The sequence below is a fragment of the Gossypium raimondii genome, chromosome 9, assembly GCF_025698545.1.
Source record: "Gossypium raimondii isolate GPD5lz chromosome 9, ASM2569854v1, whole genome shotgun sequence".
NCBI lineage: Eukaryota > Viridiplantae > Streptophyta > Magnoliopsida > Malvales > Malvaceae > Gossypium > Gossypium raimondii.
The window spans coordinates 28,200,213-28,344,391 of record NC_068573.1 but is presented as its reverse complement, the minus strand read 5'-3'; the positions used below and the strand labels follow the sequence as shown (position 1 = coordinate 28,344,391).

General features: G+C 34.1%; 8 protein-coding genes and 2 long non-coding RNA genes across 14 annotated transcripts in view; 3 read left to right on the top strand and 7 right to left on the bottom strand.

The window, feature by feature from the left end:
• Positions 1-15,816: 15,816 nt before the first annotated feature.
• Positions 15,817-23,042, top strand: LOC105798833 (uncharacterized). Its single transcript, XM_012629034.2, has 11 exons — positions 15,817-16,166; positions 16,979-17,143; positions 17,227-17,345; positions 17,722-17,796; positions 19,090-19,183; positions 19,288-19,347; positions 20,089-20,154; positions 20,238-20,336; positions 20,958-21,002; positions 22,076-22,175; positions 22,572-23,042. Exons 1-11 carry the CDS (start codon positions 16,044-16,046, stop codon positions 22,658-22,660), a joined length of 1,035 nt encoding a protein of 344 aa, XP_012484488.1. The 5' UTR covers positions 15,817-16,043; the 3' UTR covers positions 22,661-23,042.
• A 1,186-nt stretch (positions 23,043-24,228) lies between these two features.
• LOC105798832 (BI1-like protein) lies at positions 24,229-27,143 on the bottom strand. Its single transcript, XM_012629033.2, has 4 exons — positions 26,819-27,143; positions 24,958-25,071; positions 24,712-24,869; positions 24,229-24,613 (listed from the first exon to the last, which is right to left on the bottom strand). The coding sequence occupies exons 1-4, from the start codon at positions 27,084-27,086 to the stop codon at positions 24,407-24,409; spliced, it is 747 nt and encodes a 248-aa protein (XP_012484487.1). The 5' UTR covers positions 27,087-27,143; the 3' UTR covers positions 24,229-24,406.
• Positions 27,144-27,651: 508 nt separating this feature from the next.
• LOC105798831 (pentatricopeptide repeat-containing protein At5g18950) lies at positions 27,652-29,906 on the bottom strand. The gene is made up of 2 exons (XM_012629031.2): positions 29,774-29,906; positions 27,652-29,687 (listed from the first exon to the last, which is right to left on the bottom strand). Exon 2 carries the CDS (start codon positions 29,666-29,668, stop codon positions 27,833-27,835), a length of 1,836 nt encoding a protein of 611 aa, XP_012484485.1. The 5' UTR covers positions 29,669-29,687; positions 29,774-29,906; the 3' UTR covers positions 27,652-27,832.
• Positions 29,907-41,597: 11,691 nt separating this feature from the next.
• LOC128032582 (uncharacterized) lies at positions 41,598-42,839 on the bottom strand. Its single transcript, XM_052621209.1, has one exon. The coding sequence runs from the start codon at positions 42,837-42,839 to the stop codon at positions 41,598-41,600; it is 1,242 nt and encodes a 413-aa protein (XP_052477169.1).
• Positions 42,840-50,834: 7,995 nt separating this feature from the next.
• On the top strand, positions 50,835-51,823 carry LOC105797885 (pollen-specific leucine-rich repeat extensin-like protein 2). The gene is made up of 2 exons (XM_012627772.2): positions 50,835-51,592; positions 51,682-51,823. The coding sequence occupies exons 1-2, from the start codon at positions 50,935-50,937 to the stop codon at positions 51,741-51,743; spliced, it is 720 nt and encodes a 239-aa protein (XP_012483226.1). The 5' UTR covers positions 50,835-50,934; the 3' UTR covers positions 51,744-51,823.
• A 6,780-nt stretch (positions 51,824-58,603) lies between these two features.
• Positions 58,604-59,437, bottom strand: LOC105797607 (uncharacterized). The gene has a single exon (XM_012627554.1). It carries the CDS (start codon positions 59,435-59,437, stop codon positions 58,604-58,606), a length of 834 nt encoding a protein of 277 aa, XP_012483008.1.
• A 3,444-nt stretch (positions 59,438-62,881) lies between these two features.
• LOC105798829 (uncharacterized) lies at positions 62,882-107,715 on the bottom strand. Of its 5 annotated transcripts, XR_008188714.1 has the most exons (5): positions 106,904-107,715; positions 106,460-106,816; positions 106,234-106,359; positions 102,688-102,703; positions 62,882-62,962 (listed from the first exon to the last, which is right to left on the bottom strand). It is a non-coding gene; the product is annotated as an uncharacterized LOC105798829 (long non-coding RNA). The 5 variants fall into 5 exon arrangements; XR_001135377.2 differs by lacking the exon at positions 62,882-62,962 and having other exon boundaries at positions 101,708-102,703; XR_008188713.1 differs by lacking the exons at positions 62,882-62,962; positions 102,688-102,703 and having other exon boundaries at positions 105,897-106,359; positions 106,904-106,972; positions 107,125-107,715.
• Positions 107,716-109,335: 1,620 nt separating this feature from the next.
• LOC105797606 (F-box/kelch-repeat protein At3g06240) lies at positions 109,336-111,674 on the top strand. Its single transcript, XM_052621208.1, has 2 exons — positions 109,336-109,341; positions 109,545-111,674. The coding sequence occupies exons 1-2, from the start codon at positions 109,336-109,338 to the stop codon at positions 110,940-110,942; spliced, it is 1,404 nt and encodes a 467-aa protein (XP_052477168.1). The 3' UTR covers positions 110,943-111,674.
• Positions 111,675-136,657: 24,983 nt separating this feature from the next.
• On the bottom strand, positions 136,658-138,073 carry LOC128032460 (uncharacterized). The gene is made up of 2 exons (XR_008188629.1): positions 137,448-138,073; positions 136,658-137,339 (listed from the first exon to the last, which is right to left on the bottom strand). It is a non-coding gene; the product is annotated as an uncharacterized LOC128032460 (long non-coding RNA).
• Positions 138,074-142,860: 4,787 nt separating this feature from the next.
• Positions 142,861-144,179, bottom strand: part of LOC105798828 (beta-amylase 1, chloroplastic) — a 3,376-nt gene continuing 2,057 nt past the window's right edge. Inside the window, exon 4 of the mRNA XM_012629030.2 lies at positions 142,861-144,034. Coding sequence (XP_012484484.1) covers positions 143,228-144,034 — 807 coding nt within the window. The 3' untranslated portion in view covers positions 142,861-143,227. The remainder of the gene's footprint in view (positions 144,035-144,179) is intronic.

Here is a 144,179-nt window from a genome sequence, read left to right as displayed (position 1 = left end):
ACAGTCAGGTTTTACAACCAGTTAGGAGGGAATTTTAGGTCAAGAGAGATGATTTAATTCTTCCTCCACAAGTAAAAATATGCTTGGAAGTCCCAAGAAAAACATAAGGGAATCTAAGGATGAAACAAAAAGAGAAAGTTTGGAAAGGACACTAGGAGAGGCCTAAAATGTCATGTTCTTTGTGTAAACAAGTAGGGAATAACAAGAAAATGTGTCCAACAAGATCAAATATGAGTCAAAATTTACAAGTAATTCATGGACCACTTTATTTTAGATAAGTTTTTCTTTACACTCATATTTGTTTAACAAAAAAATACATTATAATGAATTTTTTAAATTTTTTTCTAGGAACAAAATTTGAATATTGGTTCATCCTTCATGCAAGTAAAACAACTTCAATTAGAAGCTACTATACCACAAGTAAAAGATACATTGATGTAGTGTGTTGTAATATCTACTTGGTCAACTGTTTGAGAATTTTGATTTTTTAGTTTTGAGAATTGCTCATAAATTTTGTTCTCTGTTGGTAGATTCAACAATTTCAATAAGCTCATCACAATTTCTTTTTTATAGTCTACTATCAAATGTCCAAGAACTCACAACATGGAAGGAAAAGAAAAAGAATCAGGTGAATCAGCTTCTCTATGCATCACCAATACAGAAGGCACAAAAAACAAAGAAGAAAAGAAAACAACCTTTTGGTATTGGGCTAATGAACAAATACTGCATGTGAGTATATGTAACTATTTTAAATATTGATTGTAACACCCTATTTTGGCCCGAGTCTAAAGGACCCAAATTACAAATGGGCTTAGGTGGCCCAAATGCCATGGCCCAAAACAAATAAAGAAACCCTAGGGTTTCTACGGAATGCATCAGCGCCGTAGCTCGTCCGCGCCGCAGTCAAGAGTCGAATCTCCATGTGATCTTCACCTGCACAACAAGGAAAGAAATAAACAACAAAGATAGAAAGAAAATCAAAGATTCGTAAATCGAATCAAACAAGATTTGTTTCTTTCTTTTATTTTTCATTCGGCTATAAAAAAACCACCAATACACTGTAATCCGGATTCGAAAATCAATAAGAAAAAACTAGTATTTTTACAACGAAAGAGCAATAGAATAAAAAAAAGTTTTCAATCGAAAAATCAAAGGTGAATATTTGTTTTTGTTTCTTTTCTTTATCGATTTTGTTTATTTTTTGTCTTTCTTGCATGTTGAAATAGAATAAAATAAAAAGTGAAAAGACTCACCTTCGATCGGGTCTGAAACGTTGTTGAGACGGTTGAGGGAGCCACCCCAAGGAATGGTGGCCTGAAACCGAAAGGTTTCTTGTTTGCTTTGAGGATTTTTGTTGAGATTTTGGGGATTTTGAGCCCAGATTTGGGCCTAGAGAGACCGAAGGGGTTGATTAGGGAGTTTTCCTTTTCCTACCATCACGACGGTGGTGCAGTATGGAGATCGGTGAGTGCATGCAGTGCCCAATGATCGGTCAGGAGGCCGAACAAATAGAGGGGGAAGAGTTTTTTTTTAAGGTTTCTGTTTTTTTTTTAAAAAAGAAAGGGAGAATGAAATTTTGGAGTTAATTTTGGCTTAAATAGCCAGTTTGAAACGACGTCGTTTCATTAGGCCTCCCCAGGCGCTAAAACAGCGTCGTTTTGGGGAGGCTGACCCGAATCCGACCTGACCTGGCCTAGGATCCGCGTGTTTTTGTGCGGAGGGGTAAATTGCGCTTTTAGCCCCTCCGCCTTTTTAATGTTTTATAATTAGTTTTTTTTATTTTTTAATTCGCCCTTTAATTTATTTTCAATTTCAATTTAGCCCTACTGGAACGACGCCGTTTTGAAGAAAAGGGGAAATTTCCCTTCCAGCCCCTCTATGTAATTCGCGTGTTCGATTTAGTCCTTTTGGCTTTATTTATTTGCGGATTTACCCCAAAATTTTTTAAGTACAGTTCAATTTAGTATTTTTTTATTTTTTTTAAAATTAATTAATTCTAATAATGTAATTACTTTTTTATTTTATTTATTTTTTGGTAACTTTTATATGTAATTATTTTTTTAAAAATCTATATATATATATATATATATTTATTTTTATGTACATAGTTATTATTTTAAACTGATATTTTTTATATTTATGTAAATACTCATATTTTTTTATAATGTATTTATTTCTTTTCTAACAAATATTCTTTTATATTTATATAAACATGTATATATCTATGTTTTTTTGTATTTTCGAAAATGTTCAAATACCTACTTATTTTAACATATATTTTATAATTTATATGTATATATATTTTCCTACTTTTCTTTATTTTCACAACTGTATTATGTATTTGGTTTATATAATTTTTTTATAATCTAATTTTATATATCAATCCATGTGTATCCTTCATAGTTTTAATGTATATGTCATGTATTTTTATTTTTATTTGCTATTTATTTGTGTTTACATTTATATTATTTTATCTTGCTCGTTTATTTGATACTTTACATGTCATTGACTTTATTTTTCTTTTATGTATATTTGTTTGGTTTATTTATTTGTTCATATTATTCCTATATCATTGTTGTATTCATTATTTGTTAAAGCAACATTTATTCATGCACCAAATGTAGCATTATACCGTTTTTTTACTCGAATTTAAAAATAGAAATTTTCAAAATAAAGATAATACTCGTATTTAGGATTTTCAAGAAAGTTGAGCCCTAACGTATTGGGTTCCAATTTTCTTTGTAAAATCTAACAATCGAGGATTATTTTTTTAAATCAAACAAAATAAAACTTGTCATCGGGAATTCAATATGTTGTGTCCTAACGTATTGGATGTGACACGTTGATTTCTCGAGACAGATTTTTAAAAAAAAATAAGAATAAAAAATAAAAGAAATATTGAATGTTTGGGATTTTAAGAAATCGTGCCCTAACGTATTGGGCTGCGATTTCTTCATAAATTTTAAACAATTAAATATTTGTTTAAATTTTATCACACGAGTTTTTTTTGGATAAACTCATTTTGAAGAAATAAAATATCGTGCCCTAACGTCTTGGGTGTGATGTTTTCTGTTTCAAAATGAGGGCGTCTTAATAAATAATTTAATTAAGGATCGCATTTTTCAACTCTCGACATTAAGACATTTATTAATCAACTTGGTACCAATTTTTGGGCGTACGGGGGTGCTAATCCTTCCTCGTACGTGACTGACTCCCGAACCCGTTTTTCTAAAACTTGTAGACCAAAGTCGTTTTTAGGTGATCCAATCACACCTTAATAAAAGATTGGTGGCGACTCCAGTTTTCATCGATAATTAATTTTTGTTTTTTTCCAAAAATAAAAATGGTTTCGACATTGATTTTGCTACCTGTTAACTAAGTAATTTATATCTACTGATTTTTTAACTATTTTCCATTTTTAAAGCCTGGTACAAGCAGTGAAATAATCATTACTACTGTAAGGAAGATTGGACAATCTGATATTTCCCAATATCAACATTCATTGAAAGACCTTGGATTGAAGTTTATGCAAAAAAAAAGCTGTGACAACAAGGCAAATTATGCAACAGCACTCTGATGTTGTTCGAAAGAAGAGGGGAAATCTTTCTAAACAAGTGCAGATAGGGACACAAGAAAGCCAAACAAATTCTATTATAATAGATGTTTGAAGTACAGACTGATGTTAGCTTAATTTTAATTTATCTGATAGTATAGTTTATGGTTGACAAGGGACAAGATTGGTACATTTTGTTCATATGAGAATCATTTGTTGACAATGGAACATCCTATTTATATTGGAATATTTTGTTAATAAGGATGCATTTTGAGGATATTGCAGATTAAAATTTACTTTTTATGTAATATTTTGACATTTTTTTCTTTGTTGTTCATTATTGAATTATTGTTTAATTGAGATTTAAAATTCATACTAAAATGTAATTAAATACTATTTGCATTTGAAGATGGAATCTTAGAGTTTTGAGGTTAGGATTACTACTTTTTTTCTTTGGCTCAATACATTACAAAAATTGTAAACAAATGTTATTGTCAATAAAATTAATGAAATTAATTTAGTTATAATAACAAAAAAAAACCACATCAAGAAAACATCACTTCACGCACACGGAAAGTGAGTCGCTATAACTCCCCTAACCCGTTTCCATCGTCGGTCTAGGGTTATGGAGCATTACTGTAAAAATCAGAACAATTAACATCTAAACAGTTTAATAATTCTATTTATTGTTAATTATTTAAAATCTCAAACATATCCAACAAACATACACATTTAGGCCTTAAATTGAACTTTTGAGACCCTAAAAACAGTTTGGAATCAAAGCGGGACTAATTTGAAACAATTCAAAAATTCTAGGGAAAATTTGGAAATCTAGAAAACAGGGGTCACACGGCCGTGTGACATAGCCCGGACCGTGTAGTGCTCGAACAACGAGACACACGGTCGTGTTCCAGCCCGTGTCTTTAACCGTGTAATTCACTAACTTAGATCACACGACCGTATCGCAGACCGTGTGCCAAACCGTGTGACTCACTGACTTGATACACACAGTCGTATCTTAAACCATGTGATAACTATACTTGAAATAAAAAGTGACACGCAACCATATAACTATACTTGAAATAAAAAGTGACACGCAACCATATAACCCTGTCGTATGTGTCACAAGGCCGTGTGATTGCCCGTGCCACAGGTCGTGTGCTCCATAATTGGTCCCTAAAACAAATCATTTAAAGTCCAAAACTTGCCCAACAATCTACTCCATTAGTGCATACATCCAATAGACCTAAACACACTTCAAACACATATAAACATCCCAATTCAATCAACCTATTTATCCTAACCAATATTCCATTCAAAGGCACCACATTTATACCAAAACAACTTCAATCAAAACAAGACTATAATGCCACATCTCAAGCACAAAACATAGTCCATTTAGCTACCTAATGACATCAATTTTCAAACCATTCACATTACATTAAAACATACCAAAATCACCTTATTCATATGGATTTTAATATATAGACAAACCAACTACACCTTAAGTCCACAAAATCAAAATGTATACATAAAAGACATACTCATACCAAATTGATCATTAGCATACTCAAACACTTCCATTATAAAAAGTCCTATACATGCCATTTTCTAACCTTGACCAAAATAACTCAAAAACTACCAAAGTGATTGTTGGATAGTGTGATAGAACTCCGACAAGCTGCCAACAGATCGAGCTTTTGACAATCTACAAAATAGAGGAAAATAACTACGTAAGCAACTAGTGCTTAGTAAGCTCGTATAAATTCAAACATAAACTTACCCTTTTTAAACTCATTTTATGAAATATGCATAACATCATTACCATACTTATAAGTTTAATACCATCCTATAAACACCACCAAACTCGCAAATTAGTAAGCTCATGCATAACACATATAGAAAACCAACCATATCACAAGTGAATTTTCATGTACATATCATTCATCACATATTTACTTTGTCCCTTTCAATTCATTTACATTCATCAAACTTACCTTTTCATAAGATTATGAACAATTATACAATTTCATACATGCCTTGCTATTAACATTAACTTACCCGTTGAACCATCTAGAATTATGTTGGATACTCGGGAATGCTCACACATAGTGTCTTTCCATATAATCATAACCTTTCCTTTACAATATTGCTTACACAAGCTGTGAAGTGGGCCTACTCACACAAGCTATGGGTCAGAATGTTAGCTACACAATGCTGCTGGCACGAGCTATGGAGAATCCGTGACAAATGTAGGACCTTAGCCATCGGTAGGACATTCAAGACCAACACCCAAAGCATGAAATCCCTAATGACATGTCATTTGTATCCTAAGTATTCACGAGGTTCAAACAAGACTCTTTCCATATCCTTACTCGTGACCTTCATTTTTATATTAGTATTTCAATATATTTCCATGAAGTTTACATTTTTCATACTTAAACTTTAATTCCCTTTTCGATACAATATCTCATATAACCATTAATGGAATTTATATGTTCTTAAATTCATCAATAATTCACTTTAATCATTTAATTCAATTAACCATGTAATACATAATAATCAATCCAAAATACACTTACATTAATTATTCGATAGCAATTAACAAATTTACAATTAATGAATGATTCAATATATGAACTTACCTCGATAACTATAGTCGCAAAAGTAGAGTTGGAGATTAATCCAAAGCTTTTGTCTTTCCCCGATTTAAGTCTGGTTGTTGTTTATCTTTATCTAAGTAGATAATTTCATTCAATTAAATACTTCAAATCCTCAAGTATTCAATTCATCTATAATTCACATTATCATGAAATTATAAAATTACCCCTCCTATTATAACTTTTTCACAACTTAGTCCTTATAACCATAACTTGCAAATTCACTATTTTCTTAAACAACATGTGCTAACCAATTCTTCCTCTTATCTATATCAATTCACATTTTTCTCCATTTCGCAATATATACATGGAATTTGCCACTTAAACAAATTAATCCTTAAACCTTAAATTTACTAAAATTCACTTAATAAAACATGTCCATATAACAACCAAGTTCAAGTATCTAACAACTAACTTCACTAAAACATCAAATTCATTCATGGCACATCCCTCAACCTTTAAAAAAATTGCAATTTAACCCCTGGGATAAGTAGTTTAAGCTAAAACGACCTCAAAAACATAAAAATTACTAAAAACGAGACTTGAATACATACCATGCAAGTGAATTAACAAAAACCGAAGCTTTTCTCCCCTTTTCAATGGTGTTTTCGGTTAAACAAGAAAAAGAGAAAGAAGATGATAGCCCTTTGTTTTATTTATTTCATGTTTATTTGATTATTTACTCTTTTGCCTTTATACTATAACTTAAATACAAACATAAACATGTCCATATTTGTCCACTATCAACATATACAGTATAATTACCATCTAAGTTCATCATCTTTCATTTCCATAGCCAAATAACCCATTAAATTAATAGAATTCAACTTTTTCTTCTATTACGATTTAATCCTTTTTACCTAATTAACTATTTAAACTTCAAAATTTCTTAGCAAAACTTCAATACGACTCTAATATAACCCCATAAAATTTAAATAAATAATAAAATATTTACTCCCTTGATGGAATCGTGGTCCCGAAACCACTATTTTCAACATCATTAAAAAATGTATTGTTATAGTCTCTCTCTTATAATACTGAAACATAGGTGCTCAATTGCATGAGTAATGATAGTTATAACTGCAACAAAGAAAAATAGGGTGGCAATCTTCTTCACTTTATTGCATGTTGTTTCTCAATCCATGTAATAGGCTACTAATGCTTGAGAAACCCCTAGAGCAAAGAGAGGCACCTGAGCTTCAACAATTAATGCAACAATGGTTCCAGAGACCCTATAATACCAATCAGGTCCTATAATAGAATATAGTCTTCTTGGAGAAACAGGCTTCCCTTTATCTATTCCTTCAACACCTAAACAGCTAAATACGAAGTCCTTGTCAGAACGAAAACTTGTACCAAAGCTTGTCCTTGTTCGGGATAATTCTCGTGAATAACTCAAGCTATAAAGTGGGGAAAACAAACAATTCCAATTAATGAATTCTTACTAGACTAGCATAAAGAAAACATGATATAATGCCTGATGCAAATCAACTACATTGTTTTACACACTTGCACGGTGTACTCATTGCAGGACTTTGCAAGGGGTATCGTTGAAGTGATGTCGTCTTTTGAAGCTGCGAGTGAAGACTAAGCACTGTTAGGATTTGAAATGAGCTCATCATGGTTGTTAGTTTCTTTTATCTTCCCACTCTAACAAATATACATAAATAACACTTTTATCACCATGTTTTAAACAATAATAATTACATCTTTCAAAACTTGATAAATACTAATATTCTATTATCACATGTCATAATTCGAGACATTATATATTTATATAAATTTTATTATTTATTTTAATATAAATTGTGATAAATTCATATTATTTAGATGTACGCATATCATTTCTAAAATTATAGGGTCTATCATTACATTTTCTTACATCGAAGAACAATTTCGATTTTCATTTAAAAAAAGAAAATTGAAATTCTACTTATAATATATATTAATTTCAATACAACCTAAATAAATTAATGTTATTAAATTCAAGGAAAGCTTTTGGCTTTTTAAAATAAGGTTTTTTGATTTGGGGTTCGAGTAAATAATAAGGTTTATTAGGGTTTGCAATTGAAAGAAGGTTCTTGGAGGTGGTGGTTTTTTATTAGCAAATGAGTTTTTAATTTAGTAGTCTAGAAACGAACTCAGATTATGATCAAGAAATCTCAATTTTTGACCCAGAAATCCTTCCAACCAAGGCCTGTTTTCTAGGTTTGTGCTTCGGACGCCGACGATGAATGGGGCCCAAATAATGAGGAGCCAGTTGTAATCGAGAGTCCTGGAGTGGACGTGGTGGAAGAGAAGAAGCTTGACAATGCAAGGGAAATAGAAAGCTTGAAGAAAGCTTTGGTGGATTCATTTTATGGGACGGTCGTGGCTTGAAAGCTAGCAGTGAAAGGATAGGGTTTCTATTTTTTTCAACTCATTACATAAATTGTAAATAAAATTAATTAAATTAATTTAGTTATAGTAACAAATAAAAAAGCCACATCAATAAAAAATATGATGTCACCAACAGTACACGTGGCATACGAGGTGGCATCTTAGTTGGCAAAAATGAAAAAACAAGTCAAACTTAACAACCACATCATCTTGGTCGTTAAAATTTAACAGTCAATGTCGGGCACGGGGCCATTTTACTGAGTTTTGACAGTTTAGGTACTCACTTGAGTGCAAAAAAAGAAAATGCAGTGGCTTAATTGCTTTTTTTGAATAAGTTTAAGGGTTTTTTCACCCTTAAGCCTATAATAAACTTATTTTTACATTTTTTCTTTTTCATTTTACTCAAGATTTTTTTAATTCTTTATAAAAATTTATAAAAAAATTATAATAAATTTATTTGAAATCCTCTTTTATTTTTTTTACTTAGGATTGTTTTTTATTTCTTTAACTTTTTAAAAAAAACCTAAAACACTTTTGCTCTTTCTCCTATTCTTTGTCTTCATCGTCGCTTGTTGTTGCCATCAAGTGCCACACCTTAACCTAGAAACTAGAAATGGCACTGTTATGCTTTTTTGTTTTCCCTAAATTTGGATCTGATCTTGGTTTCTTTAAAAGCTTCTTAAAAAATCACAAATATGAGCCAATTGATCAAATTGTTTGAGCTTTTGGGACTCATGGTGTTTTCTTGACAATCAATATGATAGAAAGAAGGCTTAGGAGGAGTGGAAGACTCAACTTGGATCATGGCTCGATTAGACGACCGTAAAACAATATCAAAGATTGAAAAGTTCAAACTTTTGAGTTTGGATTTATGGAGTTTAACAAGCTTTTTGGGGAAACCAAGGTTTAAATAAGGTTTAGAGAATAAAGATCTATAAGTGGGTGAAATTTAGTGTGGAAAGGATACTTTGACGAGAGAACTCCTGACGACAGATAATCATTTTAGGGTGAGTTTGGATGGGCGGTGCGTTTAGCTGTGATTAGTATAAAAATAGTGGTGGTGGTGATATTAAATATTGTAGCGATACTGTAGCGTGAGACAAAAAGTAAGCTAAACGCACCACATCGCACCCAATCATCCATCCAAACTCACTCTTAATATGTGTTGTGAGGGTGGTTTTTAGGTTTTCATGAATTTTCTAGGCTTATGTGCTTTCATGAATTTTAAATATTATTTAATCTATCATATTTGAAACAATTTAGGATATATTTATATAAATATTTTAAATTTATTATTTTAAGAGAGAATATTTGATGCACTATCGGAAAGTGAGCTTCATGCACAATTAGTGAATAATAATATGACACATCATTTTGATAAAATAAAAATAGTGAAGGACGTATAAGTAAATTCTAATAATTTTATGGCTTAATACATAGTTTGGTGCTTGAGTTTGACACTTTTTTAATGTGGTATCTGTGTTATTTTTGGTCCAATGTGGTACTTGCATTTGATAGAAGTTATACATTTTGATACCTAAAGGTAATAATGTTACATTTTTAGTGTTTATTTCGGTTGTAGAATTCATTTAATGAAAATTCATAATTAGCTAATAATATTAGTAATTAACTTTCATTAAATCAACCGTAAACCCAAATTAAATTACATTCATCATATTGTATTTGACAAATTAAATGCAAAATTAAACAAATTCACAATAACACTAAATTTATTCTATTAACAAAATCATGAAAAATTCAAACCTAATAATAGCAATTAACTTTCACCAAATCAACCCTAAAACCCAAATTACACACTAAAAAGTTAACTTTGGGTACCAAAATATATAAAATTGTCAAATATAAGTACTAAATTGGGCAAAAAACAACACATGTACTACATTAGAAAAAATGTCAAAGACGGGTATCAAATGATATATTAAGCCTAATTTTATTTAAATATAATTTAATAATATTTAATCATAAATAAATACTAAAACCCTAATCTATAATCCCTAAACACTAGACCCGACCCTTAAACCTTAAATAAAAAATCATAAATCATAAACCCTAAACTCAAGAGTTATTATTTATTTATAATAGTTATATTTAATCATGATTAAATAAAATTATTAGTATTTATTTATAAGTCCTTCATATTTTTTATTTTATAATGAGATATAATATTATTATTTATTAAAGATGTATAACTCGTGCACTAACTCAACATAAAATATTATTCCTTATTTTAGTGTATGTAATGGAAGAAAAATTTTATGAATGGATAAACCAAATTTTAAAATATCTATTAATGATTTTTTTGAGTATTTTAATGTAAAATATATTTATTATAATTAATTATTTTTTATAATTTATATTTTATTAGATTTTATATAATTTATTTTTAAAAGTTAGGTGATTACATGACATAATTTCGAGTATCATATCATCATACATTAATCTTGGTATAGAAAATGATAAAATGTGCAAAAAAAAAAAAATACAAATTCGGATGCAAATTTGGATTAAGAAAACACTAAGTACCAACATGAAAAAAGCGACTACACCAACAACTTGATTTTCAGTGGTGTCGGAAAATGGTGGTTTCGGAATCCCATTTCTGATGAGTGAGTCTGTAAATATTATTATATATTTACGAGTTTATTTAGAATTATATTGAATTTTAATTTAGAAACTTTATTGAATTGATAATTAATCAATGTACAAGTGTGGCAACCTTAAAGTCAGTGATTTTGAAAAATGAGGTATCAGAACCTCGTTTCTGTAAACCGAGCCCGTGAATATTTTTATAAAATATACATGGAGTGAGTATATTGGTGAATTGAAATTTGAATAAGTAATTTTGCTAAATTAATAACGATTAAGATACAAAAATTAAATCGTAAAAATTACAAAAGTTAAAATACTTGAATTTTTAATTGCTTAAGGACTTAAAAGATAATTAAACCAAGACTTGAAATGGTAAATATACCATTTCAAAAGATGGTGGACGGTTAGGTATATTTTTTTTAATTGTAAAGTATGTTAAATTATAAAATGTTAATTTAATAAAACATAAAATAATGGAAGTTGTCATCCATTTCTTTCCATCTTTCTTCTCCACCGATTTTGGCCATCAAAGAAAACTTGGGAAGCCATTTTTGAAGACTTCAATTTTCAGTCCTTGCATGGTAAGTTAAACCAAGCTCTTTTTTTTTTTTTTATAAATTTTATGGTTTTTGAGATTGTTAACTCGATTTAGCTAACTTGAGTATTATTTCATAAAAATATTAATTTTTTTAAATTTTATCATTGATGATTTTTGTAGCTTTTGATGTTAAATGGTTTGATTGTAAGCTTAGATGTGATTAACGATGGATTTGTATAGTGGAATTTGTTAGTTTTGATAGTAGGGATTAAAATGAGAATATTTCAAAATTAGCATAAAATTTATGTTAATATTGATAATAGAAGGTTGTGGAAGGATGAAATTGAGATCGGTTTCGAAATCAAGGCTCAAATTTGAAAGTTATGACAATTTCGGTTTTAGGGACTAAATTGAATAAAATACAAAAATTTAGGGAACTTTTTTAAATTAAAAGTAAAATGTCATATGCATACAATTAGATGCCATAAGATATTATAGATTAATAAATTGATTTGAATTATAATATAGACTGATATTTACATCAACCGGAAGATATTTAAGAAATAGGAAAAATTGCAGAATAGTCCCTGCCACATTGACTGTTGTCGTTCTTGTAAGGTAAATTCATATGAAACTTAGTGTGTCCATTTTATGATATGTTTGATTTTATGTAATATTTACTAGTTAGATTAATTATAATTTTGATGATATTGGTTGATAAATGGCTAATTCGTAAATTATAAATTGTATGGAAATATATATAAGTTTGTAATGGAAATATGACATAAATAATTTGTGCCTTATTGTGTTTGATTTATACAAATGAGAATGGTTGAGAATGTTGCAAGATTAGATATAGTATGTATATAGGGCTAAATATATATATATATATATATTTATTTTGGATGATAGTTTTGATTTAAACCTTGATGAATGCTTACTTTTGAAACGGTAAAGATATATGAAGATGTGTATGTGAAGGTAGCTTGTTAAATGGCATAGGTATCACTTGAATGGTAAATTTGGTAGTCTTTTGATTATGTTTAGCTCGGTTATATGTGGCATGAACTTAGGAGCTATTTGTTGTTGTGTAACGTTTAGTCGGTTTGGGAATTTTTATTTGAATGTGAACTTGTGTAGTAAATTGTAAATGGTATATGTTTAATAGTTAATACCATGAGGTGATATGTGTTAATAGTATCCAAGGTTGTCTATTTGAATGTGAATTGGCTTGAGAAGATCTATGGTTGAGTTGGATGGATTGATTGCTTGGCAATGTACTTATTTAATGTTCAAAGGTTTGATGATCTTGTATTTAGTTAGTTGCAAGAGTGGTTGAAAGATGAATGAATTAGTGTTGAAATTGGCATGGTTTAATTGGCATAATTTGTATAGGTAAATGTTATATACTTTGTTGCCATTTGAGACATGTTGGTATAAACGATTGAATGTGATTAAGATGTGGTAGTATTTTATGTTTCATATGTCTTTGTATAGGAATTAAGTGTGCTTAATGTACCATGAAAGTTAGATTTTGGGTTTGTGCATAAAAAGGTACAAAAATGTTGTATTTTTTAACCTTGGCTAGGAAGTATCGATACAGTTAGCTATAGTATCGGTACTTTGCCAAATAAACAATATTTTAAAAATGGCAGAATGCCAATTTGATATCAATACCAAGGTAATGCATCAGTACCTATAAAGAAGTACATTGAACTATGTATCGATACCCTTTGCTTATAACTTAAATTTTTTGAGAATTCAAAGCTAGAAATGGTACCGGTACTTGGTTTGGGTATCGATACCTATACATAAATCTTGGAATGTTTTCATAGTAGTCATTCTTCATGTACAAGTCAACTTAATAACATTCGTAAACTCAATTAGGTCTTGGATTTGTTTGTTAATTCAACTGTATATGAAATTATGAAACGATTAGGTATATAAATTGAATTGATTGATATGACTTTTTTGTGTTTTCTCTGTTAACTATAGTAGCATTCCGTAGCTTAGATCTGGCAACTAGGCCAAGTGAGGGGTATTACACGAGGGATGTTATGTAGAGACCGATTCCCGATTTGGTAATGATTGTGTTTCTGTTTCGAGTTAAAAATGGCTAAAGAGACATGAATTGTAGATGGTATCAAATCTAAAAATGGTTGTATAATATTTGAAACGAATGAACTAGGAGGTATTAGAAGTGGTAAATTGGAAATGAGACTGATAAATGCCTGTTTAGATATTGATTAGTTTAAAATTATTATTGTTATGGGTATAATGAATTGTCCCTGTAAACTGTATTGAATTGGGAAGAAGTGTTAGTTTTGTATACTTATCATGTTCATATCGAGAACGTTAAACTTGGTAACTTTAAATTATAAATATATGGTAGACATGTGTATATTGATATACATATTTACTTAGATTAGGATTGTTAACTCTAAGGTTATCTTCTTAAATTATTGAAATACCATTGAAAGCTTTACTCAACATATGGATTGTTTTCCCCATGCACAGGTTTCATTTAATGCAACATTTGTAAGCATCGACCTCAACATCCAATCCACAATCTCGATCTCGACAATATTTATTAGTTTCAACGTTACTTATATTTGGCATGTACCTAATAGGTTAGATTTTGTGGTAGTTTAATGTTGCTATATTTTATATTCTAGTTGTAATATATGGTGAATTTGTTGTATTTTATTAGGTGCATGTATAAATAAGGAATGTATATTTATTTGATAATTATCATATAAATGGTATAAATTTAATTATGAATTGATTGTAATTGCTCCGGCAACGAATATGACACACTGTAGCTTGGACCTGACAATCAGGTCGAATATAGGGTGTTACACAACCTGTTGGCCTAATGTCAAAAGTGTTATGATTTTCTTTGAATTCTTAAATTTTTAAAAAGTTAATTAATTGTTCACATGTATGCCACATCAGCAAAGTCAACAGACGTGAACTTTTCTATTCATTTTGGGGTGATTTGACAAATAACGTAAGTTTAAAGGCTAAAAGAGACGAAAATTAAATGGAAGGATAAAATAACTGGGCTGTTAATTTTTTTTATTTTAAAAAAAGTTCTGCCAGCGAGCTCCAAGCAAAGATTCAATGATCAGTATAGTGGATTAATACCATCGACGGGTAGAAGAACATACCTAAGATCCAAGTTGATTTAATGGCCAACGTTGAAGATTGGAAAAAAAAAGTTGTTTGAATTTTGGTTGCAGATTTGTGACGTCCAAAGTTATTTTATGAAAAAATAAACTGTAGAAGAGAAGGGGAAAAGTGCTTTCGATTGGTGCAAGTAGTGCGAATAGAAAAAGCCATATAACATCAATTTTAATAGTCTAATAACTAAAATGAAAACTTACTAATAATTTAGTGGCTAATGGTGTAATTTACCCCTTTTTTAAGGCACATAGTGATCGGTGAGAATTTCGTATCTATACCTTTCGGTTCGCAACATCTATCCTACTCATTCTTCTTAGGCCACTTCTCCAAATGGTCTATATCGTTAAACATTATTAAAAATCAACAAAAAGGTATGACTGGGTGAGCAACCATTGTTCAGAACTGTAATGAATTCCACTTGCTGCTTCATATTTGCTAGCAAGTTTCAAGTTAGAATTCTTACCCTTTGCGCTACTTTTTTATGCCTTAGGTCTCTCAATATTCCTTCTTGTAGGTTGCTGAATATAGACAATAAATGAATCGACATAATTTTTGGACGCACCAAAATAGGATGAAAACTTCAATAAGTATTTAAAGACATCCAGAATCTCCTCCCATTTGTCACTATTGATCACAACCAAAACCACATTCTAAGAAGAGAAACAACGAAATTGACAACATGTGCTTCGAAAACTTTTATTAGTTTCTCCTACTTATAAATGATGTACCAAAAAAAATATCTACAATCTATTTATAAAAATAGTAAAATTTTATTTTATTCATAAAAATAAGGGTTTGTGGATTTTTAAATTTAATATAAAAATAATTAAAAATAAAATATCATATATCGAAATAGAATTGCTGTCGGGTTGGACCCGTTTGACATTTCTCCTTGAAATGAAACATTTTTCCTGCAATTTATATATTTTCTAAATTCCCATTGAAAAAAGAAATACCCAAATTTTCCCGAGAAAAAAAATGTGAAAAGTCTCAATGATCAACAACAGATCAACGGATCTTTTTATCATTTCTCAATATACAAATCCTTAATCAAAGCGAAATCGAGAGATTATTGAATTTTGGGTAAAAATCATATCATTGCAACATTTAATAGATCATGTCTTTCTCATTCTTCAAGCCGTCGAGGCCGAAAACCCCACCAGAGGTTGCCAAAGCGATCAAAGACAGCCTTAATGCACTCGACACCAAAACCGTTGCTGAAGTTAAAGCCCTTGAAAAGGTTAAAGAAAATATATATATTTTTTAAATTTTGTGCTTGATATTTGATGTAATTTAATTCTTTCTTTCTATTTTTCTTGGATTTGGATCAAGTGGGGGAGTCTTAGATTTGTTTTAATATTGTAGTTATGAAATGGGTTTTAGGAATTATCTCATTTGCTTATGGTTTTGGCATTGTTTTTGCTGGTTGTTTGGGATTTTTTTTTTCTTAAAATTATATACCGTTTACTGTGCTGTTCTTCTCTTATGTTTGGAGCCCCTTGTTTCCCCTACTCTCATGAAAATGCATGTAAATTTCATTCGTTGTAATATAAACAAAATGGCTAATGCTTTATTTGTTGTAATAATAATACTAAGCCATTTTACTCGGACTCAAGTTCAAGTTTCGGATGTATGCTCAATTTTCGTCTAAGTTTTTCCATGTAGTTGGGGGTTTCCATATCTGGGAATGCGCCAGACTCAAATGTGGGATACATGCACTTTAAGAAATGAAGAGTACATTGCCTTTTTTGAGAGCTTCAAAACTTGAAAGCTCCAAGTGGAATGTTCAAGTTCTACTTTTGGAACCTAAAAGGGCAATGCTTGCTTGGTGTCTACGTCTTCTAATGTCGTCTCATGGGATTGACGCCATTTTAACCTGCTTTACGATGCAATGGAGATTGAATAAAATGATGGGATTTTGTTTCGGATGAGGTTATGTTAAGAAATGAAATCAACAATGGACTGCAGTCGTGTATTCAAGTACTTTGTTAATTACCGATTATATGTTTGAGAACTTGGATATTGATGGTTTTGTTTTTTTATTGTTCTTAGGCTATGGAAGAAGTTGAGAAAAATTTTGTGACAATGAGATGCATGCTTTCTGGGGATGGTGAGGTTGAACCGAATGTTGAGCAGGTCTCACAGTTGGCACTTGAAATCTCTAAAGAGGATGTTATTTCCCTTGTTGTTCACAAGTTACCGATACTGGGATGGGAAGTAAGTTCTATTCTTGATATTTTTACTGTTGTGGCTCATATCCGTTATTCTATAAGCATGCTAATGTAGTATATGTTTTCCAGGCAAGAAAAGATTTAGTCCACTGTTGGTCCATATTGTTGAAGCAACAAGTTGATTCCAAATATTGCTGTGTGGAATACATTGAGAAACATTTGGAGTTACTCGACTTTCTCGTAGTTTGGTAAGGTTATGAATGTCGTAACATTTATCTATGTGCATGCCTTTTTACAGCTTGAAAATCCCTATAGTATGTTGTCTGTCTATGTTGCTCTGATCCTTCATTTCTCTTAAAGTACCTATGTCTGGCACATATTTAGACATTGGTATGGAGTTTTGGTCCTCCAAGGGCCCTCTAGATGCATGGCAAAACTTATAAAAAGTTAAACATATCTATGTGCTCAAGTTTGAATAACCACTATCTTGCTTATTAAATATGCATAATACTGGTTTAAAGGTATTGACCAGTATTTATACTGAAATAACATGACCTAAGTCATATGTGCTTTTGAATCATTAAAGTTGGGTGTATTAAGTCTTATTTCTGTTTTTGCAAGCAGCTATGATAACAAGGAAATAGCTTTAAATTGTGGAAATATGTTGAGGGAGTGCATCAAATTTCCATCACTTGCACAGTAAGACATTCGAACTTTATGACTATTCTTTTGTATGATTGAAGTACTTAACGTTGTTGCTAAAATGATGCTGTGATTAAAAATGCCACTTAATCCTCAATGATCATTGTATTATATTTCTGAAAAGGAAATATGTTTCTTTTAGCATATAAATGCTCATATTTTTTTAATTGGATTCTATTTCATCTAAACTTATGGTGAGCTTTGCATGTTGCATTGATTGCAATCAATGTCCTCATCCTTGTTCTTTTCATATGATTTAAGTATCTGCTTCCAATGCATATCCGGACATGGATATAGGAATATAATCCTCCAAGCACCCTCCAAATACATGGAAATCATTGAAAAAATTGAACATACCCATGTTGGACACATACTGTTGTCTGACACTTACACTCCAGTTTAAAATAGTTTCCAACTATGATTTTAGGGTTGAGGTAGTGGAGAACCGGAACGTGCATGTAATATGTTTCCTTCAGCTAAATATTCACATATAACTCAAGTTCTTAGTTGTCTGAGTAATCTCCTCTTTCAGTATCTTATGATGACTTTAACTTGATACTTGGTTCCCAAAGATAAACTTATTGTTATATTCTAAATTGAGCTGCTTTAAAAGATCAACTGTAAGGCATGTTATGAAGTTATCTAGTAAAATAACCTTGGATATTGGAGAACTCAGGAACTAGTGAGCTATAGAGACTGGCAATGGACAGCCAATTAACTGTTTTAGTGCTACTATGTTGCCAACTTTTCTTTTTTCATTAAAGTATCCGTGTTTGGCACCTGCCTCTAACATATATTTGAACACGGGTTTGAGGATATGATTCTTAAAGGACCCTCCAAATGCATGGAAATCTTAGAAAAAGTTGAATATGCCTGTATTGTACATGTATTAGTGTCTGAGACTCAGTCTGAATGACAATGGTGCCAGTTGCTGCTTTTGTTAGTTGTCAACCTCTTTTCTGTTTCTACGAGCTAGTCCAAGCAAACTAGAGGATTCAGAATTGGCTGCTTGGGCATTTTCTTCATTTTAAATTCATGTTTTTTTTTTTTTAAATCTACAAGTGTCCAAGATTCCCTTAAGTCCTAGTAATAAAGGTGACGCTGCTTTTGTTAGTTGTCAAACCCTTAGCTGGTTTGAGTCTATTAGCTAGTCCAAGTAAACTAGAGGACCAATAAATTGGCTTCTTGGGCGCTTTCTTCATTTTAAATTTGTGTTTTTGATGCAAAATTTCTTAACTGAAAAAGCAAGTTTCACTTTTTCACCAGTTAAATTTTGTAGTGCTTTTTCAGATACATATTAAATTCTGCTAGCTTTGTGCTGTTCTTCAAATTTGTGGAGTTGCCCAACTTTGATGTTGCTTCTGATGCATTTTCAACCTTTAAGGTCAGATTTGTTAGTTTCTGAGTCTTACGTTACTTTAGATTAACTAAATACATTTACGGGTTATGTTTTCTTTGTCTTATGTGTGTGTGATTGAATATTCTCAGGATATTCTTACAAAACATGCATCATTGGTAGCTGAATATTTGACTGGTCATTATGATGAGGTACATTTACATACTGTTTAATCCTAGAAGCATGGACACGGACATGTAAAATGGGTACAACTTGAAGATGAAATTAAAAAAAAAAAATTAGGACATGAATAAGGCAGGACACAACAATAAATTCTTTTATATATAACAAAAAAGTAAAATTGGTGCTTTTCAATTTAAGACTAATATACAAATAGCTTCTAAATTTTAAAAATTCTTTTTGAATATAAAAACTTGAACCTTAAAAACTCATTATAACCAAATTACTCATTATTGATTCTGTATTTGGGAGAAAATGCAAAATAATAATAATAATAAGAAGAAGAAGAAGAAGAAGAAGAAAGAAAGAGGAAAGCTTCCTCGTGTGTCTGGAGGTATCTGGGAGTGTCCGTTCATGATTTAATCATGTTTTGACTGTCTATGGTATACCTTTTTTTACTTGTCCTCATGTGTCAGAAATGTATTCTGCTGTGTCTGGCACTTGGAAGCTCCCTTTGTATCTAATGCAGACTCCGAATGGTCTTGCCGGAGTGCAATTTTGCTTTAGGACTTTATGTTGATTGAATTATTCATCTTATACCACCTGCTCAGCTTAAAAATATCTTAGGGATTGTTTTATATTGTATTTACACTTCTGGTAAGGCTCAACTGCAACTACTTGTGATGAATTGGTGTGGATCTTTTCTTAAGTTCGTTGAATTATTTGTTTTCCCTTTCTCTTTTTGCTTGTCTAATGAGATATTGTTGTTTCAGTTCTTTGATCTCTATGAAAAACTCCTGACCTCTTCTAATTATGTCACAAGAAGGCAATCTTTAAAGGTTGGTTTTGCCTCTCTCTCCTTTCGTTCCAGTTTTGTTCTGTTGATATTTTGAATGTTAATGCTGCAATTTTTTTGGTTTAGCTTCTATCGGACTTTCTTTTGGAGGCTCCAAATGTGCAGATAATGAAGCGCTACATTTTAGAAGTTCGATACTTGAAAATCATGATGACATTGCTGAGGGTACATTCTAACTTTAGCTTCTCTATGATCTGGTTGGTATTCATTGATTTGAACCATCCATCAGTAGTTCTGATGTTACTTGAGCTTGAGAGTGTGGGATACGGGTATGCTCAAAATTTTTAAGTTTTTCCATATGTTTGGAAGATCAAACTCTTATGTCCATGTCCATATATGTGTCGGACATAGGTGTTGAACATGGATGCATAAAGATACATGAACAACAGGGGTAACATAGACCGGGAGGGCAGGATGATATTTTTGTTTATGGGAATGGCTTTAACTTATTAATTATTATTTTGGTCTTTCAACTTTGAATAGATTGGACCTAGTGGAACCTTTTGAGCTCTCTGTTTTTACTTTATGTTTCTCCTACTGTTCAATTTTCTTGAAGCATCCATGTCCCACACCTGTATTCTAGATGTGGATATTATCCTCCAAGAACCCTTTTAGTACATGCGAACAACCTAGAAAAAATTGAACATACCTGAATCTGACACTAACACCGGGGTCCAAGTAAGTTTTTATTTGCATATCTGATATGATGTTCCACATTTGGGTTTCCTTGGTACATTAAATACCCCAAATCAGCATTTCATTTTCTGCTCTTTTGTTTCAATGCAGGATTCAAGCAAAAACATTCAGATTTCTGCTTTCCACATTTTCAAGGTGATCTCTCTTTTGTCTCTCTTATTGACGTGCATCAGCCTTTACCCAAAATTCTAAAAATGAATAAAATTTAAAAACCGACTGAGATACGAGAGATAAACTGGAATAATTGAACCGAAATTAATCAGTTTGTTGGGTTGGGTTGAATAATGTTAATTGAGTTTAGGAATGTTTGAATAAAAAATATAATTCATTTTTTAATTATCGATTTCAACTGGAAATAGGAAAACTGCTAACAGATTGAATAAACATGTTAAAACCTATCTTACTTAGACTTGGGTGTATCAGACAGGTATGTATCTGATATGAGCACAAGTTTTTCAAGAGTTTTATTTATTTGAAAGGTCCTTTTGAATATCATATTCCAATATCCATGTCTGAGTAATGGTCGGGTACTTAAAGAAAATGATGAGTTAGAGTAACATAGGTTAAAATTGAACTAGTGTTTGATAAATGATGAGTTAAGAGTAACATAGGTTAAAACTGAACTAGTGTTTGATAAATTAAAATTTAAGTGTTGAAAAATTAAGTACTGAATTTATATTATAAAATTGTTAGGTATATTAGTAAAATTAAGTACGGAATATTATTATACTGTTAGATAATAGTAAACAATAAATTTTAATAATTATTTATTTCATAATTTTAATCCTATGATGGTTTTGGATAAAGTTAAACATAATAATTTCGAAAATTTCATTATTTAACATAAATAAAGAGATAATTTATTTTAAATATATTTTTCCAAAATAAAATTAACTTAGCATTTTCAACATTAAGTGATAAACTATTATTTGCTTATCATATTCAACATTTTTTGTTGAAATTTCTATATCAATTAAAAACCTAATTCAGTTGTCAAACACAATTAAAAAATTAAATGCTGAAAATTTTCTTAACTTTATCCAACACATCCTAAATTATTTAACCACAAATAGAACCAAAACTAAACAAACTGAATGAGCTGAATTTGATTGGTTACAGTGGTTTGTTCAGTTAGCCGACACCTAAAATAAAAAGACAAATTGGCGTCTGATTTATGTTTTTTTAAATCTTTGTTTATTCACATGCAGGTTTTTGTTGCTAATCCTAACAAGCCAAGAGAGATAAAGATCATTTTGGCAAAAAACCATGAGAAATTGTTGGAACTGCTTAATAGTCTCTCAGGGAAAGGTATTTATTCTTTTCGCTATTACTTTGTCTGAACCTACATTGTATGAACTTATGTTACTCGGATTTAGAGGTGTCCATCACTGTCATGACTATGGTAAGATTTTCTTAATTTTTCTATGTATTTGGAGGTCATATTCTTGTATCCATGTGCCGGACATGAGTACTTAAACAAAAATAGTCGTAGCAACATGGTTCGGAACAAACGACTCCAGATCTATGTTTCTATCATTCTTTATTTTCTTGAAATACCCCTACCTGTAACGAGTTTGGACATGACTATTGGTATGGAAAAACTTGAACATAACTGTGTTGGACACTCAAATTCGAGTAAACATATTGAAACCATGCTTCTCGTTATTCTTTTGCTTGTCTCTTAAGAAATCATGGTCCTTGCAGGTGCGGAAGATGAGCAATTCGAAGAGGAAAAAGAGCTAATTATCAAGGAAATTGAAAAAGTATCCCGGTTGCAAAGTCTTAAATCCTAGCTTCCTCTTCTCGTTCAGTTAAATGCTAAATTCTGTGGTGGCTGGAACTGTTTGCTGAGGAAAAAAGGGCTGCAACTAAGGATTATCAGAGGTTGGATATAAGATAAATATACAAGAAATAGTAAGGCCTTCTAATTCTAATATCTTGTTAGGACTATCCATGAATTATGATATTTTCGTACAAAAGTGTGAAGAAGAACTGATGACTAGACTTGATTGCCGTGTGATTGATTGAAAGGGTGACTGTATGAATCATCTGCAAACTCGTGTCATGCTAGTGGTGTATGACTGAGTTCGGTATCTGGATCTAGGGTTTGTAGTAGAATTGAAGCATTTTTTTTCCCCTAACAAAGTAAAAAATGTTTGGTGTGGAAGTTCTTAACTTTCTATGTTATGGTGGAATTGCTGCAAACTAGAACCTATAATATCAGATATGGCAGGTAAAAATAATTAGAACACTACATGAATGACATGGATACCACCTGAATATACAAACATGTTATTAATATGTTAAAATCTATATAAAACATCTTAAATACGATTATGAGTTATGACAATGTAGCAAAGACCTATACAAGGATTAGGATTATTAAGAAGAAACTGTATAGAAAACATCAGCGGCAGCCAAAAGCTGCAAGGCCGCAATTCCTTCAACTTTCCTGATGAATTGCTGTTGAAGTTTCGAATACTCTCGACCGGGAGAGGTGGTAGGGTTGGAGATTGGGGGGGAGAAAAGGATAGGAAGGTGGGCAGTGAAATCGGGGTTAAGCCGCCGGCATGTCTGATTTGAGCTTGGTCCAGGGAGGAGAAGATAGTGGAGGCTTGGACCATATGTCTTGGCACCAACAAGGGCTTGCATGGTGGGAACACAAAAGCATGAGATGGAATGAGCGTAAATTTGATGGTTTCCAAGATTAATTTTTTGGTTAAAAGTTCATAAACTTTTTCATGACAATTTAAAAATTTATACAATTTAATATTAAAACAAAAAAGAATATCCAATAGATTATGTATATTAAATTTCGAGTAAATTAAAAATATGTATTTTATATGGAAAACTTTTAAGCTTTAAAAACATATTAAGGGTGAGTTTGAATGGACAATGTGTTTAAACAGCGATGGCGATGAAATTAGATATTATAACGATACTGTAGCGTGAGACAAAAAAAAGCTAAACGCACCGCACCTAATTAAATTATACAATTACATTACATCAACAAATTCAACCATTGGATCAACAAATTCAACCATTGGATTATTAAAATGTTAATAGTACAAAAAATTATTTAAGTAAAATTAAATTAGTTTTATGTTAGTATAAGTGAATCATTCTCCTAAAATAATATACTGATTTTTATTATAATTAATATATCCTTTTCAAGATTTGAAAATAAAGAAAAAGAAACTGTAATATTAGAATTCAATTTCAACCTATACATATAAAAGAGAACTTGGATGCATGTCCATGTTTCATTAGAAAGAACTGCAAATTTGTGCAACCAGCTTAGTGGCTGGTAAAACACCACAAGAAAAGATTAGATCTAGCAACATGATTACACAATATCAAATAAGTAAATAGAACATGATTATAACATGAGAAAATACACAAATACGGTACGAATACAGTAATTGCCAAGTCTAGCAAATATACTAATAGACAGTAATATTTTTCATATTCATTGGACAATAACTCAATCGCCATACCATGAAATCTTTCCGACCGACCTTGTTAGAAATATTGTATAACTAGTTATCCCCGGATCTCAGAACCCGTAAAATGGAAATGAACAAATTCAGGATGTCCAAATAAAGAGTGGCGGAGGCCAAAATGTAATCATCATATGTGAAGCGTTTGATCAGGTTGTCGGTGTCATATACTATGTACCCACAGAAAATCAACGCACTAATTCCACCATATACAGCAGTAGATGTTGGGCCGAGCGGGAAGAACATCTGCATAATAACAAAACACATATACTAAGTCTGATGAATCCTATATACAAGTAGGTGGAGGCATGAGTAATCATATAGCGTTAACTGCGATATTTCACCTGGATTAGACCAGTTAAGATGAGGATAATAAGGCCGGTGAACAAAATCGGTCCGAGATAGCTGAAGTCCTTGCCCTTCTTCGATGCCCAGAAAGTGTAGCCAGTAAGAGATGCAACCACAGCAGCTGTCAAAATTAGCGCTTCAAGCACGATTCTTCCTGAAAGTATATAAAAGTGGATGGTTAGTATAATTCTCGATTTATAACCAGACCGAGGATGTTTAACAACAAGCACCAAGATACTAACCATCGGTATTTGCACAGCTCACACCAACTGTGAGACTCAATGACACGGTGAAGAGGCCGAGGATAACCAAGTTCACAGGGTGCTTTTGGTGATAGACATGCAAGGGCCACAACACTGCATGGATTAGGTTTTAAAATTATTAATCAGAGAAATATGACACAACGGATCAAACAGAATTCCGTAAAATCTTGAGTGAAGGCGTAGTTTTTTTCCAAATTTTTCCATGTATTTGCAAGATCCTTAGAAGGTCAAATCCCCGCATCCATGTTTGAATATTGTGTTGGACATGAGTACTTCAAGCAAAATGTAAAGTCAGATCAACATGGGTTTAAGATAACTAAGATTTCAATTAACACAAGAGTTGGAGGCCAATGTTACCGATTTTATCAGAAAGATAAAGAAGCCATTGAAGAAGGTATTCAGTACCAACTCTGAAGGTTAGTTTATGAAATTATTAGATGAACTAAGAACTTCCAATGTAACCAAACAAAGAGAAAGGCAAACTGGTGTACATTATGGGACAGTTCAGAAGGCAACAAGGAGAGCATAACAGTCTTATGCCATTAATCATATATATTATTGATACCGACTGCAACCAGTTAACTGGTTCACACAAAGGTAAGATTATCATAGGAATGCAACAAAGTAAGAAAAACTAAGACAAAAGGATATTATTCATAAGCTTTCCATATTTATTTTAATTTCAAAATATTAATTCAATAAATTTCTTTATCCTATTCTGACATACAAAATATAAAAAAATGAACACAAAGATCTCCAGTATTAGTAAAAAGGTTGAGGAACAGCACATACTGTCATATTAAAAACCTAATGTGACATAACTGGCGGAAAATGAGATTCTAAACCCGTAAATTCCCCATGAAAAGAATCAGAATAAAGGCAAGAGCAATTAGAATAGATATATGGAGAATATTGCAGAACACCATCCTTGTTTAGGGAACAAAGCTTCTGTCAAATCCTTTACTCAATCCTTAGATTATTTTCTAAACAAAATGAGGCAGCTAAAAGTTCTAAATTCATAAATTCCACATGAAATGAATCCGAATAAAGCCAAGAACAGATAGAATCTATATATATACACAACAATAGAATACTATTCTTGTTTGGGAACAATATGTTTGTCAAATCCTTCACTCAGTCATATACTTCAGAATATTGTTTAAACACCAAACCCCTCACACTTGACTCAATTTTCTTTCTAAGTTTCTCATATTTTTAGGTTAGGCGTCATCTGTTTCAATTATGGTTAATATATGCTGTTTGTCCCTGTACTTCTACAGAATTTGAAATTTAGTCTCTGTACTTTATAAGTTAAAAATTATATCCTCTTTCTTTTTCAATTTGAAAATCTGAGTCCAATAATTTAGGCGGTTAATAGTTTCTATAAAAAATTTGTCAACTTAGCATATTCATTTCCATCATAACAAGTCATATGGCAGCCAAATTGGCAAATTTAGACTAATAATATTATGATTGAACTAGAAATCTCAAGGACTAATGGCATATTTTAACCTTCAATTATATTACAACTTCAGTAGCCCAATATTTTGTTCATCCAAACAAAGATGACTTCATAAAAGAATTACGTTGAAAATTCAAGTCTAAGATACGATTTATTAACAAATCTAACCTTAATCTAACACTTGCAGAGATCAAATTCATAATAAACAATGAAAATGCCCTAATTAACAGCTATATAACATATATATATATATATATATACTATTCAAAAGAGACCTAAAAATATTTGCTGCACAATTTAAAATTCAGCAGGATTAAAGCGCATAAAGAATCAAAATTGAACAAAAAAAACTTAGAAAAAAAAAGGTGAGGACTTTACAGACGAAGGGGATTAAACAGAGGAAGAGCAAGAGGCCAGAATTTCCACGAAGGAGCTCGTTGACCGGAGCCGAAAGAACCACGAAGGCGGAGACCACGGTGGTTAGAACCAACTGCGCTGCCAAGATGCCGTAAACCTTGCGGATAAAACCCCACCGGAGTTGGTTCTCGCCGTAGCTGAGTCCCGGGTACAAAGTCTCCCCTGATTCTAGATCTATCTCATCCGCCTTGTTGGCACTCGAGTGGCTTACGCGATCGTATGCAAACATTTTCTCTCTCTCTGTTGTATGTTTTCCCGGAAAATGAGAGCGGTAGAAAGAAACTGTGGGAAAACTACCGGGGGATTTAATTATATAGTATAAGGTAGCCAATCAAAATAGTTGGTACAGTGGGGACCACAAGTTGACTTCTAATTTAATTAAAATTCCGAATTAGATGAAATTAACAAAATTCATTCATCTTAAATTTATATAATTTGAATTTATCCAAATTGAATTATTATTTTAATTAATAATTTTTTTAGTTAAACATAATGATAAATGTATTTTATATCAAGGAAAAATAAATTTTAATATAAGATAAAAACAAATAAATTTATTATTATTCGAGTTTGATATCAACTATGAACTTTGTTTTGTTTATAATTATGGTTAAAAGAAAAGAATCTTGTAAATTTCTATGCGTTAATTGACTTATTTCTTGATGTTTAGGGCAATCACGAACTCTAAAAAATGGAGAAAGAAAGAAAATAGAATTATTTAAATGACTAATAATTCTAGTTTAATTTTAAATGATATATTTAAAGAGTTGACTTGTAAATTTTCATGAAAAGAGTTTACCCTCAACCAACTCGAATTGTCATTTCATTATTAAAGAAAAATACAAGGTACAGCTCTTCATTTTCCCTAAAAAGTACCTATGGCCGATGCCCGTATCGGGCACATTCGTACATGGGTGATCGTCACCTCCGAGTTTTGAGTAACATGAGATAAATGAACATGTAGAAATGCTTTGCTTAATTTGTTTCAAGGACCTCACTTAAACATGATTCAACCAGATGAGTATTCCTTTGGCAAAACTTGGTAACAATAGAATGGCATATGCTTGTTTTAAGTGCATAACCTAATCTAAACATAAAGTCTAGAACAAGTAAAGAATCATCCAACCTATCACTTTCCGAGAGAGATTGAATCAGTTTCTCCAAAGTCTTCTTTTGCGGTTTGAGTTGATTCTCCAGCATCTCTTTGAACCGTTCCATTCCCTCTGCAACATGTCCTTGCTTGCATAATCCAAAAATTAAGTGATTGCGAGTACAATCTTTCGGTTCTAGACCTTGACTGTGCATGTCATTTAACAAACTTTCAGCTTCTTCGATATGACCAGCTTGACATAGGCATTTTATAATAGGGGTATACGATGAAGCAGATGGCTGTAAACCCTGTGCTAAGAGTTCATGAAGCAGATTTAGACTCTCAACGACTTTTCCTTCCACGCAAAAGCCCCGGATCAGATTGTTGAATGTGATCAAATCACGAACAACGCCCTTTCGAGGCATTTCTTCAAATAAACAATAAGCTTCATCCGTCTTCCCATGTGAACATAACCCTGTTATCATGGTATTGTAACTTACGGTCATTTCACCATAACCTTTTTCGAGCATCTCCTTATATAGTCTCTCAGCCTCTTTAAGGTTATGGGCCCTATAAAGACCATTAAGCAGTGCATTATAAGTGTATTCATTTGGAACCATTCCCTTATTAATCATCTCAAACCAAAGCTTTCTGGCTTCCCTGAGCTCCCCAATCTTACATAGCCCATGAATTATTGTTGTATACATGACCCTATCCGGAGAATGCCCTCTATCCTTGAGATCGTTGAAAATCCGGAAACCTTCCAACCACTTTCTGTTCTTACAGAGCCCATTGATGACTTCCTGATATGTATAGATATTGGGAGCACGATCTGTAGCAATCATTGTGTGAAGAAGTTGAGATACTCTACCATAATCCTTCATCTTACAGAAAGCTGCAATCAATTTGTGAAAAGCAACCGTATCCGGCACCAACCCATCAGCCAAATTTTGCTGAAGAATTTTGTAACCTTTCGAAGCTTTCCCATCGATACAAAAGGCTTGAACCAAACACCCGAGGGTCCCAACATCAATATTGACCCCAATACCGGATTCTACCATATCCTGATACAATTTCCACATAAGATCATTCCTACCAACCTTAAGACAAGCCGATAATGCTAAATTCCACGTCTCTATTGATGGACAATGACCGATCTCACTCAAGGTCGAGAACACATCAACAGCTTCTTCAACCGATTCATTTTCACAAAGGCATCTTAAGTAACGTTCTAAAGAACCTGGCTTGGGCTCAAAACCGGTCTGTTGGAGAAAATTTCTTGCCGCTTTGGAAGCCTTAGCCTCCACAAGCTTATCAAAGAGCATATTACACGAATCAAAGTCTGGAGAAAACTCGTATTCAGACCGCAGCCAATGAAAGAAACGCAGAGAGAAAAACACATTATCTTGCTGTCTCAAAAGCTCTCGGAAAAACCAGGGTTCCGAAAAATTAAAAGAGGGGAAATGTGAAACCAGTGTTTCCTCCCATCTAGGAACTGTTCTAGTAATCTTGCAAACTTGTTTGACAATGTCTAAATTAGATTGCCTTACAGAATCATTCAACTGTTCTTCACATGGTTTTTGATTCTTTACAATTTCCTTAACAATAAAACTAGTTTCTTTGGATTCTATAGTGAGATTTCTGATTTGGGTATTAGGGTTTGGAACAGTTCTAGGGTTTAGCCTAAGGAAATTTACGATAAATGATGAAGCTTTAGCCATGGAGTACCAGCTTTTTGACCTGATTTCATCAATGGGTAGTTTTGATTTAAGCAAAAGATAGAGGATTTAAGGTCAAAAACTGAAAATAAAATGGATTAAACTTACTGAGGAATGCGATTTCGAATTCCTTGGAAGATGAAATGGAAGCCCCAATTGATTTACTTTATGAAGATTGAGATTGCTAAGAATTTCAGATGGGAGAATTTCTGCTGCGCTTATGGGCAAAGGGTTTTAGGGGAATAATTTGCAGGGAAAATATTTCTATCGTTAGAAAAAAAAATTAATTTACAATATAGCCCCTGAGCTATTTCCATTTCATTATGTTGGTACTTAAATTTATTTTTGGGTAAACTACACAGCAGATCACCCTAAAATAAAGTTATTTTTATTTTGGTCACTCTAAATAAGATAATTACTCTAAATAAGATAATTGCTCGAATTGATTTGTACTAAAAATTTTCATTAACCCACTAATAAATTGGTGACATGGCATTTTTTTTTTTTGCCTAAAGCAAGAGAGCTCTCTAACTAATCCAAAACACATTTTTATTTATTTATTTGTTGTCGTCCTCCTATGCCTAACTTTCCACCGCTAAGAACTTTCCTAATCTTTTGGAGTTCTATATGAATCTAAATCGACCACCACCATCACCATCATCATCATTGGAATCTTAAAAGGAAAAAGTGAAAGAAAGTTATAAACTTCAACAAAAATGGCCATCATCGAAGTCTAAAATCAGTAGCAAAAGGAAGAAACCCAAAGAAGAGCTTGAAAAAGGTGGCAACAAACTATAAACTTAAACAAAAGCGACTATCGTTGTTATCGAAACCAAGAAGGAGATCAATAAACCCGAAGAAGAAGAGCTTGAAAAGGTAGCAAAAAGGTATAAACTTAAACAAAAGAGACCATTGTCTTCATCAGAACTTGAAAAGGAGATCGGTAAACCCGAAGAAGAGCTTGAAAAGGTGACAGAAAGGTACATTCTTAAACAAAAATGGCTATCGTCTTCATCAGAACCCGAAAAGGAGATCAGTAAACCTGAAGAAGAAGAGCTTGAAAAGGTAACAAAAAGGTATAAATTTAAATGAAGGCGACTATCGTCTTTATTGAAACCCGAAAAGAAGACTGATAAACCCAAAGAAGAGCTTTAAAAGGTGACAGAAAGCTATAAACTTAAACGGAAATAACCATCATCTCCATTGAAACCCGAAAAGGACATTGATAAACTCGAAGAATAGCTCAAAAATGTGACAAAAAGCTATCATCTTCTATGGGAAAACCTATTAGGAGTTTTCAATACCGGGATTAATGAAGTTGGGAGACAAGTGTTGAATTTTAGTTGTTTTTCAAAATGTTCATATGATACCAATCAACAAGATTACGAAACAAGCAATAAAAAACAATAAAAAACAATATTTTAGACTAATTATAGAGATGTCTTTAACTTTAATCAAAACTAAAAAAAAATGTCACATCAGTAATCTATTAGTAGATTAACTACAGTAATCGATTCGAGTAATTATCTTAATTAAATTGATTAAATTGAAAAAAAATTAGAGTGATTAAATTAGAAAACGTTACTTTAAGTCACCTGCTATGTAGTTTATTCTTTATTTTCTTTCATATTAATGCTTAAAGTATTATTTTGTATCGGTTAACCTCGGATAATATCAAACAATAAAAACATAAAAGGTGGTATCGTCAACCTCGATATTTTATAAGATAACTTGAGATAAAAGGCTTATTTAAATATTAAAATATATAAAAAAACTAGAAAATATAATTTAAAACATGAATAAAGTCTGTAAGTGTTTTATTTTTACAGTTTGTAATGCTAAACACAAATTTATAGGATCTGATAGGATGATGATTAGAAATTATTTTCAAATCAGAAATGGATGGAGACAGTGTAAAATATATACTTCAGGGGCGTTGTGAGAAAAATTACAATGAATTATAAATTTTGAGGTTATATTATAATGTATTTTACAAAATTTTAAGGGTTTAGATAATGATTTTACCATTTTTTGGAGGAAACATTCATGGTCGCTCTAAAATAGAGTTTGTCTTATTATGGTCACTTTAAAATTATTTCCTCAATTTAGTCATTTTTTTTGTAATAATGAAAATTAAAACAAATACAGATTGCAAAAGATAGTCCCCTCCCTCTAGTGGGGATACTTCATAAATTCATATTTCATGGATTCCCCCATGTGCTTGCTTGACCAGGCTATCAGTCTCCTAATTGTCCCCTCTAGAAATATGCGAAATACTCCAATAATCAAATTGTGATAATAACTGAAAAACCCTCCTTATCAAGGTTAGGTTCCCCCTATGACTCTTTTGAATAACCTTAGCAGCCTCAAGGCTATTGGCCTGGATTCTCACATGATCATAGCCCCCATCAATTAAAATGCCTAAACCATCCAAGATGTCCCAAAGTTCAGCATCAAACACTGAGCAACTCCCCAATAATCTATTATAACCAATAATCCACTCTCCATTATGATTTCTTACAATACCCCCGGTAGCTAAAAAATACATTAATCTACTAACAGATTGCTGATATGACATGTTAGCCCATTGAGTGACTGACATGTGGCTATTTTCTTTTTAGACTTTTAAATCAAACTAAGGGTCTCTTTATAATTCGTCCAGAACACTTTGTTTTTATTTTTTCTTGTTCTTTGTTTCTTCTTCTTGTTTTGGTTTTTAAGATGACAAACGAGCCTTTTTTCATCAATTGACTTCATTACTTTTTCATTCTTCCTTTTAATCATGTCTTTCACTGTTTTCTCGATAATGGATGTATGACAACTATTTTTCATGTCAAAACCTACCCTCTACACGTGAATAGCAACATGAAATTGAAGTTTTGATAATCTAGCTTTAACCGAAAACCCTTGTACAAATCAAACCTAGAGATCAAATTCATAATATTTGAAGCTATCTTGTTGAATTTCCATATCTGAGGAATCAATAAATTTCCATATCTGAGGAATCAAATTCATAATATTTGAAGCTATCTTGTTGAAACTAAAACATTCACAATATCACAAATTCCTATTATAAGTTTAACATACTTCTCATCTTCAACCATAACTTTATATAAATTACCCAATGCTTGCTTTTTCATCTCTTTATCCCCAATTTTCGTTCTTATTAATAAATCCTTTATGTAAAACTTCATATCATCTTTAAAAGCACTAAGACCAGGCCTAGAAACAACAATGGCGAAACAATGGGTTCAAATCCTAGCACCGTAAAACCCAAGAAAAAGTGAGAGAAGAGAAAGAACAAAAAAAAAGTGTTTTAGACTAATTATAGAGAAATTTTTAGGTTTAATCCGAAGTAAAAAAATGTCACGTATCGCCACTTAATGGGTTAATGTGCCACATCAGCACTCCGTTAGTGAATTAACCGAATTTTTAATGGTAATAGTTAATTCAAATAATTATCTTAAATAGGGTGACTAAATTAAGAAAAAAATTAGAATGACCAAAATCGAACAAACTCTATTTTAAAGTAATTGTAATTGTAGTTTATCCTCGTCTTTCATGCAACCATCACAAGAAATAGAATTTTTAGTGGAGAAAAAAATTAGTCACTAAAATTATAAAAACTAGTCACTATAATTTATAGTGACTAAATCTAAAGTCATCACTTGTCGTCACAAGTACCTCTGTCACTATTGTATTTGTGACCATTGTTATAAAATGGTCGATCATATTTTTGTCACTAAAATTTAAGCAATTGTGACACAAAAATTGTTACAAGTATTTAAGTTTTTGCAACCAAATTGTTGACACTAAAATTATAAATAATTGTAACAGTAATAAATGGTCACATGTATTCAACTTTTTATGACCAAATTTTCAACACAAAATTGTAAACAATTGTTCCAAAATTAAATAGTCACAATTATTTAATAGTTTGTGACCAAATTTTTACACTAAAATCTTAAGTAATTCTAATAAACATAAATGGTCACAATAACTCTTTTTATAGTAAAATGTCTTTTACCCTAAAATTAAATTTTTAACAAAAAAATAGTCAAAATAACTAATTTCGAAACTTTTTTGAGATCAAATTTTTATTTAAAAATAAAAGAAAATGGAGATGGAGTCGCCACAAATCTTTTTTATTTAGGTGTGATTGGATCACCTCAAAACTCATTTTAATAAAGTGTTAGACTTATTAAAATGATACTTTTTGGTCTACAAAATCTAGGAAATGGGTTCGGTAGTCGGTTATGCATGAGGAAGGATTAGCACCCTCATAACGCCCAAAATTGGTACCTAGTAGATTACTTGATGTCTTAGTATCGAGAATTGAAAATTTGAAGAGAATTTAAAACACGATCCCTTTTTCTATTAAGACATTACTTAATTAAAATTAATTTTTGCGAAAAGGGCTTATTTAAGGTTAATCGAGAAGAAAGGATCATGTCCCGTAAGTTAGGACACAAAACCTTAAATCCTCGAAGACAAGAATAAACGCCATTTGTTCATTACTTAAATCTCGTTTTTTATTTGTAAAATAGATATTTGACTATTTCGGTTTTAGAAGAAGCCAAATTCCGTAAGTTAGGAATACAGCTCTTCTAATTCCAAAAATAATGAACATTGCCTCGATTTAAAATTTTTTCTTTTTTATGCATTGTGCAAAAACAAACGTAACATTTAAAGTGATGTGCATTTAACTTATTCGGGCATAATATAAAAATGGATAAGTATATTTAAACACAATGTATGATATAGTGATAATGAATTAATATAAAATGGCTATATGGGTATAATATTAGAATGATAAATAATAAATAAATAAAGGAATATTATAATAATAATGTAATTATAATAATATTAATAATAATCATGTATGACATGAAAGTGCCAAAAATAATAAAAGATATAATGAAATAACAGGACCAAAAGAATAAAAATAAAATAATAATGACAATAATAATAAATAAATAAAATGCACAAATAAAAGAATGTATACAATCTAATTTTTAAGTATATATAAAAATAAAGAAGTAATGAATAAATAAATAACAGTTTGTAAAAAGGTTGAAGTTAAATAACAAGGATTAAATTGAAATTTAAATGAAATTAGGGGTATAAATTGTAAATAAGAAAAAATAAACTAATAAAATGGAATAAAGGACCAAAATAAAATGCGCAAAAAGAAACAGAGACTAAATGGGAAATTATCCCAAAACTCCAGGACACGCGTCATTCCCCAGGGGGTCAGCGTACGAAGGACTAAATCGAAAATAAATTAAAATTAAGTGATAAAATAAAAAATAGAACAAGACTATTGAAAACCGCCTAAAAAGCGAAAGGACTAGGGTAGCAATTATACCTTAGTCACAAAAACACGCGGATCCTAAGGTACTCGGGTCAGACAATCGGGTTAAGCGTCAAAACAACGCCGTTTTGGGACTTATGAACATCGGCCAAAACAATGTCGTTTAGCCCCGCCTATATAAGCCAAAAATTATTTTTAAAAAATTATTCTATTTAGAGTTTTAAAAAATTTTGAGAGCTCCTTTTTTTCTCTTGATTTTTCTCTTGTCCGGCTAAAGGGACGGCATGTAATTGGACTTTTTATTTACTTGGTTTTATTTATTTTTTCATTTGGTTGTTTTTTGGGCCGAACAAAATTGGGCCCTTACAGCTGCCCCTCTTTGCTCGTTGTCATGTAACGAGAATGGAGCAAAGGCTTTAAAAATGACCAATTTTGTCTGGTCTTGTCGAATCTCGACTTCTTTGGTGCTTCTCTTCTTCAAGTAGCCTTATTCTAACCCACTGTAACTTTAGGGGTATAAGAAGTGTAGTTTCAATCTACTCCGCTGCAACTTCAGGGAGATGAGACTCGTAGCTTCAATCTACTCCACTGCCACTTCAAGGAGATAAGATTCGCTATGGTAGATTTAATCCGATCTACTGCAACTTCAGATGTATAGGATTTAGTTTCAATCTACTCTACTGCAACTTCGGGGAGATAAGACTTGTAACTTCAATCTGCTCCACTGTAACTTTAGGGAGATAAGATTTGTAGCTTGTATCTACTCCACTGTAACTTCAGGGAGATAAGATTTGTAACTTGTATCTATTCCACTGCAACTTCAGGGAGATAAGATTTGTAACTTGTAGCTTTAATCTATTCTACTACAACTTCAAGGAAACAAGATTTGTAGCTTCAATCTATTCCACTGCAACTTCAGGGAAATAAGACTTATGGCCTTAATCTGTTCCACTACAACTTTAGAGAGATAAGACTTGTGGCTTCAATCTGCTCCACTGCAACTTCAGGGAGATTAGGTTTATAGCTTTAATCTGCTCCAATGCAACTTCAGGGAGATAAGATTCACTATGGTAGATTCAATTTGTCCCACTGCAATTTCAGAGGTATAGGATCGGTAGTTTCATTGATCTGTTGCGTCGTTCTCTGGGAAACATGACCTGTAGAATCCATTTCATAGACCTATATTTATGCCAAGCGATTAGGATGTTATGATTAGAATGAATCAGATGCTCCTAACTAGATGTATACGAATGATATTTGCATGAATGCAGAATGTCATTTTTCGAGAATGATCCCCTTTTTAATGCTTAGGTTGACATTGCTCATTGTTAATCAAGATTCCATCACTGATGTGTTACCATACCTTCTTGTTCAGATCTGGTATCTTTGACAGAAAACCCAAAGAAATAATCACAATTTAGACTATTCGTCCTCAAATATTTCCCACCCTTAGATTTGGTTAGTTCTAACTAGTTGTCCTATTTCAAGTCCTTACATTATTTAGAAAACCTTTCAGAGTAATATGCAGAAACCCTTTTACTTGAATATTGTTAGTCCATTAATCGTTATTTCAATGTAAAAATGCTTGAAAAATGTTGTAACAATGAACAAGATTGAAATTTATTGCGTCCAAAGCTCGAAATGAATAAATTAATCAAAATAGCAAACATTGCTAAAATACAAAATGAGTAAGATGAAATTAGGTACCCCAAATATCGTAGCATGAACTTCTCTGCACAGACTTCTTGAGGACCATTTTGAGCCTGATATGTGTTTAGGAGATCTAGAGTACTTTGTTGATGCCCCAAGATGTAACGTTTCTCCTTCTGAGAAGACCCGACCATCACATGTTCAATCTTTAATCTAAATTTGAGCTGCCTTTTCTTGGGTTTTCAACTCAAAAACCCTTTAGTTTCAATGCGCCCTTTGCGAGTTTTCGCCTTGGCCTCTCTATTTTTTTTAGGTGAAGTATTTCTTAACTGAATCTGAATTCACAGGATTAGGAAAGTTTTTGCCATCCATCTCGGTCAAAATCAGCGCTCCTCCAAAAAAGACCTTCATTACCACATAAGGTTCTTCCCAGTTTGACATCCATTTCCCTCTAAAGTCCTTTTGTATTGGCAAGATCTTTTTCAATACCAGGTCCCTCTTATGGAATTCTTTGGGGCGAACCTTTTTGTCATAAGCTCACATTATTTGTTTTTGGTACATCTAGCCATGACGAATAGCTTTCAACCTCTTCTCTTCAATCAAGTTCAACTGATCATATCGAGATTGGATTCATTCTGCTTCATCTAACTTCAACTCTGACAAAACTCAGAGAGAAAGAATCTCGACTTCAATGGGCAAAACCGCATCCATTCCATAAACAAATGAGAAAATGGTAACTTTACATGCCAATTTTTATAAATGGTAACGTTCGATAAGCATAAATGGAAAATGGTAACTTTACATGCCAATTTTTATAAGTCTTAGTCATTTTCCCCTCGATCTTCTTAATGTTCTTATTGGTTGCCTCCACTGCACCATTCATTTTTAGGCGATATGATGACGAGTTGCGGTGTTTGATCTTGAATTGACTATAGACCTCCACTATCGTGCTGTTGTTCAAATCCAGTGCATTGTCAGATATAATCCTTTTTGGCATTCTATACCGACATATGATCTCTTTCTTCAAGAATTTGTTGACTGCCAATTTTGTGACATTGGCATATGAAGCGGTCTCTACCCACTTGGTGAAGTAATCGATGACCATAAAGATGAATTAATGTCTACTGAAAGCTTTTGGCGTGATCGAGCCAATGACATCTATGCCCCACATAGAGAAAGACCATGGAGAAGTCATAACATGAAGAGGTGAAAAGACCATGGAGAATTCATAACATGAAGAGGTGAATGAGGCACATGAATTTTGTCTCTATAAATTTGGCACTTATGACATCTCTTGGCGTGACTAATATAATCCCCTTCTATGGTGGACCAATAATACCCGAATCTCATGATTTGCCTTGCCATTGTAAAACCATTAGCATGTGTTTAGCAAACACCCTCATAGACTTCTTCTAAGATTTTCTTAGCTCAACAGTGTCCACACATCTTAGTAGCACTTGATCCTTCCTCCTTTTGTATAGGATCTCCCCATCTAAGACATATTCATTAGCCAGTCTTCTCAACGTCCTTTTATCATTCTCAGTTGCTTGATCAGGGTATTCACGATTCTTTACATATTGTAATATATCGTGATACCAAGGGTGATCATCTTTTCCTTCTTCCTTGATGTTGTAACAATGAGCCAAAGCCTAATAAATAATCATTTGGATAGGTTTTACATCCTCTTGTTTGTTCACTTTGACCATGGAAGCTAAGGTAGCCAGGGCGTCAGCCATTTGATTTTCATCTAGCAGGAGGTAGCAGAAGGTGATGTCATCAAACTCCTTAATTAACTCAAGAACCAACTTTCGATAATTGATCAATTTAGGATCTCTTATCTCTCATTCACCTTTGAGTTGATAGATCACTAGTGCAAAATCCCCATATACCTCTAGTACTTTGATCTTGCATTCTATGGCTGCACGGATACCCATGATGCATGCTTCGTATTCTGTCATATTGTTTGTGTAATCAAAATCCAATTTATTAGTAAAGGGATAATGATCTCCGTTTGGGATACCAGGACTGCCTCGATTTTGTTACCCATATTGTTTGAAGCCTCATCAAAATTTAGTTTCCAAGGATGTTTTTCTCGAGCACTTTCTTCAGTAGTCGCAACATACATCAGATCTTCGTTTGAAAAATCAAAATTTAAAGGCTCGTAATCTTCTAGAGCTCTACTGGCTAGAAAATTTAGCTATTGCACTCTCTTTTACTGCCTTCTGGTTCACATAGACTATATTAAATTCGGAAAGCAGAATTTGCCATCGGGTCATTCTTCCATTCAGAGCAGTCGACTCCATCATGTACTTTAGAGGGTCTATTTTTGAGATTAGCCAAGTTGTATGGTACAACATGTCTTGCCTCAGTCTCTGGGTTGTCCAAATCAAGGCATAACACAACTTCTCAATTGGCGAATATCTTGTCTCACATTCAGTGAACTTCTTATTGAGGTAGTATATCATTCTTTTTTTCCTTCTTGACTCATTGTGTTGGCCAAGCACGCACCCCATAGAATTCCCAAATACTGCCAAGTACAATATCAGTGGCTTATCTGGACTAGGCGGCATCAGCATTGGGGCATTGGACAGGTAATGTTTGACCTTGTCAAAATTTTTCTGGCATTCTTCATCCTATACACCTGGATTATGTTTCTTAAGGAGACAGAATATGGGGTCGCATTTCTCGGTTAGTTGTGAAATGAACCGGGCGATGTAATTTAATCTCTCTAAAAAACTCCAGACCTCCTTTTGAGTACGCAACGAAGGTAACTCCTGTATAGCCTTGACTTTATCTAGGTCAATCTCGATCCTCTTTTTACTGACTACGAATCCTAGAAATTTTCCCGACCTATCCCCGAAGGTACATTTTGCTGGATTGAGTTTTAGTTGGAATTTTCTCAACATCAAGAACAGTTTCCTCAGGACTTATATGTGATCTTTTTCTGTTCAGGATTTTGCAATCATATCGTTAACATAAATCTCGATTTCTTTATGCATCATATCATGAAACAAAGTTACCATAGCTCTTTGATACGTCGCTCCCACATTTTTCAGTCTGAGTGGCATCATTTTGTAGCAAAATGTTCCCTACATGGTTACGAATGTGGTCTTTTCCATATCTTCAGGATGCATCTTAATCTATTTGTATCCGGAGAAGCTATCAATGAAGGAGAACAGTGAGCATCCTGTCGTGTTGTCCACTAAGGTGTCGATGTGAGGTAACGGGAAATTATCTTTCGAGTTGGCTTCGTTTAAATCCCTGTAGCCTACACATATTCTTACTTTCCCATCTTTCTTAAGGAAATGGTCTATATTGGCTACCCATTCCGAATATTTAACCATTTGTAGGAAACCAGCATTGAATTATTTTTTAACCTCTTCTTTTATTTTTAGCAGGACGTCGAGCCTCATCCTTCGAAGTTTCTATTGGACAGCCTTGTATTCTTCTCTTATGGGAAGTCAGTGTACCACGATATCAGTACTTATATCAAGCATGTATTGATACGACCATACGAAAACATCTTTTAATTATTGGAGTAATTCAATGAGATCTCGCTTTGTCTCTGCAGTGATGCAAGCCTCGATCTTCACCTCTTTCTTTTCTTGTTTATCTCCTAAACTCACAATTTCTATTGACTCTTTGTAAGGTATGATTTGTTTCTCATCTTGTTCTGCCATCATTAACAAATCAGGAGATAGGTTACAATCTCGATCATCTTCAAAGTCCTGAGGTTCCTCTAGACACATATCCTACTCAAAAGAAGACTCTGAGTCAGCAGTAGCATCGCTCGTATCATTGATATCTGGAGACCTGTTGTAGGAATAAAGGAAGACCCAAAAAACAAATGAATCTAAAAATAATTATTTGTGTGGTATGAGTATGAATGAAATGGAAAAAAAAATAAAAGAATATTTTCTAAAATGAGACACAAAGATGTATTTTATTGAAATAAAAATAGTGAACATATACCTTTTTCACAAAAGGATTCTTATTGCTCTCAGGCTTAGAGTAATAAGTGTGTTTTGAACATTACTCTGAATTAGTTCTAAAAATTATAGGGATCTCTTCCACAGTCTAATTGTTCAGAACACTTCCGGGGTAATAAGGACAAATGCTTGATAAGTTCTCCCCAATTCTTTCTTCGGATATGGCGTTAACGCTCAGATTTCCCAACATTCCTTCTAGGCTTTCTTTTTCTAACATCTTTCATTCAGGATAAATGATTTCTCCTAACATGAATGTTTTGGATATATGGGGAAAGGTCATCGGTTCCCACTTGACCTCTTCCCCACTTAGTCGCGCTCTTCTCCTTTCTTGCTTCTTTTCCAACTCCTTCTTCTTTTGTCTCACATCTGGCTTGTATCCTAAGCCAAAGCAATCTTGTTTTTCCATCAGCATTGGTGCTTCGACTCTTCCTTGAAGGTATTTTTTGAGTCCTCTTCCAGGTAAGACTCTTTTTTCAATCGTCAACTGCAGGCCCATCCTCGTGGTTTTGGATATTTTTGGCACTTGATCTTGTTTCCTTCGATAATGAAAGTTGCATTAACAATTCTAGTGATTGAAAGGAACATTCTATTGCCTCATCATCTGCTCTTATGTATAGTGCGTCACTATTTACGGATGCAATGATATCCTCTTTAGCGTTTATTATCACCAGTCGACCCTCTGTTACCAACTTCAGTTTTTGGTGTAGTGACAACGTCACTCCCCCAACCGAATGAATCTAAGGCCTACCCAACAAGTAATTATAAGAGGGCTTGATATCTATCACCAAAAAGTCTACCTCATATGTGTTCGGACCAATTAAGAGATGTATTTCAATCCTACCCATCACTTCTCTTTCTGTACCATCGAATGCTCTCACTATATTTTGGCACGTCTTCATGTGAGAGCTATCCACTGGTAATTTATTCAATATGGATAGAGGCAAGAATTTCAGTGCAGAACCATTGTCGATTAACACCCCTAGCAATGTATATCTTTGTAGTGGGTAGTGATGTGTAGAGCCTTCGTAGATCCCATGCCCCTTAGAGGTATTTCATAGTCATTGAAAAAGATAAAATTATTGGCACTCAGATTGCTAACCAGACGGTCTAGCTTGTTCACAGAGATATCATCAGCGACATAAGTTTCGTTTAACACCTTCATCAACGCGCTACGATGTGTCTCTAAGCTAAAGAGCAATGGCAGTACTGATATGCGAGCTGGTTGTTTGTGTAGCTGTTCTACAACACTATACTCACTATGCTTCAAGAGTTTTAAGAATTCCTTAGCCTCGTTCTCAGTTACTGGCTCATTAACAAGTGATTCAAGTCTAGCTATCTTTTTTTTATGTTCAACTTTTAGGGTTTTTCCTTTAATGGGCTCGGTTCTTGCACTTGTAGGGTCATAGCACCTTCCACTGCGCATGTAGAAACTAATATTCTGGCCTTCTTCTAAAGTATCAATCGAGTTCTCTTCTCTTGGGATCATCACGTTGCAGTCATAATTCCACGGAACCCTTTTGCTATCTTTGTAAGGGAAATGCACGAGTTTCTGAATTATGACTCTTGGCACAGCTTGTGATCCCACTTCATTACTTCTTGGTCGTGAAATAATCACCACTGGTTGATTGACCTTGTAGACTTTATTTATTGATCCTTCCTCTGAGGCGCAAACATCTCCTCCTTCCAAGCCCTTTACATCTTCAAAGAATTTTAATTCTTTTTTATCCATCAGACTTTGCATTAGAGCTTTAAACTCAGCGCACTCTTGTATTTCATAACCTTCTTCGACTTGGAACTCACAATAGCTCCTCATTCGTTTGGGCATCCCTTTTGAATCTTGAATGATTAATCTCACGTCTATCATTTGTTGCCAAACCCATTTTAGTGGGGTTATTACTTCCGCAACATTGGTTTTGGTTCTCTTTCCTCCACTCTCAATTATCACGTTTACCCCTTGGTCTGAATGCTTGGGTAACAGATTTCTTACCACATTAGGTCCTGATGGATCATCGAACCTTACAATCCTTATCTTGATGAACCTTTCAGTCAACTTTTTAAATGCAGTGCAGTTATCAATTGAGTGTCCTATTATTCCTGTGTGGTACTCGCATTGAGCATTCGCATCATACCATTTTGGGAACGAAGGTTGCACGGGTTTTAAGTAAAATAGGGATACCACATGTACGTCGAACAAATTCTGATATAACTCTCTGTATGTCATCGAGATAGGTGTGAATTGGAGTTTTTCTATGTTTGGCCTTGAGTTAGATTCTTGCCTTGATGGGCATTGATGACTGGTTGTTACAGCTCTTGGTTGGCCTACAATGATCGATTTTGAATAATTTTTATTATACACACTCGTGGTGTTCACTTCATTTTCTTTCTTTCTTGGGTCTGATCTTTTAGCGTTTTCCCTCGCGTTTATTTTCCCATTTCTTACTGTATTTTTAATCATTTCTCCAGAAATTACTATATTTGAGAAGCTTTTGGTAGCACTTCCCAACATATGGTTAATGAACGGGGCTTTTAAAGTATTTATGAAAATCGTTATTGTCTCTTTCTCCAAAAAAGGTGGCTGAACTTGCGTTGCTACCTCTCTCCATCTCTAAACGTATTGCCTAAAGCTTTCACTTTGCTTTTTCTCCATGTTTTGCAACGTAATTCTATAGGGTGTCATGTTGGTTACATGGCTGTATTGTTTCATGAAAGCCTGTGCCAAGTCTTTTCATGAGTTGATTTTGGCACGGCTTAGCTGGTTGTACCACTTGGCAGCAGACCCGACCAAACTATCTTAGAAGTAGTGGATTAACAATTAGTCATTATTGACGTATCCTGTCATTCTTCGATAACATTGTGATATGGGCTTCAGGACAACTAGTCCTATTATATTTTTTAGATTCTGGAGTTTTGAATTTTGGTGGGAGCACTAGATCTGGGACTAAGCTCAACTCCTTAGCATTAACCCCGTAAAGGTAGTCAGCACTCTTCATAGCTCTGAATTTCTCCTCCAACTACTTGCACCGATCTTCCAACTATTTTGGCAATTCTACCCTTGCTTTATCTATTTCGGCCATGTCGTCCAAATCGGGAATAACTAGGTTGGTCAAATTATCCCCAGGATTGGAACCTGAACCTGTTGGGTAATTCACCAGTGTTGAGGTGCCGGCTTGATATTTTTGACGTCTTATGGTAATTGGTACCCTTCGTGGATATGTATCTGGTTGGGCTTGGACATTCACTAGGTAAAGCCTGGGGGGTATGTAGGGTCTTCATTATCATCCTCAGAGTTAATCACAGTACTTTTCCCTTTTTCAATCCCTCCGGCCAACAATTGGGTCAACTGGCTTATCATACTTCGTTGGGATTCTTGTATTTGATCCCTCATGTCTTGCTGTACCTTAGCTAATTGTTTCTGCAGCTACGCTTGCATCTGATCTTGCATGTCTTTCTGAATTTGTTCTAATCTCTCTAATCTTTGATCCATGGCTTTGGTTTTACCGCGGGTACCGTAACGATATTCAGTTGGCATATTCTTGTTGGTTTCCAGGGTAAGTGTCATGATTTCGATTAATTTGGGTCTTTTTATGAAATTTAATGCATATGGTGAAATGTAATGCTGATGAATGAAATGAATGCAAAAAGAGGCATTAATTCTGATTTAATTCTATTAGAACAACTTTACTAGAAAACAAATCTCTTTACATAAAACAAATATATTTTACACATACGACCTTGCCCTAATACTCAAATTCTTGACTTTCCTAAGAAGCCAAGCTAATTCTAGGCCTCGATCTAATTTTGATTCGTATTTTAAGCTCAGCATGTCAGCTTGAACTGCTAAGGTTTGCAAATGGTTGGCTACTTCCTGTAATTGAGTCACAGCTTCGCCCATGATGTGATCTCTATCCCTAATCTAACCTTGAGAGCGTTGGAGTTGCTATTTCCAGTGTTCGTTGTTCGTTTCAAGAAGCTCAACTCGAAGTTCACAATTTTGCAGTTCGGCCTCGAGCTCTCCTATTTTTCCCTTCAACTCTTCAATCTTATTTAGGCTTATTTTCAACTTAATTACGGAGTTACGACTATGATATTGATACAATGATCTTTCTAATTCTGCCATCCGAGTTCTCGACCCAACCTTTTCATTTCGAATTTTTAACACATCTCTTTCTAGAGCATCTTCTCGAACTCGAACACCTTGGAATTTCTTTTCCCACTGATTAGCTCTAATCTTTTATTCTTTGATTTCTTGCCGCCATTGTTCCAATGTCTTACCCAACCCGGCAGTCCTCATCGACAAACGCAGCTTCTTATAATATGTTTTTAAATTGTCCAAATCTTCCTCAGCTTTGTTCTTTCCTTTTCTTATTTTCTCAGCTTCTAGCTTCAAGACATCGATGTCTAATCCTAGCTGAATCTTTTCCTCTTCCAACTGTTCTATCTTTTCCCCAGCTCCAAACTCCTCTTTTTAAAGTCTTGCTTCATAATCTCCAACTCAAACAAGATCACTTGTAAGTGTTCTTCTATTGGTCGAGTGCTTTCTTGACTTGACACTAGGATATTGTCATTGACTCTTTTACCCCACCACCAATCATATTTGAGGGTCGTCATAGGATTTGCGGCAAATCTTTTCATTTTCTAAGTTTGGTTCTAAGCGTTCGATATTTCATGAACCTTCTTCTTGTAATTATCACATTTGTACGCAAACTCACACTGAGCCAACCCTTGCATTGCCGGTATAAACTACCTCGACCTATATTGCCTCAATACAAGTAGAGGGGCATATCCAACAGCTCCCCATATCCTGAATAGAGGGACCCAATCGAAGTCTCCACATCAGTACAAAATTTCATCAGAGATCATCCAAGGGGCCCTCCATTCAACATTTTTGTCTTGGAGACTTTGGAGAATTGCCATCCATTTTTCTTTAGAAATGTCATCTTGCCTAGAGTAGCCACCAATTCTTTCAATGAATAGTAGTTCTCAGAGAATACTCGATAAGAGAACTTTTTTACCTTCCAAAAGTGGCTGTGAAACCAAACTAGCAAGAGTTGCACACACCTGATAAATCTTCCTTCCCTCACCCGCTCTCCGGCATGTATTTAGAGATCTGAAGGTTTCAACCAAAATTTTTGGGACGGGCGTAACCTTTTTGTTGAGCCGATCAAATAGATTTGAAATTGCATCATCTATGTGCCCTAGTGCTTTGGGGAAAATAACCAACCCTTAGATACTCAAGGCGAAGACGTTAACTTTTTTCTTCGTATTTGGATGTGCCAAGATCAAATCCCGTAAAATTTTCCAAGGAATACATTTACCATATCCCTTTTGTTTAATTCGGGTCGTGACCCATTGCTCGCTCATCCCAGTTATACTCATTAGCCTCTTTAAGAAAGTCGGGACGTTGGCCGCTCTAGAATAAGCTTTGTCGACTTGGATCCTTGAGCAACGGAGCAAAGTTGTGCACTTTTCTATGGTGAGCACCAAATCTACTTTCCCAAAAGTAAAACAACTATAGGAGGGATTCTAATATTGGGCCAGAACTCGGAATAAGTGCTTATCCACTTTGATATCAAGTAAATAAGGCAAATCACCATAGTCACAGTAGAATAACTGCTTGGTTTCGTCATCCCATTGGTCCCATATTTCTTTCACTCTTGAAGGTTATTCTGAGTCATACTGATGCGAGTGAAATCTCATAATTCTAACATATATCCTTCCATCAGGCTGTTGTCCTTCTCTTGTTGTGTCTTCTCAGACCATATTCGGACGATCGCATTGTCTTCCACTTTATCAAGAAATCATTTTTCCATGACAAGCTCTTTATTTAGCAACTGAACGTGAATCAACACCTTTTTCTATGATGAAAATGAAATGTAATCATAGCCAAAACAAAACGAAACAAGTCAGTACATTTCATACAAAGCTAGAATACAAAGTAAGAAATAATAAATAGAACACCTATTTGGGTGACCACTAGAGGTTTGGTATGATTCTACCTAGGGTAGGTTCTTAAGGCTTATTATATGCGGTTCAGTTCTAAAGTAAGGGTACCTGAACCAGCAGGTTCCTCGATCCTCACCCATTATAGGCTCATACGGACCGAGTTCAGTTCAGGGGAATACATTTTCTTATGGCTATACGGAGATGAAGATCTCATGAAGACATAGGTACGAATGTATCCTGAAAGCGATCCACTATCCTATACGGAGGTGAAGACTTTACGAAGGAATAGTTTCTCACTTCTACTTAAGAAGGACAAAATGGAACGATTGTGCAATGCAATATGCGGAAAACATACAAAAAGAAACTTTCGAACCAGTAAACAGATATACTAGATCGCTATATAACCTGAGATATCAAAGACAAAACATGAAGGGTGATGTGCAATAAAGGGATCGTAAATTTAAACCAAATTATCAATTTTCGACAAAAAGACCAAAAGTTATCAACTTGCGGCTTAACTCTCTTATTTGTCCCCAGTGGAGTCACCAAGCTATCGAAACCTTTTTTGAGATCGACTTTTTATTTAAAAAAAAAAACAAAAATGGAGATAGAGTCGCCATCAATCCTTTTTATTTAGATGTGATTGGATCACTTCAAAAATATTTTAATAAAATGTTAGACTTATCAAAACGATACTTTTTGGTCTACAAAATTCAAAAAATGGGTTTAGGAGTCGGTTACGCACAAGGAAGGATTAGCACCCTCATGACGCCGAAAATTGGTACCTAGTAGATTACTTGATGCCTTAGTATCGAGAATTGAAAATTTGAAGAGAATTTAAAATACGATCCCTTTTTGTATTAAGACATTACTTAATTAAATTTAATTTTTGTGAAAAGGGCTTATTTAAGGTTAATCGAGAAGAAAGGATTATGTCCCGTAAGTTAGGACACAAAGCCTTAAATCCTCGAAGACAATAATAAATGCCATTTGTTCATTACTTAAATCTTGTTTTTTTTTATTTTTAAAATAGATATTCGACTATTTTGGTTTTAGAAGAAGCCATATTCCGTAAGTTAGGAATACGACTCTTCTAATTCCAAAAATAATGAATATTGCCTCGATTTAAAAATTTTCCTTTTATGCATCATGCAAAAACGAACGTAACATTTAAAGTGATGCGCATTTAACTTATTCGGGCACAATATAAAAATGGATAAGTATATTTAAACACAATGTATGATATAGTGATAATGAAATAATATAAAATGGCTATATGGGTATAATATTAGAATGATAAATAATAAATAGATAAAGGAATACTATAATAACAATAATGTAATAATAATATTAATAATCATATCATAATAATAATAAAATAGATAAGGTAACTTAAAAAAAATGGAAGATGCATGATTAAAAGATAAATATGTATGACATGAAAGTACCAAAATAATAAAAGAAATAATAAAATAACAAGAACAAAATAATAAAAATAAAATAATAATGACAATAATAATAAATAAATAAAATGCACAAATAAAAGAATGTATACAATCTAATTTTAAGTATATATAAAAATAAAGAAGTAATAAATAAATAATAAAAAACAGTTTGTAAAAGGTTGAAGTTAAATAAACAAGGATTAAATTGAAATTTAAATGAAATTAGGGGTATAAATTGTAAATAATAAAAAATAAACTAATAAAATGGAATAAATGACCAAAATGAAATACGCAAAAAGAAATAGGGACTAAATGGGCAATTATTCCAAAACTCCAGGACACGCGTCATTCCCCACGGGGTCAGCATACAAAGGACTAAATCGAAAACAAATTAAAATTAAGTGATAAAATAAAAAATAGAACAAGACTGTATTGAAAACCGCCTAAAAAGCGGAAGGACTAGGGTAGCAATTATACCCTAGTCACAAAAACACGTATATCCTGAGTTACTCGGGTCGGGTAATTAGGTTGGGCGTCAAAACTAGGCCGTTTTGGGAATTACGAACATCGGCCAAAACGTCGTCGTTTAGCCCCGCTTATATAAGCCAAAAATTCTTTAAAAAAATAATTTTGTTTAGGGTTTTTAAAAAAAAAATTTTGAGAGCTCCTTTTTTTTCTCTTGGTTTTTCTCTTGTTCGGTCAAAGGGATGGCGGACTTCCGCCGTGGCCACCGATCATTAGCGACGGTGACCGTCACCTCCAGTGGCTGGAGTTTAAAAAGTTTATTTGTTTATTTTTATTTAAAAAAAGAAGAAGACTAGATCAGAGGGTGGTTCCCTCTATATTTAAAAAAAAAAGAGAAAAGAGGCTTTCAGCCTTCTGGGCATGTCCCTTTCACGCCTTTTCCTCCGACGGAGCCCAGGCGAATCACGAGGGAATCAAAGGCTCCTCCACGTCGAAGATGGGCCGTTTCTCCTCGAGGACGACAAACTTGCCCACCCATGACGACGGTGCAACAAGATCGGTAAGGGATTTTTGTTTTATTTCTTTTTTTATATATTTTTGAGAAAATAAATGTTGAATAAAAATCTACCTTTTGAATCTGTTCTCTTTTTTGTATTCTTGTTTTTTTATTGCTTTCGTATTTCTCTGTAAAAAATACATGGTGGTTGTTATGGCTTTTATAGCTGATTTACAACATCGTTTATCCCTTCTTCTTTTTACTATTTGCTTTTGCTATTTTTGTGTTTGCTGTCCTTTCGTTCTTTCTCTTTGCAAGTGACGGTGCGCGGTCAACGGTGGGACGAAGACCCTTGCCTTTGCCGTTTTGGTGCAATGGTGGTAGAAGCGTATCAGACCTCGGGACGAGAAGCCTCAAGTGGCGTGCCTACGAAGGGGGGTACGACGCCAAGAACCCTAGGATTTCTGAAAGTTTTTAGATAGTAGGCCTTAGGATTTCTTTGACTGTTGGGCTTGTAATTTGGGTAGTGGGTTTTGTTTAAATTAGGGCTGGCATGTAATTTGACTTTTTTTTATTTGGTTTTATTTATTTATTTTATTTAGTATTTGTTTGGGCCAGATAAAATTGGGCCCTTACAACTAATTTACTTGTGATGAGAATATTAATAACAGTTACAAAAAATTATGGACACTCTTGTTATTTCAAATGAATTTTTATTAGTGTCTCATTAGTTGTGTAATAACCAAAATTTATCCAAAATTAAATCAATATTTTATGATAACTTCAATCCCAAAACAAGTTTCAAAGTCCATAAATATATTGATTGATTAAACTTGATCAAATTTTGGTAAAGAAAGGTGGGCATAGCCCTAAATAGTCCATTTGTTTCTAAGTTATAATTTATTTTTATTAATTACCAATTAAAAATAAAATAAAATGAAATGAAAAATTACAAAAGAAACCCTTAAAATTTTGCAAATACTACAAGTTAATCCGTGAAACCTTACACCTGCTGGTCAGGTCAAAATCACCCAAACAACACTGCTAAGGGCCATCCCAGCCTATCGGCCAACATCCCATCAACCACCAGTTTATGATAGGAACAATTTCACTCTTGAGTCATTTTAAATTTAAGTTATTTGGAGATTGGATTATATCGAGTTAAAGTTTTTTACACCCAGCAAAAATATACGAGCATTCAACTTTGATGGGATTCAAACTCATACCTTTATATGACATTATTGGGTAAAAATAGTATGTGATTAAGTGGTACCCTATTAATGTGCAAAATTAAACTAAACCTTAATTTCATTTGAAAAGATGAAAGTTCATTTGCAAAATTTTATTTTAAAAATGAATTAAATTACAGTTCAATTCATCAATATTAGGAAGTAATTTGTATATAATATCTAGAGTGGTTGATTTGGTAGTCAAAGGAAGTTCATCTTGAATTCACTCGGATTTAAATATCGGAGAGAATAATTTCCTTAATATTAGTCATTGCTAAAATAATGGTAAGAGTTAATCAATGATTTCCGGAAACCATTTAATTTTTAATCCTTGATTGCTTCATTTGTATTTATTGAGTTGTCAAATGTTGTAAGTTGAATAATCATTTTAATTATAGGATTTAATAAGAATAAAAAATGAGAAAAACTAAAATTAAATGAAAATTTGACTTGAATAGTAGTAATGTTTGATTAATTTTAATCTTGGTTTTTATTGAATTGAATTTAGTTTCGATTCGTGAATGAATTTACTATAACATGTTTAACCAATCAAGGATTCGGAAAAGAATCATTTTAATTTTCCTAACTTCAGAGATTTCTTCATTATTTTAGAATCAATCACTTGGTAATTAGCAATTTTGGAGCAATTACTGGAAGAAATTTCAATGCATTCGAAGCCTATAAATTTCTTTATTTTTTGTTACATTTTACATCAAAAGCTTGAATATTTTTGAAGCAATGGAAACTATGAACAAGAGATTTTCGAGAGTGAGTTTAGTCGCTGTTTTGCTTGTTCTTATCGCAGTTCAAGTCAATGGTTTCTTCCCTTTCGATTACGAATCTGAATTTGCTCAAAATTCTTTAGATTTCCAAAATTTTCCATCAAATTCCGATTCCGATGAAAATTCATTGTTTTCAGAATCTCATGTTTATGAGCCCCAATCCCAATACTTTCACCAGGTAAATCCTGAAGAAACATCTTTGCTTTCACAATCTGAACTTCCTCATGATTCATTTCAAACTCAAAATTTTGAATCCACCAATCTACCTTTCGAAACTCAGCAATTTCCTTTTGAAATAAATGCAAACCATAGAATCAAATCACCATCTCCATCACCGGCACCATCACCTGTACAAGTGTCATCACCAGCACCGTCACCTGTAGAAGTGCCCTCACCGGCACCGTCGCCTGTCGAAGCTCCACATCCTCCAAAACCGAATCCAGACAACATTTGTAAATTGAAGTGTTCGACGAAATGCCTAAAACAAGAAATTCCAATTCTCCACAACTTATGCTGCAGAGTCTGCAAGTTAAGATGCTTATACCATTATGCGGATCTCATCTACACTTGTACTAATCGTTGTGCAGAATCCATGCCCAATACCTTCAAGTCTGGTAAAAATAATCTGTAATCTTTTGTTTTTTTTTTTTAATTATCAAATATTATTTTCATTAAATGCTGATACAAATTCTATTATTTACAGATGAGAAGAAAGAAGCTGCATATGTGAAATACTGCTACAAAAAATGCACCAAGAATTTCTAGGCTTTTTCTATTTAATATTTTAGATTTTATTTATAATGTTAGAAAATTTGTTCATTATTAAATAAAATCCAAGATCCATTGCATTTATCTTTGATTTATAATATATATGATATAATTTTATTTACAATCGTTTTTATTTTGTTTTCAACCCTTAAATCTTTTCAATCACATTGGTCTTATTATATATCTGCTTTATTTGACACAATTTTTTGAATTACCCATAGTTTCCTCCAAATTTCATAAATAGGAGAATAATGCATTTCAATGCATACCAATTGAACTAAAACCTAATTGATTATAAACAATCTATTTTATTACCTCGCAAATCTTAATATTGTATATAATAATTTGGATTGCACATGGATGACATGTTCATATTTAATTAATTTAAAAATATTAAAAACATTTTTATAATTTATAATTTATAATTTTAAAAATATATTTTTATAATTATTTAAATTTTTAAAATTTTAAAATAATTAAATCTTGACGTGTCATCTATGTGGCAATTCACATGTATGCAACATCAAAGTTAAAAATATTGATTTTTTCATCCATTTTAAGGTTATTTGATAAAACTAAAAATAATTTTTTTGTAAAGTTATAGGTTATTATAATTATAATTCTAATTATTAAAATTATGATTAAGGAAAAATACAACATGATAACTTGTGTAAATATTTTAAGGTTGAGAGGATAAATTTTGAGAATGAAATAAAATTTGGATTTTATTATGAAAATTTACACTAATTTCAACTTTTGTGGGATAGTAAATCAAATTCAAAAAGTATGAATGTAAAGACAAGATTTTTGTGGGAATCTTGGTTTCAATAGTGTTGAGATTAATATACGGTCAACTTATCATATGTCCACACCTATAAATGTCGAGGTCAAATCATGTATTTTCTATAAAGATTTTAATCCCATTGAAAGCTGGACCAGCAAAAGCACCTAATATCAAGTGTTTACATGTATTTAAAGTTAAACATGGGAGTGTGTCATAACTATTAACATTAAATAATTTGTTTAAAAAAAGTGTAAAGTTGGAATTTTTAAAAATATTGAATGAATCTCTGAAGTTGGTAGAATTAAAATTATTTCAAATAATATATATTATGAGTAAATTAATTTTTTAAATATTTTTTAAGCTTAAAATCTCCCTAAGAAATAGTGACAGGCTTAGAAAGTGGAAAGAGTTAATCAATGATTTAATTGTAAATCCTTTGATTGCTTCATTTCTTTGATTGAGTTGCCAACTTATTTATGCTACTTTTAATTATAGGATTTAATTTAAATAAAAAATTGAGAATTTCTAAATTGAAAATTTGGGTTTTTAAAAGAAAATTAATATAAATGATTTTTTATGTTTTTTTAAATGCAATAAACATCGAATTAAATAAAACAAATAGGATGCTGCCATTCAAAAATTCAAAAATAAAATATTAATTTTAAATTTTTTTTACTCTAATTACCATAACTAAAATCATCATGAAAAACCAATCAAATGACATATTCACAAGTAAACAATTTCAACTTTAGAGATTTCTTCATTATTTTAGAATCAATGAGTTGGTAATTAATTTTGGAGCAATTAATGGAAGAAATTTGAATGAATTTTGATGCATATAAATTTCTTGGTTTTTTGTTTACATTTTTCATCCAAAGCTTGAATCTTTTTGAAGCAATGGAAGCAATGAATAAGAGATTTTCAGGTGAGAGTTTAGTCACTATTGTGCTTGTTCTTATTGCAGTTCAAGTCGATGGTTTCTTCCCCTTTGATTACGAATCTGAATTTGCTCAAAATTTCGATGAAAATTCATTGCTTTCAGAATCTCAAGTTTATGAGCCCCAATCCCATTACTTTCACGAGGTAAATCCTGAAGAAACATCTTTGCTTTCTCAATCTGATCTTCCTCATGATTCATTCGAAACTCAAAATTTTGAATCCACCAATTTACCTTTCGAAACTCAACAATTTCCTTTTGAAATAAATCCAAACCATAGAATCAAATCACCATCTCCATCACCACTACAAGTGTCCTCACCAGCACCGTCACCTGTAGAAGTGCCATCACCTGCACCGTCGCCTATAGAAGCTCCACATCCTCCAAAACCGAATCCAGAGAACACTTGTAAATTGAAGTGTTCGACGAAATGCCTAAAACAAGATATTCCAATTCTTCACAACTTATGCAACAAAGTTTGCAAGTTAAGATGCTTATACCATTATGCAGATCTCATCTACACTTGTACCCATCGCTGTGCAGAATCCATGCCCAATAACTTCAAATCTGGTAAAAATAATCTACATTCTTTTGTTATTTTTATAAAAAATTATTTTCATTAAATTCTGATACAAATTCTATGATTTGCAGATAAGAAGAAAGGAGCTGCATATGTGAAATACTGCTACAAAAAGTGCATCAAGAATTTCTAGTCTTTTTTAATTATGTTTTAGATTGAATTTATAATTTTAGAAATTGTGTTCATTAATAAATAAATTCCTTACATTTAATCTTCTCATATCTCCATTGATGTTTGGTTATGATTTTTCAATTACATTGATGATTTTTTATGTATTATTTACCTTTTTATTACATATTTTTCTTCTTTGATTTAATTTAATTATTGAATCCAATCACTTGTATTCCATTATTAACAATTTCATTTTTTTCAATTAAATATTAAAAATGTTTTATATTAATGTCTGTATTTTATAAACAATCTATTTTTGTTGCCTTTGTATAGTTTTATTTTTTTAGTGTCTAAACACAATAAAAAAATTTAATAATTGATAATTATAATTTAAATACTTTATTATTTTAATCAATCATAATTAAAATATTAAAAAATATTATTTAATTAAATGATCAAAATAAGTTTAAGTTAAAAATAACATAATAATTTTGATTTTATTGAGCTATTTAAACTATTAATAATTTATTAACTTGAAATTGTAATTTGTTTTTCTTTTTAATATTAAAGATGTTGATGAGCGTCGAAACCACAAAACATAAATTCTTACGACAAAATAACAGTGATTAGCAGTATAGAGCAGTAGGGTCAAATCCACAGGGATTGGCTATCTAATTTCACCTTTTTTCGTGACTAGAATCGCTGTCGCAGTCACAGTCGTGCCCACGACCTGTGCGTAGAAATGTTGAAAATAAAAATAAAAATAGGGGGTTTAAAATTGATTAAGATAATAAAATAAGGAAATACAAAAATAAAATAAAATAAAATAAAAACATATTCGAAAATGCAAAAATAAATTTAAGAAAATAAAATAAATGGATAAATAAAATGTTTTTTAAGCTTAGCCTTAACCTTGGTGTACTCCAATCTTGAATCGATCCTTGAAATAGATTTTCCCTTCCAAGCGATAAGCTGGTTATAGCAATCGAGGATCCCTCAAACCACCAACTCTTCCTCTCGTAACCGATCTCGGTATCACCTGCAAATCGATCCTTGTTGAATTTCTAATTACGTGGCACGTACTCGTAATTTAAGACTTCGACAGCCTTGTGATTTGAAAAGTCCAACTTGAATTAACGACCTCAACCGTGTGGGTCGTTTAAATCCGATCACTATCTCCCTTGACAGATTCCAACTAGCTTTTTCCAATTGAACATGCCAATCTGTTCGCGGGTTTTGAATACAGCACTGCCGACTCAACTTCCCAACTGTACGCCAAACGATTCCAACCTAACGTGCACTTTTTGAATTGAAATCGAATCAACTTTAAATGGACGAATTTATACTATCCCATATACTGGAGAGATAGCGAATTCCGAATTACAAAGTATTTAGTGTAGGTTCATATCTCTCGGTTACTTTGTCGAAGAAATAACCAGGCTAAGGCTAAAAAAGGTTTAGTTATCATGGAAAAAATCGTGCTTTGAAAGTTGTTTTGTGGAATTGTGAAAGATGAAAAGGGAAAGGGTCTTGGAAGGTAATTAAACCAAAAAGCTAAAAGTTAAAGAAAAGAAAAAGGAATGAAACAACAGTATAGAAAACTGACGCAGAAAGGGAAAGAAAAATAAGGAATTTTATTGAATGCCAAAGGTAAATTTGTGTGTTTAATTGGATGTAGTCACTAGGTATTTATACATACTTTTAGTGTTAAAATTTAGCTAGATTTTTCTTAAATATTATCACTAAATAATCTTAAATGTTATTACTAAATATTATCACTAAATAATTCAAAATTTAAAAATAAAATTTAAAATCAATATTGAATTTAAACTAATTATAGAGTTGTAACAATATAAAAAATCATTCAATCTTTATCTAGCCACTTTTTGAATCTTCAATCTTTAATCAAGCCTTCCTCTTTGCTTTTTGTTCCAATTTAGTCCCTTTTTGTAAGAGTTTGAATTCAGCACACCAATTTCATTCCTGATAAGAAAAATCCAAATTTAATAGCATTTTATTTGATAATTAACCAAAAATAAATATATTAAAAATACGAATTTATCTTGCTATAAAATTCCCCCTACTTCGCCGATGCTTGTCCTCAAGCATGATATCCACTAAAATAATTCGTCAATCCCTTTCAAAATCAAAACTCCATTTCCTAGTCAAGCATACTTCAAACAATTAGGTGAATAAAAAATAAACAATTGCTAAACTCAATCAATAAGCATTTTATAAAATCTTGAACGGCATGTCAAATTCAACTATTTCACTAGATTTAGGCTTAATCAAACATGCGAAACGATCATACCCAATATATACTTTTATCAATTTTTTTATTTATTATTATTTATTCTTTTTTTCAAACGTAGTCAAGTCTTTTGACGCGAAGTGAGATGATAACCCAAGTACCTCACCCCAGTTACTCAACCCGACACATTCTCCTTATTTATTTATTTCTAATGAATTCGAGACATAATCAAACTTTTTGACGCGAAATGAGATGACAACCCAAGCACCTCATCTCGGTTACTCAATTTCACATGTCCTTAATCGATTTATTTCTTAAGGTAGCTCGATTAGCAGAGTGTTAAAAGCTTCGGCTCGTCACCAAACCTTTTGACGCGAAACAAGATGACAACCTAAGCACCTCATCTCGGTTACTCAACTTGGTCACATTTCTGAATCTTCACTCTTGACCAAGCTATTAGCAAATTCATTTAAAACGAGTACTTTCATTAGGCAAATTCAATAAAACCAACAATTTTCATGAAATATTGACTAACGCATAACATTTTCAATTCTACAAAATATTCATTGATCAAGCAAGCAATAGTTATTCACGATTCACCCACTTATTTAAGTAAACTAAATATAAGAATTAAAGGTTTATTTCTAAAACAAATTAAGAAATTATTTAGCGAAACCATGAAAAAAAAATAGCATGGCACATCCTACGAACCCCTCTACTTAGCCCACATTGCCCTCAATATGCAATTTTAAAATAATAATGAATAGAAGGGTCAAGTGTACTCCCCATGTGAATTTGGCGGAAGGTGGTTTGGGCAGTTCAGGTTGGTTCTGGTCAGTTCTAGTCGATTCTGGTCAGTTCAGTCCTAGGTGTATGTTTTAACAAATGGCAACACTGAAATTTGACAGGGCGTGCTCATGCCACGAATTAATTCTGACCTCATAAAAAATGACTGTTTTCGTCCATGTTCTTGGTAAATAACATGATCAAACGGATTAAAATGATACTTTATTTAATTCTCAAACTAAACTAGAATTCAAAATTAAATTAAATAAATGAAAAAAAATGTGGGTTGCCTCCCATAAAGTGCTTTTGTTTAACGTCATTAACTCAACGGCCTGAGTGTTATTTGTTTGGTTTCTCAAGAATTAATTCTTCCATTATGTGCACTTGGAAGTTCTTGTAGAAAGGTTTCAACCTTTTCTCATTGTCCTTGAAACACTTCCTGGATTCCTCAATTGTTGGTGGATTAAGGCGTCTTTGAGCTTCTCTGTTTGGGTTTGCCTTTTCCTCTATCGAAATCCTTAAATGTTCTGGTAACAGTTTGAGTTCCAGTTCCGAAGCCTGCAAAATAGAAGGCAAGAATTCAGTTTTAGAAGGAGAAAGTTCAAAATATTTACCTTGACTTCTAGGAAATTGTGGAGTCTCTAATAGAATAACGGTTTCACGAATTGGTTCTCTGAACGTCATTAACTCCTCCAATTTATCCACTGTATCGAGGTCTAAACTCTTGCAAAGTATAGTTTGTAACCCATCCTCTTCTTGATACTCAAAATGAAATTTCATTAGTGGTCCAATAATATCAACACTAGAAATATTCGACATTGTGTTGGGCTGGCCCATCACCTCATAAACATTAAATTTTACCACATCACCGTTGAATTCCATAGTGAGGGTTCCACTACGAACATCAACCTTTGTACGCGCGGTACTTAGGAATGGCCTCCTAAGTAGAATATCAGAAGCATTTTTTGAGTGGTCGTCTTTCATATCGATGATGTAAAGGTTTGAAGGAAAAATTAATTCATTTACCTTTACGAGAATATCTTCCAACACCCTTTCTAGATATACACATCCTATTTCTTTCAAAGGACCCATGTTTAACAATTTAAAAATAGATAAAGGCAGTACATTAATAGATGCTCCCAAATCACACATTACTTTCTTTATACCAATATTCCCTATTTTGTAGGATATAGAAAACATACATTGGTCCTTACACTTAGGTGGAATTTTTTTGTAGTACTACAAAAACGTTTTTCCCTACATTTACCCATTCATTTCCTTGGAGTTTCTTTTTGTCGGTGCACAGTTCTTTCAAAAAATTTCCATAGCGTGAAACTTGTTTCATTGCATCAAGTAAAGGAATATTAATTTCTATATTCCGGAATGTCTCAAGAATTTCTTTTTCCTCTCATTCCTTTTTAATTTGGGCGAGCCTTCCAGGGCATAGGGGAGGTACAACAAATGGTTTATGAGGTGCCGTATTAGTGGGAGCTGCTGGTTCAGCTTCCTGTTCAACATCGTGGTTACGACTCGTGCCAGGCACTAGTTCTGACTCTTTTCCATCTTTTACAATCATAACACTTGCATTTTGATGTGGGTTCGGCTCGGTTTGAGATGACAATTTTTCTTGGTTCTCCAAACGACTAACCGTAAGTGCTAGCTTACTTATTTGTTGATCTAGTTCTTGAAAATGTACTTCAGTCTTTTTTTGGAACTTTTCGATGCTAACGGCTAACCTCTCTACTATGGCTTCAAGAGATGACTTTGAAGGTTGATACTGTTGAGGCGTAGGTGGTCTTGGTTGATATGGTTGATTGCATTTTGGGTTCGATCCATAGCTCAAGTTCGGGTGCTCCCTTAACCCTGTATTGTATGTGTTTGAATATGGATCGTAACACCTTTGAGGTGACCCTAGAAAGTTCCCAACGGCATCTACTTGTACGGTTGTGTCTTCAAGTAAAATTGGGTACAAGTTGGTAGGATGATCAAGCTTAGCACAAATCCCGTACAACCGAGCTGGGTTCGTTTGTCCTACAAGCATATTTTTAACCACATTATTAAGTTCATCAATTTTATTTACTACGGAAGGAGTACTTAGCTCATGAACCCTTCTGGTAGGTCCCATAAGTAGTCGATACTGTTGAGAATTTACAGTCATAGTCGAAATTAATTCCTTAGCTCTTTGGGGAGTCATGTTCGCAAGAGCCCCTCCACTAGCGGCATCAATCATCTTCATTTCCATTGGGAGTAACCCATTGTAGAAGTACTGTAAGAGCGACCGTTCAGACAGGCCATGTTGTGGGCAACTTGCGCACAACTTCTTGTATCGTTCCTAATATTCATAGAGTGATTCTGTTTCTTTTTGTTGTATTCCGACTATACTCCTTCTTAATTCGGCTGCTCGAGTTGCTGGGAAAAACCTGTCAAGAAACAATCGAGACATATCAATCCAAGTATTAACAGATCTCGGAGGTAAATAAAATAGTCATTTTCTAGCAGAGTCGGCTAATGAAAAAGGAAAAGCTCGTAATTTTATTTGATCCTCAGTTACACCTTCTGGTTTCATGCTTAGACAAACTATGTGGAACTCTTTTAGATGAGTATGGGGGTTTTCATTTTTTCAAACCGCGAAAAGTAGGCAATAAATGTATTAATCCCGACTTCAACTCGAACGGTGTTTTGCCCGCCGAATAAGTTATGCATAGTGGTTGTTGTTCATCTGGTGCAGCTGCAAGTTGGCATATAGTTTGATTTGCCATATCATCTGAATCTTCGGATAAGTAAATATCTTCGGTGTAAGATTCTTCTTCAAATTTGGGTTGTGGTTGTTTACCGTGTCGAATAGCTTCTTTTCGAAGTGTTTGAGCCAACTTTTCTATTTCTAGTTCAAATTCTAGAGTCCCCGATTCTGACCTAGTCATAAAGAAAACAAACAAAAATTAGAATTTTTTACCAATCCTCGGCAACCGCGCCAAAATTTGATGGGCGTCGAAACCACCAAATATAAATTCCTACGACAAAATAATAATAATTAGCAGTATAGAGTAATAAAGTCGAATCCACAGGGACTGACTATCTAATTTCACCTTTTTTCTGTGACCAGAATTGCTGTCGCGGTCATAGTCGTGCCCACGACCTGTGCGTAGAAATGCTAAAAATAAAAATAAAAATAAAAATAGGGGGTTTAAAATTGATTAAGATAATAAAATAAAGAAATACGAAAAATAAAATAAAAACATATTCGAAAATGCAAAAATAAATTTAAGAAAATAAAATAAATGGATAAATAAAATATTTTTTAAGCTTAGCCTTAGCCTCGGTGTACTCCAATCTTGAATCGATCCTTGAAACAAAATTTTCCTTCCAAGCGATAAACTGGTTATAGCAATCAAGGATCCCTCAAACTGCCAACTCTTTCTCTCGTAATCGATCCCGGTATCACCTGGAAATTGACCCTTGTCGAATTTCCAACTACGTGGCACTTACCCGTAATTTAAGACTTCAATAGCCTTGTGATTTGAAAAGCCCAACTCGAATTAACGGCCTCAACCGTGTGGGTCGTTTAAATCCGATCACTATCTCTCTTGACAGAATCCAACTAGCTTTTTCTAATTGAACATGCCAATTTGTTCGCGAAATTTTGAATTAGACCTGATCATGGTGTCCCGACCCGAAGGCCAACCCAAAATGTAGGAGGGTTTGGGTAAAAATATAGGCTCGAAAATGGGCTTGGAAAAAAATAAGGCCCGTTTAAAAAACGGGCCGCGCTTCGAGTAAGGCATTTTTGGCCCGAACCCAGCCCGACCAGAATTCACTAAAGGACAAAAAAATTTGCTCCTTTTTTTTTTTTGTTTTTGAATGTTATTTTCTTGTTGTTTTCTCCCTATTTTGCTACCATTTTACTATTATGTTGCTACTATTTTGTTGTTATTGTTTGGGTATTGTATAAAACATATTTTATTGTTAATTTTGTTATTATTTTAAAGGCATTTGTTAATTTTATTATTATTTTTAGAGGCATTTGCTTGTTAAGTTGCATTTATCTTTGTGTTATTTAAGTCTACATATTTTTTAAAATTTATTTTCAATTTGTTGGGAAATATTTATTTTGATGTTTTTAGTATTTTTGATGTATTATATATATTTAAAAATTATATAAAAATAATATAAAAAATTAATACGGGCGGGCTGGGCCGAGTCGGGCTCGGGTTTTAGCATTTTTATTCGGGTCGGGCTTGGGAAAATTTTTGGCCCATTTTTTGGGCCGAGCCTAGTAAATGAGCCTGAATTTTTAGTTGAGCCATGAGCACCTATATTTTGAATATAGCACTGCCGACTCAATTTCCCAACTATACGACAAACGAGTCAACTTTGAGGGACTAATTTGTACTATCCCATATACCGAAGAGATAGTTAATACCGAATTGCAAAATACTTAGTGTGGGTTTATATCTCATGATTACTTTGTCGAAGAAATAACCGAGCTAAGGCTAAAAAAAGTTTAATTAATCATGGAAAAAATCATGCTTTGAAAGTGATTTTGTGGAATTGTGAAAGATGGAAAGGGAAAAGGCCTTGGAAGGTAATTAAACCAAAAAGCTAAAAGTTAAAAGAGAAAAAAAAAGGGAATGAAACAACAATATAGAAAACTGACCGAGTAAGGGAAAGAAAAATAAGGAATTTTATTGAATGAGAAAGGCAAAGGTGTGTGTTTAATTGACTGTAGCCACTAGGTATTTATACACATTTTTAGTGCTAAAATCTAGCTAAATTTTTACTAAATATTATCACTAAATAATCCTAAATATTATCACCAAATAATTCTAAATATTATCACTAAATAATTTAAAATTGAAAAATAAAATTTAAACTAGAGATTAAATTTAAACTAATTACAAAGTTGTAACAATATAAAAAATCATTCAATCTTTATCCAGCCACTTTTTGAATCTTCAATCTTTCAATCAAGCCTTCCTCTTTGCTTTTTGTTCCAATTTAGTCCATTTTTGTAAGAGTTTGAATTCAGCACACCAACTCCATTCCTGATAAGAAAAATTCATATTTAATAGTATTTTATTCGATAATTAGATAAAAATAAATATATTAAAAATACGAATTTATCTTGCTATCAGATGCAATCAAATGTAATAGCTTAGCTTGAATCTTAGTTCAATTGGAGTGGACATTGTTACCGATGCAGGAGGATGTGAGTTTGAGTACGTTGAAGCTCATTATCCTCTTATTTATGGATTGGGGATGGATTATGGGTAGACCAACGCATTGTGTCAAAAAGAATAGATATATCAAAACCTATAATGTGATTATTAAAAAAATAATATTGTGCATTTAAATATATTTCAATTTCTGAAAATAAAAATAATTACACAACATAAGTTAACATTTATTGAAAATAAAAAAAATATAATAACAAAAAACTAAATGCTAACTACACTATTAACTTGTTAATTTTAATCATTCTACTTTTTGAATTTTGAAAATTTAATCTTTAGATGGTATCGACTAAATCTATTTGGTTAAATTTCACTATACAGCCCAATTTATGCCCGGGGCCCAAAACCAAACCTAGCCTAGACCTAACCCATAAAGCCCAAAGATACAATGGCCCAAATAACCCAAAAAATCTTAGAAGACAACAAAAAAACCCTAGGTGCGCCGCACCTAGGTCTGTCTTCTGACTGCTTAGCGTCGCACGTCCCATCCCCATTGTCACTGCTGCGCCGCACCAACTCCTCTGCCACCGACCCACCTACCGCCATTTGCACCTGCAAAATCAGAGAAAAGTGACAGTTTATAGAATTAAAAATATGTAAAAAGGCTATATAAAGCCATTCAAATCACTGTAACGGTTGTTGGGGATTTTTTTTCTTTTTTCACGAACATTTTGAGAAATAAAAGAACAAAAATTTCTTAAAGTTGATTTTTTTTTTGAGATTCGCATTTTTTCGTCCATTTTTTTATTTTTGTTTCTTTATTTTTCATACTAAATAATAAGTAATAAAAAAGAAAGAAAGAAAATCTCACCTGTGCCGCGCCGGAGGGAAGGGAAAGCGAGCGGTTTCTTGTGTTTTTTCGGGTTTTGACTCATTTTTTCAAGGGTTTGGCCTTGAATCCGAGTCCTAGAGGCGTCTGGCTTCAAAAGGGACATAAAAGACCCTATTTGCACCTCTGGCCGCCGCCTATGGTAGGGCTACGATGGAGGCGCGCCGGAACCATTGGCCGGATCCTGGCCGGTGAGAAAGAGTAGGTTGAGGGAAAACCCTCATTTTTTTTTTCTAAAACACAGAGAAGAATGATTTTTTTTAAAAAAATCTAACTTATATAGGGCTACCAAACGGCGTCGTTTAGGGCTGGCCCTAATAGCCCTAAAACGGCATCGTTTCACTCCCAGACCCGCGTGCGCGACCCGACCCGCTATAAGGTTCGTGTGTTTTTGAATTTTGGGATATTTACTGTTTTGGTCCTTCCGCATTTTCTATCTTTTTAATGCAATTTATTTTTATTTGCAATTTTGACCATATTATTTTCCTTTTATTTTGATTTGGTCCCCATTAGAGCTGTGCGTTTTGGAGGCCAGGATAAATTTCCTTTTGGCCCTTCTACTTTCGTACGCGTCACGATTTAGTCCTTTCTTTGTTCTTCATTTTTGATTTCGGCCCTAAGGTTTTGTTTAGTTTCAATTTAGTCCTCTGTTTGGAATTTTAGTTATTTATTATTAAATTGATCATTTTAATATTATTATTACTATTATATTACATTATTATTATTATTTACTCATCTATGTCCTTTTAATTTCAAATTTTGTTACATATATATATACATACATACATACATTTTTTATAATATATATATATATACGTACGTAATATTTTGATTCATTTGTATATATACATACTTATATATTATTTATACTTTATACTTTATATATATACATATATATACATATACATACGTACATTTTACTTATTATAAATATATATGTATACACATACTTTTATATTTTTGTACATTTCATGATTTTTATATACACATACATATATATATCTTTTTACATTTTATAATTTCATTCATTCATTTTATTTATTTATCTATTTATTTACATTTTATTATTATTTTGAAAGAATGCTTTAATTTTATTTGCTTGTATGCTTATCATTTTGTATGTTATTGATTTGTCCTTTTATTTATCTTATTTTCGTTGCTATTGCTAGTATTATTTTTACACTATCGTATTTATTATTGTTTTGTTATATGTATCCGCAATGTAATTTGTTTTTGCATTGTTATTATGACATCGTGTTTCATTTTACTCGAAATATCAAAATTTGTTTTTCGTATTTTGAGATTCGAAAAATCATACCCTAACTTACGGGGTTTCAATTTTCTCGATAAATCCAAATACACGAATCATTTCAAACTCAAGTTAAATGATCTCGAAAATTAAGAAGAGATCGTGTCCTAACTTACTGGGCATGATCCCTTTTTTTTCTCAAGTTTTAAACGATCTCGGGAATTAAGAAGAGATCGTGTCCTAACTTACTGGGCATGATCCCTTTTTTTCTCAAGTTTTAGACGATCTCGGGAATTAAGAAGAGACCATGTCCTAACTTACTGGGCATGATCCCTTTTTTTCTCAAGTTTTAAACGATCTCGGGAATTAAGAAAAGATCGTGTCCTAACTTACTGGGCATGATCCCTTTTTTAAACCCGATATACTAAATATATGTTAAAGAAGTAAATTTTTGGCATTCATTCGCTCATCGGGAATTCAAGACATTGTGTCCTAACTTACTGGATATAATTCTCTTTCTCGATTAAGGTGAAATATGCCATTTTCCCTAAAATTTTCAAAATTTCAATAAAGGATCGTATTTTAAATCTCTTTAAAGTTTTCAATCTTCGGCACTAAGACATTAATTAATCAACTAGGTACCAATTTTGGGCATTACGAGGGTGCTAATCTTTCCTCGTACGTAACCGACTCCCAAACCTGTTTTTCTAAATTTTGTGGACCAAAATCATTGTTTTAATAAAATCAAACCGTTTATTAAAAACAACCACTTTTCGAGGTGATCCGATCACATCTCATCAAAAAGGATTGGTGGCGACTCCCGTTTTTGTTTTCGTTTTTAAAATCCAAGTCGACCTCGTTTTCACAAAAAAAATTTGAACAACAACTTGGCGACTCCACTGGGGACCTAAAATAAGAGAGTCAAGCCACGAGTTGATTACTTTTTTTCTTTTTGTCAAAAATTGAAAACTTGATTTAAATATACGATCCTTTCGTTGCATTTCAACCGTCTTTATTATGATATTCATCATTGTGGTTTATAATTGCTGTGTTAGTTTAAGTTTTGGTATCTTTCTGCACATTGTATTACATGACCGTTGGTCACACCCTTTTAAGTGGGAGTGAGAAACTACGCCTTCATGAGGTTTTCACCTCCGCATGGGATAGTGAATCGCTTCCGGGATACATTCGTACCTATGTCTTTGTGAGATTTTCATCTCCGCATGGCCATAGGGAAATGTATTCCCCTGAACTGAACTCGGTCCATATGAGCCTATAATGGGTGAGGATAGAGGAATCTGCTGGTTCAGGTACCCTTTACTTTAGAGCCGAATCGCATGTAGTGAGCCCTAAGAACCTACCTTAGGTAGAACCACTCTAAACCCCTAGTGGTCACCTGAATAGGTGCTTTATTCGTTTCTTTCTTGCTTGGTTTTGCTTTGTACTAACCTGTTTTCTTTTGTTTTGGTTATGATTGCATTGCACTTTCATAATAGAAAAGAGGTGTTGATTCACGTTCAGTTGCTAAATAGTGAGCTTGTCATGAAAAATAGGTTTCTTGATAAATTGGGAGATAATACGATCGTCCGAATATGGTCCGAGAAAATGTAACGAGGGAAGGGTGATAGTCTGATGAATGAGTACATGACTTTGCTTCGTTGCTCGAGGATTCAAGATGACAAAGATTATTCGAGAGCCACCGAACTTTCTTAAAGAGAAGCCAATGAGCATCACGAGGATGAGTGAGCAACGAGTCGCGGCCTGGATCAAGCAAAAAGGAGATAGAAGAGACGCCCTTTTGAAGAGTTAGTGAGATATATCTTAACACTCGGATGAAGAAGAGGATCGAATGTCTCCGCCTATGAGGGTAAAACAGTATATATATCCACTTTATGTAAAGAGATTTGTTTTCTAGTAAAGTTGTTCTAATAGAATTAAACCAAGAATCAATGTCTCTTTTTTGCATTCATTTCATGCATTTGCATTACATGACATCATATGCATTAAAGGACCATTAAAAGACCCTAATTGAGTAAAATTATTTCAGCTAATCTAGAAAAACCAACACCCTTACGGTACCCGAACAGAAACTAAAGGAATGGACCAAATGTTGGAGAGATTAAAGCAGATGAAAATACAGATGTTAGAGCAATTGACCAAATTTCAACAAGATATGAAGGATCAGATGCTCGAAGTCCAAAGAAATCTGATGAGCCAGGTAACCCAGTTATTGGATAGAGGGTTAGAAAAAGGAAAAAAAACCAGCGGTCCACTTTGGAGATGATAATGAAGACCCTGCTCATTTTCCAAGCTTTACCCCAACAAACATCCAAGCACAACCAAATACATGTCCACAAAGGGTAACTGTTAACATCCGACCACAATACCAGACAAGTACCTCGACACCGGTGAATTTCATGATAGGCTCAGGTTCTAACCTTAGGGCAATCTAACTAATCCCGTTGTCCTTGATGATCTAGCGGGAACAAAACAGACGAGAGTGGAGTTATCAAAACAATTTGGAGATTGTTACAAACGGAAAGGGCAAGAGTGGAACTCCCAAAATAATACTTCAAAGGCTCCGAGGAAGAGGAAAAATGAGGTGAATGATGTATGTAGGTATAACGAGGGTTATTCAAATCTGATTACTGCAAGCCAACCAAGGACAGTTACTTCTAGCCATCAGATCCCTCCGAGAAAAGAATCCCGTACAAAGCAAAACATTAAAAAGTCTAAATTTACACCAATCCCAATGTCATACCAGGAGCTATATCAGAGTTTATTTGACGCACATGTTGTTTCCCCTTTCTACTTGAAGCTTTTACAATCTCCGTACCCCAAATGGTACGACACAAGTGCGCAATGTGACTATCATGTGAGAATTACGGGGAATTCCATAGAAAATTACACTGCCTTTAAAAAGGTGGTTGAAAGGCTCATCAGTATGGGCATTGTCAAATTCGATACAGAAAATCTACTGCCTAATCATATTGATAATTTGGGTGAATGCGATGAATGAAGAAATGTTAGGAAACGTTCACATTAATGTCGTATACGAAGAAACAGCTGAAGAATGAACCTTATTAGATATTCGCCCTTATAAACCTAGGAGTGTTCTAAATAATTAGACTGCAGAAGAGAACCCTATAGTATTTAGAGCTTACTCAAAGTAATATTCAGAATACACTTGTTGCTTTTAGCCTATAGGCAATAAGAATTCTTTTGTGAAATAGGCTTATGTTTGAACGTCATTATTTTAATAAAATATATCTTTGTGATCATTTTTGAGCTAATATTCTTTCATTCTTTATGAATAATTATTTTGATTCTTTTGGATTTTTCTTTCAAATCATTCATTCATTCATAATCATATTGTACAAATAATTATTCATAAATTTATATATTCTTTGTATATTCTTTGGCACCTACAATAGGTTCCTGAATATCAACGACATGAGCGACGCTGCTACAGGCTCAGAATCTCCTTTTGAGTGAGACATGTGTTTAGAGGGATCTTATGACTTTGAAGATGACATAGATTGTAGCTTATTTTCAGACTTGTTGAGGATGGTAGAATAAGTCGAGAAACAAATCTTGCATTACAAGGAATCAGTGGAAATTGTGATCTTAGGAGAAGAGAAAGAGGTGAAGATCGGAGCCTATATCACCGCAGAGACAAAGTGAGACGTCATTGAGTTACTCCAAGAATTCAAAGATGTTTTTGCATGATCGTAACAAGATATGCCTGAGCTACTAAGACATGTAGACGCTGTTGAGGCTAAGGAAATCTTGGAAGAGGTCTAAAGGGTGTCTGAGGAACACATACTAATAGTTTTACAATGGCCAAGCAAATCATGAGATTCGGGTATTACTGGTCCACCATGGAAGGGGGTTGCATTAGTTATACCAAGAAATGTCATAAGTGCCAAATCTATGGAGACAAGATTCATGTGCCTCCTTTATCCCTTCATGTTATGAATTTTCCATAGACTTTCTCTGTGTGGGCACAGATGACAGTGGGTCGATCTCGCCAAAAGCTTCTGACGGTCATCGATTCATCTTTGTGATCGTCGATTACTTTACTAAGTGGGTGGAAGCTGCTTCATATGCCAATGTCACAAAGTCGACAGTCAACAAATTCTTAAAACAATCATATGTCAGTATGGAATGCCAAAAAGGGTCATATCTGACAATGCGCTAAATTTGAACAAGAGCACAATATCAGAAGTTTGCAGACTATTCAAGATTAACACCATATCGCCCCAAAATGAACGGCGCGGTTATAAAAAAACTCTATCAGGGCAATGCCTTTCTCTTTAGTTTATCATGATTTTTCCATTGAAGTCGACATTCTTTCTCTCCGGGTATTGGCTGAGCTGAAGTAGGATGAAATAGAATGGATCCAGTCGCAATGTGATCAGTTGAACTTGATAGAAGGAAAAAGGCTAAAAACTATTCAATACCGTCAGATGTATCAAAGGTGAATGATGCGAGCCTACAACCAAAAGGTTCATTCCAGAGAATGACTTAATGTTGAAAATGATCCTTCCTATACAAAAGGATTTTATAGGAAAATGGATGCCAAATTGGGAAGGTCCATATGTTGTAAAAAGGTCTTTTCTGGAGGAGCATTGATCTTGAGTGAGATGGATGGAAAAAAATTGTCAAATCTTGTAAACACAGATGCGGTCAAGAAATACTTTACCTAAAAGGAGAAGGCATCAAGGTGAAAACCGGAAAAGGGCCCTTTGAGTCCTAAAAAAAAGTCCAAAGTGAAAACCCGCAAAGGGCACTTTGAGTCAAAAAAAGATAGTAAAGAAAAAGAAAAAGAAAATGGAGAGGCCAAGGTGAAAACCCGTAAAAGGCACCTTGATATCAAAAGGGATTTGAGTTGAAAACCCGAAAAGGTTGGCTCAAATGTTGATCAAAATGGGGCATGTGGTGGTCTTGACAAACCTAAATCAGCAGGAAAGGGGTATGGGACATCTTGGGGCATCGATAGAGTACTGTAGATCTCCTAAACACAAGTCAAACTCAGAATGGTTTTCAGGAAGTTTGTACAGAGAAGTTCAAGCTGTGGTATCTAGGGCACCTAGTCTTCATACTATTTATATTAAATTGCTTATTCTTGGAATACTTCATTCTTTTTAAAGATACGAGTCAATTCTTCTTTTATTCTCAATATTCTTGATAATTTACTCATTTCAAGCTATGCTCTCAAATCAACTTTATGTTATCCATTGTTTTGTTCTTTTTACAAGCGTGTTGCATTAGAATAATCATTAATGGACTAATAACACTTTCACAAGGGAAGTTTTGCATATTACTTTAGAAGTTTGTAAATAATACAGTAACCTGAAACAGGACTATTGTTTAGAACGCGCCAAGTTTAAAGGTTGGAAATCTGAGAAGGAAGAGTATAAATTAGGACTTTCTCTTTGGATTTTGTTGTCAAAAACATTGATTGAACAAAATGACAAGATGTTAGGTTGGTGACAAAGCTTAAATGAACAAAAAAGCAATAATTACCAAGCAATAAGAAGAGGTTTCCTTGGAGAAGAGAATTCTTCATTGGTGCATGATACCCTGGGAATGGGGTAAAAGATCAAAGAGCTTCACATTCTGTATCCTTGAATTACGATAGGAGAGGATTGAGAAAAAGCCAGATTTTTCTACCCTTGGGTGACAGCGGGAGAAAGATTATACAAATTTTGCATCCCAATGGATTGAACTTTGACGTTCACAATGGGGGCAATCTAATTAAGTGTTTCTTTGGAGATGCCAGCCTAGTGAAGGCGTTATAGCACGTTAGTAATAAAACCTTAATAAATTTTGAGCAATGACAACCTAAGTGATAAAGAAGGATCATTCTAAAAAAAATAACATTCTGCATTCATGCAAACATCATTCATACATACCGAGTGTCGAAACCATTTTTATTTTGGAAAAAAACAAAAATCAGTTATCGATTTAAAAAAAATGAAATTTGGGAGTCGCCACCAATCTTTTATTGAGGTGTGATTGGATCACCTAGAAATGGTTTTGGTCTACAAGTCTTAGAAAAATGAATTCGGGAGTCGGTTACGTACGAGGAAGGATTAGCACCCTCGTAACGCCCAAAAATTGGTACCTAGTTGATTAATTAGTGTCTTAATGTCGAGAGTAGAAAAATATGATCCTTAGTAAAAACTTAAATAATGCATTACTTATTAAGACTCTTCTCATTTCGGAGAAAGAAAATGTCACACCCAATGCGTTAGGGCATGATATTCTACTTCCTCAAAAATGAGTTTGTCCAAAATACTCGTGTAATAAAATTTAAAAGAGTATTCATTTTTTTAAGATTTATAAAGAAATCACGGCCCAGCCCAATACATTAGGGCACAATTTCTCAAAATTCTAAACATTTAATATTTCCTTTATTGTTTTTTAGAAAAAATCTTCATCTCAAGAAATCAACGCAACACATCTAATACGTTAGGACACGACATGTTGAATTCCCGATAACAAGCTTTTATTTTGTTTGATTAAAGAGCATTCTCGATAATTAGATTCAACGAAAAAAATTGGAACCCAATATGTTAGGGCTCAATCCTTTCGAAGATCCTAAATACGAGTATTGCCTTTGTTTTTCAAAGTTTTCTATTTTTAAGAATTTGAGTAAAAAAAACGGTGTAATGCTACATTTGATGCATGAATAAATTCCGCTTTAACAAAAAATGAATACAACAATGATATAGGAATAGTATGAGCAGTAAATAAACGAAAATAATATAAATAAGAAAAATAATCAATGACATGCAAAATATTAAATAAATGAGCAAAATAAAAAAACATTCTTTTAAAATATAAATGAAAACACAAATAAATAAACGAGTGAAAGGAATTATAAAATAAAAAATATAAAGAATATAAGGTGTGCATATAATATATACATTGAAATTATGAAGAATAAAAGACTTGCATATGGATTTATATATACGAATATGGATTAAAACATTTAAAATATATATATAATGCATTTGCAAAAATAAAGAAAAATATATAAATATTTATATATATAAATTATAAAATATGTATTAAAATATAAGTATATATATGTACATATATAAGTTATAAAATAAATATAGATATTATGGAAATAATGATTACATATATAAGTCAAAAAAAATAGAAATAATAATTATATTTTCGAAATTAATTAATTCTCTAAAAAATAACAAAAAGGACTTATTTGAATTGAAGATAGAAATCTGGGGTGAATCCGCAAATAAATGCTGACTAAGGGACCATATTGAACACGCGAGTAACATAGAGGGGCTGGAAAGGAAATTCTCCCTTCTCCTCTAAAACGGCGTCGTTCAAGTAGCACTAAATTGAAATTGAAATTAAATTAAAGGGGTAAATTTTAAAAATAAAAAAAAACTCAATTGCAAGAACATTAAAAGGCAGAGGGATCAAAAGTGCAATTTACCCCTTCGCATAAAAACACGCGGATCCTAGGACGGGTCGGGTCGGTTTCGGGTCGGCCTCCCCAAAACGACGCCGTTCTGGCACCTGGGGAGGCCTAATGAAACGGCATTAGGCTATGTAAGCCAAAAACATCTCAAAAAATTCATTTTTTCATTTCCTTTAAAAAAACCCATAAACCTCTCAAACCTCTCCCTTTTTCTCCAGGCACCGGCGTAAAATCTGGCGAAGGGATTGCCGCGCCAGCCACTGGTCATCAGCGACGGTATCACCGCATGTGGTGGCCGGAGAAGAAGAAAAATTCAGATTCTAATCTTTCGAAACTGCTAAACGCAAATCCAACCCCGAGATCTTCAAAATACCGAAGAAAAAGCCCTAAATCTCAAGAAACCTTTCAGTTTCCAGCCGTCTATCCTCGGAGACGACTACCTCGGCCGTCACGGCGATCTAGGTTCAAGAAAAGGTTGTTCCTTTCTATCTCCTATTTATTTTATTCGTATATAGATAAAAATATATAATAATAACTGTAGATTAAAGAAAATAAAAAACGTAGATGTCAGCCTTGGATCGATTTCTACTCTCTCGGTATTGAACTATCTGTCTTTTTGCTGTGAAAATAATTGTTTTTTCTTATTGATTTCGAATCCCATTTTACAATATTTTGAGTTTGCTTTTATAGCAGATAATGAAAAAAAAGAAAAAGGCAAGAAATCTCTGCTCGCTGATTTAGCTCCGATTTTCTTGTTATTCTACCGATCTTGTTTCCTTTCTTGTCGTGCAGGTGAAGTTTGGAGATGCGGGGTATGTGGCTGTGGTGCGAATGGGGAAGGCTGATGTTTACCCTAGAAACCCTAGGGGTTTCTGCAATTGTTTTGGGCCACGTTGTAATTGGGCCACTCAGTTTTTTAGTTTTGGGCCTATATGGACTGTTACATTTGCCTGTTAAGTGTGCTTTCTTTTCATTATTTGGTTTTAGACCTGAAGCAAAATTCGGGTATTACAACTACCCCTCTTTGCTCGTTGTCGAGTAAAGAGAACAGAGCAAAGACCAAAAACCAATTTTGCCCGGTCGTATTGCCTTTAGGGCTTTTCTTCTTCATTCCATCTTACTACATCTTCAGAGGTATAGGAAGTGATGCTCTAGTCCACTCCATTGTAACTTCAAGGAGATTGGATTGATTTTCTCAATCTACTCCATTGCAACTTCAAGGAGATAAGATTTGTTTATTCAGTCTGCCCCAGTGCAATTTCAAGGGGATAAGACTTGCTTTCTCGAGTCTGCTCCACTGCAACTTCAGGGAGATAAGACTTGCTTTCTTGAGTCTGCTCCACTGCAACTTCAGAGATATAAGATCCATCATTCTAATCCACTCCACTACAACTTTAGGGAGATAGGATTTGTTTATTCAGTCTGCCCTACTGCAATTTTAGGGGGATAAGACTTGCTTTCTTGAGTCTGCTCCACTGCAACTTTAGGGAGATAAGACTTGCTTTCTTGAATCTGCTCCACTGCAACCTCAGGAAGATAAGACTTGCTTTCTTGAGTCTGCCACACTGCAACCTCAGAGGGATAAGACCTGCTTACTCAGTCTGTTCCACTGCAACTTCAGGGAGCTAAGACTAGATGCGATTTGCTCTCTGCAACTTTAGAGAGATAAGATCTATCACTTTAATCTGCTCCACTGCAACTTCAGGGAGATAGGATTATTGGCTTTAATCTGCTCCACTGCAACTTCAGGGAGATAAGATTTGCCATCTTCAGTCTGTCTCACTATAACTTCAGGGAGTTAGGATTTGTGGTTTCACTGATCTGTTCTCTGGGGAACATGACCAGTAAAATTCATTTTATGAACTTAATTATGCCTAGTGATTAGGATGTCATGATCATAATGAATCAAATGCTCCTAACTAGTCGTGTATGAATGAATACAAAATGTCATTTTTTTCCCCGAGAATGATCCCTCATTATCACTCAGGTTATCATTACTCAAAGTTTATTAAGGTTTTATCACTAACGTGCTACAACGCCTTTTTGCTCAGCTGGCATCTCCCAAGAAACACTCAGTCAGATTGCCCCACTGTAACCTTTAAAGTTTAATCCCCTAGGACACAAAATTTGTACCATCTTTCTTTCGTTGTGGCCCAAAGGTAGAAAAATCTGGCTTTTCCTCAATCCTCTCCTATCGTAATTCAAGGATGCAGATCCTAAAACTCTTTTGGTCCTTTACACCATTCCCAGGGTATCATACCAAATTCTTATTCACAAATAAAGAATTTTCTTTTTAAAGGGAACTTCTTCTTATCCCTTGGTGATCACTGCTTGTTTGTTCATTGAAGCTTTGTCAGCAACAAGATATCTTGTCATCTTGTTCAGTCAATATTTGGACGACAAAATCCGAAAGAACAGTCTTAGACATTTCAACTTTTAAACTTAGCGTGTTCTAAACAATAGTCCTGCTTCAGGTTACTGTATTATTTAGAAACTTCCAGAGTAATATGCAAAACTTCCTTTGTAAAAGTTTATTAGTCCATTAATCATTATTCTAATGCAACATGCTTGCACCAAGATCATAATACTGACTAAGAAATGAATTATCAAATAAAATAATAGAAAAGGAATTTATTGAGAGAAAGTGTATTGAAAAGAAAAAAGTATTCAAGAACAGCAAAGAATAAAGTATTGCAAGAACTAACAAATTCAGTACAAGTAATATAAAGACTAGATGCCTCGGATATCGCAGCTTGAACTTCTCCGTGCAAACTAAGAGCCATTTTGAATTTAACATGTGTTTAGAATATCTACAGTACTTTGTCGATGCCCCAAGATGTCACATACCCTTTCCTGTTGATTTAGGTATGGCAAGATCACCACATGCCCCAATCTGATCAGTATTTGAGCCGCCCTTTTCGGGTTTTCAACTCAAATTCCCTTTGGTCTCAAGGTGCCCTTTGTGGGTTTTCACCTTACCTTCTCCTTTTTTTTTCATGATTCAAAGCGCCCTTTACGGGTTTTCACTTTGATCCCTCTTTTTCCTTCAAGTGAAATATTTCTTTACTGAATCTGAATTTACAGGATTCAGCAAATTCTTACCATCCATTTCACTCAAAATCAGAGCACCTCCAGAAAAAGTCTTTTTTACAACATAAGGTCCTTCCCAGTTTGGCATCCATTTCCCTCTAAAATTCTTTTGTAAAGGGAGGATCTTTTTCAACACCAAGTCCCCCTCATGAAATTCTCTGGGACAAACCTTTTTGTTATAAGCTCGCATCATTCGTTTCTAGTACATTTGACCGTGACGAACAACTTTTAGTCTTTTTTCTTCTATCAGGATCAACTGATCATACCAAGATTGGATCCATTCGACCTCATCCAACTTTAACTCAGCCAATACCCAGAGAGAAGGGATTTCAACTTCAATAGGTAAAACTGTCTCCATCCCATAAACGAAAGAAAAAGGCGTTGCCCCAGTAGAAGTCCTGATAGATGTTCTATAAGCAAGAAGAGTGAACGGTAACTTCTCATGCCTGTCATTGTAAGTTTCAGCCATTTTCCCCACAATTTTCTTGATATTTTTGTTGGCCGCCTCCACTGCACCATTTATTTTTGGGCGATATGGTGATGAATTATGGTTCTAATATTGAATTGACTGCAGACTTCCGCTATTGTGCTGTTATTTAAATTCAGCGCATTGTCAGATATGATTCTTTCAGGCATTCCATATCGCCATATGATTTCTTTTTTCAAGAACTTATTGACTGCTTACTTCGTGACATTAGCATATGAGGCTGCTTCTACCCACTTAGTGAAGTAGTCAATAACCACGAAAATGAAATGATGTCCATTAGAAGCCTTTGGCGATATTGGCCCAATGACATCCATTCCCCACATGGAGAAAGGCCATGGAGAAGTCATAACATGAAAAGGTGAAGGAGGTGCGTGCATTTTATCACCATAAATTTGACATTTATGGCATTTCTTGGCATAATTGATGCAATCTCTTTCCATGGTGAACCAGTAATATCCGAATCTCATGATCTGTCTAGCCATGGTGAATCCATTGGCGTGCGTTCCACAAACACCCTCATGGACTTCTTCTAAAATTTTCTTAGCTTCTACAGCAGCTACACATCTCAACAGTACTCGATCCTTTCCTTTTTTGTATAGAATCTCTCTATCTAAGATATAGTCAATAGCTAGTCTCCTCAATGTCCTCTTATCATTCTCCGTTTCCTGATAAGGATATCCGCGATTCTTCACATATTGCAATATATCTTGGTACCAAGGACGATTATCATTCTCCACTTCTTCAATGCTGTAGCAGTGAGCCGAGATTTCATAAATACTAATTTGAATGGGCTTCATGCCTTCTAATTTGTTCACTTTAATCATGGAAGCTAATGTAGCCAGAGCATTAGCCATCTGATTTTCTTCTCGTGAGAGATAACAAAAAGTAATGTTGTCAAACTCTGCAATCAATTCCAAAACCAATCTCCGATAATGAATTAACTTGGATCTCTCTTTTCCCATTCCCCTTTTAGTTGGTATATTACCAATGCCGAGTCTCCATATACTTCTAGCGTCTTAATTTTCTGCTCTATGGCCGCCCGGATACCCATAATGCAAGCTTCATATTCAGCCATGTTATTGGTGCAATCAAAGTCCAATTTACCGGTGAAAGGATAATAATTTCCATTTAGAGATACCAGGATTGCCCCAATCCCATTACCTACCGCATTCGAAGCTCCGTCAAAGTTTAACCTCCAAGAATGATTTTCTTGAGAATCCTCTTCAGTATTTGCTACACACATAAAGTCTTCATTCGGAAAATCAAAGTCCAGAGGTTCATAGTCTTCTAAAGCTCTGCTAGCCAAGAAATCTGCTATTGCACTCGCTTTGATGGCCTTCTGACTTACATATACTATATCCAACTCAGAGAGCAAAATTTTCCATCTAGCCATCCTCCCATTCAACGCAGTTGATTCCAACATATACTTTAAAGGGTCTAATTTTGAAATTAGCCAAGTTGTATGGTAGATCAAGTATTGCCTCAATCTCTTTGTCGTCCAAATCAGGGCACAACATAATTTTTCAATAGATGAATATCTCATTTCACAATCACTGAATTTTTTACTGAGATAGTATATCGCCTTTTCTTTCTTTCCAGTCGCATCAAGCTGACCCAACACACATCCCATGGAATTGTCAAACACCGTTAAATACAAAATCAATAGTCTATTCGAGCTAGGTGGCGACAGCACTGGAGTATTTGATAAGTATTGCTTTATCTTTTCAAAAGCTTCCTGGCACTCTTCATTCCAAACACCTGGATTATGTTTCTTCAGAAGATGAAATATGGGGTCACATTTCTCTGTCAACTGTAAAATGAACCGAGCAATATAATTCAGTCTTCCTAAGAAACCTCAAACTTTTTTCTGAGTACGTGGTGGCGGTAAATCTCGTATTGCCTTGAATTTTTTGGGGTCAGTCTCGATTCCTTTTTCACTGACTATGAAGCCCAACAACTTTCCTAACCTGGCTCCAAAAGTGCACTTTGTTGGATTAAGCTTGAGCTGAAACTTTCTTAGTCTTAAGAACAATTTCCTTAGGACCTGTACATGTTTCTCCCTTATTCTGGATTTGGCATCATCAACATAAACCTCAATCTCCTTGTGCATCATGTCATGGAACAAGACTACCATGGCTCTCTGATATGTTGCTCCCGCATTCTTTAATCCGAATGGCATCACTTTATAGCAAAATGTTCCCCACACAGTAATGAATGTAGTCTTTCCCATATCTTCAGGATGCATCTTTATCTGATTATATCCTGAGAAACCATCCATGAAAGAAAACAGCGAATATCCCGCCGTATTATCCACCAAAGTATCAATATGTGGCAATGGGAAATTGTCTTTTGGGCTTGCTTTGTTCAAATATCTGTAATCCATGCACATTCGTACTTTTCCATCTTTTTTAGGGACTGGAACAATGTTGGCTACCCATTCAGAATATTTGACCTCCTGTAAAAACCCAGCATCAAACTGCTTCTTGACTTCCTCTTTTATTTTAAGCACAATATCAGGCCTCATTCTTCTGAGCTACTGTTGAACTGGCTTGCAATCCTCCCTTATAGGTAGGCGATGTACTACAATGTCAGTACTCAATCCGGGCATATCCTGGTATGACCATGCGAAGACATCTTTGAATTCTTAGAGTAATTCAATAAGGTCTCGTCTTGTCTCTACGAAAATCTCAGTTCCAATTTTCACATCTTTTCCTTCTTCCAAGCTCACAATTTCTATTGATTCCTTATGAGGTAGGATTTGTTTTTCTTCATGTTCTACCATCCTCAACTAGTTCAAAGGTAAACCACAATCTATGTCACCTTCAAAGTCATGCGATCCCTCTGAATACATGTTTCGTTCAAAAGCAAACTCTGAGTTTGTATCGGCGTCATTCACGTCATTGATATATAGGGGCCTATTATAATTACAAAAGAATGTATGAATTTATGTATAATTATTTGTGCAATATGATTATAAATGAAAGAATGAGTTAATATATTTACTCGTATGGAAATAATGAAAGAATATTTGCTTGAAACAATTGCAAAGATGTATCTTATTAAAATAATAATGTTTGAACATAAGCCTATTTCATAAAAGAGTTCTTATTGTCTCTAGGCTAAAAAACAAGTTTATTCTGAATATTACTCTGAAAAAGTTCTAAAGACTTCAGGTATTTCTTTCGCAGTCCAATTATATAGAACACTCCCAGGTTCATAAGGACAAATGTCTAACAAGCTCCCTTCTTCATTTGCATCCTCATTTATGGCATTGATGTGCATATTTTCCAATGTCTCTTCGATGCTTTCCTCAATCAATATCCTTCTCTCAGAATGAATGATCCCTCCAGATACGAAAGTTTTGGATATGTGGGGAATTATCATTTGCTCTCAATTAATCTTCTCCCCACTTAGATGTGCCCTTCTTCTTTCGTGCCTTTTTTCTAACTCCTTTTTTCTTTGTCCTTTATCTGACTTATACCCTAAGCCAAAGTGGTCTTGTTTCTCTTTTAGCACTGGAATCTCAATTCTTCCTTGAAGATATTTCCCTAATCCTCTTCTGGGTAAAGCTCATTTCCCTACCAACAGTTGCAAACCCATCTTTGTAGTTTTGGATATTTTAGGCACTAGAATTTTGATCCCTTCAGGAATAAATGTTGCATTTACAAACTCCAAAGATCGAAAAGAGCATTCCACCGATTCGTCATTAGTTTCCACATACGGCGCCTCATTAGATACCACCGCTATGATATCCTCTTCGGCGTTTATTGTCACCAGACGACATTCTGATACTAGCTTCAACTTCTGATGCAATGATGATGGTACAGCCCCCGCCGAATGTATTCAGGGTTTCCCTAATAAGCAATTGTAGGAGGGCTTGATGTCTATTACGAGAAACTCCACCTCATAAACTATTGGGCCAATCAGTAGGGGTATCTCAATTCTTTCCATGACCTTTCTTTCTATACCATCAAATGCCCTCACTATATTTAGGAATGTTTTCATGTGCGAGCTGTCTACGGGAAGCCTGGTAAGTGTGGATAATGGAAACACGTTCAATGCTGATCCATTATCAATCAACATTACTGGCAAGGTATACCCCTTGCATCGTGTAGTAAAATGCAAAGCCTTAGTAGACCCTATGCCCCCAGGTGGCATTTCATCATCATTGAAGAATATGAAATTATCAGCACTGATATTATTAACCAATCGATCCAATTTGTTAACAGAAATATCATTGGCCATATAGGTTTTGTTCAGCACCTTCATCAACGCACTTCGGTGTACTTCTGAATTTAATAGTAAGGCTAGTACAAATATGTGAGCCGGTTATTTATGCAACTATTCGACAATGCTATACTCACAATGCTTCAAAATTTTGAGGAATTCCACAGCTTCTTCCTCTTTCACTGGCTCGTTGATGGATAACACAGGCTCAGTTATTTACTCCTTCTTTTGTTCTACTGTTATGGCCCTTCCTTTCACTGGTTCTGGATAAGCACCTATACCCTGATCCTCTGTAATCTCCTTTCCAGGGACAGTTGTATTGCACTCGTAGTTCCACGGAACTTTCCTGCTATCTTGGTAAGAAAAGGTTTCAGGTTTCTTAATTATGATCTTTGGCATTACTGGTGTTCTCACTTCATCATTCTTTGGTCGCGAGATAATGATGACAGGATGAGTTACTTTTGGAACCTTCATTGATTCCGATGCACATATACTTCCTTCTTCCTTAACTTCTTCATAAAAATCCACTTCTTTTTCATCCATCATACCTTGAACTAAGGCTCTGAATTCTGTACACTCTTGAATCTCGTGTCCCTCCTTGTTGTGGAACTCACAGTAGTTTTTTACCCTTCCAAAGTTTCTTTTTAAATCCAAAACAAACAACCCCCTTTCTACCATCTTCTTCCAGACCCATTTTAAAGGAATTTTCACTTCTGCGATATCTTCCTTGATTCTTCTACCCATATCTCCATTTATCATGTTCACTCCATTATCATTATAATTAGGCAACGGGTTCTCTGTACTAGGCGAATCATCCAATTTAACAATGCCCATGTCTATGAATCTTTCAACCAGCTTTTTAAACACCGTACAATTTTCTATGGAATGCCCCATGATTCCAGCGTGATAATCGCATTGTGCGTTTGCATCCTACTATTTGGGGTACAGAGGCTATAGAGGTTTTAAGTAGTAAGGGGAAACAACAGGTGCATCAAATAAATTTTGTTACAACTCCCTATACGACATTGGAATTGGAGTAAATTGAAGCTTCTCCGTGTTTTGTCTTGTGTCGAATCCCCTTTTTTGATGATCCTTATTTGTTAACAGCCACCTTTCTTAGCTGATTCACCGTAATCATTTTTGAATAACCCTTGCTATATGAACTTGTGTTGTTGACCTCATTTTCTTTCTTCTTCACGGCTGACCTTCTACTACTTTCTCCAGCATCAATCTTCCCGCTTTTGATATCATTTTCTATCATTTCACCATTCATAAATATGTCAGAAAAGCTTTTTGTGGCACTTCATAACATATGTGTGATAAATGGGGCTTTCAATATGTTAACGAAAAGCATTGTCATCTCTCTTTCTAGAAGAGATGGCTGAACTTGGACGACAACCTCTCTCCACCTCTGTGCGTATAGTCTAAAACTTTTACTAGGCTTCTTTTCCAGGTTTTGTAGAGTGATTCTATAAGGTACCATGTCGGTTACATGACTGTACTGCTTTATGAATGCTTGTGCTAAATCTCTCCATGAATTAATCCTGGTACGGCTCAATTGATTGTACCACTTGGACGCTGCCTCTGTGAGGCTATCCTGGAAATAATGTATCAGTAGTTGGTCGTTATTAACATACCCAGTCATCCATATACAAAACATGGTAATATGAGCTTCGGGGCCACTAGTTCCATTGAACTTCTCAAACTCTGGCATTTTGAACTTGTAAGGGAGTACTAAATCCGGAACCAAACTCATTTCTTTAGCATCAATCCCATGGTAGCTCTCAGTACTTTCCATCGCTCTAAATTTTTCTTCCAGCCATTTATACTTTTCTTCTAGCTGTTTTGGCAATTCATCCTTCATTTTTTCTTTTCCAGATGTTTCATCGAAGTCAGAGATAGCAGGATTAACAAGGTTGTCTCCAGGGTTAGAGCCTGATCCAACTTAAAAATTCATTGGCATTGAAGCACCGGCCTGAAACTGTTGAGGCTTGATGGTAACAGAGGATTTGTGCGGATATACCTCAACATGCTGAGGAGTAAAGCCTGGAGGATAAACAGGTCCCTCACTGTCTCCTTCTTCAACATTGAGCACAGAGCCCTTTCCTTTATCAACTTATCCAATCAACAACCGAGTTGGTGAGTCATCATTTTCCCCGAGATTCCATCATTTTGTCCATCATATTCTCTGAATCTTCTCATTGCTCTTTCATTTGTTGTTGAAGCTGATCCTGCATTTTTTTAGAACTGTTCTAGCCTTTCTATCATTTGGTCCATGTCTTTAGTTTTTGCTCGAGTACCGTAGCGGTGTTTGGTAGGATGATTGGTTTCCAGATTAACTTAGGAATGATTTATATCAATTAGAATCTTTTAATATTATTTAATGCATATGAAGCAATGCAATGCAATGCATGAAATGAATGCAAAAAAATGCGTCAATTTCGATTCAATTCCATTTAGGAAAACTTTACTAGAAAATAAATTTCTTTACATAAAGTGAATTACAAATAAGGTTTTGCCCTACTACTCAGAACTCTAATCTTTCTAAGTAACAAAGCTAACTCTTGCCCCCGATCTGACTCTAACTCATACCTCACGCTCAGCATGCCAGCCTGCACCGCTAAAGTCTGTATGTGATCAGCCACTTCTCGAATCTGGACCACAGCTTCCCCCATAATATGATCTCGGCTCCTAACTTGATTCTGAAAGTAGTGGGGTTGTTCATTATTACGACTTTCATTAGTTTCCAAGTACTCGATTCGGATCTTACAATTTTGCAATGACGTTTCTAACTATTCCATTCTTTTCTTCATTTCTTCAATCTTGCTCAAGCTTGCTTTCAACTCTATTGCGGAGTTTCGATTTCGATATTGACGATAAGATCTTTCCAACTCGGTCACCCTATCCTTTAATTCACCTTTTTCTCTTTGGCTATCTGACAAACTCTTTTCTAAAGCCTCGTTTCTCATCTGCACCTCTTGGAATTTTTTCTGCCCGACAGTTCTCATTGACAGACGCAACTTTTTATAATCAGTCTTCAAACTATCCAACTCTTCCTCAGCCTTATTTTTCTCTTTCCTTAATTTTTCAGTTTCGAGCTTCTGAACGTCTATGTCTCATCTCAAGTTCATTTTTTCTTCCTCCATTTGTTCTATATTCTTTTCTAGATCCACATTTCTTCTTTCAAAATCTTGTCTTACGATTTCCAACTCAGAAGGGATGACCCGCAAATGTTCCTCTATTGACTGGTCGTTTTCCTGACTTGTCTTGGGTATATTAGCATTGATTCTCCCAACCCACCATTCATTATACCGACGACTAACCTCTTCATCCGGCGAGTGTGTTTCCATGCACTAGATATCTCTTGAATCTTTTTTCTATAACCATCATCCCTGTATGAGAATTCACAATCAGCTATTCCTTGGGTCGCAGGTATAAATTGTCTTGACCTATACTGCCTTAGCACTAGCAATGGGACATATCCAATAGCTCCCCAAATTCCAAGCAGAGGAGCCCAATCAAAATTACCACATCTATACAGGATCTCATTCGGAAGCAACCAATGGGCTCTCCATTCGATGTCCTCTTCTTTAAGATTCTGAAGAATTTCCATCCACTTCTCCTCTGAAATGTCGTCTCTCCTCGGTGTGGCTACAATCTCCTTTAGTGGCAAATAATTTCGAAGAAAACCCGATACGAAACCCTATCAACCTTTCAAAAGTTACTATGAAACCACGCGAGTAGGAGCTGTGCACATCCAATGAATCTACCCTCTCCCGCTTTTCGGCATGCACTCAATGACCTAAAGGTTTCTGCCAAAGTTGCCGGAATTGGTGTAACTCTCTTATCAAGCCGGTCGAATAAATCGGTGACTGCTTCATCAACATGTCCTAAAGCTTTGAGGAAGATGACTAAGCCATATTACTCAATGCAAAAACATCTACCTTCTTCCTCACATCTGGGTGCGTTAGAATTGAATCTTTCAAACTCTTCCAGGGAATGCACTTGCTATCCCCCATTTGCTTGATCCGCGCAGTAACCCACTGCTCACTCATCCCCGTTATATTCATCAGCTTCTTTAAAAAGGTTGGCACATTTACCGCTTTCGAGTAGACTTTGTCTACTTGAAACTTTGAACATCGAAGTAAAGCCACGTATTCTTCTATCGTTGGCACCAAATCGACCTTCCCAAATGTGAAACAACTGTAAGTTGGATGCCAAGGCTGGGCGAGGGCTCGAAATAAGTGCTTGTCTACCTTCACATCAAGCAAATAAGGCAAATCCCCATAATTATTATAAAATAGCTGTCTAACCTTGTCATTCCACCGATCCCAGATTTCCTTCAATTCTTACAAATTATTTTGAGTTACACTGATGCGCGTAAAGTCCCATAATTCTGATATATATCCATCAGCCAAACTATCACCTTTCTCTCACTGTGTTGTCTTAGAACAAGTTCGGACAGTCGCATTATCTTCTAGTTTATCAAGAAACCCTTTTTCCATGATAAGCTTTCTATCTAGTAACTGAATATGAACCGACGCCTTTTATAATAAAATGAAATGCCATGTTATGCAATCAAAATAAAACACAAAAAGTCAGTATCATATATAAACATAAAATATAATCAAGAAATAGTAAAACACCTATTCGGATATCTACTAGGGTTTAGTGTAGTTCTACCTAAGGTGGATTCCTAAGGTTCATTATATGAAGTTTTCCTTCTAGGGCAAAGGTACCCGAACCAGCAGATTCCTCGATCTTCACGCATTATAGGCTCATATAGATCAAGTTCGGTTCAGGGGAATACATTTCCCTATGACTATACGGAGATGACAATCTCACGAAGGCATAGGTACAGATGTATCCCGAAAGCGATCCGCTATCCTATACGGAGGTGAAAACCTCACGAAGGAATAGTTTCTCACTCCCACTTAGAAGGTAAAATCATCCAACATATGTAATGTACAATGCAAAGAAAACAACTAAAGTACTTAGATCAATTAAGCACGAAAATAATGAATGTAAAAGGATCTTGTGAATTTAAAACAAAATTTTTTTCGACCATAAGACAGAAATTAATCAACTTTGTGGCTCAACTCTCAAAATTTTATCCCCAGCGGAGTCGCCAAGCTGTCGAAACCATTTTTATTTTGGAAAAAAACAAAAATCAGTTAATGATTTAAAAAAAATGAAATTCGGGAGTCGCCACCAATCTTTTATTGAGGTGTGATTGGATCACCTAAAAATGGCTTTGGTCTACGAGTTTTAGAAAAACGGATCTGGGAGTCGGTTACGTACGAGGAAGGATTAGCACCCTCGTAACGCCCAAAAATTGGTACCTAGTTGATTAATTAGTGTCTTAATGTCGAGAGTTGAAAAATATGATCCTTAGTAAAAACTTAAAAAATGCATTACTTATTAAGACTCTTTTCATTTCGGAGAAAGAAAATGTCACACCAATGCGTTAGGGCACGATATTCTACTTCCTCAAAATGAGTTTGTCCAAAATACTGTGTAATAAAATTTAAAAGAATATTCATTTGTTTAAGATTTATAAAGAAATCGCAGCCCAATACATTAGGGCACAATTTTTCAAAATTCTAAACATTTAATATTTCCTTTATTGTTTTTTAGAAAAAAATCTTCATCTCGAGAAATCAACGCATCACATCCAATACGTTAGGACACGACATGTTGAATTCCCGATAACAAGCTTTTATTTTGTTTGATTAAAGAGCATTCTCGATAATTAGATTCAATGAAGAAAATTGGAACCCAATACGTTAGGGCTCAATCCTTTCGAAGATCCTAAATACGAGTATTGCCTTTATTTTTCAAAGTTTTCTATTTTTAAGAATTCGAGTAAAAACGTGTAATGCTACATTTGATGCATGAATAAATGCCGCTTTAACAAATAATGAATACAACAATGATATAGGAATAGTATGAACAGTAAATAAACGAAAATAATACAAATAGCAAAAATATTCAATGACATGCAAAATATCAAATAAATGAGCAAAAAAAACATTCTTTTAAAATATAAATGAAAACACAAATAAATAAACGAGTGAAAGGAATTATAAAATAAAAAATATAAATAATATAAGGTGTGCATATAATATATACATTGAAATTATGAAGAATAAAAGACATGCATATGGATTTATATATACTAATATGGATTAAAACATTTAAAATATATATATAATGCATTTGCAAAAATAAAGAAAATATATAAATATTTATATATATAAATTATAAAATATGTATTAAAATATAAGTATATATATGTACATATATAAGTTATAAAATAAATATATATTATGAAAATAATGATTACATATATAAGTTAAAAAATAGAAATAATAATTATATTTTTGAAATTAATTAATTCTCTAAAAAATAACAAAAAGGACTAATTTGAATTTGAGATAGAAATCTGGGGCAAATCCGCAAATAAATGCAGACTAAGGGACCATATTGAACACACGAATAACATAGAGGGCCTGGAAAGGAAATTCTCCCTTCTCTTCTAAAACGGCGTCGTTCAAGTAGGACTAGATTGAAATCGAAAATAAATTAAAGGGGTAAATTTTAAAAATTAAAAAAAACTCAATTGCAAGAACATTAAAAGGCGGAGGGACCAAAAGCGCAATCTACCCCTTCGCATAAAAACACGCAGATCCTAGGACGAGTCGGGTCGGTTTCGAGTCGGCCTCCCGAAAACGACGCCGTTTTGGCACCTAGGGAGGCCTAATGAAATGGCACCGTTTCATTAGGCTATTTAAGCCAAAAACAACTCAAAAAATTCATTTTTTCATTTCCTTTAAAAAAACCCAAAAACCTCTCAACCCTCTCCCTTTTTCTTCGGGCACCAGCCTAAAATTCGGCGAAGGGATCGCCGCACCGGCCACCGGTCACTGGTGACGGCATTGTCGCATGTGGTAGCCGGAAAAGAAAAAATTTTAGATCCGGACCTTTCGAAACCGCTAAACCCAAATCCAACCCCGAGATCTTCAAAATACTGATGAAAAAGCCCTAAATCTCAAGAAACCTTTCGATTTCTGGTCGTTTATCCTTGGAGACGACTACCTCAGCCGTCCACGGCGATCTGGGTTCAAACAAAGGTTGTTCCTTTCTATCTCCTATTTATTTTATTCGTATATAGATAAAAATATATAATAATAATAACTGTAGATTGAAGAAAATAAAAAAAACGTAGATGTCTACCTTGGATCGATTTCTGCTCTCTCGGTATTGAACTATCTGTCTTTTTGCTGTGAAAATAATCGTTTTTTCTTATTGATTTCGAATCCCCTTTTACAATATTTTGAGTTTGCTTTTATTGTAGGTAATGAAAAAAAGAAAAGGCAAGAAATCTCTGCTCGCTGATTTAGCTCCGATTTTCTTGTTATTCTGCCGATCTTGTTTCCTTTCTTGTCGTGCAGGTGAAGTTTTGAGATGCGGGCTAGGTGCCTGCGGCGTGAATGCGGAAGGCTGATGTTTACCATAGAAACCCTAGGAGTTTCTGTAACTGTTTTGGGCCACATTGTAATTGGGCCACTCGGTTTTGTAGTTTTGGGCCTACATGGACTGTTACATTTGGCCTGTTAAGTGTGCTTTCTTTTTATTATTTGGTTTTAGACCAGGGGCAAAATTCAGGTATTACAACTAGTTAGGAACATTTGAATCATTCTGATCATGATATCCTAATCATTAGGCATAATTAGGTTCATCAAATGGATTCTACAGGTCCTGTTCCCTAGAGAGCAGATTAGTGAAACCATAAATCCTATACCCCTGAGGTTGCAGTGGGATGGATTGAAGTAGATCATGGCAAATCTTATCTCCCTAAAGTTGAAGTGGAGCAGTTTAAAGCCAATAATTTTATCTCCCTGAAGTGGCAGCGGAGTGGATTGAAGACACCAGTCTTGTCGCATTGGCATTGCAGTGGAACAGATTGAAGCTACAACAGTAAATCTTATGGCGTTGCAGCGGAGCAGATTAAAGCTGAGGGCAACGAATCTTATCTCTCTGGCGTTAAGGCTTGAAATAACTGAAGTGGAGCGGATTAAAGTTGTGGGCAGTGAATCCTATCTCTTTGGCATTACAGTGGAATAGATTGAAGCTACAACAATAATCTTACTTCTAGCGTGCAAAGGAACAAAATGAAGCTACAACAGCGAATCTTGCTTCCCTGACATTACAGTTAAATAGATTGAAGCTACAACAGCGAGTCTTACTTCCCTGGTGGTGTAGTGGAACAGATTGAAGCTACAAAGTGAATCTTGCTTCCCCGACACTGCAATTAAACAGATTGAAGTTACAACAGCGAATCTTATGGCGTTGCAGCGGAGCAGATTAAAGCTGAGGGCAACGAATCTTATCTCTCTGGCGTTAAGGCTTGAAATAACTGAAGTGGAGCAGATTAAAGTTGTGGGCAGTGAATCCTATCTCTTTGGCATTACAGTGGAATAGATTGAAGCTACAACAGCGAATCTTACTTCCCTAGCGGTGCAGTGGAACAAAATGAAGCTACAACAGCGAATCTTGCTTCCCTGACATTACAGTTAAATAGATTGAAGCTACAACAGCGAGTCTTACTTCCCTAGTGGTGTAGTGGAACAAATTGAAGCTACAAAGTGAATCTTGCTTCCCCGACACTGCAGTTAAACAGATTGAAGCTACAACAGAGAATCTTATGGTGTTGCAGCAGAGCAGATTAAAGCTGAGGGCAGCGAATCTTATCTCTCTGGCGTTAAGGCTTGGAATAGCTGAAGTGGAGCGGATTAAAGTTATGGGCAGTGAATCCTATCTCTTTGGCATTACAGTGGAACAGATTGAAGTTACAACAGCGAATCTTACTTACCTAGCGGTGCAGTGGAACAAAATGAAGCTACAACAGCGAATCTTGCTTACCTGACATTACAGTTAAATAGATTGAAGCTACAACAGCGAATCTTACTTCCCTGGTGGTGCAATGGAACAGATTGAAGCTACAAAGTGAATCTTGCTTCCCCAACATTGCAGTTAAATAGATTGAAGCTACAACAACAAATCTTACTTCCCTGGCGGTGTAATGGAACAGATTGAAGCTACAACAGTGAATCTTGTTTCCCCGACATTGCAGTTAAATAGATTGAAGCTACAATAGTGAATCTTGCTTTCCCGACATCGCAGTTAAATAGATTAAAGCTACAACATCGAATCTTACTTCCCTGGCGATACAGTGGAACAGATTGAAGCTACAACAGCGAATCTTGCTTCCCCGACATTGTAGTTAAATAGATTGAAGCTACAACAACAAATCTTACTTCCCTAGCGAACAGATCAAAAACGGCAAGTCTCATCTCCCTGAAGTTGCAATGGAGCAGACTGAAGATAGCAAATCTTATCTCTCTGAAGTTGCAGTAGAGCAGATTAAAACTATAAATAGCAGATCTTATCTCTCTGAATTTGTAGTAGAGTAGATTGAAGAAAATAAAAAAACGTAGATGCCAGCCTTGGATCGATTTCTACTCTCTCGGTATTGAACTATATGTCTTTTTGCTGTGAAAATAATCATTTTTTCTTATTGATTTCGAATCCCCTTTTACAATATTTTGAGTTTGCTTTTATAGCAGATAATGAAAAAAGAAAAAGGCAAGAAATCTCTACTCGCTGATTTAGCTTTGATTTTCTTGTTATTCTGCCGATCTTGTTTCCTTTCTTGTCGTGCAGGAGAAGTTTGGAGATGCGGGCTAGGTTGCTGCGGCGCAAATATGGAAGGCTGATGTTTACCCTAGAAGCCCTAGGGTTTTCTGCAACTGTTTTGGGCTACATTATAATTGGACCACTCAGTTTTGTAGTTTTGGGCCTATATGGACTGTTACATTTGGCCTGTTAAGTGTGCTTTCTTTTTATTATTTGGTTTTAGACTCGAGGCAAAATTCGGGTATTACAGCTGCCCCTCTTTGCTCGTTGTCGGGTAACGAGAACAGAGCAAAAACCCAAAAACCAATTTTTCCCGGTCGTATTGGCTTTGGGGCTTTTCTTCTTCATTCTATCTTATTACATCTTCAGAGGTATAAGAAATGATGCTCCAGTCCACTCCATTGTAACTTCAAGGAGATTGGATTGGTTTTCTCAATCTACTCCACTGCAACTTCAGAGAGATAAGATTTTTTATTCAGTCTGCCCTATTGCAATGTCAAGGGGATAAGACTTGCTTTCTTTAGTTTGCTCTACTGCAACTTCAGGGAGATAAGACTTGCTTTCTTGAGTCTGCTCCACTGCAATTTCAGGGAGATAAGATTTGATATGATCTGCTCTACTGCAACTTCAGAGATATAAGATCCATCATTCTAACCCACTCCACTACAACTTTAGGGAGATAGGATTTGTTTATTCAGTCTGCCCTACTGCAATTTCAGAGGGATAAGACTTGCTTTCTTGAGTCTGCTCCACTGCAATTTCAGGGAGATAAGACTTGCTTTCTTGAATCTGCTCTACTGCAACCTCAGGAAGATAAGACTTGCTTTCTTGAGTCTACCCCACTGCAACCTTAGGGGGATAAGACTTGCTTACTCAGTCTGCTCCACTGCAACTTCAGGGAGATAAGACTAGATACGATCTGCTCTCTGCAACTTCAGAGAGATAAGATCTATCAGTTTAATCTGCTCCACTGCAACTTCAGGGAGATAGGATTATTGGCTTTAATCTGCTCCACTGCAACTTAAGGGAGATAAGATTCACCATCTTCAGTCTGTCCCACTGTAACTTCAGGGAGTCAGGATTTGTAGTTTCACTGATCTGTTCTCTGGGGAACATGGCCTGTAAAATTTATTTTATGAACTTAATTATGCCTAGTGATTAGGATGTCATGATCAGAATGAATCAAATGCTCCTAACTAGTTGTGTATGAATGAATACAGAATGTCATTTTTTTCCCGAGAATAATCCCTCATTATCACCCAGGTTATCATTACTCAAAGTTTATTAAGGTTTTATCACTGACGTGCTACAACGCCTTTTTGCTCAGCTGGCGTCTCCCAAGAAACACTCAGTTAGATTGCCCCACTATAACCTTCAAAGTTTAATCCCCTGGGACGCAAATTTTGTATCATCTTTCTTTCGTTGTGACCCAAAGGTAAAAAAATCTGGCTTTTCCTCAATCCTCTCCTATCGTAATTCAAGGATGCAGATCCTAAAACTCTTTTGGTCCTTTACATCATTCCCAGGGTATCATACCAAATTCTTATTCACAAATGAAGAATTTTCTTTTTAAAGGGAACTTCTTCTTATCCCTTGGTGATCACTGCTTGTTTGTTCATTGAAGCTTTGTCACCAAAAAGATATCTTGTCATTCTGTTCAGTCAATATTTGGACGATAAAATCTGAAAGAACAGTCTTAGACATTTCAACTTTTAAACTTGGCGTGTTCTAAACAATAGTCCTGCTTCAGGTTATTGTATTATTTAGAAACTTCCAGAGTAACATGCTTGCACCAAGATCATAATACTGACTAAGAAATGAATTATCAAATAAAAATAATAGAAAAGGAATTTATTCAGAGCAAGTGTCTTGAAAAAAGAAGTATTCAAGAACAGCAAAGAATAAAGTATTACTAGAACAAACAAATTCAGTACAAGTAATATGAAGACTAGATGCCTCGGATATCGCAGCTTGAACTTCTCCGTGCAAACTAGGAACCATTTTGAATTTAACATGTGTTTAGACGACCTACAGTACTTTGTCGATGCCCCAAGATGTCACATACCCTTTCCTGTTGATTTAGGTATGGCAAGATCACCACATGCCCCAATCTGATCAGTATTTGAGCCGCCCTTTTTGGGTTTTCAACTCAAATTCCCTGTGGTCTCAAGGCGCCCTTTGCGGGTTTTCACCTTGGCCTCTCCTTTTTTTTTCATGATTCAAAGTGCCCTTTGCGAGTTTTCACTTTGATCCCTCTTTTTCCTTCAAGTGAAATATGTCTTTACTGAATCTGAATTTATAAGATTCAGCAAATTCTTACCATCCATTTCACTCAAAATCAGAGCACCTCCAGAAAAAGCCTTTTTTACAACATAAGGTCCTTCCCAGTTTGGCATTCATTTCCCTCTAAAATCCTTTTGTAAAGGGAGGATCTTTTTCAACACCAAGTCCCCCTCATGAAATTCTCTAGGACAAACCTTTTTTTATAAGCTCGCATCATTCGTTTCTGGTACATTTGACCGTGACGAACAACTTTTAGTCTTTTTTCTTCTATCAGGATCAACTGATCATACCGAGATTGGATCCATTCGGCCTCATCCAACTTTAACTCAGCCAATACCCGGAGAGAAAGGATTTCAACTTCGATGGGTAAAACTGTCTCCATTCCATAAACCAAAGAAAAAGGCGTTGCCCCAGTAGAAGTCCTGATAGATGTTCTATAAGCAAGATGAGTGAACAGTAACTTCTCATGCCAGTCCTTCTAAGTTTTAGCCATTTTCCCCACAATTTTCTTGATATTTTTGTTGGCCGCCTCCACTGCACCATTCATTTTTGGGTGATATGGTGATGAATTATGGTGTCTAATATTGAATTGACTGCAGACTTCCGCTATTGTGCTGTTATTTAAATTCAGCGCATTGTCAGATATGATTCTTTCAGGCATTCTATATCGCCATATGATTTCTTTTTTCAAGAACTTATTGATTGCTGACTTCGTGACATTAGCATATGAGGCTGCTTCTACCCACTTAGTAAAGTAGTCAATAACCACGAAAATTAAACGATGTCTATTAGAAGCCTTTGGCGATATTGGCCCAATGACATCTATTCCCCACATGGAGAAAGGCCATGGAGAAGTCATAACATGAAAAGGTGAAGGAGGCGCGTGCATTTTATCACCATATATTTGGCATTTATGGTATTTCTTGGCATAATTGATGCCATCTCTTTCCATGGTGAACCAGTAATATCCGAATCTCATGATCTGTCTAGCCATGGTGAATCCATTGGCATGCGTTCCACAAACACCCTCATGGACTTCTTTTAAAATTCTCTTAGCTTCTACAGCATCCACACATCTCAACAGTACTCGATCCTTTCCCTTTTTGTATAGAATCTCTCCATCTAAGACATAGTCAATAGCTAGTCTCCTCAATGTCCTCTTATCATTCTCCGTTGCCTGATCAGGATATTCGTGATTCTTGACATATATCAATATATCTTGGTACCAAGGACGATTATCATTCTCCACTTCTTCAATGCTGTAGCAGTGGGCCGGGATTTCATCAATACTAATTTGAATGGGCTTCATGCCTTCTAATTTGTTCACTTTAATCATGGAAGCTAAGTTAGCCAGAGCATCAGCCATCTGATTTTTTTCTCATGGGAGATAACAAAAGGTAATGTTGTCAAACACTTCAATTAATTCCAGAACCAATCTCTGATAACGAATTAACTTGGGATCTCTCCTTTCCCATTCCCCTTTTAGTTGGTATATTACCAATGTCGAGTCTCTATATACTTCTAGCGTCTTAATTTTTCGCTCTATGGCTGCCCGGATACCCATGATGCAAGCTTCATATTCAGCCATGTTATTGGTGCAATCAAAGTCCAATTTACTGGTGAAAGGATAATAATCTCCATTTAGAGATACCAGGATTGCCCCAATCCCATTACCTACCGTATTCGAAGCTCCGTCAAAGTTTAACCTCCAAGAATGATTTTCTTGAGAATCCTTCTTTTGTTCCACTGTTATGACCCTTCCTTTCATAGGTTCTGGATAAGCACCTATACCCTGATCCTCTGTAATCTCCTTTCCAGGGACAGTTGTATTGCACTCGTAGTTCTACAGAACTTTCCTACTATCTTGGTAAGAAAAGGTTGCAGGTTTCTTAATTATGATCTTTGGCATTACTGGTGTTCTCACTTCATCATTCTTTGGTAGCGAGATAATGATGACAGGATGAGTTACTTTTGGAACCTTCATTGATTCCGATGCACATATACTTCCTTTTTCCTTAACTTCTTCATAAAACTCCACTTCTTTGTCATCCATCATGCCTTGAACTAAGGCTCTGAATTCTGTACACTCTTGAATCTCCTGTCCCTCCTCGTTATGGAACTCACAGTAGTTTTTTACCCTTCCAAAGCTTCTTTTTAAATCCAAAACAAACAACCCCCTTTCTACCATCTTCTTCCAGACTCATTTTAAAAGAATTTTCACTTCTGCGATATTTTCCTTGATTCTTCTACCCTTATCTTCATTTATCATGTTCAGTCCATTATCATTATGATTAGGCAACGGGTTCTCTGTACTAGGCGAATCATCCAATTTAACAATTCACATGTCTATGAGTCTTTCAACCAGCTTTTTAAACACCGTACAATTTTCTATGGAATGCCCTATGATTCCCGCGTGATAATCGCATTGTGCGTTTGCATCGTACCATTTGGGGTACGGAGGCTGTAGAGGTTTTAAGTAGTAAGGGGAAACAACGGGTGCATCAAATAAATTTTGATACAACTCCCTATACGACATTGGAATTGGCGTAAATTGAAGCTTCTCCGTGTTTTGTCTTGTGTCAGGTCCCTTTTTTTATGATCCTTGTTGGTTAACAGCCACATTTCTCGGCTGATTCACCATAATCGTTTTTGAATAACCCTTGCTATATGAACTTGTGTTGTTGACCTCATTTTTTTTCTTCTTCGCGGCTGACCTTCTGCTACTTTCTCCAGCATCAATCTTCCCGCTTTTGATAGCATTTTCTATCAATTCACCATTCATAACTATGTCAAAAAAGCTTTTTGTGGAACTTCATAACATATGTGTGATAAATGGGGCTTTCAATATGTTAACGAAAAGCATTGTCATCTCTCTTTCTAGAAGAGATGGCTGAACTTGGACAGCAACCTCCCTCCACCTCTGTGCGTATTGTCTAAAACTTTCACTAGGTTTCTTTTCCATGTTTTGTAGAGTAATTCTGTAAGGTACCATGTCGGTTACATGACTGTACTGCTTTATGAATGCTTGTGCTATATCTCTCCATAAATTAATCTTGGTACGGCTCAATTGATTGTACCACTTGGACGCTGCCCCTGTGAGGCTATCCTAGAAACAATGTATTAGCAGTTGGTCGTTATTAACATACCCAGTCATCCGTATACAAAACATGGTAATATGAGCTTCGGGGCCACTAGTTCCATTGTACTTCTCAAACTCTGGCATTTTGAACTTGTAAGGGAGTACTAAATCCGAAACCAAGCTCAATTCTTTAGCATCAATCCCATGGTAGCTCTCAGTACTTTCCATCGCTCTAAATTTTTCTTCCAGCCATTTATACTTTTCTTCTAGCTGTTTTGGCAATTCATCCTTCATTTTTTCTTTTCCAGCTGTTTCATCGAAGTCAGGGATAGTAGGATTAACAAAGTTGTCTCCAGGGTTAAAGCCTGATCCAACTTGAAAATTCATTGGCATTAAAGCACTGGCCTGAAACTATTGAGGCTTGATGGTAATAGAGGATTTGCGCGGATATACCTCAACATGCTGAGGAGTAAAGCCTGGAGGATAAACAGGTCCCTCACTGTCTCCTTCTTCAACATTGAGCACAGAGCCCTTTCCTTTATCAACTTCTCCAGTCAACAACTGAGTTGACTGAGTCATCATTTTCCCCTGAGATTCCATCATTTTGTCCATCATATTCTGCTGAATCTTCTCGAGCTGCTCTTTCATTTGTTGTTGAAGCTGATCCTGCATTTCTTTTTGGAACTGTTCTAGCCTTTCTATCATTTGGTCCATGTCTTTAGTTTTTGCTCGAGTACCGTAGCAGTGTTTGGTAGGATGGTTGGTTTCCAGATTAACTTAGGAATGATTTATATCAATGAGAATCTTTTAATATTTTTTAATGCATATGAAGCAATGCAATGCATGAAATGAATGAAAAAAAAAACGTCAATTTTGATTCAATTCCATTTAGGAAAACTTTACTAGAAAATAAATTTCTTTACATAAAGTAAATTACAAATAAGGCTTTGCCCTACTACTCAGAACTCTAATCTTTCTAAGTAACAAAGCTAACTCTTGCCCCTGGTCTGACTCTAACTCATACCTCACGCTCAGCATGTCAGCCTGCACCGCTAAAGACTGTATGTGATCAGCCACTTCTTGAATCTGGACCACAGCTTCCCCCATAATATGATCTCTGCTCCTAACTTGATTCTGAAAGTAGTGAAGTTGTTTATTATTACGACTTTCATTTGCTTCCAATTACTCGATCCGGATCTCACAATTTTGCAATGACGTTTCTAACTATTCTATTCTTTTCTTCATTTCTTCAATCTTGCTCAAGTTTGCTTTCAACTATATTGCGGAGTTTCGATTTCGATATTGACGACAAGATCTTTCCAACTCGGTCACACTATCCTTTAATTCACCTTTTTTCTCTTTGGCTATCTGACAAATTATTTTCTAAAGCCCTGCACCTCTTGGAATTTTCGTTCCCATCTATCGGCTTTGTCCTTTTCTTCTCGAATTTCTTCACGCCACTGTTCTGAGGTTTTTCACAGCCCGACAGTTCTCATTGACAGACGCAACTTTTTATTATCTATCTTGAAACTATCCAACTCTTCCTCAGCCTTATTTTTCTCTTTCCTTAATTTTTCAGTTTCGAGCTTCTGAATGTCTATGTCTAATCTCAAGTTCATTTTTTCTTCCTCCATTTGTTCTATATTCTTTTCTAGATCCGCATTTCTTCTTTCAAAATCTTGTCTTATGATTTCCAACTCAGAAGGGATGACTCGCAAATGTTCCTCTATTCACTGGTCGTTTTCTTGACTTGTCTTGGGTATATTATCATTGATTCTCCTAACCCACCATTCATTATACCGACGACTAACCTCTTCATCCGGCGAGTGTGTTTCCATGCACTAGATATCTCTTGAATCTTTTTTCTATAACCATCATCCCTGTATGAGAATTCACAATCAGCTATTCCTTGGGTCGCAGGTATAAATTGCCTTGACCTATACTGCCTTAGCACTAGCAATGGGATATATCTAACAGCTCCCCAAATTCCAAGCAGAGGAGCCCAATCAAAATTACCACATCTATATAGGATCTCATCTGGAAGCAACCAAGGGACTCTCCATTCGATGTCCTCTTCTTTAAGATTCTGAAGAATTGCCATCCACTTCTCCTCCGAAATGTCGTCTCTCCTCGGTGTGGCTACAATCTCCTTTAGTGGCAAAAAATTTTCAGAGAAAACCCGATACAAAATCCTATCAACCTTCCAAAAGTGACTGTGAAACCACGCGAGTAGGAGCTGTGCACATCCAATGAATCTAGTCTCTCCCGCTTTCCGGCATGCACTCAATGACCTGAAGGTTTCTGTCAAAGTTGCCGGAATTGGTGTAACTCTCTTATCAAGCCGGTCGAATAAATCGGTGATTGCTTCATCAACATGTCCTAAAGCTTTGGGGAAAATAACTAAGCCATATATACTCAATGCAAAAACATCTACCTTCTTCCTCACATCTGGGTGCGTTAGAATTGAATCTTTCAAACTCTTCCAGGGAATGCACTTGCTATCCCCCTTTTGCTTGATCCGTGCAGTAACCCACTGCTCACTCATCACTGTTATATTCATCAGCTTCTTCAAAAAGGTTGGCACATTTACCACTCTCGAGTAGACTTTGTCTACTTGAAACTTTGAACATCAAAGTAAAGCCACGTATTCTTCTATCGTTGGAACCAAATCGACCTTCCCAAATGTGAAACAACTGTAAGTAGGATTCCAAGACTGGGTGAAGGCTCGAAATAAGTACTTGTCTACCTTCACATCAAGAAAATAAGGCAAATCCCCATAATTATTATAAAATAGCTGTCTAACCTCGTCATTCCACTGATCCCAGATTTCCTTCAATTCTTACAAATTATTTTGAGTTACACTGATGCGCGTAAAGTCCCATAATTCTGATACATATCCATCAGCCAAACTATCGCCTTTCTCTCACTACGTTGTCTCAGACCAAGTTCGGACAGCCGCATTATCTTCCAGTTTATCAAGAAACCCTTTTTCCATGATAAGCTTTCTATCTAGAAACTGAATATGAACCGACGCCTTTTATAATAAAATGAAATGCCATGTCATGCAATCAAAATAAAACACAAAAAGTCAGTTTCATATATAAACATAGAATATAATCAAGAAATAGTAAAACACCTATTCGAATATCTATTAGGGTTTAGTGTAGTTCTACCTAAGGTGGATTCTTAAGGTTCATTATATGAAGTTTGGCTTCTAGGGCAAAGGTACCCGAACCAGCAGATTCCTCGATCTTCACGCATTATAGGCTCATATAGATCAAGTTCGGTTCAGGGGAATACATTTCCCTATGACTATACGGAGATGAGAATCTCACGAAGGCATAGGTACAGATGTATCCCGAAAGCGATCCGCTATCCTATACGGAGGTGAAAACCTCACGAAGGAATAGTTTCTCACTCCCACTTAGAAGGTAAAATCATCCAACACATGTAATGTACAATGCAAAGAAAACAACTAAAGTACTTAGATTAATTAAGCACGAAAATAATGAATGAAAAAGGATCTTGTGAATTTAAAACAAATTTTTTTCGACCATAAGACAGAAATTAATCAACTTTGTGGCTCGACTCTCAAAATTTTATCCCCAGCGGAGTCGCCAAGCTGTTGAAACCATTTTTATTTTGGAAAAACAAAAATCAGTTAATGATTTAAAAAATGAAATTCGGGAGTCGCCACCAATCTTTTATTGAGGTGTGATTGGATCACCTAAAAATTTCTTTGGTCTACGAGTTTTAGAAAAAAGGATCCGGGATTCAGTTACGTACGAGGAAGGATTAGCACCCTCGTAACGCCCAAAAATTGGTACCTAGTTGATTAATTAGTGTCTTAATGTCGATAGTTGAAAAATATGATCCTTAGTAAAAACTTAAAAAATGCATTACTTATTAAGACTCTTTTCATTTCGGAGAAAGAAAATGTCACACCCAATGCGTTAGGGCACGATATTCTACTTCCTCAAAAATGAGTTTGTCCAAAATACTCGTGTAATAAAATTTAAAAGAATATTCATTTGTTTAAGATTTATAAAGAAATCGCAGCCCAATACATTAGGGCACAATTTTTCAAAATTCTAAACATTTAATATTTCCTTTATTGTTTTTTAGAAAAAAATCTTCATCTCGAGAAATCAACGCATCACATCCAATACGTTAGGACACGACATGTTGAATTCCCGATAACAAGCTTTTATTTTGTTTGATTAAAGAGCATTCTCGATAATTAGATTCAACGAAGAAAATTGGAACCCAATACGTTAGGGCTCAATCCTTTCGAAGATCCTAAATACGAGTATTGCCTTTATTTTTCAAAGTTTTCTATTTTTAAGAATTCGAGTAAAAAAACGGTGTAATGCTACATTTGATGCATGAATAAATGCCGCTTTAACAAATAATGAATACAACAATGATATAGGAATAGTATGAACAGTAAATAAACGAAAATAATACAAATAGCAAAAAATATTCAATGACATGCAAAATATCAAATAAATGAGCAAAATAAAAAAACATTCTTTTAAAATATAAATGAAAACACAAATAAATAAACGAGTGAAAGGAATTATAAAATAAAAAATATAAAGAATATAAGGTGTGCATATAATATATACATTGAAATTATGAAGAATAAAAGACATGCATATGGATTTATATATACGAATATGGATTAAAACATTTAAAATATATATATAATGCATTTGCAAAAATAAAGAAAATATATAAATATTTATATATATAAATTATAAAATATGTATTAAAAATATAAGTATATATATGTACATATATAAGTTATAAAATAAATATATATATTATGAAAATAATGATTACATATATAAGTTAAAAAAATAGAAATAATAATTATATTTTTGAAATTAATTAATTCTCTAAAAAATAACAAAAAGGACTAATTTGAATTGGAGATAGAAATCTGGGGCAAATCCGTAAATAAATGCAGACTAAGGGACCATATTGAACACGCGAATAACATAGAGGGGCTGGAAAGGAAATTCTCCCTTCTCCTCTAAAACGACGTCGTTCAAGTAGGACTAAATTGAAATCGAAAATAAATTAAAGGGATAAATTTTAAAAATTAAAAAAACTCAATTGCAAGAACATTAAAAGGGGGAGGGACCAAAAGCGCAATTTACCCCTTTGCATAAAAACACGCGGATCCTAGGACAGGTCGGGTCGGTTTCGGGTTGGCCTCCCCAAAACGACGTCGTTTTGGCACCTGGGGAGGCCTAATGAAATGGCGCCGTTTCATTAGGCTATTTAAGCCAAAAACAACTCATAAAATTCATTTTTTCATTTCCTTTAAAAAAAACCCAAAAACCTCTCAACACTCTCCCTTGTTCTTCGGGCACCGGCCTAAAATTTGGTGCAGGGATCGTCGCGCCGACCACCGATCACCGGCGACGGCATCACCACATGCGGTGGCCGAAAAAGAAGAAAATTTTAGATCCGGACCTTTCAAAACCGCTAAACCCAAATCCAACCCTTAGATCTTCAAAATACCGATGAAAAAGCCCTAAATCTCAAGAAACCTTTCGATTTCCAGCCGTCTATCCTCGGAGACGACTACCTCGGCTGTCCACGGCGATTTAGGTTCAAACAAAGGTTGTTCCTTTCTATCTCCTATTTATTTTATTCGTATATAGATAAAAATATATAATAATAACTATAGATTGAAGAAAATAAAAAAAACGTAGATGTCAACCTTGGATCAATTTCTGCTCTCTCGGTATTGAACTATCTGTCTTTTTGCTGTGAAAATAATCATTTTTTCTTATTGATTTCGAATCCCCTTTTACAATATTTTGAGTTTGCTTTTATAGCAGATAATGAAAAAAAGAAAAAAGGCAAGAAATCTCTGCTCGCTGATTTAGCTCCGATTTTCTTGTTATTCTGCCGATCTTGTTTACTTTCTTATCATGCAGGTGAAGTTTGGAGATGCGGGCTAGGTGGCTGCGGCGTGAATGCGGAAGGCTGATGTTTACCATAGAAACCCTAGGAGTTTCTGCAACTGTTTTAGGCCACATTGTAATTGGGCCACTCGGTTTTGTAGTTTTGGGCCTATATGGACTATTACATTTGGCCTATTAAGTGTGCTTTCTTTTTATAATTTGGTTTTAGACCCGGGGCAAAATTTGGGTATTACAGCTAGTTAGGAACATTTGACTCATTCTGATCATGATATCCTAATCACTAGGCATAATTAGGTTCATCAAATGGATTCTACAGGTCCTGTTCCCTAGAGAGCAGATCAGTGAAACCATAAATCCTATACCCCTGAGGTTGCAGTGGGATGGATTGAAGTAGATCATGGCAAATCTTATCTCCCTAAAGTTGAAGTGGAGCAGTTTAAAGCCAATAATTTTATCTCCCTGAAGTGGTAGCGGAGTGGATTGAAGACACCAATCTTATCGCCTTGACATTGCAGTGGAACAGATTGAAGCTACAACAGCGAATCTTATGGCGTTGTAGCAGAGCAGATTAAAGCTGAGGGCAACGAATATTATCTCTCTGGCGTTAAGGCTTGAAATAACTGAAGTGGTGTGGATTAAAGTTGTGGGCAGTAAATCTTATCTCTTTGGCATTACAGTGGAATAGATTGAAGCTACAACAACGAATCTTACTTCCCTAGCGGTGCAGTGGAACAAAATGAAGCTAGAACAGCAAATCTTGCTTCCCTGACATTACAGTTAAATAGATTGAAGCTACAACAGCGAGTCTTACTTCCCTGGTGGTGCAGTGGAACAGATTGAAGCTACAAAGTGAATCTTGCTTCCCCGACACTGCAGTTAAATAGATTGAAGCTAAAACAGCGAGTCTGACTTCCCTGGTGGTGCAGTGGAACAGATTGAAGCTACAATAGTAAATCTTGTTTCCCCGACATTGCAGTTAAATAGATTTAAGCTACAATATCGAATCTTACTTCCTTAGCGGTGTAGTGGAACAGATTGAAGCTACAACAGTGAATCTTGCTTTCCCGACATCGCAGTTAAATAGATTAAAGCTACAACAGCGAATCTTACTTCCCTAGTGATGCAATGGAACAGATTGAAGCTACAACAGCGAATCTTGCTTCCCCAAAATTACAGTTAAATAGATTGAAACTACAACAGCAAATCTTACTTCCCTGGCGAACAGATCGAAAACGGCAAGTCTCATCTCCCTGAAGTTACAGTGGAGCAGACTGAATATAGCAAATCTTATCTCTCTGAAGTTGCAGTAGAGCAGATTAAAGCCATAAATAGCAGATCTTATCTCTCTGACGTTGTAGTAGAGTAGATCATATCAAACCTTATCTCCCTGAAGTTGCAGTGGAGCAGGTTAAAAATATACAAGTCTTATCTCCCTGACATTGCAGTGGAGCAGACTAAAACCACAAACCTTACCCCCTAAAGTTGCAGCAGATTGGATTGAAGCCATAAGTCATATCTCTTTTTGAAGTTGCAGTGGAGTGGATCAAAGCAATAAGACACAATGGACTGGAATGAGGTTACTTGAAGAAAAGAAGAGCCCAAAGAAGTCAAGAATCAGTGAGACCGAGCAAAATTGGTCTTTCTTAGTCTTTGCTCTGTTCTCACTACACGACAACGAGCAAAGAAGGGTAGCTGTACAGCCCAATTTATGCCTGGGGCCCAAAACCAAACCTAGCCTAGACCTAACCCATAAAGCCCAAAGATACAATGGCCCAAAAAACCCCAAAAATCTAACAGAAAATAACAAAAAAACCCTAGGTGCGCCGCACCCAGGTCTGCCTTCTAACTGCTCAACGCCGCATGACCCATCCCCACCGTCACTGTTGCGCCGCACCAACTCCTCTGCCACCGACCCACCCACCGCCATTTGCACCTGCAAAATCAGAGAAAAGTGACGGTTTATAAAATTAAGAAATGTGTAAAAAGGCTATATAAAGCCATTCAAATCACTGTAACAGGGGTTGGGATTTTTTTCTTTTTTCATGAACATTTTGAGAAATAAAAAAAAAATTTTTAAAGTTGATTTTTTTTTAGATTCGCATTTTTTTGTCCATTTTTTTATTTTTGTTTCTTTATTTTTCATACTAAATAATAAGTAATAAAAAAGAAATAAATAAAATCTTACCTGTGTCGCGCTGAAGGGAAGGAAAAGCGAGCGGTTTCTTGTGTTTTTTTTCGGGTTTTGACTCATTTTTCAAGGGTTTGGCCTTGAATCTGAGTCCTAGAGGCGTCCGGCTTCAAAAGGGACATAAAATACCTTATTTTACACCTCCGACCGTCGCCTATGGCTGGGCTACTGTTGAGGCGCGTCGGAACCATTGGCCGGATCGTGGCCGCTGAGAGAGAGGAGGTTGAGGGAAAACCCTCATTTTTTTCTAAAACACAGAGAAGAATGATTGTTTTTAAAATAAATCTAAATTATATAGGGCTACCAAACAGCGTTGTTTAAGGCTGGCCCTAATAGCCCTAAAACGGCGTCGTTTCACTCCCATACCCGCGTGTGCAATCCGACCTGCTACAGGATCTGCGCGTTTCTGACTTTTGGGATATTTATCATTTTGGTCCTTCCGCATTTTCTATCTTTTTAATGCAGTTTATTTTTATTTGTAATTTTGACCTTATTATTTTTCTTTTATTTCGATTTGGTCCCAATCAGAGCTGTGCGTTTTGGAGGCCAGGATAAATTTCCTTTTGGCCTTTCTACTTTCGCGCGCGTCACGATTTAGTCCTTTTCTTTGTTCTTCATTTTTGATTTCGGCCCTAAGGTTTTGTTTAGTTTCAATTTAGTCATCTGTTTGGAATTTTAGTTATTTATTATTAAATTGATCATTTTAATATTATTATTACTATTATATTACATTATTATTATTTACTCATCTATGTCCTTCTGTGAGATAAAAATGATGACAGGGGTAGATACAGAAGAGTTGGGCTAAGATTTATCTTTGCGAGCGTAATCTCGAAGAGCTCTTTCTATGAATAGTATATGGCTGCGAGAAGATGAAGAAGGAAAATGGATTGGAAGATGGGGGGAGAATCGATCTGATGAATCAAGACATAGGGATGGAAGTTCAAAAGTAAGAGGGGGAAAGATTATTGACCCAATTTTGGGGTTTAGTATTGAGGGAGGGGTACAGTCTGTAGAATGGCGAAAGAGCAAATATGGTTCAAGTCAGATAAATATGGCAATGGAGCATAATTTAGAAGATGAGACCTTAGTGGGTGAGGAGGGGAAAAACGAAATAGGGGGGAGATGGAAGATCTTTCTAGCAATGTAGAAACAGACAGTACTAGTACAAGAAACCGGAGAATGATGGATCTCAACCTTTTATCATCGGCGACTACAAAGAGGCAAGCCGACCAGTCACAATGAAAATCATAAGCTGGAACGTCCGTGGTTTGGGGAGACTACGGACGGTCAGAAGGCTTTGGCAGATGCTGAGGTTACATAATCCCCAAATGATCTTCTTTATGGAGACAAAGTTAGGCAGACAGCAGATGAACGAGTTCGTAGAAGATGTGGGTATACAAATGGTATTGAAGTTGATTCAGAAGGTACGAGAGGAGGGTTGTGCTTAGCATGGAGGAATGAGGTTGATATATCGTTGAGCAGTTTCTCAAAAAGACATTGATGTACTTCTTGATGATAATGAGAAAGGATGTAAGTGGAGATTTACAGGCTTCTATGGATCCCCTTATACACAGGATCGGAGCGAATCATGGGCCGTACATTTAGTGCATTCGATGTCAGATCATTGTCCACTCCTTATTAATTCAAGGAGGTATGATGAAAGAAGGAGCTACAATTTTAAGTTTGAAGCGTGGTGGTCCCTAGAAGAGTCTTTCGAAAATGAAGTAAGGAGTTTGTAGGAGAACGCATCAGGAGAGCTGATTCAGAAACTGGACTTTTTGAAAAATGGATTACAAATGTGGGCTAAGCAAATCTAAAATGAAAGAAAGAAGACAAAACAGATTCTCATGAGGAAACTAATGGAGCTGGCTGAGGAAGAGAGAGATGATAAGACTTTGGAGGAGAAGATGGAATCCCAGCCCTCTTTTATCAAAAGTGTTGGAAAATTGTTGGGGGATGATGTTACCACTTTTTGCTTACAGATTTTAAATGGTGTTTAGGGAGGTAAGTCTAGCCAATTCCACAAATATAGTCCTTATCCCAAAAATTCCTAGCCCATCTCATATGTCCCAATTCAGGCCAATTAGCCTATGTAATGTTCTCTATAAAATCATTGCAAAGGTTATTGCAAATCGACTGAGTGATGTCATTAGAAAATGTGTTGATGAGGCGCAAAGTGCTTTTGTGCCAGGACGGCTGATCTCAGATAATGTGCTACTCGCTTATGAAATAATGCATAAGTTAAAACAGAAGAGATTGGGGAAAAAAGGGTATATGGCTGTTAAACTTGATATGAGTAAAGCTTATGACAGAGTGGAGTGGGATTTCTTGTACAGGATAATGCTACAGATGGGGTTTGACCAAAGATGGGTAAATCTTATTATGCAGTGTGTTTCTTCGATTTCTTACTCAGTTATTATTAATGGACATATTGGAGAAAAATTCTACCCAACTAGAGGAATTAGGCAAGGGGACCCACTTACCCATTTTTGTTCCTTTTATGTGGAGAAGGGCTGTCAAGCCTACTGAGATTAACAGCATCCAAAGGTTTTTTAAAGGGAGTAAGGATCAGCAGAAATGGTCCGCAGATATCTCACTTATTTTTTTGCTGATGATTGCATTTTGTTTGGTGAAGCAACAAATAAGGGAGCTAATTTTTTCAAGAACATTCTATGCGAATACAAGTCATGCTCAGGACAGTGTAAATTTTGAAAAATCAAGTGTTTTTTTCAGTAAGAATACGAGGGAGGAGGATAAGAGACAAGTTGTTAATTTGTTGGGGGTAAGAAGCTCTAATGAACCAGAACGGTACTTAGGGCTGCCTATAATAGTGGGTCGAAAGAAAAAAAACATCATTTCAGAATTTGAAAGACAAACTCAAAAAATGTATTGATAATTAGAGCATAAGGCTGTTATCGCAGGGGGGAAGGAAGTTTTTATCAAGGCTGTTCTTCAGGCTATTCCGACTTACTCGATGGCATGTTTCTTATTACCCAAAGCACTATGTGAAGATATGGAGAGTCTTATAGCCAAGTTCTGGTGGCAGAAAGGACATGGAAAAAAGGGAATCCATTGGTGTACGTGGAAAAATCTTTGTTCATTAAAAGAAAACGGTGGATTAGGTTTTAGAAATCTTGCTCAATTTAATGTATCGTTATTGGCAAAACAAGGTTGGCGACTTCTTAATTTTCCAAATTCGTTATTAGCCAGAGTCATGAAAGCTAAATATTATCCACGATCATGTTTTCTTAAGGCAGAGCTGGGAAATTTACCTTCACTCACCTGGCGGAGCATTTGGGCAGCAAAAGGTTTACTCCAACAAGGACTGTGCTGGAGAGTGGGCAGGGGAGACAAAATCTCTATTTGGGAGGATAGTTGGATTCTGGTAATCGATAGAGCTGAAAGACAAAGCAATTCACATATTAAGGAAATACAGTTAGTCTCGGATCTCATTGATAATTCAAATAGGAAATGGAGGGAGGATCTGATTATTAATACCTTTCAAGTCGAAACAGCCCAGAAAATTTTACAAATGTCGTTAGCCGAGACTGAGCACGAAGACATCCAAGTATGGAAGGGAGAATTATCCGGTGAATTTTCTGTTCGTAGCGCTTATAAACTATTACAAGAGGCTACTCTTAATCCTACCGATTACTTGTTACAGACCGAATCTAAGAACTTTTACAGGAAATTATAGGGATTACAGCTTCCCCCAAAAATTACAATGACTATTTGGAGAATCTCTTGGGATTATATCCCTAATTTTGTTAATCTCAGATGAAGGAAAGTTATTACTAATGAGGAATGCCCCCGATGTCGATCCTGGCCTGAAGAAAGTCTCCATGTGTTCCGAGACTGTCCTATTGCAAAAGAGATTTGGATATCGTTAGATCTGTTCTGGGTCATGGATAATACAAGTCAGAGTTATTTGGAGTGGCTGACCTGGGTTTTCCAGAAAGGAAACGATGCTCAATGTCGACTGTTTTGCTATGCTTTATGGGCGATCTGGGTCTCCAGAAACCAGTTTATTTATGAAAGGAAAAACAGTACAGGTCGAGTTATAGCACAAAGCATCCAAAGACAAATGGCAGAGATTGAGGGAGTAAGAGATTTGAAGACACAGAAAACTATGGTCAGGAAGTATGGTGTTCAAGAGGACTTACCAAAAGCAGCGATCCAGTTTGATGCAGCTTTCGACAAACGAAGCTTCAAGTCAGCAACAGGACTGGTAGGGTGGGACCAAAATGGAGATTTGCTGGTGCTAAAGATGGTGATACATAAGAAGGTTTCCTCCGCGTTTGCAGCAGAGGCGTAGCTTGTTTGGAAAGTATGAAATTAGGAATCGCTCTACGAATGCCATCAATAAAAATCACGGGGGACTCCAAGACAGTCATCAACAAATGTCGGAAAAATTCAATTGATAAATCAGTGATTGGGGCAATTATTAGCGATATTCACAGCAAGATATCATGTTTTCAAGACCTTAATTTTCAACATATCAATAGATCAGAAAATTCGAACGCGCATAAGTTGGCTAGAAGAGCCATTGATAGAGAAGAGAGTATTTACCTGAAGGGAACAGATCTGGATCGGTATGCGCTTGACTGAAGAAGGAGAGAATCAAGAAACTCGGACTGAAGGAGAGGATGGAAGGGATGGAGTCAAAACAGATAGCAAAAGATATTATCTTTCTTGGGGAAGTGCTATCGTCAGAAGGCTGGAGAACGATTTGACTACGCGAAAGAAATGGATGCCAGCCGTCTTAAGATTTGATTGGGGCTGATTTTGTTTACTTTTTCATTTATTGTTCTGTTTTCTTTAATTTATTAGGAAGCTTTTAGTGATGTTGATTGTTTTATCCGTTTTTGCTTGACATTGGGCGTCAAAATGTTGGGCTTTGTTTGTTTTTGGTTTTATAATTAAAGTTCCCAATCATTTTATCAAAAAAAAAATTCAAATTTTGTTACATATATATATTTACATACATACATTTTTTTATAATATATATATGCTTATATAATTTTTGATTCATTTGTATATATATACATACTTATATATTATTTATACTTTATACTTTATATATATACATATACATATGTACATTTTAATTATTATAAATATATATGTATACACATACTTTTATATTTTGTACATTTCATGGTTTTTATATACACATACATATATATATCTTTTTACATTTTATAATTTCATTCATTTTATTTATTTATCTATTTATTTACATTATTATTATTATTTTTAAAGAATGTTTTAATTTTATTTGCTTGTATGCTTATCATTTTGTATGTTATTGATTTGTCCTTTTATTTATCTTATTTTTGTTGTTATTGCTCGTATTATTTTTACACTATCGTATTTATTATTGTTTTGTTATGTGTATCCACAATGTAATTTGTTTTTGCATTTTTATTACGACATCGTGTTTCATTTTACTCGACATATCAAAATTTGTTTTTTGTATTTTGAGATTTGAAAAATTGTACCCTAACTTACGGGGTTTCGATTTTCTCGATAAATCCAAATACACGAATCATTTCAAACTCAAGTTAAACAATCTCGAGAATTAAGAAGAGATCGTGTCCTAACTTACTGGGCATGATCCCTTTTTTTTTCTCAATTTTTAAACGATCTCGGGAATTAAGAAGAGATCGTGTCCTAACTTACTGGGCATGATCAATTTTTTTCTCAAGTTTTAAACGATCTCGGGAATTAAGAAAAGATCGTGTCCTAACTTACTGGGCATGATCCCATTTTTAAACCCGAGATAACTAAATATATTTTAAATAAGTAAATTTTTGGCATTCATTCGCGCATCAGGAATTCAAGACATTGTGTCCTAACTTACTGGATATAATTCTCTTTCTCGATTAAGGTGAAATATGCCCTTTTCCCTAAAATTTTCAACATTTCAATAAAGGATCGTATTTTAAATCTCTTTAAAGTTTTCAATCTTTGACACTAAGACATTAATTAATCAACTAGGTACCAATTTTGGGCATTACGAGGGTGCTAATCCTTCCTCGTATGTAACCGACTCCCGAACCTGTTTTTTTGAATTTCGTGGACCAAAATCGTAGTTTTAATAAAATCAAATCATTTATTAAAAACAACCACTTTTCGAGGTGATCCTATCACACCTCATCAAAAAAGATTGGTGGCGACTCCCGTTTTCGTTTTCATTTTCAAAATCCAAGTCAACCCCGTTTTCACAAAAACAATTTAAACAACATTCACTATATGCATAAAGTTGTAAATTTTGTCCATATTAATTAATTGGATTTTTCTTAGTAGTTATATTTTTCGCATTTTAATTTTAATGCAAACGACACTATTAATTGATTTTTTGTAAGTAAAATATGAAAGTAAAAAGTTGAAATTATCATAACATTACATATGTAATAATATGTTTATCGTATCAAAATTTGAAAATAATAAAATTTTGGAATAGTGAATAATAATTCGAGTTTGAGGACCAAAAGTGATAATTTTGTGAGGAAAATCGAAATTCATAAACATAAAAGGTGCAAAATAAAAAATTATCATTTAAAGTGGGGGCTGAGTTGAGCCCATCAGGTGTCGACTTGACTCAAAAATTTTCCCAAATTTGCTCAAAATCCAATTGCTCTCGTCTTTTATCTACTTTGCTTCATTTCATCTGTCTTTTCTAATTATTTCCCCTTTTGGGTTATTCAATATTTTCCATCACAACTGGTTCTTTAGAGCAATTGAAATCATGAATAAAGAAAGAAGAATTCAGCAGCAATCACCGGTTGAAGCTGAAATCCCTCTTCTTCCCCAAGAAATCCTGGTGGAAATCCTTTCAAGATTACCCGTCAAATCGCTTTGCCAATTCAGGTGTGTCTCAAAGCAATGGCTTTCTCTTATGTCAGATCCCCTTTTAGCCAAATCCCACCTCAAAAAAACCGTTAGTAATGATTGTTTTTATTCTCAGAGAAAAAGAGTAATCATTTCCTCACACAATTTGTACTCTCTTGAATATGAATCAATTGGTAGAAATGGTAGTTTTGATGAGAATTTGGTAGCTTTAGAGCTTGATTATCCCTTGAAAGACAAGCCAAATGGATTAGCTGAGTTATTAGATTCTGCCAGAGATGGTTTTCTGTATTGTGAAAGAAGTGAAGAAGGTAATGATGAATTTCCAGTAATGGTGAAGTTAAATTTGCCATTTTGTGTGAACCAAAGGAATTGGGTTGATATCTTAGGCTCTTGTAATGGTTTGGTTTGTATTGCCCCAGATGAAGATACCCTTTTTTTGTTTAATCCTTCCACTAGAGAATCCAAGAGAATCCCAGACCCACCTTCGGGTTTCGTTCCGAACGGTTGGAGTTTTTATGGTTTCGGTTATGATTTTGTTAATGATGATTATAAGGTAGTGAAAGTAGGTTGTGGAACTGTTTGTGTTTACTCATTGAGAACTGATTCTTGGAGGATTGTTTGTAGTTTTCCATATGTGGATAATGTGTCTGAATCCGGAGTGCTTCTTAATGGGACTATTCACTGGATGGTTAGTTTCGAAGATGGGGTGGATTGTAGGTGTGTGGTTGCTGCTTTTAGTTTGGAAGAAGAGGTGTTTTCGGATATGCCGGCACCTGACATTGTCAATACTAGCTTTGAGTTCGTGGTTGGGGTTCTTAATGGTTGCCTGTGTGTGCTCCATAGCCGCAATCAGATGCACAATGATTTTTGGGTGATGACTGAGTATGGTGTGGGTAAATCATGGACTAAATTAACCCTCAGTCTCTCATACATATGTATGAAGCCGTTGTGTTTGGCGCAGAACAGAGAAGCCCTGTTGGATGTTGATGGAAAACTGTTGCTGTACAACTTGGAAGACGATAGTTATAAGTACTTAGTGGTCGATGGCATTCCGGCAGGGGATGGTTTTGAAGCTGATACCTACTTGGAGACCCTCGTTTCACCCAATGGCTTCTGTCGGACTTGAACTAGCAGTATCAGGAAATTTGGGAACTTTGGGACAAGTGGTAAGAGCTTAATATGATAAACTCGTTGGAGTCCGAGCAACATGGAATACCAATTGAGCTGTTAAGTTTTCATGGAAGGTTGAGGATGTGAGTGGCAAACCTTCATGGTATATATCTTCAGCATGTAACCATAAGGTAGCCTTATAGTAACTGTTTTAGCTGATATTGTCTTCTATTGATCCTTTAGTTAAATATCATATATTTGTCGATCATAGCTTATACCCATCTCCGAATAAGTGTCAGACATAGGTGTTAGACACTGGTACTTCAAGAAAAAACAAAGAGTTGGAAGAACATATGTTAGAACTTGTTTCCTCCTTTGGCAGACTTATAGTGGAATGCATATCGTTTTTTCTCCTCTTCATCTTCATGTTCTTCTGTTGGCAAAGAATCACAGCAGCTCTAGTAATCGTTTTTTGGATCGGATGGATCCTTCTTCTATGGAATGATACGGAAGCAAACCCGTTTGAAGGTTTAGACTATAGATAGATAAGAAATAGTCGTCAACATGAACATTTCGTCCATATATACTTTGGAGTTGTCGATAAGCTCTTTGAAATTGCATGTACACTAGGTCCAGTAAGACCTGAGATTGTAATTTGGTGTTAGGGATTATCTTTAATGTCTGAAATTTTGTACCCTTTGATTGTTCTTCTCATTGGTTTATAATAATAGCTATGAGATTAATGTTATCTTCAGTAGATTTGATTTCATTTGAACCCTCAAATCTCCACTGTTCACTGGCTATGATTTTTGCATTATACTTCTACTCTTATTTTTAAAGGAGTTGGAACTCTATCTTTTAAAATTCAAGCTTAATTTCATATAAAAGAATCTGATTTCAAATTTAATTATTTGTGCTTCACCTCCAATCTGAGTTTCTTACAAATATATGTTCAACGTATTAAAAATACATTGTTATGATACTCTAATCAAATATTAGAATAACCCAATCTAACTTCTAAAAATTTAACAAATTACATCGAATGCCACAAAAACGGTTAAATAATAATGGAATCGGTTAAAGTATTGGTTTGGAGAAGGGTTTTGAATTGATTGACTCAAGAACTCGGCAAAACTCTATTGAATTGGTTGAACTAAATTTTTAGCATTTTTTTAATGAATTTTTAATGATTTATTTGATTGAATCGAACAAATCAATCGAACTAGCTGGACCAAATGGATCAACGAACTGATGGCCTGACCGGTTTAACCGTCGGTCTAGTTCTGAAAACCTTGATAAAAACTAACTGTTTGAATAAAAATCTTATAATCTCGACTGATGAAAGAAAATAAAAGTTTTAAAGGTAGAAATATTTGGATTACTCAGTTGTCAGTTTTGACAAAAAAAAAACTTAAAACTTGAAAGAATTATTTAAAACATGAAAGGATTTTAGTAAATAAAGTAATTCAACTTCTAAACAAATTAAATAATTTGTGATACATGAAATAATTATTTAAAACTTGAAATAACTACTTAAAACATGAAAGTTTTAAAGAAATTAAGTAATCTATAATACATGAAAAAGTCATATCTTCACAAATGGAAGTGCTCCCAGCTCTCTGAACACAAGCCAACGAAAAGTCTATTAAAGACACTTCGGCTCTCCATAAAGTTAGGGAATAAACCCCCACCAAAAGATGATACTTTGTCATTGTTAGAGGATTGATTGACTACTCAGCAGTAGAGGTGATCATGGGTTGGGCCGGGTCGAGTTTGGGCCGGGCCTAATCAAAATTTTAGGTCCGGTCTGGCCCAAAATATGGGTCTAAAAATTTGTCCAAACTTGGCCCGAGAGAAAATTGCTAACCCGAACCCGATCCGGCCCGGCCCATAGTAAATATATATAAAATATATATATCTGATTAAAAATAAAAACATATATATATTTAATATATAATTCGGGCCGGGCCCGAACCAAAAAAGTTTTACCCGAGGCTCGGTCTATTTTCTAAACGGACCTCGTTTTTTTATCTAAACCCATTTTTCGGGTGAGCTGTGGGATCGGGCCGCCGATGATCACCTCTACTCAGCAGACGAAACTTTAAATACTTCTCCCAAACAATCCACCCCACAACAAGGATTAATATATGTTATTGGTAACTTATTTATCTAAAGGTAAGAGAAGCCAATTACTTGGTCTTGGGAGTAAGATTTTCTATTCATTAAGAAACTATTTTTAGAAGAAAGTCATTGGATACGCAAGAAAAGGTAAACTATAAAGCTTTACCTGACCATACCAAAGCCTTGAAGTTGTTCTTACACATACCTATGATGTCTTCCCAAATTGGTTCCACCTGTCAACTTTTTTTACATTCAAATCTACATAAAATTTTCTTTAAAACACTTTTGTAAAGCATCCATAAATTAAAATGGGTATTTTTAAAAATCTGTCTCAACGTTTTAATTAGAATAGTTAAAGGTGTTAACTACAACACTGTAAAAATAGGTGGATAAAATTATTTTAAATTAAAGTGTAGATATTGATAATAGAGGGTTTATAACCATAATTTAATCTAAAATAATCTATATCAACGTTATCATCTTTATTTTATTTGAAAATTTTAGTAAATTTAAATATTTCCAAGAATCTAATTATGAAATTTTTATTTTAACTGTAATTATAAAAAATTAAACGTATTCTCAACTAATTTTATGCATATTTTTGTTATATTTTGCAATTACTTTCTCTCTCAAGTAGAAAGATATTGATTGAATTAATTGATTAATATAAAATTTCCAAGTTCAAGAAACTAAACTTCTATTAATGAAAACTCAAGCTAAATTTTAATTTTTTATCGACCTATAGTTTGACTTAGTAACATGGTTGTTTTAAAATAAAAAAATTTTAATTAAATGTTTAACAAGTAAATGTTAACAACTGGACGTTGATAATAACAATATAGAACAATTGCAAAGCAATAAGATAAGAAAAATAAAATACACAGATTTTACGTGGAAATCTTTTTGGGAAAAAATCACGAGTAGAGAAGAAGAGAATTCACTAATGTTGAAAAACCGAACTATAGAAGACGAGTTTCGACTACATTTATTTAAAGGTTGAAAAACTTTATTCTAATTAATATCAAATAGAAGAAATGTATTTTATTTTAACAAGGATTCGGGTCATACAACTCTAACGATAAAGAAATAATTTGAATTTATTTTAGGTGATTTGACTTTTTTTTTTATATTTGTATTGTAAATATTGTGTGTTTTAATGTTGTTCACGCATTTAGATGATGAGTGATAGTTCAATGCTCAAAAATTCAAAATTTGTAATTTGGACATATTTAAAACTTCCAACCAAAACACTTTTTACTGTTTCAATCATTTCTCGAACTCTTGGACTCCATTTCAAGTGTACTTTATATTATCAGAAAGAGAAGTTGAAGATCTGTTCAAATATTGGAACACCAATATCAAAATGCATCAAGAAGAAATCTTACAAGTTTCACATTGATGGACAATTTTGACGCATTTTCGTATTTGAATCATATCTTCTACAATATGTAGATATTCAATCAACTTTCTTTGACTTTTCCAATTGAGAGTCGTTAACTTGAACAAAAGAAGTCATCAAATAACATGTGAAAAATAATTCCAAAAATGAAAAAGAAGTGGGATCTAGCAATTTATTACTAACAAGTCTTTGGCATTGTCATTTTCCTCCTCCCAAACCTCTATAAGTAGCATTTATTTTTCAGAATGGGAGACAACTTGGAGGGGAGATCAAGATAATTTCTTGTTAGTATTTCTTTCTTTCTTTATACATGTAAAATCTCAAGTTTCTTATATCTAATATGTCTTTTTCATTTAAGTTTGAATTGTTTAATTTTGTTATGCTTTTCTAAGTTTTCAATGCTGAGGCGAAAGGGTGAGACTCTCGACAAATATTAAGATAAATTCCATACTTATCATTTGAGCTAAAATTGATTTTCAACCACTTGCCATAATCATACTTGTAAAGTAAGATTTTTTATTTGTTATAGACAACAGCTGACATAATAAATGCTTGAATAAATTAACCTTGGTTTGTTGTAGACATATGAAAATTACCATAATAAATATTTGAAATCTTTTTTTATAAGCTTTGAAGTTATCAAATGATTATAATACCATATGTTTTATTTTTGGACTGCACTTAAAAGGTTGAATTTTCATCTTGCACCATCTTTTGCTTATGGATTCATTTGCTAAACTCTTGGACTTATTGGACACTCTTTTGATGGACATACCTTTACTTATGGATTCATATGCTTAATAAATGGACGTAAATTGCTAGATTATTCTATTGGAACCTTCGTTTTGTGTGGATTCTAATTGAGTAATAACATTGAATACAAAAGTTTAATCTTAACATGACATTAAAATGAATCCTCTAATCTCAACATATTTTCTTCCAGGTATTTATTTTTAATATTTTTACATTAAATTATGTACAATAATTACATATTTGAATGATAAAAAATTTAAATTTCAATTTACTATAAGGGTTAATTAGACATTTTACTATCCAAAATCACTTTTGGCACATTTTGGATAGAGGTGCTCATGTGTCGGGCGGCTCGCCCGAAATATGGGAGGGTTCGGGTAAAAATATAGGCCCGAAATATGAGTTTGGGCAAAAAAAGAGGCCCGTTTAGAAAATGGGCTGGGCCTCAGGCACCACTTTTTTGGCCCAGGTTCGGCCTGAATATATAATAAATATTTATTTTTTATTTTTTTATTTTAAAATAATTTTAAAATAATTTTTTTATTATTTTATTTTTAAAATAAATTTTTAGTGTTTATTAAAAAAATGGGCTTGGTCGGGCTGGGCTCGAGCTTAGGGATTTTTTCCGGGCCGGGCATGGACAAAATTTCAAACCCATATTTTAGGCCGGGCCCGGCCCGGGCCTAGGATGCGGGCCAGAATTTTTTTCTAGACCCGGCCCGGCCCATGAGCACCTCTAATTTTGGACACTAATTTTATGTACGAAAACCTTTTTTCCTATTGTTTTTTACATTTCTTATATTCTCTTACCTAATACTATTTTTAATTCATAATAATTTAGAGAAATACTTATTTACCCAACTAAGCAAACACTATTCTATAATAATTTAAGTCGAGTTAAACGAGATTGGGCTCCATTTGAGTTTTAATCATCAAAAGCATTGTTTTAAGTATTGGATAAGTGCGTCGGGATCGAAAATTAGTTTTTAGTTGAAGTATCGGTTCAAAATAAAGAAGTTGGATTGATTAATTCGCTAATTGATATGAACCAACAATTGAATTGAATTAAAAAAGAGGTCAAATCCACTTTTTTTTTATATTTATAATTTTTAAATAATTTATTTTATTGAACCAAACAAACCATTCAGATCAACCAAATAAAGAATCGAGAATCAATGGTTTAACCATTTCAATCATAGGTCTGGTCGTGAAAACTTACACCGCGTTTGATTCACTAGAATGGATAGAACTGTAATAAAATTACTATTATGTCGGTATGAAATAGAGTTGTAATGGAATAAAATAAGTATAACAGTAGTTTAGTAGATAGAATGGGATGAATATTGTAATAGCATTCATGTGCTTGGTTTAGTAAAACAGAGACTCCAATAGTATAAGAAAAATTGCTTAAATGTCAAATTTATCCTTTAATAGATTTTTTTAAACAGTAAAACCTCTAAATTTTAAAATACTCAAAATCATTGATAGACCCTTAATAGATTTTTAATAAAAATAAAATAAAAATTATCAAATGATGATTATATCTTTTAATAAATAAATTTTAATGTTAATCGATAATAAGAATAAGAAAGGCAAGTTAGCAACACAAATTGCATGAACCTTGCATGCTTGGGATAACAATTTAGGTGTTTTAAATATTTTAAAATTCTAAATTAGTAAAGATAAAATTACACTTTGATCCTTCTTAAAATTATAAAAATTTGATTTAATCCTTTAAAAGTTATAAAGATATAGACTATAAAAAATTAAAATTTCATTCGGCCCCACTAAAAAATTGTTCTAGCTTTGCCCTGGTGTTACCATCCACTATACCCCTTCAAAATTTATCTTTTATATTGAAGTAGTCCACTAAAATTTAAAGTTTTTTAATCCTTTGAATTAGGTACAATTAAAGCACATTTTCAGTTGACAATACAGACATCGTCATTTAAAAATGTATGCATAACAAAAAGAGAAATGAAATGGAGAAATAATTAGATATGAAGAGAAAAATCTTAATAAATTTGCAGACACAGTCTTCATTAGAATTCAGCTCAACCTCTTTAGTCTTACATACAAGAAATTACAACCTCTACATGCTATAAACAACTCGCTATAGTTCATTGTTACACGCCCACATACTTGAGAGTCAAGATTGCAACAATTGAATGAGATATTTGGTGATTGTTGTAACTACTGACTAAGAAATGCAGAAACTCTCACAAGTAATTCAAACAAACAATTGAAAAAGGGTATATGCTTTGCTTTATGATCATCTTAACATGTTACAATAGCCACATGTTTTCCTTTTCATTTTTGGCTTCCATGCAACCAGATTAGCCTTTTGCCAGGGAAAAGAAGTTGTAGCAGTTTTTTTGAGCTTGTAAATGAGAGTGTTGACTCAGTTTTTGAACTAATGAAAGTTACACCAAAAGGATCGATAAATGTTTGAGGAGAGGGTGACATAATCATCTCAAGATTTGATTGACCGAATATTCCAAGAAAGTGGACCTTTCTGGTTGTTCACAGATAACACCAATGGTTCTACTCTTGACTTCTCTTCCAAATAACCATAGTTCGCATCTATCAAAGAATCTGCAAGTAACTTTACATGATAATTATCTTTCATATTTGTTTAAAATTTGGATGCCGCTTTAGCCTTCATGTTATGAGTACATTACATATGAAAAAAATATTGAATATATGGTGTTTATATAAGATTATTATTAAAAGGAGTCATCAAGTTTAGGCTAATTTGATTTTGTAAAAGTGTTAAATAATTTAATAATTAAACTTAATTAACATAAGTGTTAATAATAGAACATGATGACTAAAAATGCAGCTAAAAGAGTTCACTGCTATTTACTTTGAACAACTGCAGGCTTTATGGTGTGGTTGGAAGGCGAGATATTATCAAACAAATAAAATGGTGATATTGGAAAGTTAATTTTTACGATTACCATTCCCCAAACCAATCATAGTAAACATACAAAGATCCAAACCTTAATCACAAACAGACATAAAATTTAGATTTGAATAGCGAATCTAAAGAAATATTAACTAATGTTAATAATAAATTAGATCAGGTTATAAATAATAATATAAATCAAGAAATAGATTTAGGTCCTTTATATTATGGTAATGGTAATATTATATTAGATTTTGATTAAATCGAAGAATCAACTTCGTCTAAAAAATATAAAAATATGAAAAACAACAAAATATAATTTCCAGTCCTACAAAAACTTTATAGAATATTGGAAAGATAAATTTATTAATAGTACTGATAAATTAGAAAAGGTAGAAGATTTAAAGTCAATAGAAGAACTATATGAATTACATAAAGATCTATTTACTTTGTTTAATTATCATTATATGTTAAATTATGATACTTCAAATAGTAGTGGTTCTAATAATTTTGAAAATACAGAAAACTTAGAAGCTACTAGTTATCAATCTGATGAAGAAAAAACTTCAACAGATCAGGATGAAGACATAAAAGTCACTAGTCATAATTCTGATGAAGAAAACACTTCATCTGAAGATGAAAATATAGATATTCCAGAACCTACGGATACTGAACCAACAGATCCTTACGGAAAAAGGAAAATAGAATCGGATATTCAAACAAATGACTATATGATATCTTTTAATATAGATATTGAGAAAAATACAACCAGTATTTTGACTAGTAAACTAAAAATGTAACTAATAAAAATTCAGCAAAATTATTAGGGTATAAAACAATACGTCCTAATACTTATCATAGGCATAAAAAGAAAGATAAGAAATATAAATTAGTTGAATGGAAACCATGTAATAAATTTTTTTTGGTTATAATAATAAAAATTTGTTAAAAGAAAAACTCCTAAAAACCTAAAAACAAATTTGTAAATGTTTTATATGTGATGAAGAAGGTCACATAGCAACATTTTATGCTAACAAAGGAAAAATGCTAAGAAAATAATTAAAAGTCTTGAAGAACAAGATTTAGAAATATGTTACAAAGAGGAAAGAAATCTCGATGAAATATTATATGAATTAATATCGAATCAAAATCGAATACGATCTTGATGAATATATATTTATGTTTAATATAGGAAGTAGTTCTAATAATCAATTAGAAGAAATTTCTAATTACGAACAACGGGATATTAAACTACGAAGTTTAATCGGAGAAGAAAAGACTTTTCGATGAGATGATAGAAAAATAAATAAAAATATATTTCTAAAAATAAATATATAAAATATCTAAGTTAAAAATATGGACTCACATACATATAGAAAATTAGCGGTAACACGATTAAGCTAAGGATACTAGAGGAGGATTAGCGAAATTTCCTTATTTAATAAAGATAAAATTAAGATGATTAAAAGAAATGTCCTCAAGTTAGATATATACATTTAGGTATTATTATGATAACCATTAGAGCTCTATTTAGGAGAGGTCATGATATTCCTATAATAGCAATTCTATTGGATAAAAGGTTTGAAAATCCAATAAAAGCACTTATTGGAGGTATTCAATCTAATTTACATAATGGCGTAATAGGATTTAAGGTTAAACCAAATTACTTTATATTCATTACAGACCCTCTAATGGAAAAGTGTCTATGCCTTAGAATTCAGACAAAACATGCTGAAATTAATGATTTAGTAGAAGATCTGGCAATAAGTTGGACTTCTATTAATGAATATACGAATACGCCAGAGGTAGAAATAAAAGAGATTAATAACAAAATTATTGAACTTTTTGAACCAAACAGGTTTACTACTGAGATACAGCCTAAATTATTACATTTAAGGGATCTATCAATTCCAAAAGACTGGATGATAGAAAAAACCAGTAGTACAAGTACTTCTAAACCAGTGAGTACTATAGAATATATGTCGTCAGGTAATAAATTGTATTTTAAAAATAATTGTATAACAAATACAAATGAAAATTTCATTTTACCTTCTAGTTCTCAACTAGAAGAAGAAGAGGATAATATCAGTACAAACAGTACACCAATAGGAATGAAAACAGTTCATATTCCTATTTTTCTTCTTGAACCTAGTAATAATTCTAGAAACATTAGAATGGAAGAAATTCAAACTTCAACAATCAATGAATTGAATGTTGGAATAAATATTGAAATTACATTTCAATTTAGAAAATATAAAATTATTCTCTAAATGCTTTATTAGATATCTGGAGCTACAATTAGTAGTTGCGTAAGAAATGCTATTCCTATAGAAAATGGAATTGATGAAAAACCTAAGAAAATAATAGGTATAGATGTAGTAATACCATAATTAAATATAAAGCTAAAATATACCAATCTACATAAAAAAATGTTAGATTTGTAATTCCTAAAATTTTATGCTTTCCTAAAATGCAAGGAAACATATTATTAGGAAATAATTTTATATGTAGGTATTTACCATTTACTATTGATAGAAATTTTATTAGGTTATCTCTAGAAAAAGATTCTATGGAAATACCATTAGTAGATAATAATAATATTGTATGCTAACAATGTTGCTAACTATCTTAGCAAGCCTCATGGATAGAGGTAAAAAACCTCTACAAGTTTGTGAATGGACTACCGTTCACAAAAAGCCCAATAAAGGGAAAGCAACAACAAATTCCAAACAAGGAATTGTACATGCTCAAATACCATTCTATCCTAACCAGAAATATTATGTGCCTTATCCAATGGTAAAACAACCGGTTGAAACAAATGTTTTATCATATCCAATGGTAAACCAACCAATTGGAACTTCTTTTCCATTGACCCCAAAAAAGGTGAGTCAATCACAATGGTCCCAAGATCCAAATTCGGCATTCCAAGTCAATTATGCTGAAACTATCAAGGGAGCGAGAGAATTTGTTGAAACAACAACAAATTCAAGATATAAAAGATTTTCAAAAATAAAAGATTTTTATAATCTCGGTTTATCACCGATTTATATGATTTTACTAATGAAATATGAAAAACCACATTTCGATCAAAGAGCAAATTTCAAAAGAGCTCTTACAGATTTTCACAATTTTAGTTCAAAAACAACTAAGGAAAGTGAATCAAGATTAACTATTAAAATCAATCTTATACAGAGATTGGGATGAATTCCAAATGGAATTTATAGATATTAGCAGATAAACAATCTTCTTGATATACTTCAATATTTTATTCATAAAGAGAAAATAATTCTATTATGAATAAGATATTTAGAATCATTTATATAACAAATCTAGATGATTTTACCGTAGAAATATTTACAAAATAAATGGAATTATCTGCAACCAGATTCAATTTCAAAAATCTTTTTCGATTATTTTCTACAATCTTATGTTTTACTAATTTTATAGGTGAAAGTTTTCCAACTATAAAATATAGATTGGATCATGAACCATTTGATATAACAAGTATTGAATGAGGTTTCGTAAAAGAAATAGTTGTACAAAATTTTTCTTTTCATCTTTTCAATGATTTTCCCGCCGTGGTAAAATCTAAATTACAAAACATCATAAACAATGATGACTTTTTCTACTATTTTCTATTGAAATATGTAGCCTAATTGATATAGATGAAAAAGAAAAATTTTATCAACCATATCAAATATGGATTATTCAAAGGATGATCGGAAGTCCCCGAGTATCCGCAGTAAAAGAGGACAAAGAACACTTGACAAAAACCATTGACAAGTGTTATAATGATTATTATCAAACCCAAGCAGGGATTGATTTAATATCAGCAGCCCAAGATCTTCTTCAGCGAAATATTTATCAACTTTGGACTGATGGAAGAAGGATAGTGGCATATTATACTGGAAACATCCAGGAAAACAGAGATGAAGAATCTTTGCGAGTATTAAAAAAGATAGCCGACATAGAAATTGAAGATTATCGATCTCATATTCTGGAACAAATCAAAATAACATGGGAGACTTTGAATTCACAAAGACTTTCATCAGATTCATTACATTTGGATGAAATTGAAGAAATAAATCTCAACAACATCCAAGAAGGCTAAAAATAAAAAAATGCAGCCAAAAGTGAAAAGCGTCATAAAACTTATGATGTGACAACACTTATAAACAAACAAACAAGTTTGGCAAAGTGAAAGTCATCATCAAATCCATGATGTGACAAGACCAAAGAAGAAGTCCAGATGCAACCAACAAAGATTGCAACGTGGATCTATCATCAAAACACTGATGATGTAAGCAGTGATGGATTCAACTATGACTGAAGCAACCATTAACTCAAGCATGCAACGTGGAAGCAACCATGATCATGCAATTAAAGAAGCAACAAGATAAATGAGACGTGGAAGCAACCACATCCATTCAAGACAGAATCCTTATTAGAAACACTATTCGGGATTCAAACAATTGTATAGAATTTTTTATTTCCTCTATAAATAGAGAGGAGAATTCAATTGTATAGACATTTTAGAAAATATGAAATTCTCTCCTAGATAGTTAAAAATACTTAGTTTACTTTTCTTTTTGTAATAGCTTTCCTTTTTGTAAATTAAAGAGTCTATAGTCTTCCGCTTGTAGATCGCACTCTTCCACCCTTCCTCCCACCCTATTGGCATCAGAGGTGCCGATGTAACGATTTCTTTGAGAAATAATATCATAATATTCATTGTAAGTTTTTTATTTTTTATTTACAGTTCTATTTGTTTCACTGTTATTTGACCCAAAACCTATATATGTTAGTCTGTTTTATTGTTGCTGTTGAGGCCAAGGAGGACGTTAGGCGTTTGAGTGGAGACGTTAATATAACAGGCCGGTCTTAGGTACCAGGGACGAGTAAAATGGAGCAAATGAAGTGTTTATATAAAGATAAAACTTGCGGTCATACTATGCATATAGACTCTACGAATGAATACAATGTTTCATCTCTGAGTAATGGTATAAATAGTTTGGTAGATATGAGTTCTTTTTATTTTGGTAAATTATATAATAAGGTTAATAATATAGAACAAAAAGTAAATAATCTAGGAGAAGTTAAAATTTAGATTTGAATAGCGAATCTAAAGAAATATTAACTAGTGTTAATAATAAATTAGATCGAGTTATAAATAATAACAAGATAAATCGGAAGTAGATTTAGGTCCTTTATATTATGGTAATGGTAATATTATATTAGCTTTATCGATGAAGATGATGATTCGTCTAAAGAATCAACTTCGTCTAAAAATATAAAAACATAAAAGAACGGAAAAATATGAAAACAAAAAAATATGATTTCCAATCCTATAAAAACCTTATAGAACATTGAAAGATAAATTTATTAATAATACGATAAATTAGAAAAGGTAGAATATTTAAAGTTAATAGAAGAACTTTATGAAAACATAAAGATCTATTTACTTTGTTTAATTATCATTATATGTTAAATTATGATACTTCAAATAGTAGTGGTTCTAATAATTCGAAAATACGAAAACTTAGAAGCTACTAGTTATCAATCTGATGAAGAAAAAACTTCAACAGATCAGGATGAAGACATAAAAGTCACTAGTCATAATTCTGATGAAGAAAACACTTTATCTGAAGATGAAAATATAGATATTCCAGAACCTATGGATACTGAACCAACAGATCCTTATGGAAAAGGGAAAATAGAATCAGATATTCAAACAAATGATTATCTAAGATCTTTTAATAAAGATTTTGAAAAAGTTGAAAATATAACTAGGATTTTTGGTAACAAAACCGAAAATATAGCTACTAATGATGTAAAACTTGAATATCTAGGAGAAACATCTAATCAACCTATTCAACAAAGAATAGATGATTTAAATAAAAGAAATGTTGCTCAAGGAGGAATATATTTAGACTTAACTAATATTCCTATATCAGACTATGAAAAAATCATAGATGATTGGGCATAGTCAATGACTATAGTTTTAAACAACAACACATGGTCAAAAGAAAAAGTTCTTAAACTATTTTGTTGAAACATTTCAAGGAGATGTTCTACAATTTCTCAGACGTTGGGAAGAATATGAGAAAGGTAAAGAACAAAAAGGGCAGTTACTAAACCAAATAGGAACACCCAAAGATCTTTTAAAACAATTAACCTTTATTCTAAAAATAGAATTTTGTGGTTATACTGATAAAAAAGATCAAACTAGTATATCTAGTTATATATTATCTAAAATTAAGTTATGTGATATAAGATATTTAGAAGAATTTTCTAAAAATTTCTTCATGAATATCGAATTAAATATTGAAAATATAGAATTTTGGAAAACCAATATTTTCATAAGTTACCACCTCCGTGGGATGAGATATGTATAAAAATACGTGTCCTATTTAAATAAACATAGTAAATCTTACGGTTTATCAACGATATTATAGATTCTATAGGAAATAAGATAAACTTTGCTAAGGAAAGAACAACTTTACATTGCTTAGAAACTAAAGTCGCTAAACAAGTTAAGCATAAGCTAAGTACTAATTATTGTACTAAAATATTAGAAAATGAGTTGGCGTTTGGATGTTAACAAATACGTCCTAATACTTATCATAGGTATAAAAAGAAAGATAAGAAGTATAAATCAGTTAAATGGAAACCGGTAATAAAAATTTTCGGTTATAATAATAAAAGTTTGTTAGAAGAAAACATCTAAAAACCTAAAAATAAATTTGTAAATGTTTTATATGTGATGAACAATCTCACATAGCAACATTTTGTCCTAACAAAGGAAAAATGCTAAGAAAATAATTAAAAGTCTTGAAGAACAAGATTTAGAAATATATTATAAAGAGGAAACAAATCCTAATGAAATATTATATGAATTAATATCGAATCGAAATCTAATAATCGATCTTGATGAATATATATTATGTTTAATATAGGAAATAGTTCTAATAATCAATTAGAAGAAATTCTTAATTACGAACAACGGGATATTAAACTAGGAAGTTTAATCGGAGAAGAAAAAACTTTTCGATGAGATGATAGAAAAAATAAATAAAATTATATTTCTAAAAAGAAATATATAAAATATCTAAGTTAAAATATGGACTCACAAACATATAGAGAAAATTAGCGATAACACGGTCACTAAGGATACTCGAGGAGGATTAACGAAATTTCCTATTTAATGAAGATAAAATTAAGAGGATTAAAAGAAATATCCTCAAGTTAGATATATACATTTAGGTATTATTATGATAACCATTAGAGATCTATTTAGGAGAGGTCATGATATTCCTATAATAGCAGTTCTATTAGATAAAGGTTTGAAAATCCAATAAAAGCACTTATTGGAGGTATTCAATCTAATTTACATAATGGCGTAATAGGATTTAAGGTTAAACCAAATTACTTTATATCCATTACAGACCCTCTAATAGAAGAGTGTCTATGCCTTAGAATTCAAACAAAAAATTCTGAAATTAATGATTTAGCAGAAGATTTGGCAATAAGTTGGACTTCTATTAATGAATATACGGATACGGCAGAGGTAGAAATAAAAGAGATTAATAACAAAATTATTGAACTTTTTGAACCAAACAGGTTTACTACTGAGATACAGCTTAAATTATTACATTTAAGGGATCTATCAATTCCAAAAGACTGGATGATAGAAAAAACCAGTAGTACAAGTACTTCTAAACCAGTGAGTACTATAGAATATATGTCGTCAGGTAATAAATTGTATTTTAAAAATAATTGTATAACAAATACAAATGAAAATTTCATTTTACCCTCTAGTTCTCAACTAGAAAAAGAAGAGGATAATATTAGTACAAACAGTACACCAATAGGAATGAAAACAATTCATATTCCTATTTTTCCCTCTTGAACATTGTAATAATTCTAGAAACACTAGAATGGAAGAAATTCAAACTTCAACAATCAATAAATTGAATGTTGGAATAAATATTGAAATTACATTTCAATTTAGAAAATATAAAAATATTCTCTAAATGCTTTATTAGATATTGGAGCTACAATTAGTAGTTGTAGAAGAAATGCTATTCCTATAGAAAATGGGAATTGATGAAAAACCTATAACAATAATAGGTATAGATGGTAGTAAAATCGTAATTAAATATAAAGCTAGAAATATACCAATCTACATAAAAAATGTTAGATTTGTAATACCTAAAATATTATGTTTTCCTGCTATGCATGGAGATATATTATTAGGAAATAATTTATCTATCAACATCTACCATTTTCTATTGATAAAAATTTAGTTATTTTATCCGTAGAAAAATCTTATGTGAAAATACCATTAGTAAAAAATCATAAATTTGTATGTAATAAAAATTTTACACCATTAAAATGCTAATGATGTTATCTTAGCAGACCTCATGGATAGAGGTAAAAAACCTCTACAAGTTGGTGAATGAACTACCGTTCACAAAAAGCCCAATAAACGGAAAGCAGCAACAAATTCCAAACAAGGAATTGTACATGCTTAAATACCATTCTATCCTAACCAGGGATATTATGTGTCTTATCCAATGGTAAAACAACCAGTTGAAACAAATGTTTTATCATATCCAATGGTAAACCAGCCAATTGGAACTTCTTTTCCATTGACCCCAAAAAAGGTGAGTCAATCACAATGGTCCCAAGATCCAAATTCGGCATTCCAAGTCAATTATGCTGAAACTATCAAGGGAGCAGAGAATTTGTTGAAACAACAACAAATTCAAGATATAAAAGATTTTTCAAAAGTAAAAGATTTTTATAATCCTGGTTTATCACCAGATTTATATGATTTTACTAATGAAATATGAAAAAATCGTGTTTCTGATCAAAGAGCAAATTTCAAAAGAGCTCTTACCAGATTTTCACAATTTTTAGTTCAAAAAACAACTAAGGAAAGTGAATCTGAAGATTAACTATTAAAATCATTCTTATACAGAGATTGGGATGAATTCCAAATGGAATTTATAGATATTAAGCAGATAAACAATCTTCTTGATATACTTCAATATTTTATTCATAAAGGAAAATAATTCTATTATGAATAAGATATTTAGAATCTGTTATATAACAAATCTAGACAGATTTTACTCAGAGAAATATTTACAAAATAAATGGAATTATCGCAACAAGCAGATTCAATTTCAAAATCTTTTTTTGAATATTTTCTACAATCTTACTTTTACTAATTTTATAGGTGAAAGTTTTCCAACTATAAAATATAGATTGGATCATGAACCATTTGATATAACAAGTATTGAATGAGGTTTTGTAAAAGAAATAGTTGTACAAAATTTTTCTTTTCATCTTTTCAATGATTTTCCCGCCGTGGTAAAATCTAAATTACAAAACATCATAAACAATGATGACTTTTTCTACTATTTTCTTATTGAAATATGTAGCCTAATTGATATAGCTGAAAAAGAAAAATTTTATCAGCCATATCAAATATGGATTATTCAAAGGATGATTGGAAGTCCCCGAGTATCCGCAGTAAAAGAGGACAAAGAACACTTGACAAAAACCATTGACAAGTGTAATAATGATTATTATCAAACCCAAGCAGGGATTGATTTAATATCAGCAGCCCAAGATCTTCTTCAGCAAAATATTTATCAACTTTGGACTGATGGAAGAAGGATAGTGGCATATTATACTGGAAACATCCAGGAAAACAGAGATGAAGAATCTTTGCGAGTATTAAAAAAGATAGCAGACATAGAAATTGAAGATTATCGATCTCATATTCTGGAACAAATCAAAATAACATGGGAGACTTTGAATTCACCAAGACTTTCATCTGATTCATTACATTTGGATGAAATTGAAGAAATAAATCTCAACAACATCCAAGAAGGCTAAAAGTCAAAAAAGGTAGCCAAAAGTGAAAAGCGTCATAAAACTTATGATGTGACAACACTTATAAACCAAAAAACAAGTTTGGAAAAGTGGAAGTCATCATCAAATCCATGACGTGACAAGACCAAAGAAGAAGTCCAGATGCAACCAACAAAGATTGCAACGTGGATCTATCATCAAAACACTGATGATGTAAGCAGCGATGGAAGCAACCATGGCTGAAGCAGCCATTAACTCAAGCATGCAACGTGGAAGCAACCAAGATCATGCAATTAAAGAAGCAACAAGATAAATGAGACGTGGAAGCAACCGCATTCATTCAAGATAGAATCCTTATCAGAAACACTATTCGGGATTCAAACAACAATTGTATAGAATTTTTTATTTCCTCTATAAATAGAGAGAAGAATTCAATTGTATAAACATCTTAAAAAAAATATGAAATTCTCTCCTAGATAGTTAAAAATACTTAGTTTACTTTTCTTTTGTAATAGCTTTCCTTTTGTAAATTAAAGAGTCTATAGTCTTCCGCTTGATCCAATCTATATTTTATAGTTAGAAAACTTTCACCTAAAAATTAGTAAAACATAAGATTGTAGAAAATATTCGAAAAAGATTTTGAAATTGAATTTCTTTGTTACGATAATTCCATTTATTTTTGTAAATATTTCTACAGTAAAATCATCTAGATTTGTTATATAAACATATTTTAAATATCTTATTCATAATAGAATTGTTTTTCCTTTATGAATAAAATATTGAAGTATATTAAGAATATTGTTTATCTCATTATTATCCATAAATTCCATTTGGAATTCATCCAAATCTCTATATAAAATTGATTTTAATAGTAAATCTTGATTCACTTTCCTTATTTGTTTTTCTATATTTCATTAATAAAATTTGCTCTGAAATTTGCTCTTTGATTAGAAACATGGTTTTTCTATATTTCATTAATAAAATTTTATAAATCTGGTGATAAACCAGGATTATAAAAATATTTTATTTTTTAAAGATATTTTATATCTTGAATTTGTTGAAACATCAACAAATTCTCTGCTCCCTTGATAGTTTCAGCATAACTGGCTTGAAATGTCGAATTTGGATCTTAGGACCATTGTGATTGACTCACCTTTTTTGGGGTCAATGGAAAAGAAGTTTCAACTGGTTGGTTTACCATTGGATATGATAAAACATTTGTTTCAACTGGTTGTTTTACCATTGGATAAGGCACATAATATCCCTGGTTAAGATAGAATGGTATTTGAGCAGGTACAATTCCTTGTTTGGAATTTGTTGTTGCTTTCCCGTTATTGGGCTTTTTGTGAACAGTAGTCCATTCACCAACTTGTAGAGGTTTTTTACCTCTATCCATGAGGCTTGCTAAGATAGTCAGCAACATTGTTAGCACAATATTATTATTATCTACTAATGGTATTTCCACAGAATCTTTTTCTACAGATAACCTAATAAAATTTCTATCAATAGTAAATGGTAAATACCTACATATAAAATTATTTCTTAATAATATGTTTCTTTGCATTTTAGGAAAACATAAAATTTTAGGAATTACAAATCTATCATTTTTATGTAGGTTGGTATATTTTAGCTTTATATTTAATTATGGTTTTACTACCATCTATACCTATTATTTTATAGGTTTTTTCATTAATTCTCATTTTCTATAGGAATAGCATTTCTTCCGCAACTACTAATTGTAACTCCAAAGATCTAATAAAGCATTTAGAGGATATTTTTTATATTTTCTAAATTGAAATGTATTTTCAATATTTATTCCAACATTCAATTTATTGATTGTTGAAGTTTGAATTTCTTCCGTTCTAGTGTTTTTAGAATTATTACTAAGTTCAAGAGGAAAAATAGGAATATGAACTGCTTTTCATTTCTATTGGTGTACTGTTTGTACTAATATTATCCTCTTCTTCTTCTAGTAGAGAACTAGAGAGTAAAATTAAATTTTCATTTGTATTTGTTATACGCTTATTTTAAAATACAATTTATTACCCGACGACATATATTCTATAGTACTCAACGGTTTAGAAGTACTTGTACTCTGGTTTTTTCTATCATCCATTTTTGGAATTGATAGATCCCTTAAATGTAATAATTTAGGCTGTATCTCAGTAGTAAACCTGTTTGGTTAAAAAATTTCAAAAATTTTGTTATTAATCTCTTTTATTTCTACCACTGTCGTATTCGTATATTCATTAATAGAAGTCCAACTTATTGCCAGATCTTCTGCTAAATCATTAATTTCAGAATTTTTTGTCTGAATTGTAAGGTATAGACACTCTTCTATTAGAAGGTCTGTAATGGATATAAAGTAATTTGGTTTAACCTTAAATCCTAGTACGCCATTATGTAAATTAGATTGAATACCTCCAATAAGTGCTTTTATTGGATTTTCAAACATTTTATCTAATTGAACTGCTATTATAGGAATATCATGACCTCTCCTAAATAGAGCTCTAATGGTTATCATAATAATACCTAAATGTATATATCTAACTTGAGGATATTTCTTTTAATCCTCTTAATTTTATCTTTAGTAAATAAGGAATTTCTTTAATCCTCCTCTAGTATCCTTAGCGATCGTGTTACTGTTAATTTTCTTTATATGTCTCGAGTCCATATTTTGAACTTAGATATTTTGTATATTTCTTTTTAGAAATATAGTTTTATTTATTTTTCTATCATCTCATCGTAAAAGTCTTTTTCTTCTCCTAGTAAACTTTCTAGTTTAATATCATGTCGTGTTGTTCAGAATTAGGAATTTCTTCTAATTGATTATTAGAACTACTTCCTATATTAAACAAAAATATATATTCAGCAGTATCAGTATTAGATTCTGATTCTGATATTTATTCATATAATATTTCATCAGGATTTATTTCCTCTTTATAACTGTAACACCCCAAACCCGGCCTAGACGTTATGGTCGAATTTGGCGTGTCACATTAAAATGCCTTTCGAAAATTAAAGTTGTTGGAAGAACATTTGTTTCTAAGTTTTAAAAACCTCTTAATTATTATTTAACAATCATCTAGCTAAAATGTTTGCCTTGTTGTCTGCTTTTGTTATAACAAGCTAATCTAAAATCGCGAAAGCTTTTAAAATCATTTTTGTTAAAAACTCGTGTCTTTGAAAACAGTAATTATTTTAAAAGATTCTTTTTCTCCTAAACTAGCATTTTAAAGTAAGTAAGCAAAAGCCCAATTAAAAATTTAAACAACTTAAAGACCTTATTACATAAACAAAAATCAACATATAAAATAAATTTAAATGAAAGCAAGTGTAGTACAGCTGCAGTTGTGTGGCCACCTCCGAGTCCCTCACAGCACCAAACCGCCTAAGGCTGAGGATTACATGTACAGTTAAAAGGAAAATGTGAGTTTACGAAAACTCAGTGTGTCTATTATAAGTAAATCGAAAAAATAAAGGGTTCTGAAAAATCTGGAAAAATCGAAACTAAGAATAGAAATCTTTGAGGAACGGGTCTCGGAATTGGTATTATTTCGACACAAGAAAAGGGTGTGTAAAATTCCTTTTCTTATGTCGAAGGCTAGAAAGACGAAGAATACTCCCTGTAATTATTTGTTCCCCTCATTTATCCTTCCTTTCTATTCCCCACTTCCCCTATCAATCAAACAGTATCAGTGTGTAATCCCCTATCAATCAAACAGTATACAACATGTAGTAACAATCTAGGCTTGAGCCCTATTCAGTATCAGTACAGTGTGGGCCTTAGCCCAATACAGTAATAGTATATTAATGCAATCTATCCCAATCCAGCTAACACACCATTCCGTACCACCAACATACCATGTGGAGATAAAATCGACCCACCTAGCCAACACACCAATATCGCAAAGAAAGTCGCCAAGAATAGTATCGCAAAGAAAACCGCCAAGAATGAGATGTGGCGAGCCACCAAGATCTGATATACTTCCTCCAATTCAGTGTCCCAACCCCATACAGTATGTCATGTCATAAATCATACGTGTATGCAGAATGTCATACATATCATAGAGCAAATCAGTCATACGTAACATAGGGCCATAACAGTCATTTAATCTTCTAGGGGTATAACAGTCATTTTACCTTATGAGGGTATTTCGGTTATTTTACCCTATGGGGGGTATTTCGATCATTTTACCCTATGAGGGTATTTCGGTCATTTTACCCTACAGGGGTATTTTGGTTATTTAATCCTACGAGGGTATTTTGGTCATTTTACCTTATGGGGGTATTTTAGTCATTTTACCCTACGGGGGGTATTTCGATCATTTTATTGACCTCACAAAAGGTCCGCAGTTGCCTCGAGCAACTCAGATAACCTAAATGGGCAAAGTAGTGAATATGGGCCCGAGGCCCATTACTCGGCCCAAGTGGGCCTTCATGTTTGTGCGGCCCATTCAGCCCAAAATTTACCACGGCTATGAGAACTATATATCCTAGCCCAGTATTTGCCATAGTTCGTGGATTTCATCCGTGTGGGGCCCACAAGCCCATTGGGCCCACACGGCCTATTTCGGGCCAACGTAGCCCATTACGGCCTAAGCCCATGAAAATGCTCATGGAGGCTTCTACAGTCCAACACCATGTTTCGATGGGCTCAAATTACCTCACGAGTGTTCTTACGCTTATATGGCCTCGTACGCCGTGTTTCCCGACTTTTTAGCTTTTGCCGATTTGTAGTTAAAGGGGTATGATCACACACCTGGATTCTATTTGCCGAGAAACCTCCCACACCTTGGAAACCTACACTTAACCAATAATCTCCAATTAATCACTTACACAGTTAAACCATCAAATAAACACAAGTGATCACAACCGTTACTTACCACAACTTTTGATTGAGTGAAGAGGGAAGTTCGCCTATCCGAATGCAGTCACAAACCTTCAACCCTTTGAAAAGTTCCTAGGCACCAACCAAAACTAGGTAAGCACTTAATCAACAGGTAATAAGGTAACTCTATAATATTACCCTTACCAAACGCGGTAGAGAAACAAACTACGAAATGCGAGACACACTGTCAGCCCCCAAAAGAAAGGAATATTCAGCAACTAGAAAAAGAAAGGAAAAGATGAAAGCAGGGAAAAATTAGAAGAGTAAATCGGCAGCAGTGCAGTAGAACAAGGAACGGTAGAGGAGATAGATTCAAAATAACAGAAGGGAAAGAAAGGTGTATTCGGCAATCAAAGAGAAGGGAAACTGAAAAGAAAGAAGAAAAAGAAAAGGTAAGGGAGAAAATTGTATTCGACCAAAAAGAAAATAGGTAAAAGGGGAAGAGCTGCCAAAAGAAAACAAACCCAAGAGGTACCCCAATTCTTAGGAAAAATTCGGCACTTACAAGCAGAGAGAGGGAAAACCATACAAAACCGGCATGAAAAGTAAAACAAAAATGAGCAATATGCCCTCTACCCGAATTTTTTTAAGTAACATGTTCATTTTCGGCACACCTCCCATCTCCTCTCACTTCCCTTGATTTTCTCCTAAAATCTCTCCCTTTATCCCTCCACCAATTTCTCCTCAACTCCCCCAACAACTCCATTCAAATTTCATTCAAACTCCCCTTAGCTGTGTTTCAGTCCAGCTTCACTACCCACACAGCTCCAGCAGCAAAATAAATACTCCGTTGCACAACCTAGGACTTGAACCTCAAACCTCACAATTACACAACACGCCACCTTACCACTAGACCACAAGCTATTTTTGTGTTATAAAACCAACACTAATATTTATAAGGCCTATATGCCTAAGTCCAGATTCATTTAAGAGCAAAAGTCAATACTTGAACCCAAGCTTCTCAAACACCCCCATACACATTCAAATCACTTAACCATTGAAGCAAACAAGCAATTTGTGTCAAAACAAGCAAAAATCAAAGACTTAGATTTTTGGGACGTTAAAATAACATATTTCTAAATCTTGTTCTTCAAGACTTTTAATTATTTTCTTAGCATTTTTTCCTTTGTTAGGACAAAATGCTGCTATGTGACCTTCTTCATCACATATAAAACATTTACAAATTTGTTTTTAGGTTTTTAGAAGTTTTATTCTAACAAACTTTTTATTATTATAACCGAAATTTTTTTATTACCTAGTTTCCATTTAACTAATCTATACTTATTATCTTTCTTTTATGCCTATGATAAGTATTAGGACGTATTGTTTTATATCCTAATATTTTTCCTGAATTTTTATTAATAGTTAAATTTTTATTTTACTAGTCAAAATACTAGTTGTATTTTGAACTTTCTCAAAGTCTATATTAAAATATATCAGATAGTCATTTGTTTGAATATCCGATTTTATTTTCCAATTTTCATAAGGATCTGTTGGTTCAGTATCCATAGGTTCTGGAATATCTATATTTTCTTCTTCAGATGAAGTGTTTTCTTCATCAGAATTATGATTAGTGACTTCTATGTTTTCATCCTAATCTGCTGAAGTTTTTTCTTCATCAGATTGATAACTAGTAACTTTTATATCCTGATCTGTTGAAGTTTTTTCTTCATCAGATTGATAACTAGTAGCTTCTAAGTTTTCTATATTTTCAGAATTATTAGAACCACTACTATTTGAAGTATCATAATTTAACATATAATGATAATTAAACAAAGTAAATAGATCTTTATGTTTTCATAAAGTTCTTCTATTAACTTTAAATATTCTACCTTTTCTAATTTATCAAGACTATTAATAAATTTATCTTTCCAATGTTCTATAAGGTTTTTATAGGACCGGAAATCATATTTTATTGTTTTTCATATTTTTCCGTTTTTCCTTTTTTATACTTTTTAGACGAAGTTGATTCTTCGACGAATCATCATCTTCATCGATAAAGCTAATATAATATTACCATTACCATAATATAAAGGACCTAAATCTACTTCCCGATTTATATTATTATTTATAACTGATCTAATTTATGATTAACACTAGTTAATATTTCTTTAGATTCGCTATTCAAATCTAAATTTTTAACTTCTCCTAGATTATTTACTTTTGTTCTATATTACTAACTTTATTATATAATTTACCAAAATAAAAAGAAGTCATATCTACTAAACTATTTATACCCTTATTTAGAGATGAAACGTTGTTTTCATTCTTAGAGTCTATATGCATAGTATGACCATAAGTTTTATCTTTATATAAACACTCAATTTGCTCCATTTTACTTGTCCCTGGTACCTAAGATCGGCCTGTTATCTTATCGTCTTCACTCAAACGCCTAACGTCCTCCTTGGACTCAACGGCAATAAGAAGACAGACTAACAGATATAGGTTTTGGGTCAAATAACAGTGAAACAAACAGAACTGTAAATTAAAGATAAAAACTTACAATGAATGATATTATTTCTCCAAGAAATCGTTACACTGGCACCTCTAATACCAGTAGGGGGGAAGGATAAGGAACGGTGGAAGAGTGCGATCTACAAGCGAAAGACCATAGACTCTTTAATTTACAAAAAGGAATATCCTTTTTTCACATCATATTCTCATACACTCTTTTTTTTTTTTTAAAAACCCCCAAAAATTACCTTAAGTTTTCCAATCTTTTACCTTTCCAACGCTAAGATCACTCTCACACCGAAAATTTCTAGTAAAAATAGCGGTGTTTGCAAGCCTACAAAAGTGGTAGCTGATAAAGCATTATGACACCAAACCCCAGAGTTGTGCAAGCCTTCCACACGTTGAAAGAAATAGGAATTAGTGAGGAAAAAGTGGAACTAGTATTGAAGAAGCTTCTAAAACTGTATGACAAAAATTGGGAGCTAATTGAATCAAAGAATTATAGAGTTCTTGCTGATATTATATTTGAGGAGGAGGACAACAAGATGCCAGAACCTAAAAAAAGTAATGCACATGATGAGGACATTGACGAAAAAGGTTTCACGCCTGATGAGTTTTTCCGCCCCTTGAAAAGAGCAAGATTGAAAAACCGAAAAGGGCTAGCCACAAATCGAAGCTGTAATACGAAATTTGTTGAAAAAAATAGAGGGTAGCATACCATTTTTTTATGTTACCTTACATCTACAACTTTCTTCAACACACTTGTATAGCTTACAATAAACTTAAAAAAAGACTCAATTTACTTAACACAACTATTTTAATTCTTTAGATTCATAAATGGAAAGTGCAAAATAATCTTTTAACAAAAAGAAAGCCAACAAAATTCGAATAATACTTGTAAATTTTCAGTAACAGAAAATTGAAGCCTGCAAGGGAATTTAAAAGCCAGAAAGAAAAAAAAAATCTAAAATCAATTTGAAGCAATTAAAATAAACAACGAAAGAAAGCAAGACGGACAAAGTGCAAAAAGGAAACAAACAAAGAAAATTTCCAACGTTGTAAGAGAAATAAAACTTTTCAAGAATGAGATCTGTTGGTTTTATACTGATGAGAGAGTTGGGGATTTGCTTGTTGGGAAAGATTGAAACAGAGATTTTTTTTTTCTTTTCTCTATTCAGAGGTAGAGGTAAAGAATAGCATTCGGCGTTTTTGAGTAATAGAGAGCATGTAACAATGTAACAGGAACCAAACGTATGCAAAGTGGTGGGCCTGTTGAATCCATGGCTCAATCAAACATGGTCTTAGTTTTGTGCGGAAAATGAATAATTCTAAAACACGAAGCTGCAAATTCAATATTTATCATTTTTCAAGAATGTACAATTGCTCAAATCCATTTTCTCTCCTCTTTGAGGCATTTCATCACTCTTTGTTCTTTGATATTCCATCAAAATCATGAGAAAAGAACAAAGATTTCAGCAGTAGTCACTAGTTGTAGGGGAATGAGCTGAAATCCCCATTCTTCCCCAAGAAATCATGGTGGAAATCCTTTCAAGATTAGTTGTCAAAACGCTTTGCCAATACAAGTGTGTCTTAAAACAATGACTTTCTCTTATATCAAATCCCCTTTTAGGACATGCCATCACCTGACATTGTTGGTTCTACATGTGTGTTCGTGGTAGGAGTTCTTAATGGTTGCCTTTGTGTGCTTCATAACCGCCATCTGATGCACGATGATTTTTGGATGATGACTGAGTATGGTGTGGGTGGATCGTGGACTAGATTGAGGATTCTGCAGCTTCGATCCCTACTCAGTGGTTTTTGACTTCTTGTTTCTCGTAGGGAGGCACTGCGTTTCGAGCCATTCACTCGTTTCCTCGTCATGATATAATAAAGCTTCAAAAAAGCACGTTTGTTCAGTGGAAGCATCAGGTTAGTCTTATTGGTGATGGTTATGGACTAACCGACTTTATCACCGACACAGTGGTTACTCCTCCTCCGGTTGTCCCTGATAAAGAAGGGAAGCTGGTTTTGAATCCTGATTTTGCTACTCATCATCAACAAGATAAATTGCTAGCTTCTTGATTGTTATCTACTATCATTACCGATGTCTTACCTTACTTTACAGGCACCACCACGACTTATGCTGTTTGGAGCAAGGCTTGTCTTCTATTTGTGGCGACGTCAAACACCATGGTGTCTCACTTAAGGCACTCGTGGCATTCTCTGAAAAAAGGTCACCTGACTGTGAAGGAGTATTTGGCCAAAATCAAGGCCACTTGTGATCTTTTGAGTGCTTTCGGTCATGATGTTCTTAATGAAGAATAAGTGAGCGTCATCTTTGTTGGTTTTTCAATGGAGTTCGACTCAGTCTTGACATTTGCCTCATATGCTTCTGAGTCTCTTCCGTTGGATCGTCTCACCAGCATGCTTCTTGAGTGTGAGAATCGACAGAAACAATTTGTAGTTGAGGTTCCTGTTCAGGCGAATCTAATTCAACAGTCTGCTCTGTTTGGGTCTTCTCCGGTAGAACAGAGTTCCTCGATCGAGTCCTATTCGTCAGATCTTTCACCCCGTGATCGAGCTTCCTATCATGGTCGTGGTCGTCCACAATGTCAACTATGTGGCCGGTTAGGACATGTTGCTCAAAAATGCTATTACCGGTTTGATCGGTTGTTTGGTGACTCTTCGCCGACAGAGAAAGGGTTTGGGTTTGGGTATAACCCTAACGATGCAATCTGTTACTCACATGCCCACCTTCGATGCCTATGTCACATGACCCATTGGTTTAGACCAGGCTAGACCTGTCCATGGGCCGGGCCGGGCCAGGTTCGGGCCGGGCCTAGAAAAAGTTTTTGCCCCGCCTCCTAGCCCGGGCCCGGCCAGGCCCGAAATATGGGCCTAAAATTTTGCCTAGACCCGGCTCGAGAAAAATATCATAAGCCCGAGCCCGGCCCCCGGCCCATTTTTTAATAAACATTAAAAAAATTATTTTAAAAATAAAAAAATTAAAAAAATATTTTAAAGTATTTTAAAAATAAAAATATATATTCATTATATTCGGGCCGGGCCCGGGCAAAAAAAGTGGTGTCCGAGGCCCGGCCCGTTTTTTAAACGGGCCTCATTTTTTTATCCAAGCCCATATTTCGGGCCTATATTTTTACCCGAACTCTCCCATATTTCGGGCGGATCATCGGGCCCGGCCGGGCCGCCCGGCCCATGGACAGGTCTAGACCAGGCCTATAATGTATGCCAATTATGTGTCACATGGGCCCAAGCGTATGGTTTTTCAAGTGTAACAGCTACTCACATGGGCTCGTATGGATTTTCAAATTTGACAGCTACTCACGTGGGCCCGCCTCATTCGAATATTTATGGCTCATCTCAAATTTCACTTGGGTCGTCGCTTGGTTCTCATAGACAACCTATTAGTTCTCATGTTTTGTCAAAATCTAGTTCAGTCCAACCTACTTCTATGCATTCTTTTTCGGATAGCAACAAACCCACCGACGCTATAACTTGGTATCCTGATTCTAAGGCAACGAATCATGTTTGTAATGATGCTTCTTTGTTGTATGGAACCAGTGAATACTCAACCATGACACCCTTACTCATGAGAGATGGTACACGAGCTAATATTGCACATTTAGGTCAGAGTACTAAATTTACATCAACCAAACAGTTGCCTTTGACGAATGTGTTGCATGTGCATAATATTTTTTTCGAGTTTCATCCTTTTCATTATCTTGTAAAGGATTTTCAAACCAAGGAAATATTGCTTCACGGCCGCACACATGATAGGTTGTATAGATTTTTCTCTAGTATTTTCCTCTGTTACTTCGGAGTCCATTCGTGATCCAGACTTGTGTTTGAATAACATCGAGTTGGAGAATAGTCCTATCTTTACTTTTTGTAGTACATTTAAGTTGTGGCGTCGACGACTTGGGCACCCGTCATCTCGAGTCCTAAGATCTGCCTTAAAATTTTGTAATATTTATGTTACTAATAATAATATGCAGCATGTTTATTCTGCGTGTCATCGAGGGAAGTCTCATAAGCTTCCATTTTTTAACTTCTACAACTATTTACAATAATCCTTTTGATCTTGTGGTTTCTGATGGATTCTGAGTCGAATTGGTATTGTGTTACATTTGTGGATGTGCACAGTCGATTTACTTGGTTGTATCTTCTTAAAAAGAAACTCCAAGCTATTGATCGTTTTATGTATTTTTAGAAGTTTGTTAAGGTGCAATTTCACAAAGACATCAAGCAATTCCAGAGTGACCAGGGTGGTGAATTTTGGTCTTTCACTTCTTATCTTGCTCAACATGGCATCATTCATCAGGTCATTTGTTCGCACACATCAGAACAGAATGGTATTGTTGAACGAAAGCACCGTCATGGGGTTGAGGTTGGTCTTATATTACTTGCTCAGGCTCACTTGCCAATGAAGTGTTGGGGGTATGCTTTTTCATGTGTTATTCATTTGATCAACCGCTTACGTACTCTGGTTCTCAAAGATCAGTTGCCTTACTCTGTTCTTCATGGTAATCATCTTGATTACGCTTATCTTCGGGGTTTTAGGTGTTGTTGTTACTTGTACTTATGACCGTTCAATTGTCACAATTTAGAGTTTAGAACACAAGGGTTATCAATGTCTTAGTGCTAATGGTCGAGTGATTGTTTCGCATTATGTGGTGTTTGATGAGAATCATTTTTTGTTTACACCGTCAACTAGTGTTACTTGTTCGCCTTCGGATTTGGATTGTGTTACTACATGTGCTCCCGTTGTATATCCCGGTTCCATGCCTAAGCCGCATGGTGTCTTGTCATCTCATTCGGGTACTCAGGTTTCAGCATCTCCTGTTGTGCGTCTTAGTCAATCATTAGGGTGTTCTATTGATTCTTCTTCTTGGACTACTAGTCCGTTTATAGAGATTGGTCATGTTCTCCTACACTTGAGGTTCCAACTCTTATTGTTCATGATGATGCTATTTTTTACTACCGCCGATTCTTTCCATCAATACTCATCCTATGGTTAACCAGTCGAAAGTAGGTGTTTTAAACCAAAGGTCTTGATTGTTGATCTTAATGAACGTGAACCTCGTAGTATGGAAGAGGCTTTTGTTAGTAATGAATGGAGGAAAGCTGCTCAAGAGGAATATGATGCCTTGATCTACAACAATACTTGGACTTTAATCTGTTACCTCCGAGTCGCAAAGCTATTGGCTATAAGTGGATATTTAAGGTGAAACGCAATCCTGATGGTACTGTGGCTCGACGAAAGGGATGATTAGTTGGAAAAGGGTGTTCTTAAGTTCCTGGCTGTGATTTTTTAGAAACATTTAGTCTAGTGATTAAATCGACTACGATTTGTACTATTTTTTCCATTGTTTTTACAAAACCTTGGTAGTTGTGTCAAGTGGATGTGAACAACACTTTTCTTAATGGTGATTTAATTGAAAAGGTATACATGCAACAACCTCTTGGTTATGTTCAGAATGATGCTAATGGTCAAGAACTTGTTTGTCAATTGAGTAAAGCTTTGAATAGGTTATGACAGGCTCCGAGAGCGTGGTTTGACAAGTTGAATGCATTTCTTGTTTCTATTGGGTTTGCGCTTTCTAAATCTGATGCTTCTTTGTTTTTTCGGGTTATGAACACATGTCACATATATGTATTGGTTTATTGGATGATATAGTCATTATTGATAACTCGGATACATAAATTGATGGGTTTGTTAGTAGGTTTTATACTAAGTTTTCAATCAAAGATATGAGACTTCTTCATTATTTCTTAGGCATTGAAGTTACTCATCTCGATGGTGGTGGGCTACATCTAAGTCAGCAGAAGTATGTGCTTGACTTGTTGGAGCAATGACGTATAAAGAATGCAAAAAGAGTTCTTACATCTATGGTTTTATTGCCAGTTGTCTAAACATATGGGACGAGCATTTGAAAATCCGCATGAGTATTAAAGCATTGCTGGGGCATTACAATATGTGGTACTCACTCGTCTTGACATTGCTTATGTTGTCAATCGCATTTGTCAGCTCATGCATGCCTCGACTGATGTTCAATGTGTTGCGGCTAAATGAGTTTTGCGTTATTTTTGTGACACTATTGATTATGATATACAAATACAACCTTTGACAGGTTATCTTTTGTTGCATATGCTGATGCGAATTGGGGTCTTGATTTTGATGATCGTCAGTTCACCACTGGGTATTGTGTGTTTTTTGGTGGTAATCTTGTCTCTTGGTGTTTTAAAAAGCAGCAGGTTGTGTATGGTCGACAGTAAAGGCCGAATATAGGAGTATTGTTACTGTTGTTGCTGACCTTACATGGCTTAAGTCATTGTTAACTGAGCTTCACATGGTTCCAGACGACAAATCTGTTATTTGGTGTGACAATTCAAGTGACGACGTTGTTTCAGTCAATCTAGTTCTTCACTCGAAATTCAAATATGTTGAGCTTGATTTATTCTTTTTTCGTGAGAAGGTTGATGATGGGAAACTTGTTGTAGGTGAAGTTCCAGCGCTTGATCAGGTTGCTGACATACTTACCAAGTCGTTATCCTCCACATTTTTTTCAGTTGCGGAGCAAACTTGGTGTTAGAAGACATGGGTGATGGGTGAATATTAGAGTAACTAAGAGCCAATTGGAGTTGTTAGTTTGTTTAGAATTTGTTAGCAGCAGTTGCTGATATTCTTCTCTGTATAAATCATGTCATTCACAATCTGAGAATGGAAATGTTTTTTCTCTATTCTTTAATGATAAATCAAATATAGTCTCTCTTTTGTTCTCTGTTCATAGTTGTTTTTGGTACATTCTTTCACTTAGTCTCTCATATGTATGCATGAAGCCACTGTGTTTGGCACAGAACGGAGAAGCCCTGCTGAATGTTGATGGAAAAACTGTTGTTGTACAACTTGAAAGACAATAGTTATAAGTACTTAGTAGTCGATGTCATTCAGACAGGGGATGGTTTTGTAGCAGATACCGACTTGGAGACCCTCGTTTTGCCCAATGGCTTCTGTCAGACTTGAATTTGCAATATCGAGTGCTAATGAAATTCGGAGAACTTGGGGGGTAGTGATAGGAGCTTAATATGATAAACTTGTTGCATCTTTTCCAGTTATGTTCTCTACTAGTTCATGTAAATTTTTGTTTTACCTGTTTGTGGCTCTTTGACATCATATCTAATTTGCTGCTTATATTTTGGAAATTGTTGATCTGCCAGGTGATATTAGAATATACCCAATGGTGAGGGGCTCATGAGTGCCAATACAAACGGCTTTCATGTTTTATCCTTTCCGGACAAGAAGGTTGAGGACGTGAGTGGCAAATCTTCATGGTATGATCATCAACATACAACCATAATGTAGCCTTATAATAATCTCTTTAGTAAGATCTTATCCATGTTGATTTATTTGATATTGTAGCTAAATTTTTAAATTCCGGAGTGAACATTCAATATAAGTCGGCGGTCTTTAATGGTATAAAATTATATATATAAAAGAAAAACTATTTAAAACAAATTACATTTAATTAAATACCCAAAAATTTTGAGACTTACAAATTTTATGCAAATTACATCCAACTCCTTATACAACATGTTTTGTGACAATAAAACAGTAAACGAAAAACACTCGAGGATAGTGCCTCGGGGCTATTCTCGTCATGAAAAAATTTCTGGTGGGACGTGCAATAGACCCGTTTACATGCCTATAGATATTTTTTTTCTTTGTTTCTTCCTCTTCGTATTCGATGTGGGATGAATTTCTCTTCGTATTCGATGTGGGATGAATTTACATGCTTTATATAATTAGAGTGAAAATTGAACTATACGGTTATACTTATAAGCTACCTTGTCGGACAAAAATTATCTCCTTGGTCAAGGCATGAGGGCAAGGGCAGCCTCTTGAACGAAAGGCTCGGTGACATTAACAAAATGTTCAGCTTCCCTCTCCACTTGCTCCAAACACCGACGGCTGTCTTTTCCTTCGTTCATCTTCTTCACGAAAGCTACAAACCGTCTCCAGTTGTCCGGCTGAAAGAGTGATGGGTTCATCCTCAAGTACGTAAACGCACACATCTCCCTGTCATTTGAGGATCCATCAATATTCAATGATGATGCTTTTAAGATCTGCTCATGCGCCGATTCATCGTATCGGGGCAATGCATTCTCCCCGGCAAGTGGAACTTGTGCTTCTTTGGTAGCTAAACCCACTTGTCGAACTAGGTTCTCCGGTGCACATAGGGCATCTTGTGGCTGCTCATGATCTCGCATTTCTATACAAGTAAAATTGAAAACAGCACCATATCGAGCTACCATTTGAGCCACCGGGAGGTAGCCGTCTCGGAACCTTGTGTTGTAGTACCCTGCAGTGAGTTCGGCAGCATGTGATCGACTTCCATAGTGCCAGTGAATACCGGCAACTTTTACAGAGATCTTCACTCCTGTAGCTTCAAAAACAGAGGATGCCGAAGACAGAATTCGCTCACCGTGTTCAATTAGAATTTGAGAATACCATGAAAGAAAGAATTCACCATACTGGCTGTTCCAACCACCACCATCTTTCTTGAAAAATGGCGTATCTTCAGGCCAACTATTGTAGTGACCGGCATCTGTCGGGCCTGTACTACCCCATTCTGGCTTACCTGCTGCTTCTGCGGCTGCTTTTAGGCTGCTAAGCATATACTGCATTATACAACATCCAACCTTGGTCAAGAAACACAAAGAAAGCAGCAACACGCTAGCTAATATATACATATAAAGAGACCGTTGCTTATGTAGTTCTATCTGACCCAATTTTGGACATTGATACGAAGAAATAATCATTCAA

What these genes read in the sequence shown, in the direction of transcription:
- LOC105798832 (XM_012629033.2), bottom strand. Translation starts at nt 27,086, where the DNA reads ATGTTTGCATACGATCGCGTAAGCCACTCGAGTGCCAACAAGGCGGAT. An exon ending in CTGTTTAATCCCCTTCGTCT is followed by an intron (nt 25,072 to 26,818) that starts GTAAAGTCCTCA and finishes TAATCCATGCAG; the next exon opens with TGTTGTGGCCCTTGCATGTC. An exon ending in TCTTAACTGGTCTAATCCAG is followed by an intron (nt 24,614 to 24,711) that starts GTGAAATATCGC and finishes GTTATTATGCAG; the next exon opens with ATGTTCTTCCCGCTCGGCCC.
- LOC128032582 (XM_052621209.1), bottom strand. Translation starts at nt 42,839, where the DNA reads ATGACATACAGAGAGTTATATCAGAATTTGTTCGACGTACATGTGGTA.
- LOC105797885 (XM_012627772.2), top strand. Translation starts at nt 50,935, where the DNA reads ATGGAAACTATGAACAAGAGATTTTCGAGAGTGAGTTTAGTCGCTGTT. An exon ending in GCCCAATACCTTCAAGTCTG is followed by an intron (nt 51,593 to 51,681) that starts GTAAAAATAATC and finishes TATTATTTACAG; the next exon opens with ATGAGAAGAAAGAAGCTGCA.
- LOC105797607 (XM_012627554.1), bottom strand. Translation starts at nt 59,437, where the DNA reads ATGGAAATGAAGATGATTGATGCCGCTAGTGGAGGGGCTCTTGCGAAC.
- LOC105798833 (XM_012629034.2), top strand. Translation starts at nt 16,044, where the DNA reads ATGTCTTTCTCATTCTTCAAGCCGTCGAGGCCGAAAACCCCACCAGAG. An exon ending in TACCGATACTGGGATGGGAA is followed by an intron (nt 17,144 to 17,226) that starts GTAAGTTCTATT and finishes TATGTTTTCCAG; the next exon opens with GCAAGAAAAGATTTAGTCCA. An exon ending in CAAGAAGGCAATCTTTAAAG is followed by an intron (nt 20,155 to 20,237) that starts GTTGGTTTTGCC and finishes TTTTTGGTTTAG; the next exon opens with CTTCTATCGGACTTTCTTTT.
- LOC105798831 (XM_012629031.2), bottom strand. Translation starts at nt 29,668, where the DNA reads ATGGCTAAAGCTTCATCATTTATCGTAAATTTCCTTAGGCTAAACCCT.